The following is a 144,179-nucleotide window of genomic DNA, read 5'->3' on the forward strand; positions in this document are numbered from 1 at the left end:
GAAACTGCTAACAGTGATTGTCTCTGAGGAGGTACCAGGGGACTAAGGGACCTGGGTTTAGGAATGAAAAGATTATTGTTCCAACATACTTTTTTATATTGTGTAATTTTGTTTTTACATTCATGTAGTTCAGATATATATAACTTCCTTAAAAAAATAGAGTATGCACACTAAAATTTTGACACAGCCAAACTGTTGATTTACACCTATAAACATTCTACGAGAGTGCTCAATTTCTAGATTTTACAAAAGTGAAAAACTAAACATTAACAGAATATTAGGACTGTTGTGGGTCTTTTAATATTCTTTCCAATAATTGTTTTATTCCTGTTATCCTGGGTAAGTGATTTAAGGTATAAAGCAGTGTACATGTGTGTAAGATAGCACAGAATAGCATTGGTGCTAAGTCATGCAAATTGTATAATTTTCCCAAATACATTCTCAATTTTGTAGGTAAAATTTTAAACTACATTTTAAAAATCCCATTTATTTGTGTGAACATGTCTGAACTAGTTTTATTAGGCATTTTGACTTAATTTCACCCAGACTTCTTATACACACCTGCTTCCTGCTTCTCATGTGATGAACGCTAAATGTTATTAGTTGCTGACAAATCAGTGTCCTTATATGTGTATTTGTTAAACATGTTTACTATTTATCTCCTACAATGTAAGTTCTATTTATCTCCTACAATGTAGGGTAGACTCTTTTCTTGTTTATTGCTATATCCCCCATTTCTAGCAAATAGTAGGTGATCAATAAATAATATTTGCTAACTGAATAGGAGATTGGTTAAATAAATTATGATCCATTCATACAATAGAATCCTGTGAGAATACTAAGTGATGCTATAAATGTACACATCGACATGGAAAATATTTCATATCATAATGTACAACTTTTAAAGAGCAGTTTGTTAAACAGTTGTCTGTAATGAGCTATTTGTTAGCTTCTCCCTCCTCTATTCAAATATGTGTGTATAACTATGTGTGTATGAGTATAATATGAATGTTAATAGTGGCAACAGAATTAATAAAGAATTTAAAATGTTTGTTTTGCTTATTTCTATAATGAACACATTCTACTTGAATAATAAGTTTTTAAAAATTAGTTTGTCACCTGTAAGAAACAATTCATTGCAGGTTTGACCTGAAAAGTTAGCAGAAGTACAGTGGGGGAGGGATAGGACATATAGGGAGGGGTGAATCTCCTGTAGGTGGATCTCTAAAAGGTGTCCTACTTTGAGCGCGGTGCATAGACCTATGCCAGTCTCTGAACTGCATGTCTCCCGATGAGATAAAGAAATTGAGAGTAGTTCGAAACTTACAGCAATTTGGTATTGCTGTGGCACACAAACCCATGATCAGTGGGCTTACAGTTTGTATATCTTTATTATCTTTCCTTTCTCTAGTAATTCATTTTTATTTTATTTTACAAAAGGTCTGCAACACATTGGAAATAAATTTTTTAAAGGTTTTTCACCACTGAATATTGCTCTCAAGTGTAGTCTTGGGATTAGGCCCAGGAGTTACATTCAGCTGGTTTCCTGTCATGTCAACAGCATCTGTTTAACCTTCTAGGAACTGGAATCTATACACCAATACCTGATACCCCTGAACATGTATCAGACACCACTTGTAATGATCTTAATCTTTCTTAAGGATCTTGTTTTTACTGTTGCTTTAGTCTCCTTGTTTGCACTGGGCTTAGTATGGTGTGTTGGGGATCAGAGGCAGATTTTGACATTTCATTAATATCATGTAGCAATTTAAAAGTGTTTTAAATAAATATTTATTGGGGAAAATAATACAATAAGTAACAAAGGAGTCTAGAAATTTTACACATTACATGAATTCATTATTGTTTGGCCAGAAACCTGAATGAAATGGAGTGAGCCATTTCATATCCAAAGATACGAATAGGCTTTCCAAGCAGATAGAATAGCAAGTGTGAAGGCAATGAAACAGGAAGCTGGAGGAGGAAGAAGGCCAGGGTGACTGGAAACGAGTAGAGAGAAGAGTGGTAGGAGATAAAAAGCAGAGTAGTAGGATCACAGATTACACAGTGCCTTCCATTGTAAAAAAGTTAAAATTTTAAGTGTGATGGAAGTTAGACCAGAGGAGTAACATGATCTGACTTGTGTGTTTTTAAATCACTCTGAATGGGGGCAAAAGAAAACAAAAAAGCTGAGCTATTATTACTGTGGCTCAGCCATGAATATTTATACAACAACACCGAAATGCATGATACAATGACAGTAATACCCCATAATTATATACCCTATGATGCCACCCATGATGCTATGAATTTGGATATAACATTATTGGCGACTGGCTCCTGTCTCCAAAGCAGGCTTACTCTGGATATTTCATTATTTTGGAATAACTCAACCTATACTGTGTGCAGTTAAATTTTTGGAAACTTACTGTTATGGCAGGATTTATTTATTTTTTTTAATTAGCAAGAGGGGGATGAGTATGTGTACATATATATGTATGTTGTGGTGGTTTGGTGTAAGAAAGCTAAACTCTCATTTTATATTGTAGGAAGTTACCAGAAATAGTGAAATCTAAAAGAAACCAAGAATAAGTAGAATAACATGTTATTTAAAATATAGAGGTAAAAACCAAAAGAATGCATGTGGAATGATGGAGATAAAACAGAGTAGTGGAATAAAGCATGACAGGGGTATTTTAGCACAAGTAATCAGGGAAGGCCTCTATACTGAGGAGACATTACTTTTCATGATGCATAGAGGCAATGATGGGAAAATGTTAGAATTCCAGGCACAGGGAACAGAAAATAAAAATGCCTTGAGATAAGGAGCTTGGTGTGTTCAAGTGGTTGGAAGAAAGAAAACAGCATCATTGGAAGTAAGAGAACAGGCAGAAGAATGAAAGATAAGGTCAAAGAAGGAGCCAGGCTATAATTATATGGGAAACTGCAGGCATGGTTTGGATGGTGCACTGCAGCTTGTGAAATTTTGTAAATTCACTTTCCCTTTTTTCTTTTTTAAAAGGGATCCATTTTTTTCTGAAGCAAGAAGGCAGTGTACTTTCTCCTTTTTTAAAAAATATTTTTTTTGGGGGGCGGGGGAAGGGGAATAGGACTTTATTGGGGAACAGTGTGTACTTCCAGGACTTTTTTTTTTTTTTTCCAAGTCAAGTTGTTGTCCTTTCAATCTTAGTTGTGGAGGGTGCCGTTCAGCTTCAAGTTGTTGTCCTTTCAGTCTTAGTTATGAAGGACGCAGCTCAGCTCCAGGTCCAGTTGCCGTTGCTACTTGCAGGGGGTGCAGCCCACCATCCCTTACGGAGTCAAACTGGCAACCTTGTGGTTGAGAGGACATGCTCCCACCAACTGAGCCATTCAGGAGCTCAGTGGCAGCTCAGCTCAGCTCAAGGTGCTGTGTTCAATCTTAGCTGCAGGGGGCGCTGTGCACCATCCCTTGTGGGACTCCAGGAGTTGAACTGGTAGCTTTGTGGTTGAGAGCCCACTGGCCCATGTGGGAATCGAACCGGCAGCCTTAGGAGTTAGGAGCATGGAACTCCAACCACTTAAGCCACCGGGCCGGCCCTCGCTTTTCTTATTTTCCTCAGTAGATCCAAATTTTAAATTGTCAAGAATTTTGTAAGCTGGTTTTCAAACACAAACATTATTAAAAATTAAATTATTTAAACTTACAATTAAATAAAATAAAGGTAATACTCAAAACTCATCACGTACTAATTATTTTACTTTTAAAGAGGATCAGAATATACAACCTCAAAATATGCCACTTGGCATAAGGATTATTTTGACCTGAAGGCAAATGAGAAACAGCAGATGCAGGAAAAGCTCTCTACCCTTCCTTTAGCTGCCTAAAAGCAGCACATAATTTCCCTTTGTGAAGGTATTCTTGCTTTCCTTTCCCATACCAGAAGGACAAAAATAACCATCATCACTGGCACTAAGATGGGTCTGCACAAACCTTACATCAGTAATTCTTATCTTCCATTAATTTACCCCCAAACCTCTCTTCGTCTTGTCACTTCACAAACTTATCACAACCTTTGTTAAAACGGTATACGATACTGCTAACAGCCTCTTTGGGTTTTCACTTCCTTTTCTGTGGCATGTAAAATTAAAATATTAACATCAAATAAAATTAATGTGCCTTTTCTCCTATTAATCTGTCTTTAGTCAGTTTAATTTGCAGGCTCCAATCACAGAACCTAAGAGAGTATAGGAAAAGTTTTTCTTCCCTATTACTATATTTTGCTACTGCTTATATTCCTGAATTTACGTTTATTGCAAGGTTTCTCAAAAGTGGCACTATTGATATTTTGAGCTGGATTCTTCGTTGTGGGGGTTGTCCTGTGCATGGTAAGTTTAGCAGAATCCTGGCCTCTACCCATCAAATACCAGTAGCACAGTTGTGACAACAAAAAATATCTCCAGACATTGCCAAATGTCCCCTGGGGAGCAAAATCACCCACAGTTGAGAACTACTGGTCTCTGCATATTATCAACTGATATCTGTCTACATGGTGCACTACTGCACATCTCTGCCCAGTTCCTGAGGTCATTATGGTAGCTTGAAATTGGCCAGGGTGGGACTATTTACATCATAGAAATTGACAAACACCACAAATCAGGGCTTGATTTATTGTTTTGTTGGTTGTCAAGATTTAAGAAAGTAGTGGTGAAAATGTAATGCACACTAACTTGTATGTCACCATACATCATGAACAGCACAAGATATTGGTGACATATCTTCCAGTATTCAAACTTATCTGATTCAGAAATGAGTCACATTACTGTGGAATAATTAAGTTCTACATATTTCAAGAAACAGAACATGTTCAGCTGTGTCAAATGCTGCTGGAGGGTTAAGTATACTGAGAGTAAAGAATCAGATTTGGGCAGATAAAGTTGCTGGTAACCTTGACAAGTATTGTTTCAGTGGAGTAGCAAGGAAGAAAGTCTGGGATGGGTTGAGGAAGTGGGAAAGTTGAGAAAGTTGAGTATAGTAATAATTCTTTTAAGTGCTATAAGGGAGAGGAGATACGGGATGGCCCCTGCATGGCAGGCATGGATTCAAGGGATTTTATTTTTTTAATACGGGAAATAATAAGGCATGTTAAGATGTTGTTAGGTATTATCCAGTAGTGAGGGAGAATTTAAAAAGAGAGGGATAAATTGAAGGGTAAAAGTCTTTTGAATGGGTTTAAGAGGACAAGGTCCAGAGAAGAAAAGGGGGTAGGGACAGTTAGATAAAAAAAAAAAACAACAACAATACTGATGTCATACGGTTATTACGAGGCTCCAAATAAATTAACCAATGTGAGAACACTTCATAAATTCTAAGATACTAAAAAGTACTGCCAATCCACTGTAAGGTAATGAAAGATTTTACTACACGCAGGCGCCACTTGCAGATTCAGAGATAAAAGATTTTTATCTATTCCAAATCAATAACTTTCATTATCTCTTGCTTCTGCTGACCTAGTCAAGCTTCATGAGAAAAAGCCTACAAGATTAATCTTTAGGTTCTCGGTTCCAATAACTTTAAAAGTTGTAAAATAATATTAAAATTAATATGTTGGGATCAGAATCTATAATGAATGAGTTTCATGCTTTTATAGGTTTTGTAATTTCGCTTATTTTCCTGTGGTCCTTTATACTAAGGGCAGATGAGCGAAAACTACTACTAACCTACCACATAAAAACATCTTTCACTTTCCCATCTCTAAATAACGACATGAAAACCATTTCACGGGTCGAAAGAAAAAAAGTCCAGAAAAAATGTGAGTTAGGTTATCATGTAATTTCCCCTCTGCCTGAAGGTGGACGCAATGGAGGTGCGGGGAGTGAGGAACTCCGGGCGCGCAGATGGGCAGGGAGCTCAACGAGCGCGACCCGAGAGCACCGGGGCGAGGACAGGATGCGCAGGGGAAGGAATTCATCCCGCGCAAGACTGTAAACAAGCGGCCAGAGGCCTACGGGGGCTTCTGAGAAACGAAACCTCCTAAGGGGGTTGCCTGGGGCGCGGACGGCGGGGCCTTTAGGGCCCTGAAACAGAGTAAGTTCAAACCAGTCGCCAAAGAGGCGAGAGGAACAGGTATAGTACGGCCCACGACGGAGGGGACACCATTCCCTTCACCTGCCACGCCGCTGCCCGGGCTCCGCTTGTTTCCTAGGTAACGCCGCAGACGGAAATGACGGAAATCTAGCTCCGTTCTGTCCGACCAGGACCTGCTAGCCCCGCCTCTCGGCCTGTCCCCTCCGCCCCGAGCTCTGCTCCACCCGCGAGTCCTGCGGAATGAAAACCATGGAATGTGGAGGTGGTTGGATCTGTTAGAAGCCCTCACTTTGATTGACAATGGCTTTCAGGCAGAGGATTTGGGAAGAGAAACCGAAGTGATTTTCTGAGAAATTGGGCTCAATATATTATAAAGCCCGGTCACTTCAAGGACTTTAAAGAGAAATATAGTAGTGAAATATCTTCTATTTAATTAATTTATTCATTCGTAAATAAGAAAACTGGTCTTTTCAGCGATTTGACAAGTCTTGCTCAGGATCAAACAGTGACAAGTGACTGCAGTCCAATGCTATTTATAAATTTAAGCTCTTTAGCTGGTAAAGCCTAAACCAATTTTTAAGTGAAAACCGATGACCTCTTAAATGAATTTCCAGATAACCTGAACTGTACAGATACTGCAGATCTAAAGCAAGTTTGATTTGCTTACAATCTAAATATCTCACACTTTGACATTGCTTTAGTTTGTCATGGATTATTGCAATGTCAAGTAACCTTGTTCAGAAACAGCCTAGTTCTGCTATTTTCCTCTTATGCTCACACATGTAATACAATTAGTTTGTAAGGAAGATGAAGGTCTAAGAGAGAAAACACGGGAAGAAAAATTTCCTTATATAATAAAAACATTTGTACAGAAGAAATTCCCTGTAGGCTAATTCAGTGACTCACTGAGCTTCCAGAGTTCTTTAAAAATCGTTATCACATCATAATAAGCAGGACGGGTGAGTTTTAGGCAGGACAGGTGAGGTTTAGTTTCCTTTCATGTCATTACCTTGATGCATTATACACAATAGCTTTGAATAATACACTAAAAATATAAACATGGAAACATTATGTATACTTGTACTTAATTTCTTAATCTAGTAAAAACTAGGTATAAAAATTTAAATTCAATACTACAAAACTGCACAATGTTGGATGTACTCAGTACCACTGAACTGTTTTCTTAAAATGCTTAAAATGGTAAGTTTATGTATACTTTATCACAATTTTAAAATTTAACAACTATAAAACTAAACGAGTAAATAATTCAGAAAAAAAATATTTCCAAATACAGAGAATAAAATATAAAAATGCATTTAAGGGATACTACTTTTTAAATATATAACTTTAAAATAAGCCCTACATATATTGAATGAATCCATTTTGTTTCCTTATCTTTTGTCTTTTGTCTTTGCCTTCTGACTAGAAAGCAAGAATATTAATTTTATAAATACAATACTACATATTATATAATAAGAAGAAAAACAAGAGAAAATAGAAGAGGAGGAGAATAAGGAAACTGGTCATGAAAAAGACCAAGCACATGACTAGAGGACTGGAACTTTCAGCTGTTCAAATTCCTAGCAGAGGAGGAAGGCTGGAGATTGTGTTCAATCACATGGCCAATGATTTAATCAATCATGCCTACATAATAAGACTGACAAATCACTGTGGACATCAAAGCTCAGTGGAGCTTCCTGACTGGTGAACACATTGATGGAAAGGGAGGGTGACTCCCCAGGTAGAGGGCATGGAAGTTCTGTGCTCCCTCCCAGACCTTGCCCTATGTATATCCTTTAAAATAAAACTGTAGCAAGTATGGCATTTTTCTGGCTTCTATGAGTTGTTCTAGTGAATTATTGAGCTTAAAGTGGGTCACGGGGACCCCTGAATTTATACCCAGTCAGAAGTGTGGATGGCCTGGAGACCTCAGGCTGGTGTCTGCAAGTGCAGTCTTATGAAACACTGAGCCCTGAAACCTGGAGAGTCTGATGCTAAATCCAGGTGGTTAGCGTCAAAATTGTATTGAAGTATACACCCAATTGGGGGTGAAAGAGAACAGGCAGCTCACAAAAATATTCCTTTTTTTCTGACTCTGCTCTCCTCTTCTGGCTGTCATATCTCCCAGTACATAACCCATTTGTCATATCTCCCTCCCCATATTTCCCCTCCCCCTGACCGCTTCCAGGATTTGCTATTTCTTCCTACAGAATAAACAAACTGCAGTCTCTTGTTGTCTTTGTGTCTAAGAATGTGGCAGTGTTGGTGGTCAGAGTGTAAAGTTTAGTGGAAGAGAATTAACTTTGATCTCGGTATCTGGAATGGCTCCACAAGAGGTTGGCACAGGTGGGAGCAGCAGTGGTTGGGAAAGGGTAAGCTGTGGTTCTGCGCATAAAAAAGGGATTTTTATTCTAGCAATTTTTTTCCTCAACTATTTGAAGTCAAACATACCTCACCACCACAAGCATGATTTCCTTTCCTCAAAACTAGAAACTGAAGTTTCTTCTAACCTTGGCCTTATTATGCCAGGGGAGCATTTTTCCCCTCCTTGCCTGTTATGGATGGAAAGTTAGTTCCCATCCTACCCCCAACTAATGTGTTGAAAACCCAATCCATGGCGTGATGGTATCTGGTTCTTTGGCAGGTAATTAGGTCATGAGGGTAGAGTCCTCATGATGGATTAGGGCCCTTATGAGAAGAGACAGAAGAGAACTCTCTCTCTCTCTCTCTCTCTCTCTCTCTCTCTGCCATGTGAGAATACAATAAGAAGCCATCAATCTCCAAACCAGGAAGCAGATTTTCATCTGACAATGGATTTGCCGGCACTTTGATCTTGGACTTTCAGCCTCAAGAAATGTGAGAAATAAATATTTGCTGTTTAAGCTACCCACTCGATGGTATACGAGTATTTGTTATAATGGCAATCGGAACTAAGACACTGCACAGATTGTATTTTCACCTGAAATAACTTAAAATATCATTTCCTCTCATGCTAGATTTTTACTCATTAGCTATTGAGTGGTGGTAGTAGAAGTTTTGGTTCATTTATTCATGAAGTCTTATGGAATTAAAATGACCCAACCCAGTTACAGAAATACCAGGGCTATTAGTGTTTACAATCTTTTTTAAAAAATGAAAATTTTCAAAATTTTATTTACAAAATTTATTTTTAAAGTGTATTTAATAAATTCCATGATATAAAATTCTAGACATAGATTTTAAAAAAGCATAATGGAAAATACAAATACCCACTTTCTTTTCCTATGTATATCGTTTGTGCATTTACTGTCTTTTGCTAGGTTTGCATTTTTCTTTATTTTACAATCTGATTCATACTTACAGTGAAAGCATTTTAAATATCATAGACAGATAGAAAGCAAAAAGTAAAAATTCCCTTTTCTCCATCCTGTCCTCAGATATTGGTGAATATTCTTCCAAACTTTCAAACACATGGATATATTTTTGTTTTTTACGTAAATGCCTTTACATTATACATATTGTCCTGTAACTTTTTTTTCTTTCTCTGGACAGTGTCATGGAAATCTTTCATGATAATACATTTAGAGCTACTTCATTCTTTTTAATGGTTGTACTGTATTCCTTGATGTATCAATATCTATTTAGCCAGTTCCCTACTGATGGCTATTTAAGGTGTTTCCAAGATTTTATTAGTAAAAACAATGCTGCAACAAACATTTTGATAGCTTAGACAAATGCGTTATTATATTTACTTTCATATCCTTACATCTCTCTCCTCCTTTTAAAAATCAGATATTTTTCATGAAAGTTGAAGTATTAAAAATGATTAATGCAATATGTGGGTAATGTATGAACTAAAAAGGAAAGAATCATGGAAATCCCATTTTTATTAATTTAGATTCATGTCAACAAACCACAATGCCATGTGTAAAACCCTTTTTAAAGGCTATGACTGAACTGGCACGATGGAAGAATATCTAGATTAAGGCTGCTCTCTACCTGTAGAATTTCTTGAGGGTTTCCATTTAATTCTTTAAATACATCCTTCCTGTTCCACACCCAGGAGCTGCCTGGTTTGTTACAGCTCGCTTTTAACTATTAGGCCTATTTGGCAGCAGGCAATACAAATTTTTAAAATTTAAGACGTTTCTAACAAAATGCCACTAGCCATTTCACACATGGGAGATGTGAGAGAGGGCAAACTCTCTTTCCAAAATCTCAGTTTTGACGAACCCCAAATTCCACGTACAATATATGTAGGACATGGATTCATTAGGGTATGGTCTCAGTACAACTTGCCCTTTATTTTATACTTGTGCACTTGTGCTTTTCAACAACTGGTGGGAGTTTTCCATGGATACTTGGCTTTGATTACACTGTTCCTAAATGTAATTTTGCTGTTATTTGGTTTAAAAAAAATTCTTACTGAATCTTAAAAAAATTCAAAAAATAACAGATATGACTACTTTAAAGTGCTTACATTGTTTTCCAGACTAAGTAAATATTTCAATTAGGGGAGTAAATATTTTCAGATTGGGAGTGTGGACAGCTTGTTTTTGGAGTGTGTTCTTTAGTGAACTGAATCTTAGATTGGTGGTATTATATTACAAGGAGTGTGTAATGAATTTCTGGGCTATAAGTCTTACATCTTGACCCTGTCCTAAAAGGCAGAGGACATTTCCAAAGTTTTTATCTTAGCAATGCAAACCAGTGAAATAGAGGAACAGTGCAGTGAGGAATGCATGCTTGCCTTTGTTGTCAGCTTATTAGTAAATCCCAAGATCCCCGGCTTTCTGCAGCTTGTTCCAGAGCTTTTCAAGTATCTCTTTTAGAGACTAAAAAGAATTATAGATCTCCACCTAACTATGGTTATCTCTTACCTACTCAATCTATCGATAATATATGGTACCTATGGGAGAATCTCATGTAGTTAACTGTGCTGTCCTTGATGGGTGTACACCCAGATAGATTGTAAATTATTAGCTTAAGGCACAATTTCTCCTTAACTTTGTCTCAGGGGTTGGTAAAACTTAGCTAAAAAGATATGAGCTAGCTTTAAAAAATATTCCCTCCATAGAATCCAAGCTACCTTTAATAACAGCGTCATCCTCTTCTTCCTTCTTAATCATTCTTATCAGACCTTCCAGGAGGAGGCTTATTATTACTGAATGTCAAAAGCAGTTTGAAATAATGCAGCGAGTGGAAAGAAAAACCCTGCACAAATATTTTGTCTTCATAACTGGAAGTGGAAGATGGAAAGTGAGCGAGGGATAGAAACAATCCAATAAATATGATGTATATGGTTTCACAGAGAGTGATTCATATTTTCACAATCCCCCCTACTTTGAGCCGCAAATTTTCTTTTTAAAGAAACGGTGATACTGATAATAGCAGTTTTTACTCCAAAGAAATTAATACCGAAAAATATTTGGTAATACTTGATGTAATATTGCTCTATCCATCAATATTCTGTAAAGGCACCAAGAGACGTGGTCCTCTGGGTTACGTCTTCTAAACTGTGTTCTTCACAGCTTAGATCCTCTCTGAATGCTTCCATCGAGGATGTGGCCGGCATACACAGGCCTGTGAATCTGAACTGATTTACAGCTCTTCTCTTGAAGGCCTTTTCCTGTGGCATTGGCAGAAGGATGTGTTGTCATCTGGCTGAGGAACAAGTTCCATTCCCTCACGTATTTCAGGTTTGCTGGACTGACGCTCAGCATATTTCTGAAATGTGTTTTTGAAGGCAACAAAAAGATTAGTCGACATTTCATTCCACTGGACTCTCCCCACGCATGCTCTCATTTTCAGTTGCTGTGGATCTTCAGACTAAAACCAAAGGTCTGGTTTGGACTGGTTATTCCAGTCCCAAAGTTACATTTTAACTTTAGTTGGTATAAATACTAGTGTTATATATCATAATCTAGCAAGAACCCTAGTCCACAATTTTATGTGTAGGTAGGAAGCTTCTACAAAAAAGGATGTCAAGTCAAATGTCCGTCCCTACTTGAAACACAGCCCCTCAGCATTTATCCTCTGCTTGTTAATGAATAATTAACTTTATTAATATTCAAATCAGCAAATAAAGATGATAAACATCTCAAAATAAAGTTGGTGGTCTCACACATCCTTCTCTTTAAGACTGTAGTCACAAATATTTTGTAAATGGTGACAGGCCTGTGAAATGTTCCTCCACTTTGGCCACTGATAAATATTCATATAAATTGGATATTTCATGTGTATTTATATTGTGAAGTTTCAAGCAATAAAAGCCATTTGGGGTTTTGACTGAAACATAATTACATATATACTATGTACTTTGTCCTATTTCTGATTTTAATAAAAATGTCCCTATTTAAAAAAAAAAGGATATATCAGGTAAGTGGTTCCTGGTACATTTAGCTCTATACTCCTGGTACAGGGCCAAACACAACTAAATACAGACATGAGTACATGAGTCTAATTAATATTGTAGGGGGAGAAACTCCTACTATTAAAATTACAACTAGACCAGAAGAGGGAACAGAACTCATTTAAAGGAAAAGCTGCTTCTAGCAAATGGTGTAATTATCATTTAAATTTTTCTGAGAGGGTAGCATATACAAGAATCTGAAGAAATTTACTTTTTTACTGCCCACAGAAAAATAAGTTTAGGTTAAAAACAAAAACATAATTTCTTATTTTTTTCTTCCTGACTAGATTTTACTAAGCAAAACACAAGGCAGTTACTCAAAGAACCAATCCTTGTATTCCCAATAAACATTTGTACAGTACTTCAGCCCTAAGGTGTTAGAACTATTACAAATATTTTTCATTTGTTTATTTTACATAGCAAGCTAAATATTTGCTTCCCATCCCGTCTGTGATAGCAAAAGCATGACTCTTAAGTACTAGGGAGAGCAAAAAGCTGGACATTTCGGGCAAAAGAGATGTTAATGACCTCTAGTCTACCCCTCTTATTTTCCAGATGAGGAAAGATATTCTCTGAGGTTCTCTTAGGTGTTCAGCGAACACCTAAGCTAGGAATTCCATGAGGCATTTAATGAAAGAAAGCACTGACAAGATGGGAGGAACTTTTAATCTATTTTTGTAAGGACTCTAAGCATTGCTTTCTATAATGCTGAATGGAGATAAAAATATGGTGACTACAAAGGGACTTAACACTACTCCTACTTCCATAGGTGGGTGCCTCGGCTTAACCTGAGCTGTACAGGCTGACCCTCTGAACCCCTCTAAGACGCGAGGCACTCAGGCCAAGTATGTGGTTTGAGAACGTGACCCAGCAGGATGGATACTCAGCACTGACCTGCAGGACTCCGTAGTAATAGCAGTAAAGCCTGTGTGGCTGTAACAAGTCCCTAGCAGTCAACTGCCCTTCTTTTGCAATTCTCTTGGCTTCTTCATCATTTTCCTGAATGGTTTTAAAAAAAACAACAATGAATGAAAATTATTCCTGTGACCTACAGACGAAGCTAAGGTTGAGTATGAGATAGGACAGATATAGGGTTGAATATGACCAGCATGGGAGAGATGGAACATGATGAAAATATAACTTAAGAATGAGGCTATGGAAGTAGAAAAAGTACTTTCTTAGACATCTTTGTTACATGGAAATAAATGATCATACATGTTTGGACCCTATTTCACAGGCCCAATAACTACCCCCTTCCAAGTGCAACAACCCACATGGAGATTGTATTGTGACTATTTTGGTATTTTCCTAGCTACCCAGGACATTTAGGACTCATCACCTGTTCCCCCATCCTAGCTTTCTCTGATATTAAAATACAAAATAGAATAGAATTAATTAGTTTTCATGTTACAAAATCTCTTAAAACTCCTATTTAAATATGCAGTCAGAGCCCAAAAGTTGTTACAAAATGTTACCTATGGAAGATTATATTGTTGTTATAATAAAAAATTCAGTTATTAGTACCCACAGGCTGCTCCTTTAGTTCCAGGAATAGTCAGCATTCCTAATTATACATTTGGAAAATAGCTAATACTCTTCCATGCTGCCCATAGGAAAAGCACTTTGTAAGCAATTCTGACTCTATAAAGAGTCACAAAAATTATCCTGCCTCAGGCACCCAGTTATTTCCATAACCAAATATTGCTGCTCAGAAACTTAGAAACAATATAAAGTCTTATAATGGAGGGGTAAATTTCTATAGTTTCATAATAAAATACAATAGCTTTTTAACACTTTTCCTTTTAAAAAGAATTCTTATTTTATGGGAAACGTGATTCTTCGGATGTTGTATATCATATATTCATTATGAACTTGTGCCTTTTTCTAACTGAGGAAAAGAAGAGTACTATAATTGCCTTAAATGTTTTCTTGTACATCAAGCACATTAACCCTGGTCTTTTCAATCTGTAACTTGCATTTGGTGTGTTTTCCTTGTGTGTGTGTGTGTGTGTGTGTGTGTGTGTGTGTGTGTGCATGAATAGTGATTCCTTTAGACCATTCTGTATTCTATATAACACTGGATTTCAAATCTTCTAAAAATGTTGATAGAGGGTATACAAAACAATCCTGATATTGGTTCTTTAGATATTTCAAGGGAATAAAAATTTCAGAAAACATTTCTTTTGACCAAATTATGTCAAACTAAATTGTGTTATGATGGAACTCATGTAATGGTGAATTTGTTATTGCCTAAAGAAACAAAAATTCGGAAAGCATACCTTGGCCCATTTAATTTTCTCTAGTAAATCACCAAGATTTCTTTTAATTGGAACATAATGTTTCCAAGGCTTTAGTGCCATATAGAAATGTTCATAATATGGTGAGTCCTGCTTCAGAACCAGACTATCACCCAGCATGAGGTATGGATATCGGTAAGCAGCCACAGTCCCATCCACATTCACTTGATACTTGTACTAAAACAAACATAAACAAAAACGTTAACAGTCATTTGCTTCACTTTTGCTTCTCATCAACACTGTAATACTAAATATAAAGGAATTATTTTCACTTTCTAACTTTATTGCTCAACAATTTTATATTGTATTATGTAACTCACATTTTCTCTGTGTATTAAAATCATAAGCAGGCATTAGTAGGTTAATTTTAAGAAATACAATGCATTTAAAGATAAGGCAATAAATAATTTTCGCAAACAGGAATACTTATTTCAACCATATCTGTGTAATGGGGAATTTGGATTTCTCTAACCAGGTAGGAAAACTATTTTCAAAAGTTCTTTGTTTATTAAAGCTGAATATTGATACGAATGTATACTTTTACTTCACATTATTTCCTCTGTTCCTTATACCCTCATAAGTATGAAAAACGAAGGCATTATCTGAAAGCTCAGTTTTAGAGTTGAGGGGACAGAAACCTGGAGAAATTTAAGGGCCAGTGCAAGGCTGGCAACACCCCACATACTCTGTTTACATATTTATTGGGTTCATAAACTTTGATTTACATTTCAAACTCACTTTTCATGGGCGCGGTATTAAACCTCATTGAATTATAATAATGTGAAGCAGATATTGTCATCCCCTCCACTTTTTTTACAAATGAAAAAAACTAGTGTTCCGAGAAATTTATAAACCTGAGTCCAAATCCCTTGTTCTTTCATTATATCACAGAGATGAACAGAATATACTCATAGATTTAGTAATTATTTTTTTCTTAACTAATTGGTACCACGGAGTTCACTAGCCAGTCAGGTTTTGTCACACTGTTCATATCTTATCTCCTTTGAACCTTGTGACAACGCTCTGAAGGAGCTAGGCAGGCATTACACGGGTTTAGAGGCGAGAGGCTAAGAGATGAAGGCCCCACAGGTAGAGGCAGAGGTAGAACTCGAGGCAGGACTTAACCCCAATTCTAGCTCCTATTTTACTTAAATGGAATTTACAAAAGGCATCTGAGATCCCTTTATATAAAAGACATTTATATTCTGTTTATTAAACATAAATACACAAAAGAGAAAAACAGAGAAATGCACCCAAACCCCAGGTTAATCCTTGTACTATATTTTGGGTATTAAATATAGTTCTAAGCTACTAGGTAGACAAAATTAACAACAACAACAACAACAAAAGGAAACCACAGTGAGTTTTGTAATTCCTCCGGCCCAATAACAAAGTTTGTGTCAGTTCACAAGACAGGAGAAGTTGACCCAAGCCCAGTTATTTACAATTTATCACTTCATATCCATCCTGGAAGACTTAAATGCATACCTGAAAGAAATCAAAGAAACCTATCAATTTCGCTTTTCCAAGCTCCTTTTCTTTCTCTTGGAAGAAGAAATACCCTGTAATTCCTGCATCTAGTAGCTGTGGATTTTCTTTGGACAGCTGCACCAACTGAAGCCTCTCCTCTCGGCTATCTCTACCTCTGAAGAAAGCTTTCTCTGTTTTATTGATCCAGGAAGGCCCTAGAAGTTTGAAACCATAAAAAATACATATATATATGATTAGGAATTTGACATTTTTATATCGTAAGTATAATCATCTTTAATTTACAATTGTCATTTAAGATGTTAAAGCTCTTTTATCATCAACACATCTTCTAAAGTAAATGCTATTTCCAAACCATATGGGATTAGGATGCTCTAATTTCATCCATTTATCTACTAGCAAAAGCTTACACAAGTGTTGGAGTTTCTGTTGTACAAAATCAGGAAATATCCCAAATAATGTTGGATCAAGTTCAAAGCAAAACGAGATTCAATGACTTGGCCTACTCACCAAGGCATTCGCTTCTTCCATCTTTTGTGCTTCACAATAAAAAATGAGCTATGCTTTTGTGTTTAGACAAGGTGACGAACAAGCTATATAACTGACACCCACATGTCTTTAATCCTTAGGTTGTTCGGAATTTGGAGCACATAACTTTTGAATACAGGGAAGGCTTTTTCTAATATGCTGATAAATGCAAATATATGTATATATATACATATATACATCTATTTATATCCTGTATATGCCTTTCCTGGGAGGGAAATATTCTGGAAGAATATTAATTTAAAGCTATTTCTATTATTCTAAAGAGAGGTCATTAGTTAACACCTGTCAGTGTTCTAAGAGATAAAGCATAGATATTGGAGGGAGCCAATCTCTTTACTATGTTAGTATACTTTTCAGAAATTCACTGTTATCAAATAAAAAGTAGGTCAATTTTCATTCCACATTATCTCTAGAGAGTTTACAAGGAGTCTCTGGTCTTGTCTACTAAGTAAGTCCACCAAACCACAATAAGCAGAAATAGAGGCTATAAAAACAAGGCAGGGTTTTTTCTACTCAGGGAACTTAGTTTAATAAAAAGCTGTGTTGTACCATAAACTTAAGACCATCAAACAGGGTGAAAGGAAATGGGATTTTAAAGGATCAAGAGAGGCAGAAAGAGGAAAGGGGAGAGTATCTCACAAAGTGTTAGAGGTAGTAATACCCAAATTGTACTGCTATCACAATTCTCTTACATATGATATAATCTTATAATTTTCAATATTCTCTCTCATTTCATCTAGCAATGTAAAGACATTGGAGTCAGAACTAAGTTAAGTGACAATTTTACCAAATATATATTTTCAAATAGTATTTACAAGTGAGCGGCTCAAAAGAGACTCAGTTACAGTAGGTTTGGACATTACTAGCCTAATCCATGTAGCATTAGTTTTGGGATTAGAAGAATCCGAAACAAACCACTTTAGAAATTAGGGTGCTGTTTTACTTTTTTCTTGGTTAGAAAAGAAGCAAAATGGTTATTTAAATATATATATATATACACACACGTATATATATATATATACGTATATATATACATATATACATATATATATACATATATATATAAAATAAAAAAGATGAAGGGAATATTTAATCAGAGAGTATATATATATATATATATATATATATATATATATATATACTCTGATTAACATATATACACTCTCTCTGATTAAATATTCCCTTTTTCATTTTTTTAACTTTTTATCCCCTTCACATTTTTACCTCCAAGTTTTCTGTTAGAGAATGAACTTGAATTTACCTGTATTTCCCTGAATAGAGAGGAGATCATTTGTAACACCCCTCATTGCTTCAAGTGTGGAGTGTGTGATGTCATATGTTGGAAGGATAACATCTCGTGAATCCAGAGAGCCACACCATGAAATGATAGGTAAAGGGCCAGGGGTCTCATTGACTTTGCGATGTTCCAAGGGCCAATCTCCGAGATTAATATAAAATTCTAAATCTGGGAGAAGAACCTAAATAAACAAAAGTATAAACATCACTGCTGGGAAGACTTCAGTCTTTGGTACTAAATGCTTTAGTTCTTTGGCTTCCTTAAATATTTCTGATAAAACTGAACATTTGAAAATAGCATCAGAAAAGCAAAGAATGCCTTTCAGTCATTAGGTAGCATCAGAATATCAAGGATGAGGATGAGACATGGCCAATTCGCTTAACCAGGAGTCAGCTACTTCTGCTCAGAGGTGACATTTTAAGTAGAATTACAGAAGTGGAAAATGCTGCCCCGATTTCTAAATCCCAAATTAACGTTACTACTAGGTTTAACAGAACCTTAAACCTAGAGGACAAGGTCTAAACTCTGGCTGGATTCAAAGCCCTACTATTTTGCTCCAGCTTAGCTTTGAGCCTCATCTTCCATCTGCCCGTACCCCAGTAAACTTTCGGCTACTCTATGAAAATGCCATCCACTTTAATACATAATTATCTTCAGTTGGAATGTTGTTCTCCTGCTTATTCACTTGTCAGTCTCCTTTCTCAGCCTAAATCCTGATCGAATGTTACCTCTGCTGCTATGATTCGCCCTCCCCAGGCACTTTAACCAGAGTACCTACTTGTCTTACATGCCTATCATGTTGTGGTACAATTATTTGTTTGTCTTCACATCCCACCTTCACTTCCAAGTATAAAAACAAGTCCCACTAGAGTGAGGTGCTCTAAGAACAGAGGTGAGTCTCATTTATCTTATATTTCTTCCCAGTCACCAAGCAAAGAACCTGGAACAAAAGGTAAGGGCAAGGGATGTGACTATTTACCCTGCTGCTTCCCTGCTGTCATGTATAACCTCATTAATAAACTCCAAGTCAGAAGTTCTCACGGTAGAGCAGGGTTCCTCAATTTCAGCACTACTGACATTTTGGCCTAGGCAATTCTTTGCTGAGGGGGACTGTCCTGTGCATTGCCCCTGGCCTCAGCAACCCCTCCCCCCAGTGGTGACAACCAAAAATGTCTCTAGACATTGTCAAATGTCCTATGAGGGACAAAATCATCCTTCGTTAAAATCCACATGAGGACAAAATACAGGAATACAGGACAGGGTGGACTGACTGGTGGTAGGCCAGGAAGAAAGCACACTGTTAGGATCAGGTGCCCATAATATGTTCATATTGTGGGCTGGTGGGAAGAGGGGAAGCGATGGGTACTTAAAATCAGAAATGAAATGATTGCAGCCACATGTTTAGCATACTTGGGAAATTTTATAACTCATATAAGGAAAGTTGGTTTTTGGGGTTTAGAAAACTATCTTGGTGTTCTTTCTGGATGAGAAAGGTAAAAATTGCCCATCCTCACCTTTCACGCTGCATAATCAGGAAGAAAGAACAAAAGTCACTTTGAATTGCTCTGCTTAAGAGTTTTGCAAATGGGGAAAGAGAGACTGAATGGGGGGATGGGAGTGGGCGCGGGGTTGGTTGTTGGGGCTGTGGAAAAGTCTTCTGAAAGATAGAGGGCCCAACTGTATTCAGTGAGAAGCCAAGACCTGAAGATCAAGGGCAGTCAGTGAGAAATTCCCAGAGGCAAGGATGACTGAGAGTCTGATTAATACAAGAATATCTATTTTTATGTGTTAGGGTTTTTGTTTGTTTTGTTTTTAACTATGTACTGGTACAAATCACCTTTCTCTGTTACCCCAATCTTCAACAGAATGTGCCATCCACAGTATTTTTTAGAGGTGCTTAGGGTAGAACAAGAAACATGTGCTCTAAATTCAAGTTATTTTGAGGTGACAAGAAGAAAACAGCTGCAGAAACTGAAATCTGAGTGGAAGGAATATTCAGCAAGAATGGAGAACTTCTGGAAGTGACCCTGAGGCTGTAAATGTCTGGGAGTTCCCTGCCTGGCCTACTTATCTGGGATGGAGGCTCAGGCCATTTAATGAAACTATGAAAGGAAAGAGAGATCCATAAAGGTGGAGACACATTAGATGCACATTTCAAAGCCTGGAATACATTTCCATCCTTTGCCATTATTCTTCTAAGCATTTAAATGTTACAACTAAACAATTAAATTGCATTGTTTTTAAAATCAAAGAATTCATTCTCATACCTTTCTTGACAGTGATAGCAAAATCTCATCTGAGAACATTTTGAAGTCTGTATATTTCCCTAAAGATCTCCGGTAGATGTGGTTATTGAGAATTGTGTAATGAACAATGGCACCCCTGTCATCCCCAAACCTTTTTGGAATTTCATTTAGCATCTGCTGCAGATTGATGCTGGGGAAAGAAGCAAAATCTTTTGCAATCTGTGGTTCTTCAGTTGGACAGGAAAGAGTTTTCTGCCAGGTCTGAGGATTCTCTTCTGGGCACTCACAGTACTCGTGGTACACTGGTCCTAGGAAAGGCAAAACACGCACAATGCCACACTCCACTGACAAGCACCACAACACATGGAGCTCTTTCTGCCCCTGGTGTGAACACGGGATGACTTCCTGGTGAATTCTAAGATAGCCAGACAAGGAAAATCTGCCCTAAATACATCAGTAGTAAAAGTAGTTATGTCAGAGTCCTGTGCTTCTACTTCCAGTCTTCTTTTCGCACCCTCCCAGACAGCTTAGTAAGTATGGCATATGCTCCCTCCCAATATAACTTACTCTGGGTCAATTAGTGGATAAATTTATTTCTAGTAAGTTATAAATGGCTGATGAACATAAAGCAACTTACTTTATGCAAAAAGGAAGGAAGGAAGGAAGGAAGGAAGGAAGGAAGGAAGGAAGGAAGGAAGGAAGGAAGGAAAGAAGGAAGGAACTAGAAATAGCTACCTGGCTAAATACACAAGATTTTTTTTTTCTTATCATTCAAATCTCTTTAAGTTACTTTGTTTTCTTTCTCTTAAAATTTCAAGTTAAATTGAGCTTCAGGAAGTACATATACCACGTTTCCTCTGTTGCCTATGACTTCAAGGTAATCATAACCCATTTGAAAGGCATGAGGCTGGCTCTAGATTATATAATAATCACTTACCTTTCAAAATATAGGGAGACTGAGCTACATGTTCATCACCATAAAGGATGTCTATCTTCAGCCCTTCAATGACAGTTTCATACATCCTATACCGTATCAAAAATGTTCCATCATTCCTGTCCAAAGGTTTAGGGACGTGAATCCGGACTAATTCTTTAGGTGAAAGGGATTTGACTACTACTTTGAATAGTGTTGGACCTGAAAGAAAAAATACATATAAATAACTCTACTACTTCGCAGTTATTTGTGTTAACAATTAGTGGATAGGTGTCTCTACACAGAAGTTACTTATTTTTCTAGTATGAAGGGTAAACAAAATCATTTTAGTTTGGAAGATCCTCGAGGCCAGAAATTATTCTGGTTTATGTCTTCAAGCCAAGGGCCTGACTCAGTGTTGATTCATTTAGTCATTCAATGAAGATTTATTGAATGAACAAAATCAATTTATAAAAAAAGCAAGGAAGAGATTAACTTTTTGCCTATTTGATCTTTTCTCCTTTGGGCAGGTTTAAAGTCCAGGTAGTTAAAAATCTGAACTCTTAGAATAACAGAGCTCTAAGGCAATCCAACTTTCTCCTTGTAAAATATACACACACTTTCTTTGTAAAGCATTTCAATACCTAATAACCCTCATTTCTGAGGAAATTTTCCTTTTGCTAACCCAAATTTCAAGCTATACTTCTTAGCCCATTTCCTTAAGTAGAGAGAGATTATAGCTAGTTACTAGACTGTGCGCGCACGCGCACACACACACACACCCCTACCTTTGTAACTACTAGACTTTACTTCTCTAAGCTTGTTCCCTCTGGTTGAAATGAAAGGTACACTAGGATGATCTAACATACCTTTCAACTCCCAAATTCTGTGGGTTTTCTGTTCTAGTGTAAACGATACCTGCTAAGCGAACTTTTCCTTCTCTTTACAGTATATTAGCTGATGTTTTTAGGCTTTGAAACAACACTGCTGTGATTAATATCACTGTGGCCCACGTATAAATGTTGAGATATCTTTCCTCAGAGTGCAGAAGATGTACCTGCCCTCAATGCACAAACTGATTCTCAAGAGCTTTAAGAATAAAGATCAGTTAATGTCCTAACCACAGTTAATCACCATACCAAAGGGCATTTTTTTAAAAAGTGGCAAATCTTCTTAAATCCACAGCACTTAAAAAACAGTGAGTTGTGACCAAAGTAGTCTCGCATCTCATATCTCTCATATTATGAAATTAAACATACTTAATATATATTTTTGAAGTTATTGAAAAAGTTTGTATCTCCTATTCTTAGTTTCTAAATCTATTGAGTGAAGTTTCTACTTTCTTTCTATCCGCATGAGTTTTATTTTTTCCTGTGGGTCAGGAGAAATGTTTCTCAGTCTCTTCAGTAATAGTAATGTAGTATCTGACATCTTGCTATTAATAATTAAGTACCAAACACATGCATTTTAGTTAGGATCCTTGAAATATGGTGAAATTACAAAAGAAATCTGGTAAAATAAATGAACTGTAATGGTTGTAAAAGAAAGGTAATAACTTAATGTGAAATTACTTAAAATGTTGGCCAATTACCTGAAATGCTTAATGAAACACGTAAGTTATTGACTTGTGTTATTTCCCACCTGGTTTCAGAGAGGCAATGGGGTGTGGTAGAGTGAAAATCAGGATGGCAGAGCCTAGGAAGCCATTTCCATCATTCCCTCCCTAGACTAGAAACAGTACAGAAAAGTTTTGTCTCCTGATCAAATAGTCTTGCTCTCTATACATTTATGATTTTAATAAACAAAACAAATATAAGATAAGCACAGTAATGACTGTGTGATTTTTTGGAATACGCTGGATTTACAGAAGAAAACTAGCTCCAAAATGCTTCATTATTTTTAAATTGAAAGTATGGGACTAGATCTCTATGGTCTTTTCCAGTTATAACATTTTTCCCCCCTCTGGAATAGTATTTAAAAGTTATATTTCAAAATGTGTGTATAAAAATATAACAGCCATTGGGAATACATATTTTAAATATTCTGTTATTTTTATAGTAATCTTTCATGCCTATGATTGATACAAAATTAATATTAGAATCAATGCAAAATAATAATGATCAGGACTGAAATAGAAATGAGTAATTCTAACCTCATAAAAGAGAAAATGAGAAGAGTGCAATTTCAAATTGCTTCAGAACGAAGGAATGTGAATTCTCATCTGCCCTGGGGGTTAATATAATGAAACGGAATTGAAGCTCAGCTTGAGTTTTTCTACTCTGCAAATTCAAACTTCTTTAAGAGGGATAGCTAATTGAATGAGAATGCAGTGACTGTGTAGACAAAAGGAGGTTGGTAATATTAAAACCTTATGTCATTAAGATCAGAACTTTTGAAGACTTTTGATTTGGAAAGAAATCAAAAGCATTTTTAAAAACTTCACTTACTTAGCTCTTATGTGCCAGTCCCTGAGCTTGAGGTTTTCATATGAGTTTTCTACCTTATTTATTTCCTATAAGAACTTGTAAGGTAGGTAGTATCTCCCCCATTTTACAGATCAGGGAAACTAAGGCTCCCTTGAAGAAGTTAAGTAAGGTGTCCAAGGTCACATGCATATGAGTAGCAGAGTCAGTATTTGAAAACAGCTTGAATTCCTTCTTTCAAAGCCCATCCTCAATCCATCTGGTCACGTTGTGTAATGTTAGTGATGGAAAAACTGACCTAAAATGGTGGCCCAAGCGAAGAGAGAAGTCCCCAGCCTAAGCCCCAGCCCACTGCCGCATAACCCCCTCCAAGCTACACCCCGAGCCAATCACCAGACGACACCTATCACTTCACCGACTCAGAAAGTCCCAACCCATAAAAACCTGCTCAAAACCTTGCTAGGGACTCAGTATTTTGGGAAAGATCCCGCTGAGCGCCGACATAATAAAGCTGACCTTCCTAACTCTCTGAGTGCCGCTTGGGTTCTTTCCGGTCCGTAACATTCGCATACAGGTTCACAGAATTCAAAGTTGGAGGAATAACCTCTGGCACTGCAGGTAAACTGAGTCATCCCCAACCCCTACCTGCATTGTTTAGAAAGTTTATTAAGGTTCTCTGCCCTGCAACAAAAGTGTTGACCCCACACCGAAGGGGATGGAGTCCCAGAAGGCCAATTTGTTTTGCCTTGAGGCTAAATAGAATTCTCCAAAAATATCTATCTGCCTGCGGACCATGGATACCTTCTAGGAGCTTACTGAAAATTAATGCACGACAATTATATTAGCGGGTGATTTGATTAAGGGGAAAGAGCATTGAACTAGGTATTCGGGGGTTAGATGTCTGATCTTGGCTCTGACACATAATACCAGCTGTGGTGCCATGGGCAGAACATTTTAGCTTCACTGAGCCTCAGTTTCTTGTGTGTAAAGTGAAAAGAATAATATCTACCCTTTCTACGTCACAAGACCAGAACAAATTAAATAGAGCACAGTTTAAAACAGTAAAGTGCAGCACAACTAGGAAGTAAGATTATTTTATGAAGATATCATTACTGATGAAGGTAGAATAGGACTGAGTAGAAAATATATACAGTTGACCCTTGAACAACATAGGTTTGAACTGCGCAGGTCCACTTATATGCAGATTTTTTTCAATAAATGTGCAATTGGCCCTCCATTTCCCTGGGTTTTGCATCTGTGGATTCAATCAACCACCGATTGAAGACAGTATTTTAAATCTGCGGTTGGGAAGCCAAGGGTACAGAGGGTTATCTGTATGCATTGTTCTATGCCATTTTATATAAGGGACTTGAGCATCTGTGGATTTTGGTATCCGTGGGGGTCCTGGAACCAATCTCCCTCTGATATGGAGAAACACTGTAGTTACGTTTTGGGGGAGTCAAAAGGTGTATGTGGATTTTCCACAGCATCAGGGTCAACCCCCACATCATTCAAGGGTCAGCTGTATTTGTATCCTACCATCTTGATATATTCCAACCATCCTCCCTCCACCCTTTCTCTTTTTCCTTCTACAATATTTTACTGAGCATCTCTGCCAGGCACTGAGCTAGATGCTGGGAATACAAAAATATCAATAGGTTCTGCCTACATTCATAATAGAAGGAAGTATTCAATTTAAGTCAGAGGTTAGTGAAAATAAAGATGTAGATAGGTTTTCTTCTCCCCCATCCAAGGTCATAGACCCCTCTAATTTCTGTGAATTCCTGTTTCAGATCCCCTGCTTTAGACCATTCAAGTTCACAACATGTTTGTTATCTGGGTACCTGGGGACACGCAGAGTAATAATGTATTCAGACACTGTTAAATGGAAGCGATAATTATAGTATTAAAGGAATCTTGATAGGTCATGTAAGACCATCTATAGTTTGAGAAACATTTGCCTCTTTTTCAATTAGTTCTTGGAGAGGGAAAGATTTCAAAACTTGCAAATGAATGATGGTAGCAGCAGATGTAAGAAACTGGGTTTGCTTTTTAGAACTACAGGACAGACTTTTAAGTGGAAACTAGAAATCAAGTGGTCTGAAAGGAAACAAGTAGAGTCTAAGGGAATGAAAGTGAGGTTGTCTGAAAAGACTTAGTAGTGCAAGTCTGTTTTCTCCTATGACTTTTTTTCCTGATTATAAAAACAATACAATCATTTTGGGGGGAAATTTCCTTGGAAAAAAAGAACAGTGAAAAGAATTTCCTTACTCTCTTGCTATAACCACTGATAAGCAAGGTACAGGTTAATTTGTTTATTACAAAATTAGAATGAAACTATATAGTTTCTTTTCTGTTTCATCCATCCTTAACCTAGTATAAACATTATTAAGTAACTTTTAAAACATTACTTCAAAATTTAAAAAATTTAATTGTAAAAAACACAACATAAATTTAACTACCTTAACCATTTTAAGTGTACAGTTCAGTAGCGTTAAATATATTCACATTTTTGTGCAACAAATCTCTAGACCTTTTTCATTTTGCAAAACTGAAACTCTGTAACGATTCAACAACTTCCCATTTCCTTCTTCTGTCAGCACCAGGCAACCACTATTCTACTTTCAGTTTCTATGAATTATGCTATTGTAGATACCTCATGTAAGTGTTATCTAAAATGTTACTTTTAATGACTGTCAAATATTCTATCACATGAATATACCATACTTTATTTAAAAATGACCTTATAGTTGGCTATTCAACCTTACTATAATAAACAATTATAACGGTGCAAGAATATCCTTGTATATAAAAATTTGACCAAATTCTGATCATTTTCTCAGAACAGATACTCAGAAATCAGGTTACCAGATGCATAGGCAATTTTTATAAATGACATTTTTTAAAAAGTTACATTTTCTAACTGTTGAAACTCATTTTTTTTTTGTACATTAGGTTTGCAAATGTTTAAGACTCTTGATATATTTTGACAATTAATTTCCAGAAACATTTGACCAATTTGTGCTCCACTAGCGTAGGATGAAAGTGATTGTCTGAGAGTATCTCACTGCTTAACACTGTTTAGTATTAACACTTAAAAAAAAAATTCCCAATATTTTTAGAATAAAAAAATGGAATTTTACTTGAATTTACAGTTCTTTCGTTAACAGTAAGATTAGCAGTATTTCATTTTGGATCACAGAATTTTTTCATGTGAAATTAATTTTTTCTTAGTTTTCCATCTTCTTTGCTTTCTAACCTTCCTCCCCATTATAACATTATAAAATTGATTTTAGAAAATAAAGAAAACTATAAAGAAGAAAATACACCCATAGTGTATTCAAAGACTTTGAATGTGGGTTTAAGAATCTTTTCTTCTGATCCTTAGGGCCATGGAAAGTCTTTGTAAAAAAAAAAAAAAACAAACTAGTCATAGTTTTCAACTGGCAGTGGAAGAAGAGGCACTGGATTATTCTGATGATCTCTTTGTTGATAAAACAGGGTGCCATTTGGCCGGACATAAATTAACAAATCCTGACTGGCAACAACTTGAAACCAGCAGGACAAGTTGTAAGAAGTTGAGAAGATGTGAAGAACGTGGGAGGACGACTGAGCAGAGCGATTCGGGACCGAGCACCCTCGGTAGAGGGAACAAACACTTCCCGAGTTCTACTGAGTTTCATTAATTCTTGCAATCTGCTTTCAAGATCTCAAAACAATAAGAAAACAGAAATCTAGCAGGCAGACCTGCCTTTCTGCCTACTGCTCTGACGTTTCCTTTATTGTAGGAGTTAGCTGTTTCAAACCCAGCAGGCCCAAGCCGCGTAACCCGACGCGATCTGATTCCTGGGCTGGATGACTCAACACGTGAAGGCACTCCCTGCTCGAACAGTTCGGACAACTAAGTCAGGGGTGGCAAGTCCATCTCCGACGCGTGACTCACACCGCATTCTTTACCACCCTGGGCGCCCTCCACTCGGGACATCAGTCCCTGCACATTAAATAAGGAAGGGCCCTCGGAGTTCATCCAGTCATTCAACAGACTTATTGCGACTCCCTCCCCCCTTCGTGGCGGGGCGATGGAGGGAAGAGGAGGTGACCAGACCCGAGGGAGGGCGACAGAACACGCCAGGGGAGGGACGCCACGCAGGCGAGGGGCGGATTCCCGGGAGGTGCGGTCGCGGCGAGGACGCGCAGCGGGGACGCAAGGGAGCGGGCAGCGGGGCGAGGGAAGCCCGCGGCTGAACGCTACCTGGGGGCGAGCGAGTGAGGTTTTGGCCCTCCGAGCTGACGGCCTGCAGGTAGAAATAGCGGACCGGCAGAACGACGCCCGCCTGCAGCCCGGGACCCCACACCAGGCTCCGCGGCGCGCTGACCGGCGCCTCAGGGGCCCGGGTGACCACAAGCAGAACGAGCTGCAGCGGCAGCAGCAGGGCCCACGGGAGGCGGCGCATGGTCGCCGGGCCTCTGCGGTCCAGCTCGCCGGCTGCCGGGAGGGGCGGGGAGCGCCTCGGGCCGGGGCGGGGGCCCGCTCCAGGGCGGGCGGGTCTGCGGCCGCCCACCGTCCCGCCCCCTGGCTGTCTCCCCGCGGGAACGCGAGCGCGCGGGGTAGTCACCCGCCTTGCGCACTGCGGAGGGTCACGTCCCCTCCTCCCCCCAGCCTCCTTGACTCCATTTAGAACTGAGATCGTGGGTCCCGCACAGAGAGGCGGAGGGTGAGATCCTGAGCCCTTGATCGCCAGGCCTTGGCACGCCGGCTATCATATCCGGTTGCTTGAATTTGTGAGCTGTTTAGTGGAAATGGTTTTTAAAGGAGGCAAACAGTAGTGACTGCCGTGGGACGAAAGAACTTTAATATTTAGGGAAATGCCTTTAGGCAGGGAATTTCACTGGCTTTACAAGATGCAGAGCAAATGTCATTGCTCTCCTCCCGGCGCCACCTCTCACAGCCCTCTCTTCACACCAGTAGGCTGAGTCCGTTGTTTGTTTCCTGCTAAGCAATCTCTCACAGGACTGAGATTCCCTGCATTCTCCCTAATCCTCTTTCCCCTACCATTTGCTTCTTTCAAAAAAATGTTTTCTGAACATCTACTGAGTTTGGGCGAAGCCCCAAGCAAGGAGGAGAAGCTGGGCACTCAGGTAGCGCAAGTCAGGCTGAGGCCTGGCCTGGAGCCTCGTGGGTGAGCTTCACTTCAAAGTCAGGTAGCTCCAGTCTCTGTAACTGATGAGGAATGACTGGTTTCGGCCCCTCCTTAGAAGCTGGGAGTTGGATCTGGGAAGAGACTGGCAGGGGCCCTAAGAGCTGGAAGCCACTGTCTGCCTCTCTTTTCTGACCATTTTAGTCGTACTTGTTAATTATTCCTCCCTCTTTTATCTGCTTATGGTTTGAATCTATTCAAAGGAAATAAAGATTCTTGTCAGGTTAGGGTGAACCAGGGGGATCATACATCCCAGAATGGACACACAACTTCTGCACCCTCTTGGTAGTTTCTCAACCCAGAAATGCCAGATGCAGGCACTGGGCAGCCTTTTCTTCATCTCCTCACTTTAATTCTTGCTATGACCAAGTTTTACCAGGGCAAATCTTTCCCATATATTTACCAGTTCTCTTGACCTCTTTTAGTGTTCTTTGTACTTTAGTGTTCTTTGTACTTTAGTGTTCTTTGTACTTTGGAAAGGTTTTCAGAAACTCACAGTAAATCACTGGTAGATTGTAATGCTAACGTATGGCATTACTTGGTATTTACTTTCATTGCTTACATTTATTTTGTGGGGGTGTCCGCATGTTTTAAATTGAAAGCTTTGCTCTACCCTAGCTATCAGTTAAAAAAAAAATTGTTTGGAACACATTTTGTTTACATTCTTCCAAGATCAAACTTTAAAAAATTTCCAGAGAAATAATCTGAGGGTTAGCTAGTACTGGATAATAGTAAAATATGGCCTAATTATGTAACACTAGTGGTAACACCCAGTTTTTTGAGAACATATCAAGGAAGCCATATCATTGTATCTGAACATGCGTTTAGCAATACTGAATCTGTACCAACCCGTTTTCTTTCTCATCTTAATCCATATCTTAAAAAGAGTATCTCTTCAGATCAACAAATGCCTTGACCAGATTCTTGATCATAAATCAAGTTTCATTCACTCAACAAACATTTATTTAATGTCTACTGTGTTTTAGACATTGTACTATCACTTCAAAGCTCCTATGGTTTAATGAACAAGAAAGACAATGAAGCCAAGTAAATAGTGTGATAGGTGCTAAAATTTGGGTGTCAAGAACTGTGCAGGGTCTGGAATTTTACCCTACTGACAAGCTAAGTTAGTCTTTACTGTTTCATGGATGCTGTCAAAAGATACAGGATTCCTGGGACAGGGACAGAAAACGCTCTTATTCACTGCAAAAGCAGTAGCCAGAACTTCATGCTGGCTTGTGTTGGATCCCCATGTTCCGTTATGGGCTGAATGTGTTCTTCCATAATGCACATATTGAAGCACTAGCTCCAGTACCTCAGAATGTGACTATTTGAAGACAGGGCCTTTTAAAAGAGGATGAAGTTAAAAGTGGGCCATTAGGGCAGGCCCTAATCCAATCTAATTGGTGTCCTTATAAGAAGGGGAAATTTGGGCACACAGAGAGACCTCAGGGATGCTTGGGCATAGAAGAAAGACCATGCGAGGATGCAGTGAGAAGGCAGCCCTCTGCACTCCAAGGAAATAGACCTCAGGAGAAACCAAGCCTCTAGACATCTTGATCTTGGGCTTCTAGCCTCCAGAACTGTGAGAAAAAAAAATTCTGTTGTTTAAACCACACAATACGTGGTATTTTGTTATGGCAGCCCTAGCAAACTAATATACCCATTAGATCCAGTGGGGACAGTGCAAAGGTCTGTCATGGGTGCCTGCATTGCAAGAGAAGCACATGGAATTTGTCACGTCCAGCACAACGTGGGTTGTGGGGAGGGAGAAGGGGGGGCGCAGGGTTAAGAAAAGACAGTAGTCAGTAATAGAGTGCAAGCACGGGCCAAGAGGAACAGTCTCAGGGACTGAACCCTGAATCGAGCCAACATGTAGTTTTTATTGGTAAACTTCTAAAGAGGTAATGGTTGTTAATCTCAAGATCTGTGTGTTGGGGCAGCTGGTTAGCTCAGTTGGTTAGAGCACAGTGCTGGTTCGATTCCACACGGGCCAGTGAGCTGCGCCTACAACTAGAGTGAAAACAATGACTTGACTTGGAGCTGATGGGTCCTGGAAAAACATACTGTTCCCCAATATTTCCCAATTAAAAAAAAAAAAATGCAAGTACCACCAAAAGATCTGTGTGTTACGTAACCTGCTGGCCATCTTTCTGAAAGTTCCCATTGTGTTCCAGCCTGAACTTTGCCTTCACACACACACACACACACACACACACACACACACACACACACCTCCAAGGAATCCATTGAAGGGGAGGGACCGATATAATTCCATCAGGTCTCAGTTTGCTGAGACTTCCCCTCAAAGGAGCTTTTCCGATCTCTCCATGGGGCCTCAGTTTGCTGAGGTACTGCCTTGTGAAAGCCTGGGAAGAGCGTGGGGGAACAAATGGTTTGGCAGCTGTAAGGCAACAGAATTTAGGGGCTTAACACTTTTAGAGTAAGGTGAATTATGCCTGCTCGCAGTTGGTGGGGAAATACTATGTCATCCTTCGAGGCTGCTCGCTGCAAACAGCTCTGAGAAATGGCATGGGTAAAGAGTGGTCAAGGATTTTACATTCTTGGCATTCCCAGCAAAAAATATTCTGGGATGTTCAGGGCCTATGGCAGATTACCTCTCCCAACATAAGTGTGCCATGTGAAGGCCAGTTAACCTAACTGTGGGAGAATTAAGAGAGGCTTTCTGAAGAAGATGACATCTAGGCTGAAATGTGAACGTCAAAAAGGAATCTGCCGCAGGAAGAGAGAGAGAAGATCTTTCCAGGCAATAGAAAAGTCACACACAAAAATTGAAGTAAATGGCACACTTCAAGAAGTTTCTATTCTCTTTCACATTCATCTCTATATTGAGTTCTAATCTCAGACATACAGAATTATAGTCTGTGTGTGACTCTGGAAGGTCTACATTCATACTTTTATGAATTGCCCTGGCCCCTGGAATCCTCAGATTAAAGCTATGTATACGTCACTGCGATTGATTGTCCAGTCAGTTCATGACATTTCTACCCTTTCTAGTAATTGCTCCTCTGCTTTTACTCCACAATCCACTGTTAACAATGAAGCTTTGTAAAACATCACCTTAACCCATGGCCACAGCTGATTGGCCCATAGCATGGAACCTGTCTCATGCTGAACCAATCAGAATCTTTTCCTTGGGAGTCTAAAATCAGGGTTAAGAGATTTCAGTTAGTAACCGACTGTTCTTTTAAACAGAGGTAATGTAAACTTTACCATATTTTGCCTTGTAGATGAAATGGAAGAGAATTATAGAAAATTCTTGGGGTTTTCTATATAGTGTACTATAAAGGCATGGTACAGTACATAAGCGACATCTCAGTCCTTGGTTTCAGGACTATCCCTGTATCTTTATGATAAATTCCTTTTCTGACATTAGACAATTATCTTATTTTCAATGTCATTGATTAATAAAAACCTTACATGGGTTTAGGCAAGCTTAGATTCCCACAAAATTCATGAATATTTATTTTAATTATTTTAATAATATTTATTCAGCACCCAATTTGTCATACATTCTGCAAGGTGCTGGGGATATAAACTTTGTGCCTCCCCTTCCATTTATTACAGTTACTAGGGTGGATTTTAGGTTGTGAGACAATTGGTTTAAATATTAACTTGCATTCAGCATCTCATGGTATAGGGGTATTTCCTCAGTCACTCATCACTGAACCGATCAATTGTGCTCAGATTCTTAGGGTCATGTGAGAACATTGATTCTTCCACAGTGAATATGTGGTGGTGGTGGTAGTGATGGGTCAGTCAGAGAACGGAGTTCCCAGAGAAAAGAAAAGTGTCTGCTGGATAGACAATTGTATCAGTATCCACTACATAGCTTCAAAACATTTCTAGAAGTACTTCTGAGTTTAGACTATAATGATAGCAAAATCTGGAAAGAATGGTTGGAGAAGAATGCTTAGGGGGAAAATTCATGCTAGCATTTATTTTATTAAAACACAATTGTTTCCTAAAAGTTTTTGTCACAAGGAAAAAAACATTTTTTGTTTTTATCTATAGGGGATGATGGATGTTAAATTTATTGTGGTAACCAGTTCACAGTATATGTAAGTCAAGTCATTTGCTGTACACCTTAAACTTGTACAGTATTATGTGTCACTTACATCTCAATAAAACTGAAAAAACACAATGTTTCACAAAATCAAGTACAAATTTTAATTTTTAAAAAAAATAACTCATTAAATATTCTGCATAGTAAATCTTTTTTAAAAATCACTTTTCATTTTTTCATCTGTATACCCACTAATATATAATTCTAAGCACATAATATAATCACAATTATACACACGCTTGTATTTCTATATATACGTATGTGTGTGTATTTACTGTTTCTTTATTTTTTGGAGGGGGTCTTGGCTACACGCCCTCTCTCTTTTCTGCAGTTCTTCTTCTTTTTTTTTTTTTAACTTTTAAAAAATCTATTTTAAGTGTGTTTTTCCAGGACCCATCACCTCCAAGTCAAGTAGTTGTTTCAATCTAGATGTGGAGGGCACAGCTCACAGTGGCCCATGCAGGGGTCTAATCGGCAACCTTGTTGTTAAGAGCACTGGTGCTCTAACCAACTGAGCTAACCGGCTGCCCCTTTTCTGCCGTTCTTGAACATACCTTCCAACACCTGCTGTTCCTCCATTTACCCGTTACCCCTTGGCCACAAAGCAGCAGACATTAATAGCTAGTATCTATCCCTCCATATGTATACATGCATATGAAGGTGTTTTGGTTAATGCTTTACAAAGATGAGATTTTGCTTTTCTCATTCAACAATATTCATGCAAATTCTTCAGAATCCACTTATATAGCTTTATTTTATTCTTTCTAATGGTTTCATAATATTACATATGTGTATATTCCATAATATAGTCAATCATTTTTTTTATCATGTTTCCACTTTTTGCCACCATGAACAGTGTAGCAATAAATTTTTTTTTTTTTAATTGGGGAAGGGGAACAGGACTTTATTGGGGAACAGTGTGTACTTCCGGGACTTTTTTCCAAGACCAGTTGTTGTCCTTTCAATCTTAGTTGTGGAGGGCGCAGTTCAGCTCCAGGTCCAGTTGCCGTTGTTAGTTGCAGGGGGTGCAGCCCACCATCCCTTGCGGGAGTCAAGGAGTCGAACTGACAACCTTGTGGTTGAGCGCCCACTGGCCCATGTGGGGATCGAACCGGCAGCCTTCGGAGTTAAGAGCACGGAGCTCCAACTGCCTGAGCCACCAGGCCGGCCCCAATAAAATTCTTATGTGTAAGTTTATAATACTAGTGCTTTTATATCTGTTGATTTCTGGGGGAAATGAATATGGCGATACAGTGTATTGGCTCACTCAACTTCCTAATTCTGCATCTTCCTGTTCAGAACAGAGATAGCAGCTCCCATAATAATCCAATTCTGTCAGGATTTTAGAAAATGGTCCTGAAATTTCAGCTTAATGTCTATTTCCTCAGCCCTACCAATGTGTTTGTGAGCAAAGTACTATATATACTCTTTAATAAATCCTTTTCTATTTGAACCGCGTAGAGAGGATTATATTATCTACAAGTATTCAAGATGATGACACTCTCCTGTCCTTGGTAGGAAAATGACTTTGGGTTGCTTTTGTAGCAAAGATAAATTCTATTAATTTATTAAGCAGGAATTAACATTGCATGTCTGATATTATACTTGGAAAGACCTGCTTATCTTTCATCAGTGCTCCTGGGCAGCAGATGACCTAACTCCGCGTAGTTCCCTCTTCCTCTGGAAATGTGGGAACTTTCAGAGAAATGCCAGACTTTATTCATTCCTCCTCTATAAGGCAACCAGGTACAATGATCTCATTTTATAGGTTGGTTGCTTTTAGGTACAAATAGAAGAAGAGAGAAGTCGCTTTTTTTCAATATACTCATATAGCTGATCTCATTCAATAGCTACCAGAAAGATTTGTATCCCACCCCTACTTTTGTTATTTTTCCTGAAATGTTCACACTTACAAATCATCATTTGAGGATGGGAATAAACACTAAGTCAAGCAGCACATCTATTTAAAACATTTATTTCAGCACAGGCATTATTTTAAATTTGCACTTTGTCTTATAACACATTTAATATCTAGAGAACAGGTTTGAGAACAAGTACATAAAAGGATTATTTGACAACATTTTAACAAAAGTGCTTAAGGCTTATTTGTTTCAGAACACAGAAGTGCCAGTCACAGAGCTCCGAAGTAGTAATACATTACAAACTTGCTTAGAAGGTAAAATATTTACATATTTACACTGTACATTTAAGTCAGATATTCTGAAGCATTATTACTATTATTAACAATAAACTCTGAGCAATAAGGCCTCTTTAACCGTCCGGCATTCAAAGGAGTATATTATTTTTATGGAGGTGTGGCTTTTCCAATTTCATTCCCATCTTCACCGCAACCTACATGGACTTTCTTTCACCACCTCCAATAGTAGCACATAGCTCCTACACAAAGTAGCTTTTATTGACTTACCATCAGTCAAAACCTTGTTAGTAGCAGTGAAGTTTTATTAATATCAATGTATTTACAATGTAAGACCAAAAATTATTTAGAAGAAAGTCTAACAATTAATCTAATTAAGCCCTCTTTTAAATGGACTTTACATGTAAAATTTATGGTTATAGAAGTCCATTATCTAACCAAGTTAATAATTTATCAGGTACTTATTTTTATTGATTCCCTCGTGGTTTACTCCATTTATGTGAATATTCATTTTTAATAATGATTACATCTTTTAGAAAACAAGTTGTAACTATAAAAATGACATAAATTACTATAGCTACATCAAAAATGAATATTAAAAAGCAGCAGTCTGTATGTTAAAATACATAGAAATTTGCTATACTTCTTTAACGAAGTGTTTTATAAAAGTATAAAACTATAGAAGGTGCTATTTTCATGAATTTTCTGTGTTCTTGATTCTTGAGCCAAACGAACAAGCAAACATTACAAATAGTGCAAGTGAGTATTGACCATTAAATCACCTTTGAGTTCAGATACCGTAGATTCTAGTGCAAAGAACCAGGGCCCCAAAGTGATTGTTCATTGTCACTTTAACTCAGTTTCATTAAAGACATCGAGTTACAATACCAATACAGCCTAAACTCAGTGAAATATAAGCAAACTTCATTTCCCCTTTTGTAGCATACATGTAGACTGAGTATCTGCTGAAATAGAACTTGTAAGCTGATCATTAAAAAAAAGTCAAGACTCTTCATATTAAAATATTAACTGAATATCTTTACATAAAAACATAGGTCATGGTTTATGAAAATTTTACTTAATCAGATAAATAGAAAATAGGGAAAGGTAGCATTTACAAATATACATAAAAGAAAGAACAAAATGTTATTTATTCTTTACTAGACAAATTTAAGTTGAAAAATTCTGAAGAGTTGATTTGAAATTCTATTATCTGTCTCTTTAAGCTCAAGACTGGTCAGAGCCTGAAGTTGAAAACAATTTACAGATTGAAGGAGTAGCTTTCATGTTAGTTGCCACATCTTCATTAGTTTTGAGTTGCATGGGAACAATGTGAACTTGCCCTGGCATTTTGCTTCTAGGCAATGATTAAGAAGATAATGATAGTATAGTTCTTTCTTGAACTTGATCAGTTCCAGATCTTTATATACTTACCAACACCTATCATTATCCTTAATTTATATGGATGAAACAGACGAGGTGAGAAAAACGGAAAATAAAATTAGATCAGGAGCCAATATAAACCAAACAAGAAGTCCACTCATATTGACCCTCACAGGACTACGGTCAGGGCTGGCATACTTTCTGCAGCAAATTCTCTTCACTGCCATTTGTTGGTCTTTATTCTGATTAGGAGGAGAGAAATCTGCAGAAGTGCTGCACAGCAACTAAAGAGTTAGGGAAATCAAGTTCTCAGGGGGTATGAGAAGTTATTTAGTCTAAAAAAATTATTGAAAGAATCGTAGTGATAAGCCCTTAAAAGCTCTGCCTTCTAATTGCCCAAGGGTTTGGTAAATGATCTGGCAAAGAAGCCTGTGAATCTCAGGGAGTCAGATCTGATTTAGCAGCACTTTAGGGACATGGCCAAGCCTACCACCCATACTTGTGACTAAAATGCCCCACATGGGAAGTGAAGAAAATAGAAAAATGGATAGTTCTGGAGAAATGGGAAAAAACAGTTGCTGAGAGGCCTGAAGTAAGACGAGTCTCATGGAGTCGTGTCTACTTATCTCCCCTCCCCAGTTATATTTCATCCCTAAGCAGCAACTCCACAGCCAAGCCACCTTCTTTACACTCAGGTTGCCTGGCTCAGTCCTTGACTTGATTAAAATTCAGTTGTTAGCAATTCAGCCAATTCCTACAAACTATTTCAAAGGAATTCCTAGGAGTACTAAGTGTTGTTTGGCTTACTAGGGATTCAGTTTCTCATCTATAATCTCAACAAGCACTTCAAACATCTGCCTCCCTGGCTCCACTATAGATATAATAGGATGTCCTCATGAAAATTCCCTTATCTTTGTTTGAAAGGAAAAAACAAAACAAAACAAAAACCCAAACCCTAAATCTCCTAAATGTTGGTGAGTCAAACAGGATGATAATATTTACTCCACTGTCATTATCCCTACATTTTATTTAATGGCCTGAGTATGGGCTATGGACCAGAGGAGGCAATATAGTGTTTTGCAGTTGTGCTGGGTAACTGGTAAGTTTCGTATGTGCTTGGGATATTAGGGTTGTAAATCACAATGAAAAGTGTAAAAAAAGTTAGGGGGAAAGTACAGCAGAAAGCCAAAATTGGACAGCAAATTAGAGACTAAGTTGGGGGTGGGGGAGGAAGGCCAAGGATATATTATATGACATATATACAAAGGAAGAAAACAGCAGAGAATCCCTCAAAACAGGAAGAAGTTGCTCTAGAATTCAGGAAGTGTGTATATAGGCAGTGGAGGGAACAACAAAAAAATTGGTTTGTTTCAGAGCAGGGCCTTCCCAGATAGATAGTTTTATATCTGTCCTCCCCATGGACATACACATTTACACTTTATTTCCATTATAAGCTTTTGGTGAAAAGGTTGTGCATTTTACTGAAAAGTCCTCATAGTTCTGACTCTTTGTCATTTTCATCCAGGTAGTATTCATCATCTGTGGTTGTGTCTGTGTCACAATCTGAGTCTATTGGATCCTCTTCATAGATATTAAGTGGTACACTTGGAGATAAGCCATCTCCTGGCATCTGAGTGCTGGGACAACGTGAGCTTGATAACTCTGTTGGTTTAGGAGAGTTAATGACATCATCTTTCAGGAAGCCAGGGTTCTTAAGAAAACTGGGTTTCCATAATCTTCCTTGTGTGAGTGACCTCTTTACATTCTCCAAGAAAGCCAACTGTTGTTCTTTCCCAAAAATCCCATAATCGATAGGTCTGGATATAGATGTTGCAGACTTGGGACTCGTTTTTGTCCTGCCACTGTACAAAGCCCAACTTTCATTTTCATTGTAAGAGGAAAGTTCAGAAAAAAATTTGAATCTTTGACTGTCCCCACTGTTGTTTGAGAATTCATTCCCAACGGTCAGTCGGCTCAGGGCATTATCTATAGAAGTGCTTTCAGAAAAATGGCGCTCCCTGGCTTTTGGAGGATGACTTTTGCGAAATGCATCACCGTGTACACTGATGTTTTTTAAACTCTTTGAACGATAGGGGTGTGCCTCAGGTTCCCACTGCAGAGATGCAGTACTCCTTTGTTGTTGCTGACAACTGGCCAGCGGCATGCTTACTATAGATTTCTCTGCAGGTTCCAATGGAAAATGACGGTTCAGTCCCCTCTGATGGTCAAAGAAGTCTGCTTCCCTGCGGCTGGTGAGTGTGGGTTGGACCAGGGTTCCTGACTCTCTTTCCAAAATCTGAGCTACTGTCACATCTTTAGAATTCTCATAGTTTGGTCTTGATTCTGAGATATTTTTAAACTCATTCTGATGTGGTTGTGAAATGCTGTTAGACTTCTGATTGCTTAAGTGTGTAGAAGCTTCTCTGTTGGGTGTTACGGTTACCTGGAGAGGGTTGTCAGATATCTCCGCATCTAGTCCATCATTACTCAACCCACTTTCACCCGTGGATTCTGTGGACATTGCAGCAGGCTCAGAGGACCGCGGGTTGCACTCTGGTGTGCCAAGAGATAAACCACCGATGTCAGAGCTGTTCCCGCTTTGGGGGAAAATAGCACCTACATGCTTTCTGGGGCTTAAGTCTTTAGCTGGAAATTTTCTGCTTGCTTTGGACCTGGCTGCTAGTCTGTGTTTAACTGAAGATCTGTTTTTCCCTCTTTCTAGGTTATCCAAGTTGGTTTCATTTTCATTACTTCTTGCAGGAAGTGAAAGTTGATCCCATGCCAACCTCTGCCTTTCATCTTTAGCCTTGCTGTTCTCTGTCAAATTTAACTCCTGACTTCTTTGTGGTAGTTCTCTGGGTTCAAACTGCAAACTGTCTAAATCTTGTTCACCTGAATAAGTCTCCTTATCAAGCTGTAGTTTATGCAAAGCTGGAGTAAGAGCAAAGACTTGGCTTTCTGAGTCAGAAAGTGCTTTCTCAGTCTTTTTTTGGAAATCTGCTGCAATTTCCCCTCTGACTTTTCTAGGCTGCGATCCATTGGAGCTGTCATCTTTAGCTATACCAGTAATATCTTTCTGAAGACACTTTCTACTTCCAGTAGTTGTCATGGCTATATCACTACCTGCACACTCCCCAGAACTTCTTCTGGTTTGGGGATTTTCAACATTCTCTTCTGAGTGGGCTGGAAGATTTGAAGGACCACTGTTACTTGATTTAATGGATTTCTCGTAATTTTCAGATTTCTCTTCTGTAACTTTTTTTCCTTGAAGCATTGATGAAGTATGCAGTGTTCCACTTTTCAATTTTTTCCCTCTCTCTTTCCTGTTTTGTGAATCACCTAGAGGTTTTTTAGCTAAGTTATCTGGGGAAATCTCTCTAGTTTTAGATTCTCCTTTACGATGAGAAACATCTGCTTCAATAGAAGCCATTTCCTGGAATGTAGATTCTGAGGGTCCAATACTTGGTAATTGTAAAACAGTCACATTTTCAGTGTTGTGCGAAAGACAATGGCTGTTTTCCTGAGAAGAGCTGACCTGTATCTTTAGATCTTCAGATGAAGGTGTTCCTGACTGCTCTTGTGTAGAATAATTTAATTTGTCTTTTTCTAACACATTAGGAAATGTTTCAGTTCCCACTTCAGTTGATTTTGTAAGTGAATCGATATTTTGTGTATACTTTTGAAGGAGGTCACGGAATTTTTTGCTATGTTTCCTTGGCAGAGTGTAATATATTGAAACTACCTCAAGACATTTTACATTATCTTCATCACGAGAAACAGAAAACATACTAGTAGTCTTAAAGTTATGTAATGTTTTCCCACTTTTCTCCCCTGACATATCTGAAGAAAAAGGTAAAGGGTTTTCATTTGAAAGGGAAAATATACCTGTCTTGGAGGCAGCCATTTTACCATCTTTTTCAGTGCATTCTTGAGGGTATTCCTTTTGGTGGGGTCTTCTGGTTAAAGAACAATCCCTAACAGATGAGTTACTTTCCAAAGGATTAATGGTTTTCTCCCAAGGCCTTAGTATTACAGCAGAAGCATCTGTGTCTGAGACCAAGCATTTTTTTCTTTCATCTCTTACAACTGAGAAACCTGGTACCCCTGAAGGACATGACACAGCCCTCTTGATGAGGAATGGAAGTGGTCCTTCTCTAATGGAAGCAGATCCAATATCTGCCATATTTGTCATTCGCTCTGTGGCTTCATGTGGTACTGAGACTGAGTCTGAAACTACTTTGGAACAACTGCTTTCTGACACAGAAGAACTGTGACTACATTTGCTTGCTGTGTCCTTCCCTACTGGACTTTCCACATTATTTTCAGTTTGGAGTGGAAGTGGCTCATTCCTAAATGAAGAAACCATCTTACTTTCTGACTCCCTGCTATCAATGAGAAAACTGGCTGTTTTTCTTGGTAAGGTACAATAAATTGTGTGATGCTCAGGAGCCTTGGAATCACTTTGATTCACGTCATTGAAGCTACTGCTGTCACTTGTGGGTGTTGATTTACTTTCTGTTTTGCTTAACTTTTCAATATAGGATATACGTCGTCTTACTTTTCCTTTTACCTTTCCAACCCTGAAAGGAGGGCATTTGACAACATCAACCACTTCATTATGTATAGGCACACAGCTGTGATCACTCTTTTGATTTTCTGAGGGGTTTGGGACTAAATGATTATTTTTATTCTTGTTATCATTGTCTTTTTCTTCTCTTTCTCCCTGAGATGGATCTTTGCCTGAAGGAGTTTTTTTGGAGAACACTGTAGTTGAAGGAACCACCAGTGCATTAAGGAAAGAATTATTTGATGGTGAGGAATCTGGTAGTGTACCTGATGACAGACATAAGGAATCACATGGGATGTTGTGACTGGCAGCTGACTTGCTACCGTTGGTTAAATGAGTTTTGGAACATTGTTCTTTCTCGGTCTCTAAAACTGCAAGCTTTGCTGGAGCCTGTACATTTTGATTATCAGTAGGTTCGGAGCTCCAGTGCTTATTTGTAATAATGCTTGAAATATCTTCATTACTTACTCTTAATTCCTGGGGACAACCTTGTTTGGGGCTGGAAAAAGATGATGGTATCCTGCTTTCCCGAATGAAAGAAAGGGATGTTGCTGAGCCAAGTTTTCTGTTTTCAATATAACTCTTATCTGTTTTTAGTTCATTGGCTTTATCTCTCTGTGATATGTGAATTTTGGAGATATCTTTCCTGGAAGTGACGCTAGGTGACTTTTTTGAACTTACTGTAGTAGACGTATTAAAAACAAATCTGTTGCTCTTGGCTGAGTCTTGGGAAAGAGGATTTTGAAAATCAGCCAAAGGGTCAGAGGTTACTGTCTGTGAAACAGGTTGGGGCATTTCACTTGCTGTGTTTGTGTGGTCCATCTTGTTTAGTTGTTTGTCTTTTTCTAAAACAGATTCATTCAAATCTTTCTCGTTATTCACTCCTGTGACCAAAATATTGGGTTGGCTTTCCAAAAGAGGTGGAGAATCAAATGAATTGCTATTGGTCACAGTGACTTCTGTGTAGTTTCTCATTGGAAGAGAAGCAGGCTTAATTTTCTTCAAAGTGACTGTAGAATTCTGAAAGTTGGGACTCTGAGAAGTCCCTTTGTCATCAGGAATCTGGGGGAAGGAAGTTCTGAATGAGGATACTAGAGTCTGAGCAATTCCAAATGAGTAAGGATCTTTGTTGACATGTACTTCTATAGAGCTGTCCTGTTGACATTCTAACCCACCAGATTTGATGGGGCTTGAACCAGTCACGGAGCAAACATTTTGTGTGTTGAAATGAGTCATCTGGTTCTCATTACCTTGTGACACTTCCATGCTCTCCAGTGTGGATGTCTGAGAATCAAATTGCCAGGGATGTGGCTCTTCTTGGTCTCTGGAAACATTGGTTCTGTAACTATGAGAAAATGATCCCCCGTGTTGAGAAGAAACACTATGGCCATGACCAGCTGATGCACTACTTGCTTCAGGTGAAGTCATTTCAAAGTCTCTGTCAGAAGAAGTGAATGCTTTCCTGCTTTGATGAAAGCCAGACCAGGTAGAATGTTCTTCCTGCTGGCCCCAAAAAGGACTTTGTCCAAATCTCTGTTCCCTGCTTCGTCCAAAGGTATTGCTAAAGAAAGATCTAGCAAATGGGTTGTCTTGATGGTAGAATGGCATATTCTCTGAGTTTTCAAATGGGTCAGGACTCATTGCATTATTTGTGGGGGAATTTAAACCAACATTTTGGTAAACACTCTGCGAACAGTAAAATTTATATCTCCTCTTGTCCTGAAAACACCTGGGATATGTATATTGGTCAGCAGGGTCAACTTCCATTGGTGATGGTGCCGTCAGCAACTCTTCCTGGTTCTGCCTATCTCTAGAAAAATCTGATCTATTCCATATGATGGATGATAAAGGACTTCTCTTTGGGCTCTGCTGGTGGTTTGGTGGTATAAATCCACTCTTGTTCTGAGTTGTGGTTGGAAAATGTAAGCTTCTTGCTGTGAAATGCCCTGTGGCTGGTGAGGCTAATCGTTGCCTGCTATCAAAACACAGAGAAGTACTACCAAAAGTATTCTTTTGCATATAATCTTCTTTTAAGACTCTGGGCTCCCTCGTCCTGTACATATCATAAATTGTCCGTGTTCTAGGAGAAAAGGTTTTAAAACCTTCTCTAGGAGTTCTTGGTCTTAGGATATCATAGATAGACATATTAGAAGTTTCGTTATAGTGATTTTTGTTCCTTCCTGTGATATTACCATGTCTGTTCCCACTGGAGTAAAAATGACTGAACTGTGTTCTTGATCCGTAGTTGAGAGGTGTTGTGGTATTCACTGAACTTGGATATTGTTCCTGAGCCAGTTTGCTATCCAAGTCATCTAAAACTGAAAGGAGAATATGAGTGAACTTTTTTGCATAACATTTTATACTCTAATAATAATTTGAGTTATTGAGGTCCCTCTTCAAGAAACATAATCATTTATAATTTTATTTTTGTAATATTATCATAAGTGTGGTGATATTAGTTTTGATTATGTTAGTCTGACTTTTACAAACCTGTAATAGAAGTTGCTTTTTCATACTTTTCCAAATTATACTTTTTCAAAGTTAACCTTCCATAATGCCTTAAGGACATAAAGCTACATTTTCTTTTTTTATAAGAACAAATTTTAGTCATGGTTTCTTTTGGTATATCTTTTGTATCATATGTAGCTAAAACATTTCCAACTGTGTTTATCTCAGAGGATTGTAACAGAAATTAGAGTCTATAAATAATATGTGACTTCTCAGTTATACTGCTAAGAAAACAGCATTACCACCAAAAGTTTAGCACCTAATTTATAAGCACACTTATTTGGATGGATTTGAGCAATACATAAAATTTAAAGTTCTATACAATATTGTTAAATGATATGCTAATAGTAGGTTGTTTTCTCTGAAAAAAGTAGACTGCTTAGCATAGCACTTTCTCTGTATCAGGCACAGTTCTAAGCACTTAATTTATTAATTCATTAAACCCTCACATAACCTGATGAGATTGGTACTATTACTAGTCTCATTTTATAAATGAGGAAACTGAGACACAAAGCAATTAAATAAGTTGTTGAGATCACACAGGTACGTAGTAAGTGGATCCAGGCAGTCTGTCTCCCGAGTCCTTGCAAGCAACCACTGTACAATGCCACCCTGCGCCATAAAAATTCACTTTTCATTTTTTCTTTTAATGAGTTGAAAGGATGATTTCACTATGAGTGCACAATGTTACAAGGATGTGAAATTGCCATTGTGAAACAATGTACTCTCTGTGGCAAGGCTGGAGAGTGGTATCCAAATTAGGGCCCAGTGACCTCCTTAATTAATATAAGACCCGATCTTATTTTACTGTAAGACTGGGTCTATAATATAATATAATATAATATAATATAATATAATATAATATAATATAATATAATACTTGGTCTTATATTAATTTTTGCTCCAAAAGACGCATTAGAGCTGATTGTCCGGCTGGGTCTTATTTTCAGAGAAACACGGTATTAAGTCTGTACAGCCAGCAGAAGAACTAACCTTGAGCATTAAGGATCTTTAACTAAGGAATTCTTTAGGGAATCATCCTATCAATGCTTCAATGAAGAAATATTTACCTCCAGTCTCTGAAATAATTTACTTCACATATCCACTAATAAAATAAGCAATGCCAAACTATAAGGTGGGACAAAAAAATTTTTTAATTAAAAATTAAAAAACAAAAACTATGTAATGAGTAAAAATCTACCTTTAAAATAGGTAGATTTATAATAAAATCTCTTTGATTTCTGTTCTCTCTTTCAAGTTGTTCAGAAATAGTTTTTTTGCTGACAACAAAAGCAATGTCATTGTAGTAAAACATACAGGAAAGCATAACAAAAGAAGTAAAATCACCTGGAATCCTCCCCAGAGGTAACCACTCTTAACATCTCCACAGTAAGATTTTAAATTATTCAAAGTCACTTGGAATCCCAAATTAACAATGCTGTTTTATTCTCTACTCTTGAGGTTAAAAAAAAAAAGTTTGTTCTGCTTCTCTTTATTTTCAGAAGCCAAGTCATTTTTTATTTTTTTTTTTTCCATTTCATAAACAGTAGCTCTCTTCTGCTAGCAAAACATTTGTCTTAAAACAGAGATTTTCCTTTGGGTCTTTTTTCCGAAGCAAGTTCTCTGCCAGGAACCATCTTACTAAAAGTAGTCCCTAGGTTGACTATCCAGCTGGGTGTCTCTCACCACCCTACTCATCCCAACGATGGGGCCAAGGTGATGTCATTGTATTTGCAAATTGAATTTAGCTCCTCAAGGTAAAGCTGGTGAATGACTTCAGAGTTCACTTGTCAAATGGCCAGGCTTATTTTGATACAGAATAACCTCTGTAAAGGGGAGCTATGCTTATATAAAAATAGCATGTAGTACTTTTGGAATCTGTTTCAGTCTTTATTGTTATCTATGACCCAAGGCTAATTGTTTAATAACAATTATATTTCATCACAGTGCATTTAGGTAGGTCCTAATCAGTAGCAATAAAAGTTTATTAATAACAGTATACTTTATAGACGTATTTCTAAAGTTGTATTTCCTTTTCACCTGATGTTAAATATTCAACATGATTACCATAGATTTATCAGCCTTGATATTAGAATGTTTGCTTAGATCATATTTAAATATAAGATTCTTGGGGCAGCCGGATGGCTCAGCTGGTTAGAGAGTGAGTTCTTAACAACAGGGTTGCTAGTTTGATTCCCACATGGGCCAGTGAGCTGCGCCCTCCACAACTAGATTGAAGACAATGAGCTGCCGCTAAGCTCCTGGAGGGGCAGCCGGCTGGCTCAGTTGGTTAGAGTGTGAACTCTCAACAACAAGGTTGCTGGTTCAATTTCCACAGTGGATGGCGACTGGACTTGGAGCTGAGCTGCACCTTCCACAACTAGATTGAAGGACAATGAGTTGGAGCTGATGGGCCCTGGAGAAACACACTGTTCCCCAATGTTGCCATGCAGCAGCCTACCCGTCTGTCCCCATCGTACCTACTCCTAAAGAAAAGAGAGTCTGTGAGATGGATCCTTTCATGGACTTTGCTTCACCTTTGTGCTTACACATTATGTCTCCCTGTTTGGCCCCAAAGGATGACTGGTTAATCAATGACAGGTAAGATTCCTCAAGGAAGGAACAACCTAAGCCAGACACAGTCACATAGGGGCCACCTGGAGAACTCACAGGGTTGATAGAGGTGGGCACAGACCCCCACCTTCCACTGGCTAAGGAGAGCTTCTGCCTCTGTGGCTACATTCCTTCCCACATCCTGCTTAGGAAGAGATTCAATGATGTGATAACATCAGCTCTCCATCTATTCATATGCATAAAGGTTTTGTCACTTGGGGAGGTACATATATCCTGAGACTTATGGTTCCACTGTCTGCAGGCAAGGGTGACTGGCTTGAATCAGTTCCCTAGTATAATGTGTGAAATTCACAGATCTTGAGATTAACAAGCTTTACTTCCTCATTTGTTAATCAATAAAAGCTATGTGTTGGCCTGATTCGGGGCTCAGTCCTTTGAGGCTGGAGTCCCTTGGCCCCGCTTGCACTCTATTCTTGGCTACTGTATATCTGAACCCTGCGTTGCCCTTCTTGCTTCCCACAACTTTTGTTGCGCTGGACGCGACACCCCAATAACCCCCACTAAAATTTAATAAAATAAATAAATAAACGTAAGATTCTTTAATATTTGTGATAATAGCATAGAACAGCATCCTCTTTAGATAAAGTAAACAAGAGGACTTCAAAAATAAAGTCCAGGGTTTGGTATGTTTTGAGCATTTTCATACAAACTGTAATTATAATATTATTTGCTTTAGTACTGGGAGTTCCAAAGGCAACTTCATGCATAGACTTACCTCGGAAAAACTCATTCTCCAGCAGGGAAGCGTCCCACGGAGGCACACCGCTTCCCTCCCTCATGCCTGCTGGCTTGGGGACAAATGCACTGTCAACTGGTTGATTTTCCAGATGTGAATTGTATAGTTTTGCCTGCTAATTTTAAAATAGAAGATGTAATATTATTTCTGGACCTTCTCTAGCTAGAATACTCACATTTTCCCATAAAAATGTCCCAAGCTTAAAGGTACTAGTATAAGGACCGCAAATCAATTTTCCTAACTTTTTTTCTCAACTTACAGAGTTTTGTTGCTTCTCCCATTTTCAAGTGATCACAAACTTCTCCATACCTACATTAATTCTCTTTAGTATGAGTCTTCAGGCAAGATACAGAGTCTCTCTCTGCCAAAAATCCCTACAAACTTGCACAACACTACACAAATATTAGGGAGGTTCTCAGAAAATGGGAAAGAAATTGACCTATCTTTTGTTGGGACTGTTGTCTCCATGGCTCCAATAGCTGGAATTTCAGATTTTTAAAACACTGTACCTATTCTATCAAAAGCTGGTTAGCTGAAGCTTCTAGTGGACCTTAAGAATTGGTGAACTTGATGGATTTGGGGGGGAAAAATGTTTCTATCCACAGAGTTCACGTGGAATGGTAGACCCTCCTAGACAGACATAAAGTGCCGATTAGTAGTTTTGAAACAAAGGTGCTGAAAAGTACAACCTTATAAAAAATTTTCAAAAAAAATCATTGTTAGTTTTACAGGATTTAGAATGATGTAGAACTAAAGCTGTTTTCTTAACTAGTAAATGTTTACTTTGATTTCATCAAATCCCTACTTTTAAGCTTTGTCTTTATAACCTTGGGGAATTATCCACTCCCACACCTTCACTCTCTTTTGCCTAAACTCCATTTGCACTTCCTCTGTCAAACTGGCTCTGTCACTCCTGACCCCACTCTAACTCATCCTGCACCCATCCCTGAGCCAGGTGAGCAGCCACTACCCATATTCTTTATTTTCAGTCTCTTTATTTTCAGCTTACTCTGCTACCCAGCCCTTGCCTCTTGAATTCCTTTCTTTCCCAAGTTTTCCCTTTTCATTTGACGTTTACCATTACATTTCATCTCACCTTGAATGCTTAAAACCAAATTTCTAATCTTTCCAAAGCTCCAACTTTTTTTACTTGTCCAGAGCAGGTCTATCCAATTCTAAAGCCCAGGTTCTCTTAATCCCTAAATTTCTCACAAACTAGTCTTTTCACTCCTGCCTGTTGTCTTTCTCAAGATCTAGGTCAGTTATTTCTTATAGAAGCCCTGCCCAAATTTCCTTGACTTGTGGTTTTCAGTTCTATGGGCAAGCCAAATGTGAATGCACACAAAGGAGATTTTATAATAAGGAAAAAAACAATTCAGTGATAATTTATTGGTTGGATATAGTATTATAATATAATATAATATAATATAAAATTCAGAAGTAAACAAATACTAGAAGCAAAACATTAACTACAGTGAGTTACCAACTGGAGATAATAAAACTAGAAACTAATCATTTGAGAAATCAGACCCTGCAGATCAATTCTTTTCTTCCTAAAATGCATCAAGGTGTTGTTTTCTTTGGTGCCCTACCTACTGTCTCTCTGAGTCTTTATTTGTGCTAATAATAATTAGTCATTGATCTAATAAGTCCATTCCTCCCAAATCTGCAGTTTTGGTAATTGGTGCAGGATAGATACATCTGATTAAGAGACAAGTCAGCATCATTGTCTCTCAACCCAAACAAACTTTAGATTTCCACTGTGTAGACCAGAGTACACTCTTTTGGCTTCCTGGATCACAGTCCTTTATAATGAAAATATATACTGAAATGAAAACTACATGAACTAAGGGCTCAGGTAAAGAGATGAACCTCTCCACGCGGGAAGGACTATTACCACGCAGAGACCCTGAATATAACCTCCTTTAGTTATGTCTGCCGGATCCTGTACTTCAAGATCAATCTTACTGGCCCTACACGTTAGGGATGCTTTCAACACATAGAGATGTAAATTATATGACTAAGAGAAAGTATTTATTTACGCTCAACTATAACTCTGCAAGGATTTTTTTCGTGATAAAACTTAAAAAAGTAACTGGTAGTCAATAGTAGGTATCAGACATAGAGAAGATTACACACTACCACTGCTCTATAGACCCCTTTTATTTAAGCTATATGTGCGATATTATTATTATTATTTTATTATTAATTATTATCAGCAACAACCATACATTGATCAGGCTAGGAAATGTGCTGAGGGCTTCATATTGCATTATTTTAACAACCCTATGAGTTTGGTACTATTATTATTCCCACTTTCAGAAAACTGCACTTAAAAAAAGTGAGGTTCCCAGAGGGCAGGTCATCTGCTTCAGATCACGCTGGTGGAAGGAAGGATTCATTCTCAGTTTGTCGGATTCCAAAACCCATGTTGAATCAGCTCTCTCCAGTTTATTAGTTTATCAGTGTCCTATATTTTGGCGGCACACATCTACTTGAGGCCAAACTGGTCTGCGAGCTGCTGGGAAGCACCTGAAGTTTCCTGTCACCTGGAGCAGAGGCAAAGCCTCCCGGGGCCCAGAGCACACTGATCCTCCGTCAGGGCTCCGTCTGGGACTCAGAATCCTCTCAAAATAATATTCCATGCCATGGAGCTGCCATAAAAGATGAGGTCTATTTCCCATTCCTGGCCTAGAGGATGATGTTCAAATACCTCTGTGCAGCAAAATTGTGTCAAAATCCTTTTCCAGCTTTAGATTTAAGCCTTTCTTCCCCAACTCTCCTCAAGTGCCCCGTACACACATTCTCTAAAATGCTGTGCACTTCTCCCTAGGCATACATGTCTCTGTTCCTGATCTTTGCTCTGTCTCCTCTTCTTCTAAAATAATCAACTCATCCATCCAAGTCCACTTCATATATTACCGTCTCCGTGAACTCTTCTCCAATTCTCCCAGGAAGAATGAATTACCATAGTATTTTTGTACACAACTCTGGTTGTGTATCATAATAGGTATCATAATACCTATTATGTCATATCAAAGTTGTTTGCATTCTTTCCACTTTTACTTTACCACGAGGCTTCTCCCCTTTCTCCCTATCACACATTTCAATCCTTCCCACCCTGATCTAGAAAACCATGAATTCGAAGACAAATGAATCAGGACCTTGGAAGTGGACCACTTTCTAAAATAACTAAGAAAGCACAATATTCACCTGTGTCCTGAGCACTTAGCACAGCATCAGCATGTAAGAGATTGATTAATATTTACTGAATTGAATTCCAAGACTACTCTTCTCACAATACTATTTCTCACTTCTGAACTTCTCTAACACATTTTTGTTCCCTCATTTGGTACCAACTATCTTATATTGAACAATATTACTCATTTATTCAGTTTCCAATATACTTTAAAAATATCTTCTCTCATTTGATCCTGTGAACAAATTTGTGAATTAAAGATTATCATTCCCATTTTGCAGATGAAAAAACTGAGTCTTGAGTAAGTGATATGATATGAATAATAAATGGAAACAATGGCTACTCACACTCATATGATGTGATCTCTAACCCTGTTCTTTTCACTATGTTGCTTTTTACTGTTGTTTTACTAATGTACATATCTTCAATTAGATAGTAAACTCCCTGAAGACAGGAGACTTGCTTTAAGTATCTCATGCCCTCCATACACACAGTTATGGATTTATTTGCAGTATACCAAGGTAGAAAGTTACATATATAAGATTTCAAGTAAAGATTATTGCAGAAATTGAGACACTGAATATTTACAATATTAGGACTCAGAAAAGCATGTCGGAGGTGGGAAAGCATAATGATTAAGTATATGAGTTCTACGCAGGTCCAAATTCTGGTTCTGCCCCTAATAGCTGTATAACTTCAGGCAATTTACTTAACCTTTCTATACCTTAGTTTCTTTCTTGGTAAAATGGAAAAAAAAAAAAAGATAATAAAAGCAGCAACAACACCTCATAAGATTGCTGTGAAGATTAAATGAATTAATAGTTGTAAAGCACTTTGGAATGGTGTCTAGCTCTTAGTAAGTCCTCATTATTATTATTCTGTAGTTATAGAGGATTTTCTGGAGGCCGCCGGCTGATGCTTGCGGTCCAATGAGCTAGAAAAACGTCCCATAGTTAGAGGCCAGTCTCAAAATACTGGCTTTTAGGATCTCAGTTACATTCTCAAACATGGAACAGAATAGGCTAAGCAAATGAAGCCTTTTACCCAACCCCAATTCACTCTACTAATATTGTCTGCAATTCTGACATGACAAAACAAACCTGTCACAGAGTAACCTTAGACTATTGGAGAACTTCTTAGGGCAGACAAACCTGTAGAACAGCTGTCAGAGCTGAAGCCTAAGCTCACTGATATTATCAAATGCCTTAGCAAAGTCAACAAGTAATTTTTCACAGTGTTCCTGACTTTGTTCTGTGTCTGTTTTCCCGCAAAGGTCAAATTCACCAAGGCACCTACCTTGTGGCTTAGGACCACTAATTTATTTCTTCTTTCAATTTCTGAGCACTCAGGCTGTGCCAGGCAATGGGGATACACGGAGGGCAGACAATCTGCTTTAAGGAGCTCTCACTGGCCCAGTGTGGTAAGCACACTGGAGGTATGTTTCTTGGGGTACAGAGCTGGCATATCACCTAACAGTAGGCCCTGCCAATGTGTTCAGAGATGAGGACTGATCAAGGGGCCAAGGCCATATGTTTTGTTTCCATTCTTATTAATGGTGACTACTTTGACCTTGGATTCCTCACCTACAAGGAGATGGCTCTCAAGAGGCGGCAATTTGCTCCTCAAGGAACATTTGGTAATTTCTGGAGATATTTTTGATTGTCACAATTGAGCGGAGAGCTACTGGCATCTAGTAGGTAGAGACCACAGTTATTGCTAAATACCCTAGATTATACAGGACATCCCCAGAACAGAGAATTATTCAGCCCAAAACGTAAATAGTGCTGAGGCTGAGAGAAACGCTGAGGTGTAGTTGTCTAAGCTTCTCTCTAGCTCTAAAAATTCTGTTTTCTCAAAGCTTTTGTTTCTTTTAAACTGAAGCACATGTTTAAATAGCAGCTTTCTTCTCTTTTGAGGGGAAGGTTTCTAATAATGTAAATATTTAATAATAAAATGCCAGAATCACCATATCTGCAGGCTGCCAACCAAGTGATGGGAAGTTTGTGAGCTCAAAGCTCAGCAAGAATCTCTGTAGCATCAACAGCCAACTTCTAGTTCTCTACAGGCTTAGGATTTCCATGAATAAATAATGGATATCTACATATCTATATATCATTCAAAACCTTTGTCTTAGACAGTAGTTTCATTATTTTCTCCCTCCTACTTTTTATAGAAGTTATTTATTGGGGTCAACAATCACTGGCTTGAGTTGCATTTATTTTCCTAGCTCTTACCTTTTATATTGACATGCTCTGAGCAGTGAAATGGTGAAATACAAGCAGCAATCAAGAGTGCCAGATAAAGTACAGCATAGAGAATATAGTCAGTAATGTTACAACAACCATGTACAGTGCCAGGTGGATACTAGACTAGTTCAGGGGGATCACTGCATAAATTATATAAATGTCTAACCGCTATGCTGTATACCTGAAACTAATATAATGTTGAATGTCAACTGTAACTTTAAAAATAAATAAATAAATAAAAAGAGTGCCATAAAGATATCTATTAATCCTCAGACTGGATTTCAAAATCCCGAGAATTCCAAATTTGCTTTATTGTTTTATAACTTCTAGACATTTGCATTTCTTTTTGACTCTTCATGTGCTTCAGACCCCATGGCTCTCAAGTGGTAGAGGCAGGTTAGCTCTGAGGAATTCTCCAAGGAAAAGCGAGTACAGAAGCATCCTGGAGCAGGGCTCCGTCCTCTTATAGAGTGACAGAGTGACAACTGGATGGATGTCACTTCAGTCCACCTCTCAGTTAAAGGAGAGTCTGCAGGTAACGAGCAACTGGGGCTCATATGCAAACAGGGCTTTGGGGTTGACAGCGCTGCAGGCATTATTGGCTTCTAGCTGTGGAGTTATAGAGACCCAGATTTTCTCATCCTGACTCTACCATTTACCAGTGACATTGAGCATGATCTTTAAATTCTCTAAACTTCAGTTTCTTCGTCTTTAAAATGAGGATGATCATAGTACTTATTTCAAAGATTTCCTCTGGGGATTAAATGAAATGATGTACGTCAAGTGCCTGGGTGATACTAAGTTCTCCACTAAAGTGTGGCAGTTGTTGATGCTTGGGGCTCAAGCATAAGAAAGGAGAGAGATAGGATTCAGTGTCGTCCAAAAAGAAAGAAAGAAGTAGCATTACTCTGAAGAAGAAAGGAGGCTCACTTTTGGTTTTGAAGTAAAGAACCTCCGTTTATATGCATTTCTCACCAAAATTCTACCCCATGGTTTTTTTTTGGGGGGGGGAAGAAAAAAGAAAAGAGAGAGAGAGAGAGAAGGTAGTTACAAGTACTAAGACTACAATGAATGGAAAAATGCCTCCATCCTCCTCCTGCATTCATAGGTCCCTTCCACAATCCTCTTTTCTTTCATCTCCAAACCACATGAGCTACACAGAAAGATGCAAGCATGTGCAGATCAAAAGTTACAACCATGAAGAAGCAAAAAACAGAAAACTTACAGCTTCTTAATCTTTTATATATGTGAACACAGAGATAAATTTAACTTTAAGCCCTTGGTGGAGAGTCATGTTGGGTCAGCCCCTTCATGTGAACTTGTTCTGGCCAAATGCTCTCACCTATAGGTGGCTTCCTCTTTGAATACAAATGATGGTTTTACCCAGAAAAGGTCCAGCCCAGAGCCACACTGGCTTGCAAAAGTAGCAGTGGATGCCTCTTGCCTCTTCCTCTGCCCAACACTTTAAGGCTGTGCAAGAGTGACACGTGATAAAATATCAGAGATGCCACTGACGGTGTGAGTGGACACACGATGGCCTTGCTCCTTCCTGGCAGAGTCTGCTGCTTGAACATTTCAGTACCAGAGCCAACTGGAAACCAACCACGACTGGAAAACTTTGAACTCTCTAGGAGAAATCTAAGCTTCTAAAGTAAATTTAAAACTCAGCCAAGAAGAATTCTATTGAAATAGGTAGCCAACCAGGGCTTACATTAATTCTGAGTTCCTTAGTGTAACCTTTAGTTTCTGGTTACTTACCAAAGTGTTGCCCCTCACAGACACAGGAAGTTCTGCATGGCCGTCACATCTGTGAAAAGAATTTGAAATAATTTCTTTGAAGAAGTGCCTAACTTTTACCAGGAGGAAAATCAACAACACATTTGCCATTATATCTTGATATAGGAAGAGGATACATTTCTAATGCTCTGTAGGAAGACATTTCTCGGCTAGTGCAGTGTCGAAAAAATGTCAGAAAGCTTTTCCTATGATTGCTCAGGATCAATGTTTTACATCTTTGTCACTCAGATAGCCAAGAAGAAATTACATAATAGTGGATTTGTATCTGAACACAGCATAAAGATGTAATAACAAAATGGTTACATTTTTTGAGTGCTTACTATGTGTGCCGGCAGTGTTCTTACACTTTATGTGCACGGTAACTCATTTAAATACATCACTCTTGTGCAGTGGATACTACGATTTCTCCCATTTTACAGACCAGGAGATGGAGGTACAGAGAAGTTAAAAGACACTGCCCAAGGTATATAGGCTGACTAAATCCTTCTTAACCAGTATGACACACCGAATCTTCTTGCAAATGAGAAATAGATTTTTTTGTTTCTGTACATTTTTATCTTAAAGAGAGATTAGGTCAGGACTGGACTCAAGAATTCATAAGGGAATTTTTTTAATAAGCAAACTCTATAAAGATGATTTCTAGATATACCTTTTTATAAAGATGTCCTACTTATTATGAAACCAACTTGGAGAACAACTGTGCTTTGACTATTTATATTGCTTCTCTCAAATTCAGTAGAAGGCAAAAAATTTACAAGACATAGGCCCAAAATTGAGATAGATTTTTGATCTTTTAAATCTATCATCCTATGCCAAGGGTGCTCTGCCTGGATTACAGCTCAAAATTTAATTGACTGTATGACTCATTGCTCTGTATGAAGTCAGGTCCTCTCCTTCACTATGAGAACTACAAAGGGAATGAAGAATTAAATAAACTACGACTCTAGGTCCGATGAGTCAAAAGTGGCAAGACGCAGTTTTCCTTCTTTCAAACTCCTGGCTGCTTCATGTTTCACAAAAGTTGAGCATAAAACCTGGGAGGACAAACAATTTTATATCTTCACACAGCCATATGTATTTTATAGTTTAGCTCATATTTTAAACAGAAATTAGAATTGATATCATGGATTATTTTTCACATTACTCTGAAATACTAGCTCTATACTTTATCATATCTAGGAGTTAAATACTGCTTTTATTTCCATTCTTCCTTTCTCTACAGCTTTATTGAGCCTACATGCCTCCTACATGCTATGGACTATTTTGAGTTCTTTGGAGGCAACAAATATAACTGCTATAGGGACTCTGTTCTCTGAGAGCTTTTGCAAGGAAAGATTAGATACATAAAGAGCCCCAAAACAAGCCAAGACATGATAAGGACAATAAAGACTGAAAATGCAGAGGGGCCTTGATCACTTCCTGGGAAGAACAGGGAAGGCAACAGGGAGAAGATGGTGGTTGAACTGGTATGAGAGGCAAGGGACAGCATGAGCAAATGCCTAGAGATGGGAAAAAGCGAGGGAGGTTGGAAACTGGCAAGTAATTCAATTTTCCAGGAGCCAAGAGAACATGCCAGATGGTTAAGATTCTTTCCAGGGCCCTGTGGGGCTGCAGCCCTCACTGTGCACCCACACAGCTCAACACTCTCATCAGCTCCCTAGGCCCCCAATCTGATTCGGAATGAGGACAGCAGGAACAGGAATCAGTTTCTGAGGGTGGCAGGTGGGTGGAAGACACGACTTTAGAGGATACCTGGAGCACAGTTGGGACAGAGCACCACTGAATGCAAGAATATGCTGCGAGGGGATGCATGCTCCCTGAGGGTGTGCAAGGCCATGTACCATTGTGAATTTAAGTAGCAGGGGACAGGACTCAGCTGGCTTGGAGGCCCAGAGTCTCTGCACTCACTCCCAGACCCTCCTGAAAATTAGGTTTCTGATGTGAATGGCTTCCACTTGTATAGTGAATAAAAGCAACAGTGGTACCGTGAAAACTATGCTGGTAAAATCCTCCAGAATTGGTGATTTCAAAGGATACAAAGCTACCTCATCTTCTGCATTTACTCTTAAATCCTACTGATGCCATGTCTTAAAGATCTCTCACATATGTCCCCACTTCTCCAATTCCACCCATCCTGCCTCATATCAAACTTCCACAATTTTCTCCTGGACTCCATCCTTTATATGATCAATAGAGAAATCTGTCTAAAATGCAAATTTGATCTTATCAATTTCCTACTTAAAATCTTACAAAGTATTATCCAAAATCTTAACACCACACAGGCTCTTCTTTTATCTGATGAGCTCCCGCACCCCCACCCCTGACAACCCTTCATCCTTCAAGCTTTATCTCCTCACACTTCACTCTTCTATAGGTACCTGCATGTTAGGCTTACCAAATTTATTGTACCTCCATAAAATATTCTCTCATCTCCATACCTTTGCAGCTAGCATTCAGAAATTCTCATTCAGTAGATTAGAGTGTGGCTCAAGAATATTTGTTTAAAATATATATATATATTCTTTTCTAACCAAAACCCTGGGTCATTTCCCCCAAGTGTTGGTGGAGTACCCTGTAGTTACTGGCCACTGAAAAGCTCCACCTGGATGACCACCAGCAATTCAGACCCTCCATGTCCAACATGGACTCTGTGTCCTCCTAGAATTCCACACCCACTCTTTCCTATGTGATGCATTTACAGAGCCTGTTGATTCAAACTCGATCGATATCTCTACATCTCCCTGCCTTTTCCCTCGTGAATGACAGTTTTCATCTCTTGCCTTTATTATTGTAGTAGTCCCTTAACTGTCCTTCTCTCTCCAGGTTTTATCCCAATCCAATCCATTCTCTACACTTTAGCCAAAATGATCAGTATAAATTGAAACATGCCACTTCCCTGCTTAACATTTTAATGATTCCCACTTGTGCCCAGGTAAAAGTTCAAATTCTTCTCTACCTTCAGAAGATCCTATGTCATCTAGTACCTGCATACTTTCCACCTCATATTTAACCTTCTTTTATCCCTTTGGCCACAGGGAGTTTGCCACATCTCTGACTGAACCTATGCACTGTTGTTCCTTTGCCTGAAACAGTTTTTTGCCACTTGTTTACCTGGATAACTCTCTCATCCTTGAAGAATCATTATAGACATATTTTTACTGGGAAACCAACCCGGACTCTAGATACGCAGGCTGAGACTCTTAGTCTAAGATACTCACTCCTCGAAATGTGCTCCCAGAGCATACAGAACTTCACTTTCTCAGCACTAGCCTATGTTTCAATATTCTCTGTGTGTTGTCCTCACAAGACTAAAGCCCGGGAAGTCAAGGACTGCAGTTTTATTCCACAGCGCTGCACATGGTATTTGTTGAATACATGAGCAAATGGGTTTCATTTTTACCTTCCTCACATCTGCTCTTCCGATAGTCTTCACATCACCCATCTAGTTTCCTAAGTCAGAGTGGAGAGTTCACTTCCCCTCTCCTTTCTGTCCTACCCAACACATCTGGTTACCAGGTTCTCATGAGCCTGCATTCTAAAGGGTGCCAAGATATGTCTGTTTGTGCCCTCCTTGTTGCTGCTACCTTAGTTTAGACCACTACCATTTCAACAGCCTCTTTCCTGGTCTGTCTGACTTGAGTTTTGCCCCCTCAGACCTGTTCTGTGCGCTACAGCTAGAGCAGTTGCTCAGCCTTGGCACTACTGGCATTTCTTCGGTGTGGTGGTCTGTCACGTACACAGTAGGAGGTTTAGCAACATCTCTGAAGCCTACCTACTAGACAGATGTCAATAGCACTTACCTTTCAGTTGTGAAAACCACCAACATCTTTAGACATTGCCAAATGTCTTTTTGGGGCAAAACTGCCCCTGGTTGAGAAACACTGGTCTAAGGTGATCTTTCTAAAATGAAAATCTGATTATGTCATTTCTCTGTTTAAAAACTATTAATGGGGGGGGGGGGGGGAACTGTCAACGGAAAAAATATATACATATGCAATACACATATGCGTGAAATACATCGTTACTAGTGTTTGTCCAGCAGGTTGTGGATGATTTTATCTGCTATATATATAATAAGGAAAAGAATGGTATTATTCAAAAAAGTGAAAAAGTGATTTATGGCTCCCTGCTGTCTACAGGATCCATCAAGTCCAAGTCCTTTGCATTGCATGTTAAGGTCCCAATCACTGGCCTCTGCCAATCTCCCCAATCTCATCTCTTACAGTCTCACCTTAGATAGAGTCATTGAACCTCAGTGACCTAGATGAGTTGCTTTTTCCAGTCTCTGTACCTTTGCTGTGTCAGTCTTTCTGCCTGGTGCAACATCCCAACTCTTACCTGCCTAGCTCAGTACTATATGTCCTTCAAAACCTGGTTCTCTTCTTCCAGGAAGATTTCTGGATCCCCCAGTCTGAGCAGAGTGCTTCTCTTTTATGTTCTCATGGCAGGAATACCATGCATCCACCATAGCACTCACCATATTGTACCATAATCATCAGGGCACTCAGCTGTCACCCAGGTTGCAGCGAGGCCAGGTGGCATCCCTGCATGAATTCTAAAAGGCATCCCTTCCTCAAGATCCTTACTGCCATTTGCCAGAAAACTGTCATAATAAATATATGAATTCCTGATGATCATGATGTGATTGGCACTTCCTGGAGATAGATGGTGTACCTCCTGCCTGACTGTATGCAGTAACCCGGTGTTCCCTACAAGATTATAAAGTCCTCCAGGCAGGGACTTGGCTTTATTTTCAAGATTTTGTCTCCAACACTGAACATAGTATCTGATCCACATAGTACTTTCACAAAAGATTGATAAATAAATGAAAAAGAAACCATCAACTCGGCTACCGGGACCCATGCCAGAACTCCGATCGCTCTTAGCATAGAGGAAAGAGGAGGCTGTGCTGCCATGGTTCCCAAACCTGAACGAATATGCAAATAGCCTGGAGAATTAAAAATAAATTACAATTAAAGTAAATGTATTTATTAAAAATAAATAACCTTCCCTCTCCCTTACTTCAGACCTTCTGAATCAGAATCTCAAGGTTGGGGCCAGATTATCTGTCATTATTTTCAAACTGCTGATGAGATCATAATAATGATCACCCCGATCAACTGGGAACCGCTGGCCACCCAGAATGGAACTCAAAACTATGCCCCTTGTCTGGCTTCTCTCTCCTGTCACCACAACCCTGCTGTTCCCCTGTGGACACCACACCTGGTGTGGAGCATTCCCAAAGAAGCATCTTGCTTACTCTGACTTCCTCAGTCTAGGTGTCTTGGATTTCTGTTTTCCAACTCAAAATAGGCACTCAGCTAGGAAGGGGGAAGAGAGCACAGTAGGATGCTTGTAGTGTATGAGAGAGGAAATAAAATACCAACCAGAATCCAGGAAAATAATATAATCTGCCTTTTTAATTTTCCAAAAAATGTTTGAACTTTTTGCTTATGGAAACGGAAGGTGCACTGGGCTGCCTAAACTGTGTACACCCTATGGATCAGGCAAGATTGGGCATGTCTGAAGAGCAGCTAGGTGGATCCACCAAAGACCTTTGCATCTCAAGGGAAAAAAAATTCTCCTACAGGAGCAAGGTGGTGTGTATGCATTCACTTGATGACAGCTGTTGTCACTTTCTAATCACACCTATCTGGGGAATACATACTATACGTGAAGCACTGTGATGGTCCTCAAAGGAAATAGGTGATCTTACATTTAACTGCATATGTTATTCATGAGGTTTATGAACTAGTTCCCTTGTATTGGCCCTTTGCCTAGTCCTTGGGACTACAACAAAGGAAAGAGTAGGGGACAAAAGTCCACGCCCCTTAAATTGCCATCATGAACTGGTGACACATGGCTGCACAGCTTTGAGAATGTGTGTGAACATGAGGGTAAGTAGCCCCCCTGAAAGAGTGACTTCATTGTAAAGTACGTTGGAGCATGAAACAGAGAGGCACACACCACCTATTCATGGTGGGGAGGACATCACTGGAATAACCGGGGGTCTAGAATAAGAAAGGAACAACTGTAGATGTTTCTCAGTTGCCAGGAAGACTGCTTTCATAAACTCATACACTATTGGGTACTTGCTGAACTATGAGGAAGGAATCTGTGAGTCAATGGAGTTACTGAAATGTTATGGTGGGGGCTGAGTGCTGTATGTCACAGGCACTAGATGCCCCATTGCAAGACACACGGAAACATGACTTTGCAAGGAAATGTTGGGGGAAAAGATACATGTAAAGCATGTATCCTTTCCTTGAATTTATTGGCTAGCAATAAATTAAAACATGAATGGAAAATATTTTTCTTTTTTCCTGGGGATGGGGTGGGGTCACAAACGGTAGAGTTCAATCATTTATAAATAGGATTAAAATAATGGGATAATATGAGAAGTGCATACATTTGAGAGGAGAAACTAGTCATATGAGAAGCAGAAATGGCAAAACTTTTTGCCTTGTTATTAATTCATTAAGTCACTATGTTCATATGGCTTTTTATCTACTGATAATAGGAAGTCAAAGCTTCAACATACCATATACTTTATTGGCTGGGCCTTTCTAAAATAAACAAGTATATCTAGTGAAATGATGAAGTCCATTCTGGGGGGCAATGGGAGAGTTACCCATTATCCAGTGTCATTTCTCAATTCAACCATAGCATAAGAGGAAAAAACATTTTTCTGATACTCAATTCTTTTAGGGCTGAACAGAAGGCTGTGTTTTGCCTAGAGAGGTTTGGTTCTCTTTCTGTGATATGCAAAAGATCCTATAAACTGCTTTCCTGACTTGTTCTCCGGAGCAACTAGTGTGATAAAGTCAAAGCTTGATGACTTCAGCAAGTAGAAACCTGGCAGAGAATGACTGTACTTGCCCCGGGGGCCCTTTGTCAGTTCCTCCCATTGCACTCACAGGCAAGGAGGGACTCTTGAATCAGAGTCTGTATTTTGAAGGTTGATCTTGTATTTCAAAAGATCAAAACTGCCCAAGAAAGTTTGATTCTACTTAAGAGTAAAGAGTCCTTTGGAATTTATATTCCTACCATAGCCCACTTCCTTAACCCCACCCCACACCCCACACTCCCCAGCCAACACACACACACATTCAGGATTTATATCCAAATATTCTGGTCATACTGATATTTAAAAATACATTTTCTCTTCTGAAACCTCTTAGGAGCAAAAAAGCAGTGCCTTCATGGTGTTGTGCACCAGCACATTAATAAATATTTATTGCCACTTATGTTTTGATAGTAAAATGTATTTAAAGTTGACAAATTCTGAAAACTGCTACATATACACATATACTTAAATAATGAAATTTGCTTAATTTCTGCATGCTGTGTTATATGTTTCAGTTCATCTGGTTAAAAGAGAGCTAAGTCATTGTGATACATAAGGATAGTTGTTGCTAAAAAGCATTTTGCAAGAGTTTCTGTTTTCTTTTTTTTTTTAAGTTTGGTTTATAACTAAAACACATGACACCTGAATGAAGATTATAGATATTTTATCTTCTTTGATCCATTTTTGCAATAACTTGCAATATGAACTTGGAAATAACTTGTCCATTGAGATAACAGGTTTTTCAACTTTTCCTAGTTTACTACGAATGTCAGATTGTTCAGCTATACAAAACTCTGCCTTAAAATCACCTAAAACACAAATTACACCACAAGTCCCAGCTACACCACACATTAGGAATATTTCTTTTCTCCTTACAAGAAATGTTACCTACAAAGGAAATATTCCTCATTTCAAAATTCCCAAATGAGAGAATTACTAATGTTTCAAACATTTTTACCAAGAAAAGCAACTCACCTATTTGAAGAGGATTTGCTTGTAAGTGACTCTGGTAGAGACAGTCACACAAATTTACATTTTGTTTAGCTCTTCATTATTTCATCAGAGACAAAACAGCGTCCGGTGAAAGCTGAAGCAAAAAACCTTCCATCCACCCAAGAGGGGAGGAAAGAACTCTGTTCTCTGAGTCCAGGAGTCTCATCACACACCCCACCTGCTGCTGCTGCTGCTGCTGCCTATTGTTTTTCGGCAAGAGTGACCTCCAACACCTTTAATTTAAGCAGTGCAGTGCACTCTTAATGGTATGACGGCACACATGGAACACATCACGTGCCAAGCCAACACCTTAACAGGGTGGGAAGCTTTTCAACCAGGAAGGCAAGCTGAAAATATTTAGCAGTCAGCTCAGATGAATGGAAGCAAAGCCTTACGTGTTTTGCACAAAACAATCCAGCAACATAATGAGTCAAGTTGAACCTATTTACACAGTTCTAAACTGGGAACCATCTGGAACTGTGCCTTCACTGCTCCAAAAGCTTCCCTTCCTTCACCTGAAGTTTAAGTTCTGTGCAACGACATCAGAATGGTTCTGATTTTTCCCTACTTTCTTTGGTCATCTCATTTATGCTCACTGAGTACCTCATCACTCCTTGTAACCACAGACACACATACTCCCCAAGGAAGAAGCAAATATATCTGCCTGATTTAAATATATCTGCCTGACCAGGAAATAGACCAGGCGTTTGGAGCAGTGCAGAAATTGTCAGTAATTATTTCCCAATATTTAACCCATCATTCACCAAGTGCACACCTAGAGCCTGTGCTGTTAGTTAGAAGTTGCATTCCACGTGACCCAAGTTTCCAGGTTTCACAAGGACTTTGTCCCTCTGCACACTAAGTGCTGTTTCCTTCGTTAGTTTAGTATTTGAATTTAAATTCTAAGAGCAAACATTAAACATTCGGAACACCAAACAGGCTACTGGCCTCTGGGAATCAGGTAACTAATGAGCTGTCACATAATCTGAATTTGACTCACCCTTTTTGTCCCAGAGACTGAAGCTTTACAGTCTCCTTTCTGGATTTTCTGAATGAGAACAGGGAAGAAAATGATCTGAAGCTCAGCCGAGAAGGAACAGATGGTAGATTTTTTTGATTAGGTATATTTTTCGATCCTGATGCTTGTAAATCCATAGGATCTAAAAGAAAATTGTAAAAATTTTGTATTATTAAAATATTTCCAGGTCAATAAATCTCAGAGAACTAAGGCTTCACTCTCTTCCCTCCTGTCTCTACGTAGTCTAGAGATGCAGCAGGCATCCCCACATGAACCAAGGGGAGTCCTTTGCCTCTCGTGGTTTTGCTAAGTGGAGAAAATCCTCAGACATACTAGGGAGTCTTTTAATATGTCCTGTGGACTGCAGTTCTGTGGAACCCTCCCTTCACACCAGTTGCATGGATCTCACTCAACGTGTCTTCCCCATGGCTATCCAAAATGAGATGTGAGGTGTTGGGGACCTCATTCAGTTCTCATGTTGCTCTTAACCACTCTGTCCTTGAGAAATTTTTATTTTAGTACTTTAAAACACAGTGCTAGATACTATGTAAATTTTATACCAAAGAAAGTAAAGGGAAATTAAGCCATTTAGAGTGTTTCCTATTCCTGTCAAAAAAATCGATTTCTCTTTACATATTTGCTACATAAAAGGTTTTTGTGTGTATATGCATGTAATATAAATATGTATTACATATGTGTAGATAATATAGTTTTATATATGAGTATTAAAATTCTAAGGCAAAGTCAACATATACAAAGTTCCTAATACTGTACTACTTTGGACAAGCTGAGCTTAGAATGTCAAAGGAATCCAAGGTAAGGAGAAAGTTACCACAGTACATGTTGTGTCATTGGAATTAACCCCTGGTCATCCGCAAAAGGTGAAAAAATTCACAGACTCAGCCTGAAATGAGGAGAGCAATGAAGTAAGTTTATTCAAGAAGAAAGATGCCGGCATAGAAATTGCCGGGGCAGACAACTGCACCTAACTTTAGGTTAGCTTTTTCTTATATAGGAAAAGGTAGGTAAATTTCCTTACAGCAGGAGATGTGACGTACAGACTGAGGTCATTTGATTGACATATGTTGGTTATCTTACTAGTTTCTTTCTGTGCAAGCTCTTACCCATAATGCATACAGAAACACCCATGGGGTTGGGGGCCAAACCTTAATGTTCATTTTATTTTAATTGTATTGTAATGAGGCTAGCGTTCATGTAACGGACAGGTTTTAACAGTTTGTGCATGTATGAGGAACCAGTTAATACCAGTCGGGTCTTATCTCCTCTTTTTAGGAGTGTTTGGACATCTTTGATTTATTTCTAGTGGATGAGCCTGGGCAGTTCCTGGGGAAGAGATGCAGGCCCCCTTCAGGCTCACTTTTATTAACCCTTTTTTGCCTCATCAGTATATATGAGGTTAATATAAATATCTGAAATATAAGTCTTTTTAGATAAATTTGTATATTATGGGAATTGCAAAATATTGTCAGTATGTAAATTTAGAAATATTGTTACACATTTCTTGATGTTACTAATACCAGTATTAGTAACCTATAAGCAAAAATAGTCAATGTGACTATCAGTAGAAAGATACTTTATATTTATATTTTTAAATTTCCAATGCACTTTGTTATTTTCACTATTGTTCTGTGAAAGCAGGTTTTATGATCCTCATTTGCAGATTTTTTTTTTTAAGTGATGGGTGAAGGCAAGTGACATGCTGGTAGTCATACAGAATGTCCCAAGAAGGCATTTATTCAAACTCTCTTACAGGGTTTAAGTTACCAAAGTACCAGAAGGGTAGGAACCCCTCTTAACCTCTCTTCTCCTTTTCTTCCCCTCCTCTGTCTCCCCTTGTTCTGCATCGTCACTCCACTTATTTAAGTGCTTACTGTGTTCCAGCTCAGTACTTTACACATAAAATTTTATTTTATTCTCACAACTACCCTATGAGGAAGGTACTATCATACCCATTTAAAGATGAGAAAATTAAGGCTTACAGAGAGAAAGTAACTTGAACAGAGTCACATACATTTTGATAGAATAGAGAATATACAGAGACACAAGAGTGGAGATTTGAATCCGGATACATCTATATCTATATCTATATCTAGCTGTAGCTATATCTGTGTTCTTAACCACTATGCTATCTTGACTGATTCTTAAAGCACATCCCCAGACATTATAGTACAATTTCAGGTTCATTCTTTTTATTGTGTGTTGTGTTATGAAACTTTTGTACCTTATGATTTAAAAATAGTCCTAAACATGGATTGGTTAAATTGGAGATCCACTGAGCCATTATCTACAATACCATAAGAAAAAAAAATTAGATGTAAGTATCTTTTCTCACCATTTTCTGCCATCCCCTTCTTTAGCCTGTATGTAAGTGGTTGCTTTAACATTTGGCTAACATCTGTTTCATTGCAAAACTTTTTTCTTTGAATTTCTTCAAACCATTCACCAGTCACTCCTTGAAGCCATCTGATATCCCTCTTTGTTTTCTGGAGTTTGCTGAAATAAAGAAAAATATCAATGCACCTTTAAATTTCTTCACATCAAGTGCAGACTCACGTGCTGGGCTAACCTTTATACCTAAAGGAGAAGTTGCATAAACTGCAAGTTTAGGGGGAGAAAAATGGTTCAAGTCAGAATTTCCTTTTTACCATTTGTATACATATATGCTTATTATATATATATATATATATATATATATATATATATATATATATGCTGTATTCTTCCACATACAGTGATAATCTAAAAGTTTTTCTAGTAGTTAAAATAATCAAGTCGGTGCGGACAACCTGGGTTGGACATTGTACAAACACCGGCCTAATAATGCAATCGAATGATAGATGTTTTAATGACATGGAGAAGCTAGAATCTTCTAGTTCTCATTCCTTCATTCCTTTATTCCTTCATTCCTTCGTTCATTCATTCATTCATTCATTCATTCATTCATTCATTCATTCATGTGTATTGAGCAATGTCCACGTACCAGTCGTGTATAGGCAATGGAGATTCAACAATGAATATAACAGACAAAGTCCTTATGATACTTGCCCATCCAGTGGTCAAAGTTAAAACCTTACATATGATTGAATGTAATGGTCTTAAATAATGGAATTCTTTAAACATAAAAGCCCATGAATGAGCACAGGGCTTATGCTCAGGTAGTAAGAGACAGTATGATTTGAGCTATATAGAAAAGGAAATCTACAGCACAAATATGTCTGCCCCCCACTGTCAGAATACCAGAACTGAAATTCTGTCATTACTTCTTCCTTCTCCCCTACCCTCTCCTGCTTCGTCCTCTTTCAAACAAAAATGCTGCTCTAAGTCCTTAATTAAATCATTAGTTGTGATTCTTATTTTAAAGCAGATCATTTTGCTCTATTTCAGGAGGCCCCTAGAACTGTTTGGTAATGGGAGGTGCTCAATCCAGAGGGACATAGCCTTGGACTGGGGCAAACAGAGCAAAAAGGGGAGTTTGAAGAACATGATGACAATTCTCATGAAGCAGCCAGTTTGGCACAGCACTGATGAAAAAGTTAGGCTTGTTGGGTTCCGAGTTTGAGAAGTTCTGCTGTTTGGGAAAGAATTTCATGTGACCCTGTAGCGGTTGCCCTTTATCCAGGGTGCTCTGTAAGCACAAGTATTAGGGACTTTGTATGACTAAGAAGGTGGTGAGCAAGACAGCTGCAGAGTGGCAAACTTGGGGTTAAAGGCAATGAACTGAGATGGTCGCAACACAGGCTCCTCCTTGGGGCTATGATACTGTCATTTTATGAAATAATTGAGAAGGAAGCCAAAGGCCATCCTGCCCAGACTTGCATTTTGAAAAGCATTAGGTAGCAAGCATTACGTCCAGCCCACATAATTTGCACTAGTGCTTCCCACTATGCCATTGCCACTGCTCTGGCACCTGGGCACTCCTGTGTCTATTGCAACTTTCCTTACTAACAGACTAAGAGACCACAGGTACCTGCTGCTAGCTAGTACTGGCTGCCTCCATTCTGTAATATCTCACATTTCTCCAGGACCTCCACTTCCTTGAAGTTCCCCTAAATTATCAGACTCCCATATTCAGTACCACCCCCACCTCCTCTTCTTAACACATCCATCTCATTTCAGAAAACAGTAAAGCTACCTGTCTTAGAAACTCTTTAATAAACATAACTTTTTTTTCCCTAAAGGCTCAATGTAACACAAACTTTCTTTTAAAATAACCACACCACTTAATTCCACTTCAAACATTCATTCCATGCTTGCACACATATTCATCTCTGCCTGTTTCTTTTCTAACTTCCAGTGAAGTCAGAAATCTATACCTCTGTTGAATATTCATGCAGTTTGAATTCTCCTCCAGGAAATAGATCTTAAAGAAATACCACCCCCAAAGTACATAATTTAATTGAACATTATAAGGTTGTTAAAAATAATTATGTAGGTGATGTAGCATCTTGGAAAAGTACATGTGACATAACATGAAGCAGGAAAAACAAAATACAACATTTTATCTATGACTATAAGGTATGTAAAGATGGCACCCACTTGGACACACCAGAGAAAAAAATGAAAACACCTAATCTCAGAGTAAAATAATTATAGTTATCATTTCTATTTTTAGCTTTCTAATGATGTTTATTCAATAAGTACAATATGTGGAGCTATTTTTTCTTTTTGTTTAATTGTGAATTTTTATTCATATTCTCATTTTTCCATTGTAATTTTTCTTAGAGATAGAGAAAGAAAATAAGTCATATTTTCATAATCCTAACACAATTCTATCACACTTTTGGTGTGATTTTACCTCTGCATTTTTCATGGCTCTAGGCATTTTTGCTGTAAGTATTTTTGCAGTAAACGTCTTTGCCACAGGCATTTTTGCCACACTACTAATTGGCCATAAAGCAGTTTTGCCGTAAAAGATAAAATAGCTGGTTGACAGTTCGGTTTAGATTTGGTAGACATAATGTATTTAAGCTAGTTATCAGTTTGGTTTCATTTCTCCATCAACAAAACTCTTGCAGTACTCCCATTTTTCGATTATATAAATCTTAAACCTCATAATGGACTCTACAGTGAGCAGTAGACATGGTGGTCTTAAAATAGTGGATGAAAATAACTACATATAAAGCCAGATTGTAAAACTACAGTAAACCAGTTTGCATACTATACTAGATTATGATAACATTTCAGTCTGCAAATCGTTCATTGAGCTGGGTCATCCTTCTGTAACCATACATGAACTTCATTTCTTTAGCATTTTGCATTTTGCTTTAATCCAAGCTAACTTTGTTTATTCTGATAGAACTTTAACTCACTTGCATTCTTTCCCCCAGACCCTCCTACCTGTACATACACTGTGTGTCCACTTCTTTTAATCATTAAGCCTTTAGGACATTAGGTTCTGGTCAGCATCAAACTCACTTAAAAATAAAACTTCCAGTCTAATCAATCATGACCAAGATACAATAACCAACCCTCAACAGAATAAGGTTTTGGTCAAACAAAGATAACACCTTGGCCTTGGTTAGATTTCAGCTTCCAGACTCATGAAAGCAGAACAGCCCCATGAATGGCATCCCCCTGGGAATCGGGCAGAGCATACCCTGACTGACACCAGGACCTGAAGCCATCATCCATTGCTCCCTGCCTTAGCCCTGACCATCAGCAGAGCCAGTGACCCCAGGTCCCACAGTAACCATGATTAATGATTTTCCCTTATATAACCTGGCTGCTATAACCTGGCTGCTAGAGGCCATGGGGAGCCAGGTTTCTGAGAGCACTAGGCTCACCTGTGTCTCCAACTTGGCGCCAACTCCTTGGATAAACTTTTACTTTATTTACTGCAAATGCGTGCTCATGTGTCTTCTTTTGCTTGGATGCAGGCAGGCCAGCGGACTCTTTTTGTTTTTTTTCCATTTTATTGGGTAACAGTGTATTTTTTCCAGGGCCCATCAGCTCCAAGTCAAGTCGTTGTCCTTCAACTAGTTGTGGAGGGCACAGCTCAGCTCCAAGTCCAGTTGCCATTTTCAATCTAGTTGCGGGGTGCATAACCCACCATCCCATGCGGCGATCGCGGATCGATCGGGCAACCTTGTTGTTAAGAGCATGTACTCTAACCAACTAAGCTAACCAGTTGCTCCAGGGGACCTCTTTGAGTCTGTGGTAACACTTCCCACCCGGTAAAACCAAAAGTCAACCAACTATGGCAAATATAAAACAAACAGCCACTAATTCACAAGAGTCTTCCAGGGCATTAATTCAGTTCTGTAGCTAATTCAGATACAACAGCCTTGTTCAGACATTAGATAGGACTGTGACGTCAGATTGTATTGCGTGGTTTTTCAGAGCGCAATGCAAAGCTCAATTATAAACATGCATCCTAGACTTGGAAGACATGTATTTTCATTTCTCACAATAAAGTCTTTTTAATTTTGTTATTAATTTTTCATGTTTCATCACGTCCTTTTTCGTGTCCCTCTCTTATGTTTTATTAGTTTGTCTTTTATGATGAAATTACCTTACGGCCAATTAGTTGTATGGTAAAAATATTTGCGGCAAAGATGTTTACGGCAAAAATGCTTACAGTGAAAATACGGGATACGATTTTTCACATGGTTGTAATAAAACTTATTCAATATATATTTGTGGAAGGCCTCCTATGGTGCAGACATGGAGTTACAATGTGAGCAGAGCAGATATGGTTTTTATCACAGAGCTTACCGTCCAATGGGAGAGACAGAGGTCCAATTATGATAATGGATGTAAGGTAATAAAGAAAGGTAAGTATGATTTACTTATTCAACACATGATTGAATTCTGGGTAAAAAGCAGTGAATAAGTCAAGTCCTTGCCCTCATGTAATTTATATTCTGCTGGGGGGGGGGGGGCAAACAATAAAAAAAACAACAGATGCTATGAGAGCGTATAAAAAGGGGACCTGGTCTGAAGCCTCAGCAAAGATTTTCCTGAGAGGTTGAAGGATGACGGTTGAGGCAAAGGGATAGTGGGCAGGGGAGAGAGTTTTCTAGGCAGAAGGGTAGCGGCTGCGGAGCCAGTGCCCCAAGGAAGAAACAAGAAACTGAAATGAGGTCTACCTGGCTGGAGCATGGAGATGGAGAAGGCAAACTGAAAGGGAGAGGAGGAGGCAGCTGCTAGCTTATGCAGTGTTTGGGGTTGGGTTAAGCAGCTTGGCATTTAGTCCTGGAGCAATGAGAAAGCACGGATGACATGGCAGGGGCAATGACACATCAGCCCTGCATTTTTAAAAGATCATCCTAGCTGCAGGTGGAGAGTTTATTCTAGTGGAGAACAGGAGTGTAGTGAGGATACTTGTAGAGTCTGGGAAAAAAATTATTTGCTTGGACCAGGATGGTGTTGGTGAAGGTAAAGAAAAGTAGAAAGTATTCAGAGCTACTTAGTAGATAAAATTGACCCCCAGTGTCCACCAAGTAATGATGTGACTTTGCAGGGTTAGGGGCAGAGACATGTCAAGGAAGACTCTAGATTTCTGATTTACATGGTGCATAGAAGATGCCATTCATAGATACAATGCTTATATAATCTAAAACAAACAAAAAAAACGGAACAAAAAATCCAACATTATATATAAACACCTTCAATATTACTCGTCTTTGGAGCAATTTTTAAATATTTGCATAATATTCGAGCTGGTATATTTTCCATAATTTATTTACTATTTCTCTGGTGTAGAACATTGAGATATTCTCCCTTATACATATTGCTGTAATAAACATCAGTGTGCATTTTCTATTTTTACAGTGCTTCTGAAAGACACTGAAGCAGAATTATTGGGTCAAAAAGTCTAAACATTTTTGTGATTTTTTATACACCCTGCCAAAATGCTTCTCACAATGGCTGCAGCAATATTACCGATGCCTGCAATGTACAAGACTGCCATTAGACAATCTTGGGAGACTACGTATATACTATTTTGAGTGTTTTTATTTTCCGAATTTAATACTTTCAAGGCACCATGTTTATAATTGTGGGTGGCTATTTTTCTTTTAAGAATTTTTGTTTTCTTAATAAAATATGCTACATTTCTTTGATAAGTAGTGAGGTTTGAACACTTTCCCATGTCTGTTTACTAATTACATTTTGTGTTTTGGCAGTTGTACATTTTATCAGTTTATGAATCAATGCATCATAGTTTTCATTGGAATGAGGCACATTTAATAAAAATATGAACTCATTGCTCTAAATATTTCCCCCAGGTTTCTGACTTTCATTCTGATTAAAGTTGAACGTTGGGCCATAGAAACCTATGGATTAGAAGTAGGTAAAACATAATTGATTTGTAGATGTGCATATGCTAATATTTGTTTCATGAAAACTGAGAAATGAAACTCAGACATTAGTTACATGCAGGTACATGAGAGGGTAACATTTTAAGGAAACCCAGCAGCTTCTAAAGCAGAAATATTTCAAGAATGATCCTGGGATGGTTGTCAGGAAAGTGGGGAACATGTAAAGCTAGAAAATTCAAGGGTAAGGTAGTAAAAAATAGCATTGTGTTTACTTATTACCAAGGAAGCAAAACATAAATAGTTCGGCCATTGAGAGCAGGCAGTCCACTTTATGCCAATGAGAGGAATTTCAGGGATACAAATGACATACATGTAGATAAATTACACATGCACAGCTTGTTTGCTTCATTAGTCCAGTTTGACTCAATGTTATCATGAGGGACTGTTGTCCGTACTTGTAATCTGTTCTACCCCTAGGCTGGTTAATTTGACTACGTTAAATCAGGTGTTTTTTTTACTGGGCCATATAGTCTCAGTCCTCTGCTCCAAGTCAAAATGCTCTTCCTTCATTCATAGGAATCTAGTCTGCCATGTGCTGCCTTGGATTCCATTCTAGCACCTCCTGAATGAGTCTGTCCTCCGAGGTTCCTCCTCTGGAGTTAAATTTATTTTTCCGTTATTTTCCATTCTTGAGTAATGAACCATATCCCTCTTCTCCTCTTCTTAATCTTCCCCACCTGTACCCTTTCTGACCTTTGCTACTCACTTTTCTTTTTCATCTTTATTCTGAGCAGGTCTGTGTCCTCTTTGTCATCTTTATTCTCATGAGTAATTAATTATGTACTACCCATTTAGAAGGTGCTCAGTAAATGATAGCTGTCCCTTTATTTCCATTCCTTGACCTCACTTGTCTGCTTTCTGTGAATCAAATCCTAGCCCATTCTTGAGTTGCCATTTGATAGTAGAAGAGCACTGGACGAAGGTCAGGTTCTAGCTGGACGATCTTGGCCAAATATTTAACTTTCTTGGCTTTATTTTCCTTGTCTGTAAAAGAGGGTTAGATGATGTGGTATACTGTTTACAAAGAAGGCCTCCACAAGGCCCCTCATCCCTGAAGTTACACTCCTTTGCGATATGACTGTCACTTCTCCACCCCCTTGAATCTGGGCTCACCTTGTGTTTGCTTAGACCAGTTGAAAATGATAAAATGAAATTGTAAGACTTCTGAGCCTTGGCCTTAAAAGGCCTTGTAGCTTCTGCACTCTCCCTTCTGGTATCTTGATACTGCTATATAAAGAAGCCTGGGTTAGCTTTCTTGAGGATGAGATCTTGCTCAGAGAGAGGCACAGCAGAGTGCCATCCCCAACTGCCAGACAGGCGAGTGAAGCCATCTTAGATCAGACACAGTCGAGCCCTCAGACCACTGGAGCCAAATGAGTGATCCCAGGCGAGACCAGGAGGAGAACCACCCCACTGAGCCCAACCCAAATGGCTGTCCCACAGAACTGAGCTAATGAACACAAGTCCTTTCAAGACTTTAAACTTTGGAATGGTTTGTTGTGCACAATTGAAAAATATGGACACAGATGAGGATTATCTTGAAGATATCTTCTAGTCTAAAATGTTCGGTCAAAAGACTCATTCCCATCAGATTTAAATCATTGAGAGAGCTTATAAAACTGAAAAGGGCTTTAAAACATCAATCTACCTGTCTTCAGGTGAAATAATGACAATAACAAATAATAACAGCAAGATGCTATGTATGGACCTCCTACTTATCTCCCAGGATTTTGCAGTCATTGCTAATCCTCACAACACTGCAGAGATACTGAAGTCCTCATTGACAGAGAAGACACTGAACTCTGCAGACTGGAGCTGTTGAACTGGGATGGGAACTCACGCTTCCATTCTGAAGCCCAGTATCTGTCTCACTGTCTCTGGATATTATTAACTCCATTAATATGCAATGCAATTGATGTAAGCTTAAAGTGACTTTACCAATTAAAAAGGTGGTAATGGTCATTCAAAGATGATTGAGAAGAGAGCAGTGAAAGCAAACAAGTCCCTGAAGCCATAAAACAGGGGTTATAGTGTCCATTTTCTTGTCAGAAAAATCTCAAATATTTCTCACAATCATTCCCCTTATCAGCTCCTCTTGCCGAGGGCATTAATTCCTCTTTTTGCTGTTTTCACCCCCTTTTTGTCTCATCACTCACAGTTTCTCTCTACTTTTCTTACTTCCTTGGGTTCTGTATACATATTGTTGGTTCTTTTCTCACCTTCCTGTACCCGACCCATCTTATTGCACCTTGCTCTGCCTTCTAGACAGCTAAGCATCCGGATCTCTATCAACCCTCTATTCTTGGTTTCAAGGACCTCTTGCCAAATAGTCTCCAAATCCCCCACCCTATCTTGGTCTCTCAAGTTTAGTCATTAGTGAACCCTGGAACAAATTGTTCAATTACTCTGAATCCTGTAAAAGCGGATTTGTTGCTTGAATTATAGGAGATCAAAGCAACATAAAGTTTTCCTCCCACACAGGAATTCAAACACATTTTTGTTTCATGTTGCCCAGCAACCACACACAGAAAAAGCACAAATGGAGTGCAGGGGTCAGGAACTGTGTCCCGAGTCAGAGCTTAAACATCCCGTTAATACCATACGGAAGCTGCATCAGTCTGTCCAAGCAAGAACCTTTTCAAAGCACTGCAACCCCCAGGAAACTCACCATCTCAGGAAAGTGTTGCCCCTTTGTTTTCCTGCTCCAGAAATGTGATACTTCCAGGTGGAGATTTCATATGGCTCATTCTCGAGGGAAAGCTTTAGGACAACTATGCTGAGTTCTCAGCCAGGGAGGGGCAGAGTAAAGACAGCAAAAGCCCTGGTCAGTGGCTGCCATGGCAGCTTTACAATCCAGGGCCTGGCCTCTCCTCTCCCTGTTAATCTTCTAAAAAGATGGTTTTTGAGAGCCTTTACCTTGACATCAGAACCTGTTTTGGGCTTAGCCCATGGCCAAGACTAAGGGAGGGGCAGGGATTAGAAAAAGCAAGAAGGTGTATGGAAAAAACTGTGCTCTTTTGTTAGTAGTAAAGTTAAACCATAGAAGTCTGGAGGAAGGGAAGATCAGATAAGGAAAAGTGATAAACTAAAGCAAGCAACAACAACAAAAAATAACACATCTTTAGAACTCAGAGTGACAGCAAAATAATGGCACCAGTTTCTGTATACATATTGTCAAGCTGTGGGGACAGAGCCAGGAGAGCAGTTTCCAGGCTCTCTGCCTCACATGGAAAGGTGCTGGCTCGGGTAGTAAATGACCATCAACTGTGATTGGATGGTCGTCTGCTGTGACTGGCTGGCTGTCAGGTGTAACCGGTTGGCCAATTGGTCACTGATATAACTGCCGTGACTACGTTGGTTGGTTGGCTGGTTGGCAGGTAGAAAAGTGGACGGCGGATTGCGGATCCTGTTGATCCTACTTCGTGTGTCTCCCTGGCCGCCAGCGAGAATACAGTGGTATGACTCCCCTATCTATGGCTCCGTGGGAGTTCCTTTTTGGCCTCACTATATCCTGCGTTCCTATGTGGGGAGCGGGAGCTGAGACCCCACATGACACCCTGCATGACACATGCCAAGCTAGATGATAAAGCCCATTTAAACTCCTTGAATGGCTGTGATTGAGATTACCCAATCTAGAATAAAAGACGACCTTTTATAAATATTTTAAATTGAGCATTGAGCATTCCTATCCAGGAATTTATTCTCACATGACACAGGGTCACAACAGAAGGAAAAAATAAATTGTCTAAATAACACTAATGATGTGTAATTCCCATACTGATTCAAATCACAGTGAGTGATCTCTTACCAGCTAGTCCCTCTAAAGAAGATGCTATAGAAAGACTAGCTGTCTACTTGGAAGTCCACTTAGAGTTTAAGTGCCAATCGGGGCTTTTCTGTCTTCCTAGGTTTATCTTTTTAAAATCCATTTATGCCTTTTACCCAAACCACCTGAGAAAGCACCAGTGTCACCTCTGCATTTACCAAATTATATTGAATTTCTTGTCATGTACCTGATTGGGCCTCTGTATTTCAGCCTGAAGAGTCCCAATCTTTCACATAGTTCTCATGTGTCAGTTGCCCTTTCACTACCTTTGCCCTTTCCTTCTGTTGTTTCTCTCAGGATCCATCACATGATTAAAAAGAAACAACTAGTAGAGGATTTATGATTCCACATTCAAAACTGACAATAACTTTATGCAATATGGAGATAATATTTTGTGTTATGTCTGGTCCCTTCACGGTGCTGCTGAATGTTATGGGAACCTTGCACATTGTATCAGCACTTTGCTCCCAGAGGAGGAAACTGGGCCTACAATTAAATGTTAAGTGTGTATCATGTGACAGCCACTGTGCTGGATGCTTCCATATAAGTTATCGCATTTAATCACCACAGGTGCCCAAGAGGGTAGCTATTATTATATTCATATTACAGTAAAAGGAATTGAAGCCATGAAAGGTAAAACAAACAAACAAACAACAAAGCTTGCCTGTGGTTATAAAGTGGTGAATGAAAAAGCTAGGCTTCTACCTAGCTTCAGACCCCCATGATGCAGCATGGTAACATGTGTTGAGTGAGTATAGGTATTATTTTCCAGAGCCTGAATTATTTAACACTTGCATGTCTCTGTACTTTTTTGCATCCTAGTTGTCTTGCCACTGGATTGTCAGCTCTCTAAGCAGAGTACCAGACTTCCTGAACACACAGCAAGCCGTGACTAAATATTTGTTGAATAATCCAATAAATAAACACAAAAGAATTAAAAACTGGAATTTTTTGCCTTTACTTTCTACTTATTCCTCTTTATACAGATGCTCAGACATCTTCCACTGAAATTTGCAAGACAAGAGTTAATGCAAGTTCATTGTTAGGGTTCTATAATTGTACGGAAGCTGCAGAATTGGATATAAATGGCTGTTATAGGGCTGTTACTGTAAAGGTGTAACTCAGGGAATCAATAAGATTGTTAGACATCGCTAGTTTGCAGTCTGATCCACCTGATATTCAGCTGTTTTCTCTTTGTTTCTCTCCCTCACTGCCCGATTTAATCACTCTGCTTTCCCAAGTCTACATGCATACCTTGATAATCTAACTAATCAGCAGAACACAAACTTGCAAGAAACTGAGTCAGCCCTCCGGACACCAGCAACCAGGCTGCAATTCATATGTCAGATGACATATGAATCACCCATAAGACGGGATTCGAGATAACCATCGCAGAACAAACTGGACCCCAGGAGATGTTCTCCTGGAAGAGTCATATGACTAACTCCCCCTTTACTTTGTTCTACTTCCTGTGTACCTATAAAGACTTCTTACCGTTCTAGGAATGGGGAGATGGCCTTTTGACAGGAGTCTGCCATCCTCCCAGAATGCCGGCATGCTGAATAAACCTGCTTTTCTTTCCACCAACCTTGTCTCTCAATTTTTAACTTTTTCATGTAGCAGGCAGCCAGACCTTAGCACGGTAAAATTACTAGCACAGCTACAAGGCACGTTAGAGCCAATAAGTTCTGATGCATAAAGTGTATGATCTCAATATCTTGGATTTGCTATTATACATTTATTTGTATATTTACATGTTTAGTTATTGTGTAATGTCATATCATATCATATGTCCTAGCCTATTTATCACAGCATGTCATTCATGGCTTCTTTCCAAAGATGAGTATGAGGTGGGATCAAAAACTACGGTGAATGTTTAAACAACAAAAAATTATTACAGTAAAAGACACATTGCTATTATTACCTCTCAAAATACTCCCCCTTGCATCGAACACACTTATCTCTTCATTCTTGCCACTTGCTGAAGCAGTTCTGGAAGTCCTCTTTCATGACTGTCTTTAGTTGCGCTGTCATGGCTGCCTCGATGTCCTGAATTGATTCAAAACATTTACCTTTTATGGTCATTTTAACTTTGGGGAAGAGCAAAGAGTCACACGGTACCAGGTTCGGTGAATAAAGTGAATGAAGATACACCGTAATGTTTTTATTTGACAGAAATTGCCATTCCAGAAGCGATGTGTGACACAGAGCCCTTCTGATGTGATCACAGAATATGGTGAATGCTGCTGCCAAGTGCCATCCGATGGAAAGACAGGGATCTTCAATATCGGAAGTGGTGTGTCAAAACTTAATAACCGTGTGTGACAAGTTTCAACTTGTTCAGTGCAGTCAGTCGGGTGTGAGCTATGGTTGAGAGAAGGTGTGTTTTAAAGTGTGCTGTAAATCATCCTCCGTCATGAAAACGCTCCATGTCACACATCACTTCTGGTATACAGCAATTTCCGTCAAATAAAAACATTATGGTATGTCCTCATCCACCTTATTCACTGTACAATTTCTGGCTCTTCCCCAAAGTCAAAATGACCATAAAAGGTAAACATTTTGAATCAATTCAGGACATGGAAGCCGCAATGACAGGGCAACTAAAGACACTCATGAAAGAGGACTTCCAGAACTGCTTCAGAAAGTGGCAAGAACGATGGGATAAGTGTGTTTGAAGCAAGGAGGAGTATTTTGAGGTGGATTAAAGGCAATGTGTCTTTTACTGTAATAATTTTCTTTTTTTTAAAGATTTTATTGGGGAAGGGGAACAGGACTTTATTGGGGAACAGTGTGTACTTCTAGGCCTTTTTCCAAGTCAAGTTGTTGTCCTTTCAGTCTTAGTTGTGGAGGGTGCAGCTCAGCTCCACGTCCAGTTGCCGTTTTCTAGTTGCAGGGGGCACAGCCCTCCATCCCTTGCGGGAGTCGAGGAATCTAACCGGCAACCTTGTGGTTAAGAGGACACATTCCAACCAACTGAGCCATCGGGGGGCTCAGCTGCAGCTCAGCTCAAGGTGCCATGTTCAACCTTAGTTGCAGAGGGCGCTGCCCACCATCCCTTGCGGGACTCGAGGAGTTGAACCGGCAACGTTGTGGTGAGAGACCACTGGCCCATGTGGGAATCGAACCGGCAGCCTTCAGAGTTAGGAGCATGGAGCTCTAACCGCCTGAGCCACAGGGCCAGCCCTAATAATTTTTTTTATTTAAACATTCACTGTATTGTTTGATCACACCTCGAATATCCCAAATTCTGACCATACCCTCTATACTGTTAGTTAAGTAAACTTAGGTAACAAGACATATCTAGTACATATCTAGGGCATCTCTCTTTCATTTTTATGAATAAGAATGCAGAGCATATTTTTGTCTCATATTCAGGCAATTTAATGTTAATTCTTATATCATGTCCTGCCAAGAAAAGAGACAGAAAGAGGATTGGTATTGAGGAGCATAGGCAATGCCATTAAGGTTGAAAGTAAGTGATGCCCCCATAGTTTCATTCTGGGTCCAGGCAGAAAAATCACAAGAGTGTATTGTCTCCACTGTAATTAATATCCCCCATTGTTTTACTGAAATTACTTCACCCTCTGTGTCATGCAAACTTAAAGATGTTAGAAAACAAACTCCAATCTAACATTCTGGAAGTAGCTTTAACTTTAAGGAACTTAATGCTTCAATATGAGACTCCTACCCCCACTCCTACCCACATACACTGACCAAATAGGTAAGCTAAGAGGAAAGAAAGATAGTTCTCAAATAGCTAGTCAGTCTTTGCTTCAGGACACAGAATCCTGAGAAAATGCCCTGGGTTTCCTAAATGCCACGCTGTGAACGTATTATTGCCCCTCGGTTCCCATCAAGGGTCATGGAAACTCAGAAGTCCATGGCTGCAAATTATTATCCACTGCAGGATTCACAGACTGAGTCAAAGATGGTTTGATATGGACATCTGATAAAGCTCATTGGCTTGGATTACAGTGTGTAGTGCATGTTCAGAAAGTTAACCCCTGAAGTAACCCTTATCCAAATGGTTGCTGCCTTTCCCAAGTTCTCTCTAGCAAAGCTGCTTCACAATGATCAGCTTGGGTTTAAACTGCTTTTCTCCATCTAGGGAGCTGACAGACCGACATTCCACCTTATCAGAAATTACTGTACAATCACACATCAAAGTGCTTTACTTTGAACATTTCCCCCTGAATCCTTGTGCTAAATGTTGTCCTTAGAATTATTATTCTGCTGATCAGTTATTCCAAACACACATAATATTTTCATGTGGTATTATCTCACCTAGAAGTTTATTACGTTTTTGTCTTTAGATGTAGTTACATTTATTCACACAAATACACTCCTAAAATGCACTCCTAGAATAACTATAACAAAATCAGTACCTTGACTGAAATGAAGCAATGCTACAGTACAAATGCATATTGTCTTCTCTTAATTATGTAAATTATTTGTGGAATCTTAACATTTGTATAAAAGTTATTTTACTGGTAATATTGTTATACATTATTATTTGCTATCATGTTAACTTTCAGATTTTAGTACCTAAGTTCTTCTTTCTCAATAACAAAGACAATTTGTGATCATTGTTCAAAATGTAACAAATGCTTTATCATAAATCTCAATAGGTCTTTGGAGAAAAAGCCTAAATGAAGCTTCATTACATAAGAAAAATGATAATGGAGCATTGTAGGTTATGTACTTTAAATGGATATGTCTGAAGTAATGCCAAATGTATTTTACAGACGTGGAAATGAAAAGAACTTGGTATAGGTATATGGGTGTGGCTTATTCTTTATTAACAATGACCTTAGACTTTTAAAGTCATCATCTATTTAGCTTTCAGTTCCTTTGGACTTGTTTGCAAAAATGTTTTTCTTTCAGGTAGGATAAAGTAATGTATAACAAAGAAAAAGAAACATGGATACCTGATTCCCCCAACTTTCTGTTCTGGTTTAAATCATTCTGGTGCCTCTATTCTCTTTATTGATATGCAAAAATAGGATTCAGGCCACAGAAATAATGAATTAAGCATGGTGGTAGATCTGTCTGAGAGACTTGGACTACTTTTCTAGCACATAGGCAGTGTATGAAGTTCTGAGAGCCTGTCCCACTCCGAGCAAAGTGGTTGTGGGTAGTTGCTGTGCTTTGCGTCATGTGATCTAAACCTTTCTGTATTCCTGACCCTAATTAACCAAACCAGGGATTTGTGCTTGACCCCAAAACTAAACATGAGCAAAAATACTGCCCAGCTGATGTGCTTTACTTTGAAGAATAATTAAAAAGTTTAAATGTCCTTTCTTTTGGCATGCTTTAAAATCATGATGACAAGTAAGACAAACTAAAGTGACACAGAAGATTAGAGCTACACAGTGAGAAGGCATTAAGCAGCACCATGAGTAGAAGCTGTGATGCAACAGAGTTACAAAGAGGCAGAGCCATGGGGCAGAGAGTAAAGTTCTAAGAAGAAAATCAGCTGTGGCAATGGAAGCAAACAGGGAGAAGCAGAGCAGAGTAGTTGAGCCGCAAGTCTGGCTGATTTTCATCCTGGTTGATTGTCACCAGAATGCTGCTTTATTCTGATCAACTTTCCAATTCCCAAGGTTTGGCTGTGTAGGATGTGGCTGTTTTCTGTATTTCCTTACTTCCCCACTGTAGACTCACAATGAAGTGCCATCCATCACATAAGTGAAACAGCCAGCCATAGCAATATATAGGAATCTGCTCACAAGGGAGTTTTTCAGCATTGGGACAGGAAATTTCAAATGTCAACAAAACTGACTTTGATTCATTATTACATTTTAAATTTGTTTTCTAATTATGAAAGTAAAATTGCACTCATAAATATGATTTGGAAAACACAGAAAAGCTTGAAGGAAAAAAAAAAAGGCACTCATAATCCCCTATTAGAGAGAAAACCACAGGCCCAGAATGGCATCACTTGTACTACAGCCCATGATACCAAATCTAGACTTAATACCTGACCTGGTTGCTGTTTTGACCTTCACCAGTAATGTAATCTTAAGGAACCAGTCTGGAATTTTCTGGTCCATACCAGCGAGGTAATCCGTCACACTGGCCATCTCCAAGCTCCCCTTAGTAAGAAGAGGCAATCTGCATGATAAAACCCTTGCCATTCCTCCCCCCTACCCTCCAAAGATGATATCCTGATTTAAAAATAATCTTTCCTTTTGCTAATAACTCCTTTGCCACAACCTTCTTCCTGTAAAAAGCTTTCATTTTATAAAACCCCTTGGAGCTCGCTTCTCGTTGCTAGATGGGATGCTGCCTAATTCATGAATCCCTTAGTAAAGCCTATTAGATCTTCAAATTTACTCTGTTGAATTTTGTTGTTGAACACCCCATAACCAGAGATATTGCAATGTGTGCATATGTCCACCTACGTAGCATTTTAAAGCAGGGGTAACAGGCTATTATACTGAAAACCAGCCTGTCTGTTTTAGCTGAGGCATAAAATCAAGAGATTCTGCGTATCCAAGAGAACTGTGAAAAGACTAATCAGAACATGCTTGGTAGGATTTATAAAATCAAACTAAAAAAAGCCAAAGCCTTTCCCTTATGTTTTCTTTTCGTTTCATAGTTTCCAGTCTTCTGTTTAAGGTTTTAGCCCATTTTAGGTTGATTTTTGTGTATGGTATAAGATAAGGGTCCAGTTTCATTCTTTTGCATGTAGATATCCAGTTTTCCCAACACCATTGTTGAAAAGACTATCTTTTCTCCATGTGTATTCTTGGCACCCTTGTCAAAGATCAGTTGACATGTATGCATGATTTATTTCTTGGCTCTCTACTCTGTTCCATTTGTCTAATCTTTATGTCAGTACCATATTGTTTTAATTACTGTAGCTTTGTAACATATTCTGAAATCAGGAAGTGGGATGTGATTTCATGGATATGACAACAAAAGCAAAAATAGACAAGTGGGTCTATATCACACTAAAAAGCTTCAGCACAGCAAATGAAACAATAGGGTGAAAAGGCAACCTGTGGAATAAGAGAAAATAGATGCAAACTATATCTCTGATAAAGGGTTAATTTCTAAAATATATAAGGACCTCCTACAACTCAATAGCAAATAAATAACCTGATTTAAAAATGGGCTAAGGACTTGAATAGACATGTCTCCAAAGAAGGCATACAAATTGCTCAATGTCAATAATCATCAGGTAAATGCAAATCAAAACCACAATGAGATATTACCTCTTACTCATCAGGATGGCTATTATAAAAAAAAAAAAAAAAAAAAAAAAAGAGAGAGAGAGAAACTGTTGGCAAGGATGAGAAAATTTGAACCCTTGTACACTGTTGATGGGAATGCAAAATGACATAGCTACTATGAAAAACAGTATGGAGATTCCCAAAAAATTTAAAAATAGAACTATCATATGGTCCAGCAATTCCACTTCTGGAAATATATCTGAAGGAAACTAAAACACTAGGTCTAAGAGATATCTATACATTCATGTTCACAGCAGCATTATTCACAATGGTAAAGATGTAGAAACAATCCATCAGTAGATGAAGGAATAAATAAATAAAATATGGTATATATTTACAATGGAATATCATTCAGCCTTTGAAAAGAAGGAAATCCTACAATATGCAACAATGGTGGATGAACCTTGCAGAAATTATGCTAAGTGAAATAAGCCAGTCACAAAAGGACAAATACTGCATGATTCCATGATATGAGGTTTCTAAAATAGTCAGACTCGTAGTAGCAAAGAATAGAATGGTGGCTGTCAGGGGTTGGGGAGAGGGAAATGGGGAGTTGCTAATCAACAGGTATAAAATTTCAGTTGTGCATGAATGAATAAGTTCTGCTCTACAACACTGCACCTATAGATAACAGTGCTGTGTTTTGCACTGAAAAATCTGTTAAGAGGGTAGATCTCATGTTCAGTGTTCACACACACACACACACACACACACACACACACACACACACACCCCCAAAGCCCTCGTGTTAGGGTTACAAGTCCCCTTATCCACATTGAGTCAGAAGACTGAGACAGTGGGAGTCTTTCTTTAGAGAGAGGGCTTCAACAGTACCACTGGAAGAGCTTAGTATATACCCTTTACAGTTTTGGGGAAAAGCTGGCTGTTGTTTGACTCTTGCCCTAGAAGTGTAAGTTTGAGAAATGGGGCCAGCCAGCCCAGAGTGAAGAAGTAAAGGCAGATTGTTCGGCTGGTAATCAGTCCTTGCTTCCAGGGCTTCTCAGGCAGAAAGGGTGTGCATGTTTCCCATGGACAAGGTGTGGGCCACAGGAGAGTCTGAGGAGATGTGGGCTTCTCTCACATGAGAGCTGGCTCAAGAGGTGTAGAGACTTAAGAGGCTGTGGGTAAACCACTGGATTCCTAGGAACATTGTGGGGTTGGCAGAGAGCAGGGGAGAGCACATCCCATCAAGAGAGCTGCAGAACAGTGCCTGACTATGGATGCATCTCTGAAAACCCCACATGATCACCTAAGAGGCAAATTTAAACACCTGTCCGACCAGAGAGTGTGAAGCCACCCTACAGCCATCCCAGTCAAGCAAGAGCTTTTCAGCATATTGTATGTCCCTTAAGCCACCCCCTCCAAACCAAACTTGTACCTCTCCTCCCATCCACACTCCACTTCAACTCTGGAATAGCCAAAAACCACCATCGAGGGAGTGAAGAGGCAGAGGCTTGTGGGGAAAGGGAGGATCAGATCCCTCCTCACTGTTACAGGCTTCTCACTGCAGCAAGCGCTGGCTGTGTGAGGGGCAATGGCTGCTGCTCTGAGTGAAGCTGAATTAACTGGGGACTGGACGATCGAATTATCGGACTGAATTGAGACTGTGTTTTGTGTCTCCCAGTGACCAAACGACTTTTATTACCTAAGAGTGAGCAGAAAAGTCATGGGACTGCCCACATTTAATTCAGTAGCATTTAAAGGCAAAACTGAAGATGTTTTCTGGTTATATTATTATCATATATATGAGTCCTGCTCATTCAACATGCCAGTTATACATGTATGAATTTAAAAAATGTTTTTATACTATAAATACTGTTTTGCAGTCAACATTTCCCACTTAGCATTATACTAAGAATGCTGTGTTACACCAATGTTATTTTACCATTGTATCTTTATGCCATAGTATATGTACGTACTCCCATATTATTAGATACATCAGCTGTTTCTAATTTTTTATAGCTATATTGTTGAAATGAACTTGCTTCAGAACTAGCATGGTACAGAACTCTGATAAATTTCTTAGCATAAATTTCCTTGAAATAGAATCACCAGGCCAAAGGATGAACATGTTTTCATGACTTATGAAACACGTCACCAAATTGCCCTGGAGAAAGGTTACATCACACCAAATTTTTCTCCAACCATCAGATTCCATATGAGGACTAATTTTCCCATGCTCTTGCCAACATTAGGTATTATTGTTCTTATTAATCTTTGCTAATCTGATCCCTAATAAGCAAAAACATGGGTCTTTTCATTTAAAAAATTCTTTGAGTACTAGAGAGGTTGAACATTATTTCATGTTTATTGGATATGCGTCATTTTTTATGACTTAATCTGCTCAAAACCTTTGCTTATTATTTTAACCAGGTGTCACTGAAAATATTAGTTCTTTGAAGTTGAAGGCAAAGGGCCAAAAGGATGGCAGAATTGGCAACTCTTGGTGTTTGTTTCAAAGTGGAGTGCACAGACTGGTCTGTGTGTCACTAAGCAGGGCACTGAAAATGCCGCGGAGCAGTGCTGAGTGCTGTCTGCAGCGCACCTCATCCTTGGGGTTATTTGCCTCCTATTGTTCTTGCTTCTGTTCAAGTTGCAGGGCTAGGTACAAAGAGAGGTATAATGTGGCCAAACAAACCAGACACCATTGTGTCTAATACTATCTTCATCTTTTCCCAGCCAGTTGTCCCAAACTGGCATGGTTGCATAAAATCACTGTCTGAGCTCACATGAGGGTGCTGGGCCTGGATGGTGGGAAGAATCAGATGGGTTCTAATCCCTTTGTTACTTGGGCTGATCGAATGACATCTATGTTTCTCATGCTCCTCATCTTTAAAACTCAGTTCTTTATGACCAGACCCCACGCTTACCTATCTGGACTTGCTTCCCATTAACCTCTCATTTAAACCCTAGGTGCCAACCATTCCAAACTCTGTGCCACGCATGCTTCCTAGGTCTTTTTCCAAGTTACTCTTCCTCCTTACACAATCTTTTCCCACAATCTAACTCAGGGCTAGAACTTAGCTAAAAGATTGAAAAGTGGTATTTGAGTGAAAAAAAATGAATTCAGTTAAACTATAATGAGCATTTAAATTTGTAAGAAAGATTTGAAGACACTGGGAAATTTAAGATCTAACAGTGGGAAAAGATATGTATAAAATAGCTGTGATATATAACACAGGACATGGTAGATCATTAAAAGAGAAAATTTCTCTACCTACAATACTTCTGACACTAACTATTTTGGAATCAGTGCAGATCCCACAGGTTAAGGGTTCAGTCCCACAAAACTGACCCATTTTAGATACCAATCTCAAGTCCAGGCCTCCAGTACTTCTGATTGGACCAACTGGCTATAAACTGGAGGTTCCCATGACCTCCTCTTTAGGTTTAATAATTTTCTAGAACGGCTCACAGGTAAATAGCTTACGTGCTCTGACCAATTTATTACTGAGGATATTTTAAAGGATAAAAATGAATAGCCAGGTATGAAGAGATACATAGGACAAGGTCCAGAAAGGTCCTGAGCACAGCAGCTTCTGTCCCCGTGGAGTTTGGGTTATGCCACCCTCCTGACACATGGACATATTCATGTCCACCAGCCCAGAAGCTCTCTGAACTTTGTTGTTTAGGGTTTTATGGAGGCTTCCTTATGTAAGCATGGTTGATTCAATCATTGGCCACTGTTGATGAAGTCAATCTCCAGCTTCCCTCTTTTCCCCTTGGAGGTCAGGGAGTGGGGCTAAAAGTTCCAACCCCTCTGATCACCTAGTTAGTTCCTCTGGAAACCAGACCCCATCCTCCAAGACTCACCTCATTAGCGTAAACTCAATTGTGGTTGAAAGGGGCTTATGAATAAGGAAAGATACTCCTCTCACCTCTACCATTCAGGAAATTTCAGAGGTTTAGAAAGGCAGGAACTGGCGACAAAGATCAAATATATATATATATTGTCTCATATATATATCCCAAAAGGTATACACATTTTAAGACAGGAAAAAACTATTAAAACTGTAATACTCAATATATACCAATAACAAAAGATGAATATAAGTCATACAAGTCACGTGTATACATTTTTTGGCACCCCCAGTGTATGTGTGTGTGTGTGTCTGTGTGTATTTCTTATTATATCACAATCATATAATAGAAACCAAGACTCTTGCTTTGGGATCATAAATAAGATTGATTCTGGCTAAGGCCTGAGAAAGCATTCGTGAAGATGGGTCCTAAAGGACAGGTAGTGTAACCACAGAACCAGCTCAAAGTGCTCCTATCCTGTTTAACAAGACACTTTTTTGCTTTTCAGAGACAACAGACCAAAACCACAAGTCATGCAGCAGAGGAGAGAACTTTGACCTCCACTGCACTTGGAATTAAAGGCTTACACTCCTCCCCCGCCCCCCCCCCCAACCCCTAACCAAAAGACTGGGACAGAACCTGAACTTGAACACCAGAACCCTTGCAGAAGTGAATGGTCTATTGTCCTGGAAGATGCGGTGCTGACACCCTTGTACCATAAATGCCAAGTTTCAAGTCCTCCAATAAAAACTTGCCCCACCAGCACTTCCGCATACCTGTTTCCCGACCCCTGAAAAACACTTAACCTAGTCCAGGGAGCAAGATGGATTTTAGGCACTATTAGGTCTCCCATCTTCTTAGGAGCCTTCTTAGGAAAAACCTTTAACCTTCCCCTAACTACCTAAAAGAATTTAGATAGAGGACCTGCTCCAGCAAGGGAGCTACTGTGTTTCCCCGAAAATAAGACCGGGTCTTATATTAAGGTTTGCTCCAAAAGACACATTAGGGTTTATGTTCAGGGGATGTCATCCTGAAAAATCATGCTGGGGTTTATTTTCTGGTTAGCTCTTATTTTTGGGGAAACACGGTATCATCAAAGGTAACTAGTCGAATATGAACTAGCGTGTGATAGGGAGGAAGTTTCCTTTGATCCAAGTCCTCTCTGTGTCTCATTGTTAAAGAGGACCCAGGATTTCTTTTCCAAACACTTGCTTTTCATCTCCATGTGAATTGCCTTCCTGCCCTTTGAAGTCCCAACCCCATTTCTCCTTAGCTCCTTGGCAAATAAACCTTAACTGCCCGATTTGTCCTCTGGTCCCATATTCTTAGTCATATATATATATATATATATATATATATATATATATATATATATTAATTTGTTTATTTCCCCCTGTTAATTTGCCTTGTGTCAATTTGATTACTAGACTAGCCAGAAGAATTTAGAAGGGTAGAAGTAAAATTATTTTCCTCCCCAATAGTTTGTTTTTGTTTTGTTTGTTTGTTTGTTGCAAGGGGTCATAGGACATTTTTATTTGCTGGCCTTGCATCAAGAGAAATTGTCCAAATTTACTCATGGAGATCCACCACTATCTATTAATATTTTCATTGCTGTCCTGTGTCATTGAGCTATAAATAAGAATCCCTAAACCTCTGAAAATCTCTCAATTCCTTGGTAGATACACACAGATAGTATTGAGAAGCCTCACTGCTAAGGCCATGCAAGTCTTCTGGAGGCTTTCTATGCTCTCATGTAAAGAACAGGGCTTGGACGGAAAGCTAAAGATTTCATTTTGTGGCTTTATACCTGTCACTCACAGAAACACCAACACATTTGGCGATTAATTGCTCCCTGATTTAGCAGATTCACCTAAAAGCCTGAGATACAGAGAAAGGTGTCACAACCCTTTAATACATAGTTAACTTCTGTTTTATCGAAATGATTTTGTACTGCTCTGCTATTTATCGTTTACAGAATAAAAAAAGAAAAAAGTTCATCTAAATTTCATTCTCTGTGTGCAAGGTTGTTAAAAGTTAGTGAACATTTAGTAGAAGATACTGAAGGTGAACAGATCCCTGAAAAGAGGAGGGAAGGAATTCAGGTGTGATGGAATGCTCTAGCAAGCCAGCAGTAACCCACAGTACACAAACACAAGTCCTTCTCTTAAGGACTTTAGCTCCCAATATTGTCATTAATAGCGATTCTGAATTGAAGACTTACATACTCCAGCTACTGTTTAAAGTTCAGTAAGTATGTTATGTAGAATTGGTTCAGTGGAACTGTTAACAAGCCATAATTGCAAGTCATTCTCCCCTTATCCACCTTCCACTTATCTACATCCAATTACCTTTAAGGCCAGTCTTTTTATGAAGGCTTTCATAATAATTTCAGCTCCCATCCATATTTCTCTCACTCCAAAAACCTAGTCTCTTTGCCACCCATTAGGCACTTAGTCATGTGTAGTCTCACAATAATATTTAAATTTTCATGCCCTGTCATTCCCAAATAGATTATCAATTTTTTGAGTTCTACACTTTGCATTTACCATAGCAGACTGTATAGCCCATAAAACAGTAGGTCCTGAAAATATTTGTTAAGTATCTCTTACTTTAATAAAATTGAAAAGATCACTTATCCTGATCCCCCGAAGATGTTGGGATTTATTTAAGTAAACTCCCACCAAGATAATTATCTTGGAAAGGGGGTATCTTTTTCATTTATCACTGTGCCACCTGAAGATAACATTCTCAGCCTTGCTGCTGGCTTTGAACCCAGAGCTGTGCATTCAATATAGTCAAGCAAATTTTGGAATACCAGGGCCAAATGATCTCTCTGCCAGGGGCTTTATTTATCCTGTGCACAGCAGCTTACCTGGTGGGTGCTGGGTAGCACACGGTAGAATGATGGCTTTGTCTCTCTCCTCAGTGACTCTGGACAAGCTTCCAAACCAAGGTCACCGTGCCCTAAGCTGGTGGGCAGGGCACACCGAAGACAGAGAATCCCTCACTTGCTGACGCTGAAATAAACTTCTGCTGACCCCGGAACGAAGAGGAGGGTGCTGCTGAAAAGCCCGCTTGCTGAAAAGCCCGCTTGCCGCTACTTTACAGGGGTAAACAGCCACTTGAAATGAAATGTCTTGTTTTTTTGTTTTTGCAGGGGGAAAAGGGTGTTTCAATGATCAGTTGGTCTTAATTATTTTTGCTTTGAGAAGGAGAGAGATAAAGCTCCTGACAGAATTCCAAAGCTGAAAGGGAGGAAATGAAACCACTTGCGGTTGCATCTGGCTGGCTATGCACCTGCTGTCTGGCAGGCTGTTCACCTCTGCTTGCCCGGGTGGTGTCCCTGTGGGCCAATCAGTCCCTCTGATATTGTCAGGTGGCTGCTTTCGGCTTCTCCCCAGATGTCCTTTTCCAGACCATCTGGAGCTGGGGAACAAGTTTCAACTTGCCTGGCCAGAATTCTGCTTTGAAATCTGCCCACTCCTCACTTCATTCCCAATCCTGGTCACAGGCCAAAAACTTGACCTTAATTGCCAAGAAGTAACATTCATCAAGAGGTAATATATCTAAATGTTTAAAAGTTGATAGGAATTTATGTTCTTTAATATTCAGAAATATTACCTCACCCTGGACTCACAAAGTGTAGAGTCCACTTGAATCCACCACTTTCAGTGTAAACAGTAGGTCAAATGTCAAAAACTCATCAAAGCCAGAACCTGAGTTCATGTTAATGTTCCTTTCTCCCTCCTCCAGCCAATCAGGCACTAAATCCTACGAGTTTAACTTTCCACATATTTCTTGAATCACTCCCCTCCTCTTCATCTCTAGTCAAGTCCCTAAACATATCTTTCTTTTAATCCAGGCTTCACCCTATACCCAGAGCCATCCACCTAAGAAGCGAATCTGACAGTGTCACTCTGTTGCTCTAAGCATTTCAGAGGCTCCTCCTCTTCTCCAGTTTGTATCAAGCTGTCTTGTCAGTCATTGCCTCTCACTTTGCATTCTGGTGTGATGCTGATGGTCCTGCACCTCCACCATAGTCTTTCCACCTTTGTGCCTTACTTAATGCTGTTCACTCCATTTGGAACACCCTTTCCTTCTTTATTCACCCCACACCTCCTTTAAGACTCAGTTTACCATCATTTCGTCCAGCAATTCTTCCTTGAGACCTCATATAGGGTTAAATTACCTCTGTATCCCTGTGTGTAACTATCTTATCATCTGCTGCATTATGGTGGCTATACTGTTTCTAAACCAGTCTCCCTCACTCCACTGAGAGGTGTAGAGAGTATTTTTGTATCTCTGGTACTAGGTTCATAGCAGGATCTCAATGTAGCTGCTAAATAAATGAGTGATGCATAACAGAAATGTTGTTGAATTGTGATATGGAAAAAAAAATATCTATCCTGTGGGGCTCTCACTCTAGCGAGGAACACTGATGTACCCAGAGCTCTGACCCCGATGCTGTGAGGTACTGTGAGGAGGGTCCAGAGGCTGGCAACAGGGTCCAAAGACAGTTGCCTTAATGCCGCAAATGGAAGAGCTTGTTGTATCTGGCAGCTCCACGAGAAAAAGGGTGAAATTGCAATGCTGCTCCCAATACTTAATTCTGACGGTTGATTGATGACTACTTGCTTCACAGGAAGGAAGGCAGATGCAAGCCAAAGGTGTACTAGGGACCTGGCTTACCTCCCCAAGAGACCCAGGTCCCTGGAGGTGTAGAAACTTCAATATTTAGCTGGCTGCCACCTGTGAGTGGCAGCTCAGAGATAAGCTGAGAGTAGAAAGGTATTTTAATTATTTTAATGATAAAACTATAATTGTTGTTTTGGAGCACTGTTAGAAAATTATGGCATTTACACTACTTGTTATTTGGTTTTTAGGCACACGCAAATTGTTTATAATAACAATTTTACATTTATGTATCACTTCGTTCCTGTGATCTCCTTAAGGATGTAGGAAGCACAGAACAAGGTATTATAAGTTGACACATGGGGGAAGTGAAAAAAAAGCTGGGGAAGAAACTGGAACCAGAGCTCAGTAAAAAGTGGGTGTACAAAGTGTTAGGTAGAGCTAGGTGAGGGTGGGTCCAGTGTGACTTTGAAGGTGAGATACTTACCCTGGAGGGAATATGTTACTCATAAACCTTTTAAAACGTTTTGCCTGGATGGCAGTGGCAAAGCAATTAAACGGCTTTCGACAGACATGACATAATTTATTGGCCTTTCCAGTTGTCTTTAGTGGAGCCTGTGCTATAGCATAACCTACAACTAAGAATGCACTTTGGGGGGCGGTGGGGCAGGGGTTTGCTGAGCATAGGGGAGAAACTGATATCTTTAAGGAAGAAGAGACAGCAACAAGTAGACCAGAGAGAGTGGAGGGGTGAGCAGACCCTCCCTAACATACTCCTCCATGAGGAAGGACATTGTCAGAAATCTCCTGACCAGCTGAGTTTGCCCCAGTGTTTTTTTCTACTCTGAGGAGTGACGCACCAATACCTACTACTAAAAATAAACAAAACAAAAAAAACCCAGAACAAAACAAAGAAAAAAAAGTACCCTCTACATAGGGGGCAACTTTCAGCAATCAGAGTTCTCACTTGGCCTTTGGTGATTCTGAAGGGGAGATGTGAATGGAAGCTCAAGTGTAAATGTAGTAATTCAGCCAGCATCTTAGACCTACCCTCAAATATACATAGTCCAGAAAGTCATTTTTATATAGCATCTGGAAGAAAAGAAGAGAACCATACATGGCAATTTTTAAAATACGTTGTAGAAAGTTCTGCAGTTCAAAAGCCCAAAAATGGAAAAACAAAACAAAAACAAAAACAAAAAAAACCCACGAAGAAACACCCTAAAAAAACCTGTCTTGCCATCTGGGCTCTGACACAATTTAAATCAAAATGCTGGCTGTTTAGGGGATTTAATTAAAACCAGTAAGATTTTCCAGGCCTTCTGGGAGTCTCTGAGCATTCTGTCTTCAGAGCTACTTGGGAATGGAGATCCTGCAGTGAAGCTCTGTTACACCGACAGCACTTGGGCCTCTTAGATGTGAGCTTATCTGGGGTGAGGCTAATGGAGACCCTGGAGGGCCTCAATCTGATCCCCACACTGCCATTGCCATTGTCACTCACATGCTCTCTCCATTGCTATTTAACTCCCTTAAAGCCAAAGTAATAACTTCCCTTTGAGGCTGCACATTTTCACACAACCCCATTGCCCGGTGTCTGGCAGCTCCACGAGAAAAAGGGTGGAGATCACTTCACCTGTAGAGCCACAGGAGTGCTGCAGGGGACAGTTGGAGTCCTATGTCCTAGTCCCATGCGCACCCCGGAGTTTAACTATGGTCTCAGTCTCTTTGAGGAAAGAGAAAAATAAGGATAATGTCTCATCTGGGAAAAATGATGATAACAGTATCTGTTCTTTCTACCTTAAAGGATATTTGAGGGGATCAAATGACCATGGTAGGCATATACAGAGGGTGCCAAAAAAAGAATACACATTTTAAGAAAGGAAAACACTATATTAAAATTGTAATACAATGAAAGACACTAGCATTCATTGATTAACGCCATCTTTTGAGCGAATGTCATACTACACACATTGCTACCATAATTCAATTCAACTTCGAAAAGCAATACATGGATAACATCTCTTAAAATGTGTACATTTTTTGGCACCCCCAGTATTTAAGTATTACATATATTTAATAAGTCACCAGTCAAGTATTCCTGAATAATCACAGGTCAGCAGAGAGAGACACGTAATTCCTCCTTCTTTTGGACAATTTGTACTGAAACCGGCTGCTTTACCCTTTCAGAAACTTTTTGGGCCCTTTCTCCATATTGCCCTTCTTCAGCCACTTCCTATTTCCTCACATTGAACATAAGCATTCAATAGCCAATGTGAAGAAGCTATGACTAGAGTTGGGTTCAAGGAAATGAGTTCACAAGGCCAGGATCTAATCAGCTTGTGGATATTACAGCATTTGTGTTTATGTATAACCCACACTTTGTGGGCAGTAAAACAAAATAAAAACAACAAAAAGTAAAAAGCAATTCTTCTAGTTGCCAGGCTAAACAGCTCCAGGCACAAAAGGTCCTTTTGATCCTGCTAAGCAATTTTAAAGTGGGAAAGTACTAGAAACAAAGTTTATTACATGTACATCAGGCATAGCCCTCTTGATTGTTCTTTGCTAGGACTCCGGGCTTTCCCCTCCCAAACCACAGGGTTTCCTGGGAAATCCATACTCCCTCAACTTGTACAAAAGCTTGGAGTATAGGAAAGATGCGACAGGTGAAGTCAGTGCTCAAGGCCCAGGCAGCCAGGATGGGATCCCTTACTGCACACCACAGTCCTCTGGGGAGCTTATAAAGAAGCACCTGTGCCCATCCTGATCACAGACCAATTAAGCTGGAATGTCCAGGTGGGGCCTGGCATTGCTAGTTTTGAGAGTTCCTCAGATAGTTGTCATTTCAGCCAGGGTTGAGAAGCTCTGTCTTAACAGAGTCTGTGGGCTAAGACCTGACATCACAGAAAGCAGGAAGACACACCAAATGTATCTCAGTGCACAGGTGGACACAGAGAGAGGAGACGCAAAGTGAGTACAGTGAAAGGTGAATCTCAGTGCCGGCCACACCAACATTATATCACTTTTGGCTGAACTGGATGGTCTATAGCCCCTGCTTAGAAAACCTAGCACTAAGCTTTCCCCCCAGGCAGTGCTACAGATTTGATGCCTGACCCTAGTGCAGCCCATGCACAGGTTGGCTAGAGATGCATCAGGTGAGCTGGCATGGATAGCCATGAGCATCAGAATCTGGACCAGATACTGTGGAATGAATCGGCCAGTTGAAGAACGCAGCAGCACGATGAGAGGAAATCAAAGGCATCCTGGGAGAAGGAGGGTGTGGGCTGTGACATGCAAGCAGAGTGAGTAGCTGGTCCCCAGAACTTGGTTCTCCAAGTCCTTCAAATTCCAGTTTCAGTCCACATGGAACATTTTTGCAAAGCCCTCTCTACCTGTAGTGCCACCCAAAGACCCTGACTCACCCAAGCATGATGGAGACCACATAAAGAATATCCAGAGAGGTGGGGAGAAGCAGTAGCACAGAGAAACAAGCAGAACAGAGCAACTGCCAAAAGATGCAGAAGCACGAGAGAAATTGTAAAAGAGTACAGAATGGGCATGAACAACAGTGTAGGATGATGGGAAAGAAAACGAATGAGAATTTCCTGGCAGGGAAGCAAAGCCTTAGCAATATAAGGCAGTGAGAAAATACAGATTCTAAATGATGACAGAAAAGGACAACAGAGATGGAAGAGAAAGACGAGGACAAGAAATTGTTCTTCTCCTGCTCTGCTCTGTGCTGCTGGGAGATGACCTCTGCAAACCGCACTTCCCGGGCTGTCATTCACTACCCCTCAGCTGCTTCCAGCTGGCTGCAGCCAGGCGCTGGCAGGAGATTGGAGGGTGAGAAGAAGGGAGAAGTCAGAGTGTTTCTCCTCCTCCCTCTGTCTCATGTAGAACTTCTTGGCAGTGATTGTCTCTCCCATGTCTCCAAATCCCCAGGCAGGCCTGCCATGGTTCCAGTTTCTCTAGGGGGATCCTCGTCTCCGGGTTAGGATAACACCACCTGCTCCCCTTTCCTCTCCAACCAGTGGTATGCTAGAGCTGGTTTATACTGGCTCACAAGAGCAGGCTGTTAAATATTTAGGAATTTTGCAAGCTGCTGGTTAAACTGTTGCTAACTTCAGATTGGCCAACACTACAAATCAAGGCTTTTTTTTTTTTTTTTTTTTTTTTCCGGGAGAGCCGGTTACCAGTACACCACTGCCTCCAGGCTTTCTGCTGTTGCCAATCTCTGGTTTGCCTCACTGTCCCCTGATTGGTTTCTCTGCCTCTTTTTATCACCTTGTAATTGATTCATTGCACTACATTCTGTTTTGAATAAGGACATTCTGTTTTAAATAGTTTCAGTTTTCCTTGGGGAACCCTGATTGATATGCAGACAATGAGATCCCAAAGGGCTTTAGCAGTTCCCCTGTGAGCCATAAACATTAAATTCACAACATGTGAAGTTTTTGTTTTGCTTGTTTGTTTATCTAGCAATCCTGTTAATTGGTTATACATGCGATTAATTTTTAAAGCAAATTAATTTTGTTAAATGTTAAAAAGTTATAGCCTCCTAACAGGGTATTAATTTGACTAGCAACAGAACCAGATCTAAGTGATAACCAGGTCACTTGATGAAGATCTCAAGATAAATGGTCTACCCTCAATTGAATTTACTACCTGGCATACAAAATGGAAAGAGGAATGAAACTAAAACATAATCCATTAACTATGTGCACTTATATATGTGTAACAATCACACTTCTTGGTACAAAAGCCTTTTTCCTACAATTTCCCTCTTAGGTTTCATGAAAGCTAATGTAGCATTTGCTTTATCAACTCTTTGTTGTTGTTATTTGGTTGTTCAATGGTCCTTTCTCGAAAAGAAATAAACATGGGCCTTAGAAGCAGGTAGAAATAAATGGTACCAGGAAAATTTGCTAGCTATTTGGAAAAAACAATTTATGTAATCATCCCAATGCATAGATAAAATATATATTGGGTCAATTAAAAAGTTAAAAATTTAAAAAAGATTTTAAAAACTAGAGGTGATTGTTGACCTAATCTCTACATGGGAAAAACCTTGTAATCTTAAAACCAAACAAGAAAATCTTTTTAACTTGGTACATGTCATTTTATTGTATAAAAATGAAACAAAAAAACCCTTCTATTTTCAGATAAATAGAAGTTAAAGGCAAACTAAAAACCAGGAATTATATTTGTAATAAACAGGACAAAAATTTCCAATTCGCTTGCAGCAAGGGGTACTCTTTTGAGCTGGTTCTGGTCAATGAGACATAAAGGGAAATCTACTGGGACGGCATCTGGGAGAGCTATTACTTCAATGATAAAAGGGACAGATGCAGATAGCTCTGCCCTATCCCTTTCTTCCTGTCTTGAACATGGATGCGATGTTTGCAGGAGTTGCAGACATCTTGCCTTGCAAATATACTAGCCTTACATCCTAAACCACTAAACCAGCTTGCAGTTGCCTACTTCCAGATGTCTTTTTATGTCAGGAAAATCTTATCCCCAATTTGTTAAACCCATGGTTAAATCTGTTATTTGTGATAAGAAGAATCCTGAATACAAATCCTCAAATATAAATGGGCAAAGATATGAATAGACAATTCATAAATCATGAAATGTAAATCAACAGTAAACATAAGAAAAAAATTCAAATTCATTATAACCACAGTGTTAGAAATTAAATCAAATATATTAATCTTTTCTTTGCCTACAAAATTAGTAAAGATTTTTTTTAAATAATGACACCATCAAGTGCTGAGAAGGGCATGATAAAATAGGAGCCTTCCCACACTGCCAGTCAAGGCACATTTGGTAGAACATTTTTGGAAAGCAATTTCGTAACATGTAACAAGAATGTACAAAATATAGTATAAACTGATGATTTTTCTTTGTGTAATTCACCCTAGAGAGACCATTTAGATTGAATTTGGGATGTAAGAATGAAGGTTTGTCACAGGTTATATAGCATAGCTATAAGAAACAAAAATATAATTTAAAAAATTAAATGGTGGACAGGTAGCTCAGTTGGTTAGGGCGCGAGCTCTGGGCAACCGGGATTCTTGTTCGATTCCCACATGGGCCAGCAAGCTTCACCCTCCACAACCAGAATGAAGTCAATGAGCTGCCACTCAGCTCCTGGGTGGCCAAATGGCTCAGTTGGTTGGAGTACGGGCTCTCAACCACAGGGTTGCCCGTTTGACTCCCGCAAGGGATGGTGGGCTGCGCCCCCTGCAACTCACAACAGCAACTGGACCTGAAGCTGAGCTGCACCCTCCACAGCTAAGATTGAAGGGACAAGAACTTGACTTGGAAAAGTCCCAGAAGTACACACTTTTCCCCAATAAAGTCCTGTTCCTCTTCCCCAATAAAATCTTAAAAAATAAATAAATAAAGTGACTAAAATACTGAAATGACTAATTAAATTATAAATATGTACAGTGGAATAGTATGCAGCCGCAAAAATATTGATTATGAGTCTAATTAAAAAGGGTTATTTTTATGTTAGATATTATATAAATAAAAATAATATACACAGTATGATCACAACTGTATAGAGTGAACATGGATGAAAACAGTTTGATGGTTCCTAAAAAGCTAAATACAGAATTACCATAAGTCACAGTAATTCCACTCCTGGGTGTATACCCAGAAGAACTGAGAAGAGGTACTCAAACAAATCCTTATAGATAAATGTTCATACCATCACTATTCACAATAGCCAAAAGATGGAAAAAACCCACATGTTCATCCACAGAAGAATGAATAAACAAATTGTAGTATATACATACAAAGGAATATTATTCAGTCATGAAAAGAAACTAAGTAAAGATCTATGCTACAAGATGGATTAACCTCAAAAATCCAATGCTAAGTAAAGCAGACAGAAAAGGTTCTATATTGTATGATTCCATTTATATGAAACCTCCAGAATAGGTAAATCCACTGAGACAGAAAACAGATTGGTGGTTACCAGCAATTGGTGAGGAGGCAGGAATGGAGAGTCACTACTTATGGGATTTAATCTTGGGGTAATGAAAATGTTTCTAGCCTTGTGCCTAACTATCCTAGCACCATTTGTTGAAAGGACTACCCTGCATTGCATTTTCTTTGCATCTACGTAAAAAAAAAATCAATTGGCTGTATTTTTGGAGTCTATTTCAGGTTCTATTCTGTTCCATTAATCTGTATGTCTTTCCCTCCACAAATACTATGCTATCTTGATTGCTGAGGCTTTATAGTAAGTCTTAAAATCAAGTAGTGTGATTCTTCCAATTTTATTCTTCTTTCTCAAAATAATTTTGTCTGTTCAGTTCCTTTGTTCTTCCTTAAAAAGCTTACATTTAGATTTCTAATTGTTTATTGCTAGTAGAAACACAATAGATTTTTGTGTATTGATCTTGTGTCCTACCACCTTGTTAAATTCACTTATTAGTTCTAGGATTTTTTATTTTTTAATATATTTTCTAGGGGGGTTTTCTTTGTAGACAATCATGTCATCTGTAAATAGGGATAGTTTTATTTCTTCCTTTCTGATATGTATGCCTTTTATTTCTTTATCTTACCTAATACTTGCTAGGACCTAAAGTGTGGTGTTAAATAGGAGTGGTGAGATTGTACATCCTTGACTTGTTCCTGATCTGAGGAGGAAAGCATTCAGTCTTTCACCATTAGGTATGATGTTAGCTATAATTTATTTTGTAGATGTCTTTTATCAGGTTTTATTTCTTCCTTTTTGAGAGTTTGTGTGGGTTTTTTTTTTTTTTGTTTTTATCATGAATGCATGTTGCATTTTGTCAAAAGTTTTTTCTGCATCATTTGATATGATCATGTATTTTTCTTCTTTAGACTGTTGATATAGTGGTTCACAGTAATTTATTTAAAATATTGAACCAGCCATACTCTTAAAGGTTATATTGTGTCCTCCAAAAAGGATACATTGGAGTCCTGACCCCTAGTTCCTCAGAATATGACCTTATTTGGACACAGGGTCTTTACAGAGGTAATCAAGTTATAATGAAGTCATTAGGGTGGGCCCTAATTCAATATGACTGGTGTCCTTATAAAAAAGGGAAATTTTGGACACAGAAACAGACAGCCACACAGGGAGAATGCTGTGTGAAGACTGATTTATTGTGCCACAACAAAGGAACTGCCAGAAGCTAGGAAAGAGACCTGGAACAGATTCTTCCCAAGTGCCTTCAGAAGGAGCATGTCCCTCCCTGACACCTGGAGAACAGATTTGGAGAACAGAGCAGTGGTTACCAGGTTACTCTCCCCTGCCCCTAGCCCCCTTCCTCCTTCAACTGCTATTAAATGCATTGTTTTAAAGTTGAAACAAAGGTAACTTTGATATAAATATAAAACACCATAACCTTTCTTTGGGAAGTGGGGAGTTTGGTCATTGTAGCCCCCAATTTCCTCTTTCATCATTAGAAAGTCTAACACTAGTGGAATGAGGAAGCTGGCTGCTGTGGTATGCTAAGGTGATATTTTAAGTACAGCCTTTAAATAGGGCCATTGGCAATGTCAACAAGGAAACATTCCTGAGAAGGGGAGTGAGGTGAGCCTATGGCTCTCAAATATCACAGCCTGTGCAGTAACTAATTGCAGAAAAATAGACTTGAATTCCTTCAGCAAGGCGCTCAGCCAGTTGATTTCAGTTTGAAGAACCAAGGATGCTAACAGAAAGAAAAATCTTTTCTGACTAACTTTAACCTGATCTTCTTTGTCCTTCATGTGATTTCTCCAGATCTTTCTTTCCCTTACTTTGTGTTCCCTCACAGAAGTTAAGGTCCACTTAATTAGAAATTGAGTACGTCCTAGGTGTGTGAGGCTCTCCATCCCCGAGACAATCCTTGACCACAGGATCTCAGGATTGATATACAGAAACCAAATTAGTCATTAATACATTAACACTACTAATATACAACACATTATAGATCAAAAGACAAAAAATCATTAAGATTTTTAAAAAAATATCTTGAAAGTCATATATAGAAAGGTAAAAAAAGACAAACGTTTTGCATTTCTTTGTTATCTAAAGAAATGGTCATTTTAAAAAATAATCTGTGACAGTTGGAAGAAATTAAATAGCAACAGGATTGGAGTCCCTTTAAATATCATGCCCAAGAGATAACCATCTTACCAGTTTTAGTATATCCTATAAAATGTATACATGTGTTTTGAAAACTGATGGTTACCTACAATTTTTCCTATATATGGCAAACACGACTAGTTTTCCCCCAACATTCACTACTTCAACTACTCTGCTCTTCCATGTTGGTGGTGTGGGTGAGTGAGAGGTCCTTGGCTGTGTTCGGGGCACTGGGCCAGGCAGAGTGGCTAAGGAGAGCTGGGGGCAGGCTAGACAGGGGCTCTGAGGAGTGAAAGGAGTCTTTCACTTATTCAATTAGCAGTGATGTGTAAACCTGAAGGTGAGCACAGTGGGGAAGCACACTGCCTGCTTCTTTTTCAGTCTCTTCACCACTAGACTGTGAGCTTCTTGAGACTGGTTAGGAGGGAGAGAGTTTGGAAGTGATGAGACTGAGGTGCTAATTAACATCTTAACAAAAGATGTCATTTGTCTCACTGACCCCATTTGTCTCACTAATTTCCTTAGTAATAGCATCCCCAACTCTCAGGTGGGCACTTGACTACCGAGAATTGTGTGTTCTCTACTTCATGGTCATTGGAAGCACGAGGAGTTTTAAAGTGAAAAGATGCCAGTGTTGGTTGTATTACAAGCTAGATAGGCAAAGAGAGGGTAATCACTCCTTTGTACTTCATTCTAGAGGCAGTACTATACAGCGATTAAGTTCAGATGGAGTTCACAAATCCACGACTTCCTAGCAGTATTATCTCAGTCAAGTTACTTATCCTCTTTAAGTTTCCTCTGTAGAATGATTTTTTAAAAAAAATCCCTTAACTCATTAGGTTGTTGTGAATTAGATGAGAGAATGCACATTAAGAGTTTAGCACAGAACAAGTGCTCAACAAATATTAGCTGTTACCACTGTTGTTATTAGCTTTGAAAAAGAAAAATACCTGCTTTATCAGATTAGGATGAGGATAAAAACAAACAGATATGGAAGACTTTAAAAGCTAAGAGTTTTAACGTCACAAAGCCTTTTTAGGACACTGCTCCCCAAACATTGCGATATGGAACTGGAATATTATAGTAGTTCCACGTGTATTGCCCACGGAGACCAATCCATAGGCGTAAGTAAATAGAAGAGTGTGTCTGAGAGAAAGATCTCCTCTTGGTTTAAAGGAATTGACTAAATTGGATATTATTGGAAAGTGCAGACACCTCAGAGATCCATGATGTTAACCTCATACCTGCTATATTATCAGAACACTCAAGTCTCTAGGGATGCCTGTGACTTCCAGGCAGTTCTCAGGGTCCCTTCACCATGCCACATAGGGCTACTTGAGGACAAGCTACATTTATATGAACACGTCATCATGCAGGATTTACCACCAACCAAAAACTTTCATAGACTGAAGCCATTTGGGGCCGAATCTATGTTTTATTCTCCGCTGCATCCTCAGGGCTAACACAGTGTCTGGCACATAGTAGATGCCCAATAAATAAGCATCTGATGTTTCTTGCAAGTTTGTTTCATAGGCTGGGAGAGGGAGGAGTAGCACAGAGCTTAGGAGAAGCAGGAGACTTGTGTACCGGCTTTTAATCTCTGCAGAATGCTGCAGCTTCCACCAGCTACGCACCATTTCACCATTTTGATATATACATTCCCCCTTAGAACTGAACCACGCCTCAAGGACACTACTGTAAATCAGAAACAACTAAATTCTGGAAAACTCTCCTGGGCTATAGTCTTGCCATTGAGCAAAGGTAGTCTAAATCTAGGCATGCCATTTTTCATCTTGATTACACATCTTATACTTTATAAGTTTTCTGCAAGAGGGAAGATAAACATTATTGATATTTCTTCTGTGAGCTGACTAGTTGATATAATCTCTTGGTACTTCCCATTTCAGTTACATTTATGAGATGGAGATGGGTGGGGTGGGGGGTAGAGGTGGGGGTGATAGGTAGGTAGCTGTGTTTTCCAAAGACTTGTAAAAAGTAAGCCGCTTTTCAGAATCAAAAAATTGTGATTCAATTCTCAGCCATTTTTCTTCCCTGTGAGTAGAACCACAAACTGTGCAAGGCTGAGAAGTTATGCCCAAGTGAATACTTCCAGGAAAAATCCTTTCCACAATCCAACAAAAAGTGGAACTGTCAGATTGGAATTTAAATGGTAATTTCTACCTCTTCAAGTGGCTCTCAGAGTGTTTCTATAGCGTGTTTCCCCGAGAGTAAGACCTAGCCAGACAATCATCTCTAATGCGTCTTTTGGAGCAAAAATTAATATAAGAACCAGTCTTATTTTACTATAAGACCGGGTCTATAATGTAATGTAATGTAATGTAATGTAATGTAATGTAATGTAATAATATAATATAATATAATATAATATAATATAATATAATATAATATAATATAATATAATACAATACTGTGTCTTATATTAATTTTTGCTCCAAAAGACGCATTAGAGCTGATTGTCTGGCTAGGTCTTACTTTCCGGGAAACACCATCACACACATCCCAGACTCACAGAATAGAATAAATGTAACAAATTATAATGCATTACAGGGTTCAAAGGTGGGAGAAATCCTGTCTGGCTAGGCAATGAGAAGAAAGTGAAACAAACTGAGTGAGGAGCGGGGAAAGTAGCTAGAGACTGCAGAAGCCTCTGACTCCAGCCAGTGCAGACCATTAATTCCTTCATCAGGTGTTTACTGGAGGCCTATGATATGCAGGCACCTTGCCCATCTGTCCCTGGTGTCCCCTGTCCTCTAAGCCACAAAAAAATCCGATACCCTACTCCTCATCTGCCTTCCCAGAGCCTCCTGAGATGGTATGTGCTCAGCATTCCTGCTGGCCTGCCATGCATCCTCTCCCCTAGATCTGACTTTCCATCTTGGCAGTGTTGGGCTTACGGGCAGGAGATAGGCTCTCCCAGCTGTCAGGGCAAGTCCATGCCTTTTGCAAACATTTACTGAATGTTCACCAAATGCCGGAAGCTGCATCAGACCCTAGAGATTCATCAAAAGGAGAAGCACAGATTTTTGCCCATTTGCTTTTAGTTGCTCTACATATGCACGGGTACCCTGAAGTGCAATAGTAACGTAGGAACTATTTTGTGTTCTGCTTTTTCACAGAACAATGCGGCATACGCATTTCCCCACATGATAAGCTTGAGGTGTCTACACAACAACCAAGGTAGTCAGAAATACAGAACTGAAATATCACACTGGGTGAGATATAATTATCTCTTTATAATTGTCCTTTGTAATGACTGTGCTCTTATTGGCTATTTAGATTTGAAATTTCCCACTGTTTTGCTATTATAGGTAATATTGCAATAAATATCTGAGAGCATATTTCTTATTTTTCCTCTACTAAATTATTTCCTCAGGGGAAAATATGGTATTGAGGAAAGAATATAGGCTTTGGAGCCAGACAGATTTGGGTTTGAATTCTAGCTCTGCCACTTATTAGCTGTGCGACCTTGGGCAAGTTCCTTAACCTCGCTAAATTTCAGTTTCCCTTCTATACAAAGTCATTAATAATACTCACTCCAAGGGATGATTGTGAGGATTATTCAATGCTGTTGGGTAAAATAGTTTTGAGATAGATCTGTATTTGAATTCTGGCTCTGCTACTTAACTTGGACAAGACATTCAATCTTTGTGAGTTGCCTCCTTTTCTGTGAAATGGAAATTAAAGTATGTACCTAATGAGGTTATTGGGAGGATTAATTAGACATATATATGTATATATACGTTTATGTATGTATATACCTGGGTAAACATACATTCATGTTTAGTACAGTGCCTAGTCTAGTATACAATAAGGGACCAATAAATGCTAGCTGTTATTACTATTACATAAAAAGGCAGAACTTAATAAATGTTGTTGGGGCCATCTTCTCCACCTCAATCCCCTACTCATGAGAAATATCCAAGAATTGGACAACTGGATCAAGGGTGAGGCATATCTTTACAGGTATTGCCGTATTGTTCACCAAGAGGACTGTATTTAATTTTCAATGCCACTAATGATATGCTGAACCTATCAGTTTCATTCCAACCCCCACAACTTTTTCTTAATGTTATTTTTAAAGGCGCAAGATGGTATCTTGGGGTTACTTCAATTTCCATTTCTTTATTACTGTGAGGAGGAACATTTTCCTGTATGTTTATGTTTTGTTTATAGTTTGGATATCCTAGCATGAATGATTTCTTTCTATCTTTTGCCTATTTATCAGTGTGAATCTTGGTTTTTTCTTAAAAATTTGAATAAACTTTATCGTATATTAGAAGCACTGTAATATTTAATGCAAATACTTTCCTAGTAAGCTGCAGCCAGATGAGGTCTGGTACTGATGAGGGAGGATCAGGAGAAAGTTCTGTGGGTTCAGGAGCATTTCTGTGAGTGGGACTGTTGTCTCCTACGTGGTGAACTCAACTATTCTCAGGCCTTCAACATCCATCTCTGTGTGGACATCCGTGGCCTTGCATGACATTGTAGTTCTTTATTTCTGACTATAAAGGATTTCTTCTGGGTGGTCTCATAGACACCTCAGTCCTGGCATAGATATAACTGAACTCATCAGTTGTCCCCCAACCAGCAAACTTGTTAAACTTCCCCTTTTGGTCCCTTATTGTCCTAGCCAGGAGATTTTGAGACTGTTTCTCAATATAGTAAGAAGGCCTCCCAGAGTCTCAAATAATATTCTTGAGTTATAAGTCATGTGTTCTGACTTTTGATTTGGAAAATATGATGATCATCATATCAAGAGCAGAAGAGGCAGCCAAGCTGACGTGTTATCTCAGGCCTTTTCTACATGCCAGTACCTGCTGTTAAAACCATGCATGTGAGTCGGTAAGCAGAACAATCCCATGGAGACTGCTATCCAGTGATAGGTATTTGATAGTGGGGTTCAGGAATTAACCAGGCAAAAGTGAGTACTACAAATAATTGCCTTGATTTGGTCCAAGTGCTTGCTTTCCTTAAATTATTTTTATATTTTAATGGTGACATTGTTAAAATTGTTGGGGTAATTTATTTTCCAGTTTCAAATGTTTTATGGTAGTGTTATTACAGAACTTATTTTTTTTAATGAATAACAATACTATCATTGTTATAAAAATAATCTTGTTGGTTATACAGTTTTTTTTTAATTAGTTTCAGGTATATAAAACATTGTAATAGTTAGACATTTACACCCCTCACAAAGTGATAACCCTCTTCCCCCAATCTACTATTGGGGTAATTATTTTTGATGACTAAGTTTAATAGTTAACAGCATTAATTTTGTCTTAGCATTATGACTTTTCCTATTGACGTTCCAGGTAGGACACAAGCACCATAAAATGAGAAAACATGTTTCAGCCTTCCTCCTAAGGCCTAGCCCATGGCCTTTGCCAGTTCTCCCAAAAGTCAGCCGACATGGGCACCAAAAGCTACTATAGAGAAAACACAACAAGGCAAGTATCAGGTCAACTATAAAAAGTCAAAATTCCCTTGAATGAAAATTAAAATAAATAATATACTGTTTCTAAGACTGTATTTCATGAGAGGCTACACTGATAACATCCTAAATGAAAGCTTCCCTCCCTTTGTTATTTCCTAAGTCTGCCCTCATTTCCTCCAATATACCATATACTGGATCGTTTAAAAAGCCGCATCCTCTGTAGAGAGAAGAAACACTTTCAAGAACACACACTGACAGCAACCAGTTTCTCAGTCCTTTTGGAATATGTATTGACAAACTGCGTGCAGTTCTAAAGTTCCCCTTTTCAAGGTAGGGCATGCCTGTGTATAGTGCATGTACATATATGTGTGGGTATGTGCATGTGGGTGTGTGGGGGTGTGGACATGCTGTGTTCATGAGGCCACATTTTTACACTGAGTAAATGATGGAGCCTGTTTTTTTAAAGGCAGAGTATGATGAGGTAAAATACACATCCTCAAACTTCAAATATTCACTTCTCCCCCACAAGAGCCATATCTAGTGGAAAAAAGAGAAGACAGGGCTTTGGGCCTGATGTATTCTAATTGCTTCTACAAAGACCAACTAGGGTTTGCCTATGTGGAAAGTATCTTTGGAGGTTTTTTTTACTGGGGGTTGGGGGTTGGGGATGGGCAGTGAGATACTGGGAGGTAGAAACTTAGAACTCACATCACCACCACCAAAAAAACTTCACTTACAAACAAAATGGCTTTCTAAATTCCAATCGGTGTCACACTTTTTTTATCTGAGAATGTGCCCTGAATTTCCTTCCAAAGTCAACTGGAGAAGGCTTCCCAGAATTGGTGAGAAAGTTCCTTTAATTCATTCCAGGACTTATCCCACTCTTCCCCCGCAGGGGAAAATAACCAAAAACGGCTAATTTACATCCCAGGTAATAATCTCTTGATTCCATCCCCTGGTAACTAATCCATGTCCTACAACACTGCATTGTCAGGTCAAGGGTGAAAGTCCGCAGCAACTTCCCCATAGCACCACCAGCACCGAGGCCCACCCATTCTAGCCAATCCCACGCGTCCTAGTCCCAGCCCATTTTACTCCGCACAATTTGGCAAATTCCGAGCTCCAGCCCTTGGGGTGGGGACCACATCGCAGCCAGTTAGAGGCCAGCTCTTCCGGACGTGGTATCTGCGTGGGGTAAAGAAAGGTGTCTGCGATACCGAGGGAGAGTGTATTGGAAGAGATGGACAACCTGGAGAAGCCCTATAAGTGAGTACGTGGGTGAGCGCGTGCCAGGATTCCGCTCCACGCAGAGCCCTCGTCCCATTTCACCTGCCGGCCTGGCTCATGCCCCGCAACTGCCGAGGAGGCACCCAAGCACAGCAGGGTATGTCTGCACGGCGCTCCACCCAGCCTGGACCCCCAGTGGCCGATCCCGCCCACGTGTCCCCGCCGGACCCACTCCGAAAGAAACGCACCAAACCCGCCAGCATGGCGAGGGCAGGGGTGCTACCCACCCTGCAGGACCAAAGGCTCGCAGGCGAGCCCTTCTGATGCTATGTGTGGAAAGTGCATCAACCAGGCACCCCAAAGTCCTTAAGAGACAAATTCAGCTCAGATTTCCCCTGGCCCGGCTCAGCACTCCAGGCGGACGCTGCGCGTCTGGGAGAACCCGGACAGGTGCCCAATGAAAGCTCCGCGCCTCCCTCCGCTCACGCCCCGGTCACTGCTGGACCCAGGCCCAGGGAAAAGAGAAAGGAATTTGCTTTGTACCTGATCCTGTCCTTCTCTGCCCTCTGTAGCTCTTCATTTCTTTCCAGCACCTGAAGGATCTTCCTGGCTTCTTCGTCATTTAAGAAACTGCAATCAAATCCCTGAGGAACTTTCGTCATTTTTTTCTCTGTATGTGAGTTACACTTAAGCTCCTTGGCGCCTGCTGTTACGATGACATATTTCAAAATATCGAAGACTAGTTTCAGGAACTTGATCCTATAGCCAATAATAAGTCTGCCACTTTGAAAATCTAAAACCACAAACTTAAGAAACAGCCCACACCTACATGGATCATTTTGACACCACCGTAATGACAGGTTTCTCTAAACCCATCCAACCGGGATGCAAAACGAACAGCTAAAGGGAGAGAGGGAGCCAATCCCATTCCAAAGAGGCGGGCCGTTCCTCGTCTCCTCCCCTTTCCCTCCCCAACCCGCTTTCGGATTTGTTAAACAACAATCCAACATAATTCTGCCCTAGAGTGAGGCCGAGACTTAAGTGTTGGCTCCCAATTATTTGTTTTGCTGTTGCTGTTTGCTCTCAGAACTTGAGCTGCAAAGGAGTGCAAAGGAAAGAGGTTCACGACTAATCCTTCTTTTCAATTCAGTTCTATGAATTGCTCACAGAAGCTTTATACTGGCCGAAGTTTACTCTGAAAGACCCGAGAGGGCTGAACTCATTACACAGCCTTCTGTGAGCAGACCAGGCTCAAGGGCTGAGTTTAGCGCATCCTTGCAAAGACTCATCCTTGCAAATGAATTCTTTGCCAAGCTTCCCATTCCTCAGACACTCGCGTCTCATTGCCCCACAAAAGTCATTCTAGGGCTTGAGGGAAAAAACACAAACAACAACAACAACAACAAAAAAACATTAAACTGTTTATGGTATTCTAGGAGACAGGCCTGGGGCAAAGAATATAGAAAGCACCTGTTTGTAGTTTTCTATAAGATTTGATAATCTTTCTTAAGAAACTATTTAAGAGAAGTAGTATAAGTGCCACTTTCAAATACCTAATCCTCTGACTAAAGCAAAATGTAATCCCATGACACCACAAAAATAGCTTTTCCTAGAAAGTATTATCCCAATATATGATGGAAATTTCTATATATTTTCATATACACATACATTTTAAAATCATAAAGCCTTTTTCAGAAAACACATTCCTTTTGGCTTCACTTCCCCACACAAAAATAACTTGGTCAGATCAACTTTCCTGCCTCATAGCCTTAACTTGGTCATTTGTTTTGTAGTGGTGATGTAACAAAAACATGATGCCAAAAATGGCTATTTATGTTTTGGCCTCTGGGTCCTCTACTCACCTTGATGATCATTATTTAAGACATGTCTAGGCAGGTAGCCATTCAAATAACTTTCAGTGGGTGTCTGTTTGTTATTTCTATGAAGCAGGAACCAATTCAGATCACCAATGTTGTACAACAGGCACACTCCCTTATATTCTCTGTGTTAATGATGGTGGTTTAGAAGTATGTCTTGTACATGACATCCATTTTTTCACTCACTAGTGTGTCCACTTATTTAGCATGAATGTAAGACTTTTTAATGTGGGCGCTGGTAGGCTTTTACTGGTGTATCAGTGAACTGATTTCAGCTAACATATACTGGTGCTTACTATATGAAGGCACTGTACACTGTGAAGAAGGTAGTCTGTCTGTAGGATGTTTATAATACAGTGGGGGAGATTACACAAATAGAAATTTTACTATATTACAAAGAAGAACATAATAGAAATATAAAGCAAGTTCTATTAGAGCACAGAAAGAAGTTAGTTCCAGCTGAGTGGATCAAGGGGAGGACGTGTTTGGGTTGCAACATGAAGGGTCAGATTCCAACAGGAAGAAATGGAAGGTGGTGGGAGGAAATATGTGAATCTATTTTAGGTGAGGGGAACAGTACACTGAATAGCAGAAGAAGAATCTTCTTGTAATCCCTCAACTCCTCTGACTAATGGCCAAAGTAAACAAAAACTTGGAAGCTAGAAATTACAGGGGCCTATCCAGGAATTGGTAAGTGATCTGTTTTAGCTAGAGTATATATTCTCAATAGGCGCAATATTGTCCCTAATGGAGCAAAAATGGGTTCTTGGAGGGTAAAAACATCTCACTTTTTAATGTAAAAACAGAACATAAACAGATATGCAATATGTAAACATATATATAGTATATCTGTGGCGTTAACTTCATGAGAGGGGCGCTTTAGAAAAAAAATCCTTTGAAGGCTCCCTAGCGGGGACAATAAGGAAAAAGAGATTGAGAAACACTGGGCCAGCACGTAGAGCATATAAAGAGTAAATAAAGCTGAGACCTGACTATGAATGCTATGCTAAGGAATCTGGACTGCATTGTGTAAGCGTTGAGGAGTCAATATAGGTTTTGAGGATGGCAATGACATAGATGAAAGCGAACAATGGGAAGATTACTCTGGTAGCACTAAATAAGGACGAGTGGAGTGAAGATAGTGGCAAGGCCACCACTGTGTTGGAATGGTGGTGATACAGAAGACAGGGGAAAGAGGACCTGAACTAAAGCAGTGGAAGTAGAAATAGAAAAGAGGGTTGGAGTCCAAAGATATTGGCTGGCTGGACTTGGTAACTAATTAGATATGAGGGTTAAGAAAGAAGGAGTCACAAAGATGATGCAAGTTTGTTTTTTTTTCCATTAATATATTCATGTGTTTTGTTTTTTTTTTCAAATTTATTTATTTATTTTTTAATTAGTTTCAGGTGCCCAAGACAAAGCAAAACTTAGACGTTTATCATTTATATCCCTCACACTGTGTGAACCCCCCTCCCCCCATCCACTATCCCTCTGTACGTTCCCCAAACTAATTTTCAAACCCCCATGACCATCTTGTGGTTACCGACTATTTTTCAAAACCTCTCACCTTCCCCTTATCCCCACCCCCCCGCCCCTCTAGCAACCCTCTGTTTTTCCTCCAAGTTTTCAAGAGAAGTATCTGAAAGGAGAGGACACTATTTGATGATAGGAGAAGCATAAGCTTTGTTAAAAGATCAAGAGTTCAATTTTAGGAAGAAAGAGTTTGAGGTACCTGCGATTCATACACATGGAGACATTCAGCAAAAGTGAGAAATGTGAAACAGGAAATTCTTGAAACAGGGATGGTGAAGTAGATTTGGAAGTCATCTACTTAAAGTTGATTGCCAAGACCCTGAGACTGGATAAGATGGCTAGAGCAAAGGGTAGACAGAGAGTAGAGGCTGAGTTCAGACCCTTGGCATCGAGGCATATTTCAGTCCTGGGTTGTGACATAATAGGATATCCAATTGAGAAATTTTTATATTGGAGTTTTATACTGAGAAATTTGCAAGGCATTGAGGGTTGCTCTGGAAACCATACATGATAGTTTCTGTGGGGCTATAAACTTCATGCTTTTGAAGTAAAAATAATTCTCAAAAAGGGTTCTTTTATGAGCTCAATCAGCCAGCTCCAAGCAGCTATTTTCCACCTAAATATCTGGTAACCCTGGCAACCTCCTGCCCAGCCTCCCAGCTAAAGAGATATTTATCAGTTTGGTTTTTAGTAGTAACAGTTGGATAGATAGCAATAATCTTTAGAAATCTCCCATAGTGTCTTGTTTTCTCCAGTCTGTTGGCCAAATCCCCAGCAGAAGGCTTAGTTTGCTTTCCAGATAGTTTAGCCAGTCAAGAGGAATGCTGATCACATATTTGCTTGCAATGTCTAAATTTTTGTCACCTGAGGTCACCTATGCCCCCAGTAGGCCATTAAAAAAATCATATCTGTAGATTGGGGATAGTTTTTTCACAGAGGTTATCTTCTCTTCCAACAGAAGACCCTGGGGTGAGTTTGGGTGGTAGCTTTCAGTTAAGCAAGAAAATACAAGTCGGCTTGAATGTAAGATGTTGGCAACAGGCTTTTATTAGTAAACAGAGATGTAAAACTGAGAAGGGAGTTTGCACAGTCATTCATTTCAGTTTTCACTATTCTAACAGATCAGTGAATAGCCTTGCAAATCTAGATAGAAAACTTCCTTTTTGGTTTCCCTGAGGCTTCAGTCCTGAATCCACAATTATGGAATAGAGATTCCACGAAGAACAGCAGTTTAAACTCTCTTAATGTTAATTTGTTTGTCTGTTTTTGTTTCCTATGAAAACAAGGATACTAAAAGAACCAGCCCTATAAGATTGTTGTAAAAGGTAAGTGAGATGATGCACAGAAAGCAATTAACAAGGTCAGTGCTGAATAAATGGTACCTATGAATAATATTTGAACACACAGCAGCCTACAATTTTAAAAGCAACATTTTCTTTGACTGCAAAGTACTACCTACTTATTGGATTTTGGAGAAAATTGAAAAATAAAACATAGGAGTCTAACAGAGGGAGATAAAAATCTCAGCTTTCTTACTGGTAATTAATGGAAGAATGTGTTCTACAGCCAAATGAGGTCTCTAGTACCACCCCAGCAAGTCTAGACCTTGGCGCAGACCACCAGAGGGAGAATTGGATCTGGGGATCAGACAGGTGGCAGGAAGGTGGGAGGGAGAATACCCACTTAACTAATTGTTAGTCCCACTTATGAATCAAGGAATTTCATACCCTTACCATTCTCCACTCAGTTGATTTATTCCTCCATCTACTTTGAGAAGGAATAAGTAAGGATCAGGAAGAGGGGCTGGGAAGTTACTCTAGTCATGGAAGTCCCCTCATAGAGAAGTGAGGGAATGGTTGCTCCCTCAAATAATGTTCATTATATAAAAATGTAAGAATATGGAAAAGAGAAAAAAGTACCAATTATCTATAATCTAACTACTATTTTTTTTTTCATTTGTATCCTTATATATTCTCCTTTTTCATATATATCTAATATCTTCATATATATCTAATTTCATATATATCTATATAATTTCATATATATCAAAATAAGACCTAGCCAGACAATCAGTTCTAATGTGTCTTTTGGAGCAAAAATTAATATAAGACCCAGTCTTATTTTACTACAATATAAGACCCGGTCTTACATAATATAATATAATATAATATAATATAATATAATATAATATAATATAATATAATACAATACAATACAATATAATACTGGGTCTTATATTAATTTTTGCTCCAAAAGACACATTAGAGCTGATTGTCTGGCTAGGTCTTATTTTGGGAGAAACACGGTATCAAGTCTACCTGATACAACCCAAAAAAACCTAACTAAATCAAGGAACTAAGCAACACATACTTATTATTCATCCTAGTCCTAAACATTCAATTCTGCCTCACCCCACATCCTCATCTTAAGGGGCTGTCAGTGTTCTCACTCCCTGAAGGATGGAGGAAGGAAGCAGTGAACTCTGAGATTTGTAAAAACACCCAAGACTGCTTTAAAATTCTAAAGGGGTAAAACATTTCCCAGGGCATTACATGAACCTGTTGTTATCCTGGTAGCAACTCCTGAAAAAGCTAGGTCAATACACAAACACACAAACCAAAAAATACAGTGTAGTTCCTTTTATGACTATAGATGCAGGAAAAAAATCCTAAGAAAAATGCTAGTAATCAACGACAGAAATATATTAAATGAATAAGTGGAGTTTATTCTAGAAATGCAAGAATATTTTCATATTAACATAGTTTACCTTATCAATAGTTCAAAGAAGGAATACTGTATGATCAAAAGTTCTTCAATAAAATTCAAAATTGCTTTTTGTTAGAACTAAATGAAATTAAACTAAATTTAAAACCCGAATTCTTAGGATTAAAAGGATGTTTCCTTGGTGTGGTAGCTAATGCCTGTCCCAGAAATACCAATGCCATAATTAATGGTAAGTCAATTAAGTAAAAGCAAATCAAACATACCTGCTATTGCCTGTATTATTTAACATTGTTCTGATAGTTCTAGTTGACATAATAAAGAAAAAGTAATGAGTATAACTCTCAGAAAAGAAAAGAAAGAATTAACTATAGATGATTGTCTACTTAGAAAGAAATCCCAAAAAAGTCCATTTAAAAACTAGTTGAACTAAAAAGAGAATACACATAAGTGACCAGTGTACTGATTCGTTCAATTGTTCATGGAATGACTAGTATGTGTTGGGAAATATTCTAGACATTGTATACAGCATTAACATAAAGATGTTCCTGCCCTCAAGAACACTACATCCTAATGGGCAAAGGGAAAACAGTAAGAAACAAAATAGCAGTGGTGGGTGGGAGGGGTGGCATGGTGGCCTGGCTCTAGCGAGAATGATCAGGGACGGCTCTGACCAGGTACCATTGGAGCTGAAACTTGAAGGCCTAGAAGCCAGAAATGTGCAGAATTAGGAAAGCAGACATTCAGATGTCCTCGAAGTGGCTTAAATTGGATAAAATGAGGGTAAAAATAGACATATTTATAAAATCTTTTGCACTTATATCATCTTTATGCGAGATATAATCCTTTGGGTTCCCTGCCCCAGGTAATGTGGCTTAGTGGTTAAGGGCACTTAATATTTGTTCAGCCTGTTATGTGTCAGACCCTGTGCCAGGTGCTGAAAACACAGAGGTACAAAGACAAACAAGGTCTCAGTACTCATGGAGTCTGCATTCTTGATGGAAGAGACAGACAACACCTAAGTAAATAAATACATAAAAGATTAACTAAGCATGATAAATCCCATGAAGAAAATAAACAGGGTCATGTGACAGAGAGCAACTTTGGAAAAAAGGGGACATCTTTTCCTGGGATGGTCAGGAGGACCACCCTAAAGTGACATATTAAATGGAGATTTGAAGGGTGATGATCCAGCCGTGGTAAGAACCAAGAGAAGGGCTTTCCAAGCAGAGACAAGTGCAAAGATGCTGAGGCAGGGAAGACATCAGTATACTCTGGATGATGTCTCTAGACCATGGTGTATATGGGGCATTGGTGAGGGGGGAAGAGGACATAAAAGGAGATTGGAGACATAGGCAAGAACCTGACAACATAAGGCAGTTAGGCCAAGGCAAGAAAGTTTAGATCTTATTCTGAAGTCGTATGCCGGGAGCCAGGTCTCCTTGGTTCAAGCGCTGGCTATACAATTTAGTAGATGTGTGACCTTGGATGGTTATATCACTTTCTTATCTGTGAAATAAGAGTAATAGTAGCACACACATCATAAAGTTGTAGAATTAAAAGTGATAATGTATGTGAATTGCTTAGCACATAATATGTTCTAATGAAATAATGTATAAATGACAGAGAAAAAGGGAGAGAGGGGGAGGGAGGGAGAGAGAGAGAGAGAGAGAGAGAGAGAGAGAGAGAGAGAAAGAGAGAGAGACCTCCCCACCTAGGTGGGCTGTTGGGTTTTGCTCTCTTTCCTCCTCACACCTGGCTGGCTTCTGAGATAAGAAAGGATTTCTAGATGCTATCTCTTCTCTCCTTGCCTCCAAATTGGAGACAATCTTATTTGTGGGCAGAACTTACCCCACATCACTTATGACATAAGGATTAAACTAGTTTTAGATGGAAAACATAGCATGATGACACCAAAGCAGTAAGAGAAAAAAGATATTTATAATTGTATCATCTTAATTCAATGACTATTTTTCATATTTGAATATCACCCTAAAGTTCTTGTCCATGTGTGTATATAGATATAGTTATAAAAACAGCTGGGTATACACACATATACATACACACATTCATAACTCAGTTGTAATCACTGTGTATATTTTGATAAAGGCTTTTAATATTGTTACTGAAAGACCTCTGTAGAAGATGATTTCACAATCTAGTGGGATCAAAAAATGATTTGAAGCTTCTTTGAGAACTTTAAAGTGCTTTACAAAAATAAGATTATTGACATTTTTTATAATACCTCAGTAACCAGGTCTGGCACTTTACAGTATTGACTCTGGAAATTCTTCCTTATAGTGGTTCTGCCTACTTCCACTGTGGTTTCTTTCCCTTTGGAAGACAGTACCCTTTCAACAATAATCCTGTGAACCCATCAAGTGACACCTGGAAAATAAATCTTTTTTGTTCGTTGTTGGGGAATCTTTTCACCAGTAAAGAAAGCAGGATAAGTGAGAGTACCCCCAATGATGGTAGGATGGAGACTTTGATAACTACTGCCAACTGGAGGGAAAGAATGCCATTCGTACTCTCAGTAGATTTTTTAAAAATTCTCAATAACTCACTTCTTCAAAATCAGGCTTATATTTGTTTGCTTCCATAGTACTAATCCATCGAATTTGAGATTGCTATCTCAATCTCAATGACATGGGAGGTGAAAAGAGAAGACCCTTTCGTATACATCCCCTGCTATATTACATGGACAGGTGGGGAATGAGGGACAGAAAGAGTAAAGGAAACACCTGAAATGAAGACTGATCTCAGCTTTTTCCAACCGTCGAAGAAATGTCCACTCAGAATGAAAGGAGAGAGGCTGAAAAATACATTTTCCTTTCCCCACTCACTACTGCACAAGCCTCTTTGCAACCTCTAATTAACCGAACCAATATGGTTAACATTTACATCAAATCAAATGGTGGCTCAGACTAAACTGGAAATTTTAAAGAGTGTTGATTAATGTATTTGGATTTTTTCTCTTTTTGATTAAAAACCATGGGTTTTAAACTAGGTTTAGGACGATCAGCACAGTACCAAGATTGTAGTTCTTCAAAACTTGTATTGTGATTTGAGCACAGAACAGAATTTGATCATTGCCTTTCTAGTTCCTATATTCATTACCAGGACCAAGCTAATGTTTAGTTGGAAGACTTTAAGCAGGTCTAACTTCTAATCAAGGCTCCTTACCTTAACCTCCGTAACTTAATTTGGACGTATTCTAAGTACTTTTTGATCCTTCATTGTCTTTACCAGTCATTAGTTCTAATATATGGGGCAATGCTTAAAACACTACCTAAACACAAATTTCAGGATCTGAGCCATCATCTTTGCTACGGTACCGTTGTTTTCCCTGATTATACCTGTTGTTTCACAGGATAAGAGGTTTATTGTTGCTATAGACTGAATGTTTGTGTTCCCCCCACCTCAAATTTATATGTTGAAACCTAATCCCCAATGTGATGGTATTAGGAGGTAGGACCTTTGGGAGGTGATTGGGTCATGAGGGTGGAGCCCTCATCAGTAGGATTAGTGCTCTGGAAGAAAAGACTCCAGAGAACTCCCTAGGCCCTTCCTTCCCACTTGTGAGGACAGAGAGAAGATGGCAGTCTATGAACCAGGAAGTGGTTTTCACTAGACACTGAATCCGCTGTCACCTTAATCTTGTACGTTCCAGCCTCCAGAACTGTGAGAAATAAATTTCTATTGTTTATACGCCACCTAGTATTTGGTGTTTTTACAATTAAACTTATTGGGATGACATGGGTTAGCAAAATTATATAGGTTTCAAGTATACAATTCTGTAATACATCATCTATATATCACATTGTGTTTTCACCACCCAAAGTCAATTCTCCTTGTATCACTATATATTTGACCCCCTTTACCCTTTTCTACCTCCCCCCTCTACTCTTACAACAGTAACCACTAAACTGTTGTCTCTGTCTATGAGTTTTTGTTTGTTTGTCTTGTTCGTTTGTTGCTTTCAGTTTTATATCTCACATATAAGTGAAATCATATGGTTCTTTTGACTCTTTCTGACTTATTTCACTTAGAATGATAACCTCATGATCCATCCATGTTTGCAAATGGCAGTATTTTATCTTTTCTTACGGCTGAGTAATATTCCATTGTATATATGCCTGAAGTGTTCTTCAATAGATGATTGGATAAAGAAGATATGGTGTTTTGTTACTGCAGCCCAAATGGGCTAAGGCAATTGTCAAGTGACAAGTTGGATGACAAGTACAATGCTATCAAGTGTCTTCAAACAGGATAATGATACGTAATGAGCAAACAGGATAATGATACGTAAGTTCCTAAATATGAGCAGTTGAAAGAACACAGAAAGCTGTTGCTGTGCATTGAGAAGCATGCTAAATCCTTTAGCTAAGCCTGTGTGGATGGGAAAAAAATTGTCTACAGTAGAGAGGCTCCCTGCAGTTAATAGGATATCTGAAGGTAAAAATATGCTATATGTGCTTGTTGTCCCTGAATTAGAATGCCTAATTTGAGTGTAATTGAGCAGAAATGAATACTGTCTTGGAATAAATTCTAGGTCTTGCTAAATCCTATTAAACTAATTATTGTGTAGGTAAAAATATACTAGTGCTTTAATTAACTGTTGTTATACCAATAATCACATGATGGTATGTATCATATTAGACATTCTTCTAGTCAAGGGGTTTACTAGATAGACAATTTAAAAAAATTAACAGCATACTTCAACAAATAGTCATTCGGGAGAAAATACACTTAACATATAAAGAAATGCAAAGGAAGAATATCCCCAAGACTGACTAAGAAAAGGCCATGTAAATTTATGACCACACGAGGAGCAATCCAAGCTTATAAATAATAATTTATATAATAACAGATGCCCTTCTACTTCTAGGCCCTTTTAAAAAACCTTAAGTACTGCAATTCAATCAATATTTATTCCTCAAAGCTGTTTTCTCTATGTATGTTCTCATAATTTCAAATCTATGCTTATGATAAACAGCAAAAACTATGGAAACTTTGATCTTTTTGTCTTAAGTGTAAATATTTGAATACAAAATAATACAGTCTTTACATCTCTTTCCTATTTGTTTTTAAGGCTGGTCCAACTTCAATGACACAGTAAACATTTCATGTGCTTCCTCTCAATGGCTTATCAAATTGTTCACTTGAAATACTACTCCTTGCATCCCACATCCATTTCCAAAGCATGCATGCATCCATCCATTCATTCTGGGCTATTACATTACTTTATTTAGAGTTATTTTCATTCATTCAACAGACAGTTTTTGAGCACCTGCCATGTGCCAGGCACTGTTCTTTATCCCTCTATTCTAGTTTCTCTTTTTAGTTTAATTTCCTCCAAGTTTCTACCTTGGTTATTTCAAGCAGTTTTCTGCTCCCGTCTCCTACATCTCTCTCTTTGAAGAGTGGATCTATTCTGTATAGATCCATGTTACCCATTACTTTTCCAGAAAGGCAGTTACTGGGGCTGGAAGAGTTGTCTTCTGTGTAACTCACTGATATGGTCCTTGAACTCCCACTTCACTAAAACTGTCTTGTACAAAGTAGATTATAAGGGATCAGTAAGATATGAAAAGAAAATTGCAACCCAATGCTTACTACAAATACTGTGGAAATCATATATAATTTCCCAGGCTGGTTTAAAAATTATATTTCAATAGATATGAGATATGATTTCCTTTTAGGATGCTAAAAATATTTTGGAACTAGACAGCAGTGGTAGCTGTACAACATTGTGAGCACACTAAATGCCACTGAATTGTTCTATGTAAAACGACTAATTTTATGGTATGTGAATTTTACTTTAATAAAATTTTAAAAAATAGTTTGCATATTTCATTGTTTTTGTCCATTGGTAAAATTGTAAACCTTTCCATTTTCACCCCAGTAGTCTAGGAAATGGTCCAAATATATACTCAGTGTATTAAATGTCATGTCATTATTTACTCAATCTTCTCAAAATGTAAAGCTTAGGTTTAGTCCGGTAAGGAGAGCAGTAAGTCAAAGGAGCCATAAACACATGCAAGGCACAGCCACTCCATTCTGATTTACAGCCTGTTTGCTCCACATGACTCTGAATCCTGGAACAAATATGATCTCCACCTGTGGGTGGAGAGAGCCATTCCTAATAATACCTGGTCACCTTAAGGAGCAAGACTTCCTTATGGACTGACCTGGAAGAAAGAAAGATTGTTTCTACAAGGAGCAAGTTCAGATTTCAGACATTTAAGGGAAAAAGATGGCTGGGATTCTGGGATGATGTTGGGCTATTATCCATAAATAAATATACCTTTGAGATGTATCTAGCGGTCCAGGGAAGAAAACGTGTTCTGACAGTACTTGATCTGTTTTAGACTAATTTTTGAAGGTAGGCAGTTATTTTCACAGCATTTAATTGAGCGAAGGGCTGAAGGTTTATACTGATTAAAGAAAACCTACTTTCCTTTCAGTTCATCCTTCCCTCATTACTCTTCTCAATCTTTTGGTATTTTCTGCATTTTTTAATGGATATTATTATTGCAAATCAGAACTCAAAGAGAAAATTTTCCTCCTGACAAGGTCTAGACCCCAATCCTCTTTCTATAAACAAGTGTTCTGGTTTATAGATGATGAGCTGGGATGGCAACAGGAATGTTAAGAAGACGACTTTTAAAGAAGACAATACTGGAGAATGGTAGCCAGAAAAGTGGGCTGGAAATGGATGCCGAGGCTAAGGAGAATGCCAGTACCTGAGGGTCCTGAGACCCCAGGGCCAAAGGGAAGAAGGCAGCACAAGAAGTGGCTATCACCTCTGTTCAAGGGGGAAATCTGGGTCACGAAGACAAAATCAGTTTGGGTTAAAGGGGGAAGGAACACTCAAAGGAAGTCTGTAGATGTATAGGAAATTTTGGTAAAAATAAGGATTTCAGAGTTCATATAGTCAATAAGTTAGAGCGATAAGGCTCTGTCTCATGGAGCTGAGTTAGATGGGACTGACTTGGTAGGGATTGGGAGCGGAGAAGAGGTAAACAGACAAGAAGAATATTGTCCCAGAGAAAAATCACGGGATTGACGTGGGGTCTCAGGCAGTAGAAAACAAATTCTGGGACTGGAGTATCAAACCAATCATCCCCAAATTTCCAGATGGAACTGGGGTGTGATTGTGAAGCACCTTCAACAGGTGCTTCAATGTAGAGAAACTTTCACTGCTAATTAATTGTAGCTATCATTTCCATAATGGATGGGTTACAAGAGTAGTGACCCTGCTGCTTGGGTTCTTCTCGTTCTTCAAAGACTCAGAGTCTGAGCAGCACTAGCCTGCGGTTTACAGGTGAAAGTAATGGCAAATATCTGCCTTGGTGGCGCATAGTAGGCGATGTTACTCTTATAAAAATTAAACTGCATGATATGTTACAGCAGTGGTCCTCAACCAAAGGTGATTCTGCCGCCTCTGGGGAACATTTGGCAAAGTCTGGAGACATTCTCTATTGTCACAACTGGGGAGACGGGGTACTACTGGCACCTAATGTAGAGGCCAGAGGTAATGCTGAAAACCCTACAGTGTACAGTCCAGCCCCTTACAACAAAGAATTATCTGGTCCAAAATGTCAGTAGTACTGAGGTTGAAAACCCTGTATTAGAGGGATTTGGATTGAGAGAATCTTGGTTCTGAGACATGCTCCACTCATTGCTAACTCTGTCTTTTGAAAGCTGCCCAGCTTCTCCGATGGATCAGAACAGACAAAATTGCTTGCCATGACCACCATGTGGTGGACATATATGGTAATGAATCCTTTTGAACAGTATGAATAGAAATGCAAATGCAATTCACCATCAGAGGCAGTGACTGACAGTGACAGACAGTTCCTTCCCTCCCAATTCTGTGCTGCTGCCCCTTCGAAGGTACACAACACCTTCCTCCTGGAGGATTGCCGCAGCCTCTGTGCTGGCCTCCCAGCCTCCCTCTGAGCTCTTTTTAGTCCATTTTCAAAATGGAAACTAGAGCTTCTTTCCTGAAACACTGTCTCAGCATATGACTTCCAAGATCATGAATCTGTGAGATACTGACATTTCCTTCTACATCAATCCCCAAACTGCCTGCCCCTAAAGCCGGATCTTCATCTGGTCCGGTTGTCCTTCCACACTACTCCAGTCTGTTTGAGACAGGTTAGCTAGTGTGTTCCTAGGTAGACAGGGAGGTCCCTGGTGGAATAAACAAAGACAGTCATATCCTGAAACTCCAGGTTTTGAAATCACTCCTTCGGCTCCAGGAGAAAATGCAACAGTGCCTTGAGGTTAATCATAAAATTCCTTTTGGCCTGACAAAGGGAGCAGATCTGATAAATAAGAGTGGGTTATTTTGCTAATTCCTTTAGGATGGGCAAGCAGCACAAACCTGGTAGATGAATTTTATTAGAAAGCGCCAGTTCCCTTCTTCAAACAGTTCCCTTCTTATGGGCAAGAGAAGATATAAGAATAGAAGCTTTTGCCCCATGCTGAGCACCCCTATTCGGGACCCCATCCTGCTCAACAACTCTGACCCTTTGCTTTTAATAAACTCCTCTTTTTAAAACTCTTTGCCTCTCCTGGATCTGTGTTTCCATTCTTCAGTCTCGACAGGATCCCGGCACTCACTCACTCACTCACTCCAGATTCCCCTAAATCATTTGAGGACCCACAGAGACATGTTGGTTTCCTTGAGGTCCACGTCTTTGCTCAGACTCTTTCTTTGCCTTGTGCTCCACCATCTCCTCCACTGTACTTATCTATATCTTGCCCATCCTAAGGCTTGGCTCAACTTTACTTCCTTTATAAAGCTCTTTGCACCTGCTCCAACCCATTGCCCTACTTTTCCAAAACCTTTTTGACCTATTAACCAGTCCTACATAACTTACTACTAAATTATTCACTACTTTTTAAATATATTTTTAGTTTGGACTCTCCAATGAGATTGTAAACATCTTGGTTTTAAGCCTTTTAAAGATAGTTTCATACTAAAAACTCAGCTCAAGACTCACTTTGCATGTGAAGACTTTGCCCACCCCTCCCCATATGATTCATCCCTGTGTGATGACACCCTCTCCCAAACCTCACTCTACATATACAGACCTTTATCTTAGCACCTAGAATTAATTCTTTAATGCACTTTTTGTTTACATACCTCTGTTCCCTAGCTAGATGGGAAACTCTGTGAAGCAGGAACCATACCAGAATTATTTTTGTTTATTTTATTAAACTCATAAATTACAAGTTTCAATTTTTCAGTTTCAATTCTTTCATACCACTTACTGGTTTTAAAATTTACAAACCATTGCGAGCATTTCCATTTACCCTCATAGACTATAAAGATCTTAAATGATAGGCTTTTCATTATGGCCAGCTACAAGTCATCAAATTAAGGCTCAAGAAAAATAGGAAAGATTAGGCGGTCTAAAAATAGATATTCTTCTCCAGAAATTCTTTAAAATATGAATCTGAGAATAAACAGCAGCTGTTTCAGACAATATACTGATACAACACAAATATAAAATATTACTAATCAGAATATCACTATCCAACATAAGATTTTAGAAAAAGGGAGGAAGAGACTCATTTCTGTTTGTTCTCTTTATCATCTGCTTGTCACTCACATGCCTTCAAGAGCTGGAAAAACTGAAAGATAGAAGGAATAATTCTAGAATTCCCACTCAATATTAACAGTGAGAATAAGAATTATTTTAAAAACTTGCTTAAATCTATGTTTTTTTTTTGTTTTTTTTTTATTCTTTTTTTGTTGATAAGCAATACCAGCTCTGACATATATCAAGTTTCCATATTTGTCAGGGTCTATTTCTGAACTCTCTATTCTGTTCTGTGGGTTAATTCTCAATCCCCATGCTACATGAATGACAAAGGATTTGGTATCCAAAATGTATAAGGAACTCCTAAAAAAGGGCAGAAAAATAGGCCAAAACACCTGCATAGACACTTGACAGAAGAGGACACACAAATGGCCAACAAAAACATGAAAATAAAATTTTTCAGATAAATATTTTCAGATATGTTTTATCCGTACACTTGAATTGTAGTTTGGTGGGTATAGACTTTCAGGTTGGAAATTCTTTTTTTTTTTTTTTTTTTTTTTAATTAAATTTATTGGGGTGACAATTGTTAGTAAAATTACATAGATTTCAGGTGTACAATTCTGCATCACATCATCTACAAACCCCATTGTATGTTCATCACCCAGAGTCAGTTCTTCCATCACCACATATTCGATCCCCCTATGTTTATTAAATGTCATGTGGTTTTTAGTGTGGGAGAATCTGAAATCAAGTGGAAAAGACTCCATCATAATTTTTCCTCATTCAATGTACAAAATATCCACCAAATAAAACATTCTTGCTTCGATACATGACTATCAAAGCATCAAACAATTGGAAACCATGTCATTGCTGGTACTTACATCTGAGCAGCTGGAAATGATGATATGACTGGCATGGTGACTCTAGAACGTGCTAATAATTGTCTTTGTTTTGTTGGGCTTGTATATATATATATGCTCTTCTAATTTGCATGAATAATTACCCAAATGCCAGACAATTACCCACTTTTCTCACATGGTGGTGATTTATATGTGTGTGAGGAATCCCTCCCCTTTATTAATCTTTCATGCCTCCACCCACAGTTATATTAAACAAGGTCACATATGTCTGCCAATTACCTTCTCTTAGATCAAATCTAAGGATATTTCTTTAGCCCTGGGACCCTGTCCTATTATTTTCCAGAGTTCTTCTCCATGAACTAATTTTTAAATCTTATCTGAAGAAGGTTGTATTCTGGTATCTCTGGCAAATCATGTATTTCTAACTGACCTCAGTACATCCTTATATTTTATCTCCTTTATAAACCAGTAGCTCTCAAAGTATTATCTAAAGATAAAAATCAGCTGAGTTGCTTGCTAAAAATGCAAGTTTCTGGGCCCATTCAGACCTACTGAATCAGAATCACCTGTGGTAACCAGGAATCTGCATTGTTTATTTAGTATTTTTATTTATTTCTGAATTGTGATGAAATACATATAATATAAAATTTACCATTGTAACTGTGTTTAAGTGTACTATTCAGTGGCATTAAGTATATTCATATTGTTGTGCTACCATCACTACCATCTATTTCCAGAACTCTTTTCATCTTGCAAAACTGAAACTATACTCATTAAACAATCACTCCCCATTTCTCCCACCAACCTCAGCCCTGACAAGCATCATTTTACTTTCTGTCTCTATGAATTTGACTACTCTATGTACCTCACAGAAGTAGAATCATACAGTACTTGTCTTTTTGAGACTGGCTTGTTTTACTTAGCAGAATGCCCTTAAGGTTTGTCCATGTTGTAGCATGTGTCAGAATGTCTTTCTTTTTAAAGGCTGAATAATATTCCATTAAATATATTTAAGGAATCTGCACTTTTAACAAGCACTGTAAGGTAATACTTATGCACACTAAGGTTGTAACCACCACCAGGTTTCCTGGTGTTCAAGTCTTGCTTACCTAAAGATCTGGAAGGTTCTGCTCATTACCTCAGAACAGTGTAGAGCAAAAGAAAGGTACTTTTGTGATTATTGAAGTCTCAAAATGGACATTCAGGATAAGCTAATAAAACTCTGGAAATAGAGGAAGCTTCAGATATACCACTGTTAAACTTGGCTCTTCTTAAATGTTCCTTTCCACACTGGTGAAAGTACATTTGGGAAGTACAGAAATAAAGACTTCTCCATGATTTTCTGCAGCTCCTCTGCAGCCGGGAGAATTGGGCTGCTTTCTATCTTTGATAGTAGAGGAAAGTGCTCAAGCAGAGATTAAAGACTTCTGTCTTAGAGGGCTTCTCTCTGTAGGCCAAAGTTTCACCCTTAGTGCCAGAGAGAGAGAGAGAGAGAGAGAGAGAGAGAGAGAGAGAGAGAGAGAGAGAGAGAGAGAAAGAATGAGCGAGCCCAGGACTAAAGGCTGAAACAAGTAACCACTGTCCCTGAGAATTAGTCTTCCACACTCAGACTTCTTTCTGACTCTTGGTATCTCACAACAATCCATGCTATTTTGTTTGTTATTATTATCCTGTGTAAGTTACCAGGGGCAATTTTGCCACCCAGGGGATTTTGACATGTCTAGAGACATTTTTGATCCTCATAACTCAGGGTTTGGGATGGGGAATGGGAGAGAATGCTACTGGCATATAGTAGGTAGAAAACAGTGATGCTGTTAAAACATCCTTCAATGCACAGGATAGTCCCCCAAACAAAAAATTATTCAGTCCAAAATGTCAATAGTGCAAGATTGAAAAGCTTTGTCCTATGTGTTATTATCCTGCCTGATGTGACCCTGGTCATTCTTTCCTAGCCTACCCACCCCCTGTCCCAATACCCTTTGCTAGTTTTCTCTTAACATTTTCACCCCAAGCATGTGTTTGGTTTGACTAATTTGCACTGATCCAGCTTTACTGTGGAACCTGCCTGAACAATTAGGACAAATTATAGAGCTTGCAATATAGCATGTGGTTTCCTGAGCAGCTAGGGTATTAGAGAGGCTCAGCTTTGCCTTCCTGATTTAATCTACTGCAGAAAAGTCCAGAGGTGTTTCTCTCCTTTTTCTTCCTTTTTCAGATTAACCTCATCTTTAGACCTCTCACTGAAGAACTGAGTAAAATAATGAAGCTCAAACAATGTCATCACAGTGCTGTTGGCTTTTGTCTTCTAAAAATCCCAAGTAATTCTTATGGTTATTTTTCATTTACACATCAAAGAAGTTTTGATATTTTTATTGATACACTCTCTGCTCGCCTAAAGTGGCTTTCTAAATGTAAAGCGGAAAAATGGATCTGAAGGTCACAAGGATATTATGGTGGCTGAGGGCTACCCAGGAGAGCAGGGGAGCTGGAGAGCAAAAAGGAAAAAGAGGGTCATAGTCTGGTGATCTTGACATGCCTGTATGAGACCACAAGGCTTTTTGCTGTTGTTTTTTTTTTGGAAGGAGGGAATAAGAGACTGGAATGAATCTTCTATTTGGCCATAGTTGCTTTACACTTGCAAAGTTCACCACATGCAAAATGCCAATCCTCAAATAAGGGAGTATAATACATAAGGACTTGAATAATCTAATTCAGTATTTATGAACTTCCCAGGGACATGATGAGGAGTCACAGATCAGAAGTGGTGCATGTTCTCATTTCCCTGTAAATTAATAGCCACCATTTATTTATGTTATTATCTTATTAATCCTTTTCATGTATTTTATTTTTAAAAAAACTCTTTTTTTAATTGGGGAATATTGGGGAATAGTGTGGTTTTCCAGGACCCATCAGCTCCAAGTCCTGTCGTTGTTTGTTTGTTTGTTTTTCAATCTAGCTGTGGAGGACGAAGCTCAGCTCCAAGGCAAGCCTTGTTTTTCACTCGAGTTGTGGAGGGTGTAGCTCACTGGTCCATGTGGCAATCGAACCGGCCTCCTGGCTGTTATGAGCACTGCGCTCTAACCTACTGAGCCAACCGGCTGTCCCTTTTCGTGTATTTTCTTATTAATCCTCACAGTAGTTCTTTAAAGATTAAGTATCATCCAAATCTCACAATTCCAAGATGCTCATTTTTTCACACATAGCATCTTTGAGATCAGGATGCATCATCTGGTGCGGGTGTCTTACAGCTACTGTCAAAAAGGCAACAGTCGTGACAACAGTTGTCATTGCTGGCTTGTGAGCAAACTTGGCAGCATCAAAGCTTGGCTTGGAAAAAATCCTGGAGGCTATAGTCGAGGCGTCTGTTAAGAAATAAGAATCACAATGGTCTTGATGGCATAGAAAGGCCAATATTATGTAGAAAAATGGGGCTATCGATGACTGAGTCAAAAAGTGATTCAGAGGGGTTTCACGATGCAAAATGAGGAATACATTAAGTAACTTATTTTGCTGTTTTTCTTTTTATTTATGCATCAGGATGATATGATTATGATATGATTCAACTCTGTCTAAATATATTTAAAGGAGCTCTTTCAATAAGGATGAAATAAAAATTCTACATTATAAAAAAGCGTTATGTCTAATTGGCAGTGTTTTCTTGTATGTGAAAGAACGATGAGTCTTACAATATACAGAACATTAGGTTTAATGAAATATAGCATTTTCCTTTTCCTGTCAATAAAGAAAATGAGCCTTAAAGATACTAAGTTTCTTTCATAAGGTCACAAAACTAATAAATGAACTAGGATATGAGCTTAGATGTCTCTAATTCCAAAACTTTTTCTTATTTCCCACTTCAGTGCATTGCTCTGAATTTTTCTTAAAAATCATAGACTTGCTTGTTTATTTTCATAACATTTTGTGGCTCTTGAACAGGAACATTTACTTCCTTTTATCTTTCTAAGTTCATTTACAATGTGATGCATGGACTCAATAAATTTACTAGGGATTTTGACTTTGTAGAAGTAAAATCTGACTTTGTTTCTATTTTTACTAGAGCTTGTCAAAACATTTTAAAATTTAATAGAAGAATGAACATTCATTGAGCTCCAGTTTCACTAGGCTCTGTGTTTACAAGGTAGGTATTATTACCCCCACTTTAAAGATGAGGAAACAGAGTCTCATAGAATTTAACTAACTCATCTAAAGACATACCAAGGACATACTGCCAGTTAATGGCAAATCTGAGACTTTGAGTTCTTTTGACTATAAGTGTGGATTTCTCTTCTCAATACACAAAAACAATAAAATATATTAACTCTTCATTATTAGATAGTATTGAACCAAAGTTACTTTTGTATGGAGAAGAAGAATTAAATAATACAAATCTATCCCTTACATGTCCTTCTTTTATATTGTAGTATTTGGTATTAAATAGAAGTGCTGGTTTTCAGGCATCCTAACCCTGATAAAAATTATTCCAGTTACTAACTCCTTAGGTTATATGTGTGTATTAAGGCTAATTATGTTCCTCAGCATCCCTCCTTCCATTGGCAAAGGTGCAGTTTCTCCCTGTGCTCCAATTAGATGCATTAGAGATTCTCAGGATAACGAGCCCTTAAAGGAAAATGTTCAGAGATTCTGAATCACTGGTAGTCCTTCAAAACTGTCATCCTCTGATCTTGACAGAAGAACAGGGTCAGTCAACCAATCACTCCACCCTCATTTTTTCCCAGTTTTATTGAGATACAATTGACACCTAGCATTGTATTAGTTTAAGGTGTACAACATAATGATTTGCTATAGGTGTATATTGTGAAATGATTACTTCACCCTTCATTGTTTATGAGCATCCCAGAACACGATGAGTTACTTAGTTACATTTCAAGCTGCATACAGACAAGTTTTTTTTTTTAATTTGCAAGTTATATGAATTTCTGAACTAATATTTCAAAGAAGTTGGGTTATTAATTCTTGTATATATTATTATCAGAATAAACTTTAAAAGCCTTTACACTTCTGGATCGAAAAATGCTTTTTCAAAAATGTTTACACAAGTAACAAGAAGATTAAGATGATCACATACAGGATTTAGTTATATAAATAGTAAAATTTAAAAAGCGCTTTGTAGTCAGATTTCATTACTGTGCTAATGCTCGGCCAAATGAATTATTATTGTACCCAACTGATTAGCTTAAAACAGGTAGAGCCTAATTGTGTTAATGAGTCATGAGTTTTAAGTTTCCACTTATAAGCATATCAATCAGGCACTCTGATGACTGAAATAAAACTGGTAAAGATATTACAGCCATTAACAATGGTAGAAAGAATTATGTTTTATGCTCTTTTCTTACTTTGCATAAATCATTACAGAGCAGGAAGCTTTGAGTGAAATGACCAGGTTACATCATTATAGTCTGGGTCATATCTGTAGGGATTTGTATTAAAAGTGTTGTTTATTTGGCAACTCTCAAAATCAACAGTTGCCATGAAGAGAAGCTGCTTCTGACAGAAGTATTGAGAATAGCATCAAAGCAGTTCAAGAAGTTTATATGAAGGACCTACCATAAGCCCAGCATGTCAAAGTTGAGAAACGCATTAATCCATTCACCCAGGCTTTCATCACATGTATACTGAACACCCATTGTGTGGAAGACACTTTATAGGAAGTCAAAATCACTAAGAACCTTGACTGGTAGAGAAGGCTTAGTCTTGCCAAGGGCTACACAAAGAGGTTGAAAAGGCTTAAGAAAGAGAAGTGGCTTATTTCTTATGAAAAGCCAGGAGAAACATTTTGTTTATCAATCATGGTGATTTATTAATGAGGTTCTAAGTTCTTTTTTTCTTTTTGCTACTAAGCATCTCTTTTAATATTGTGAGATGCTTATCAGTTACATTGCTTTAAGAGATAACAGAATTCATGTTCTCAAGAGCAATTCTTATGCTGATTATGTTAAGAGACGCTTTCCTGTGAAAAAAATTGTTTTCTCCAGTCCTCACTTCAAATAGCTATTCACAATAATTTAGGATGTGTAATGTGAGTGAGTTTTTAATTTGGAAATAAATATAACTCCTAGGAATGCAAAAAAAATACTTATGAAATTGAAGAAAATGTGATTTATTTAATTTCCTCCATAGTCATAAGACTAAAATACATTTGTGCATAAGCAGTGTTTAAATGAAAAAAAATCATATAATCTGGGCCTTTTGTTTTTGTCTGTATGTAAGTAAGGTATGCTACCCATTATTTAACTGAGGAGCAAAACAACCTGGATATTCAAGCTTAAAACATGACTCTTATGACTCATAATTGCTACTCGACTTTAAATCCTATTGTCTAATGATTGCCTCATTGGGATTACATGAATCATCATGCTGTCTTTTGTGTGTTGACTAAGTAGAAAGAGACCTCCTGGTTTCTCCTGAGAGATTGTTTCCCTTTTGCTGTGGTCAACATCACCATGACACTTGAATAGAGTGATCACATTCCAGGGCACTGGATGGTATCCTGAGCCAGGAGACTGATTTAGGGATAAAATCAGGATTCCATCCTATCCCTTACATATTACATAGCATTATTCAGTGTAATGCTAATTATCGTACTCTTTGGCCTTTAAGACTTTACAGACTAACAGAGGAGTAGAAAATGTAAGAGTAAAATGTGAGAATAAAATGGGCAGGGTAAGATGTTTATAACAAGCAATTTTGTCAATGAATTTTGTCAATATCAACCAAGGTCCCTCTTAAATTGCCACGAACATGACCTAAATCAAAATACTCTCCCATTTTGGAACAGGAAATCATAAGATACCTCCCAAGGCTTCTGTCTTTTTTTTTTTTTTAACATCAAAATAGATATGCAGGGAAAGAGGAAGAACCATGAGGCTATTCCCAAGAATTACTTTGAATGTTTTTTAACTCTAGGATTCAAAATTTTCTTGATCCCCAGTGTTCTCCGTCATAAGCAAGGCTTAGTGTGCTAACAGATAGATAAAACCATTACACGAGAAAGAAGATAAGCCCTTAATCTCCTTGTCCATTGTCCTCCCTCTAGACACTCTAAGAGTATTGTTTTTTAATCGGGCACCATGTTTGGGGTTAGGGAGATGGAAAGAAGGGAAAAAAAACTAAGATGACCAAGGTCTAGTTCAGGGATACTTTAGTGGTTCAGAAAGAGATGGAAGCTTCACCTGTTTACTATGGCCTTGTTAGCCTAGAAGATGGACATTCTGCTTGTGGGCATTAAAAGCTGAGTCACCCTGCAAAGGTGAGAAGAGGCAAGGCCTTTCTTCTGTATCTTTACTGTATTATCTATTAACATCAGACATACACTAGAGAAGTTCTAGACAGGTTAAAAGTGCCTTGGTATTGTATTTAATTAGTGAACAGTTCATAAATTCATGGCAGATTTTCGGAAAATTGAAAAAGTCAATTGAAGCAAGGCTACCTAAACCACTTAAGCAGGATGCTTAGGAAATGAGTGTATGGGACTAATCTGTCAGAGACTCCTACAAACTGTACCCTACCCCATCTCTTTCCTCACCTCTTGTAAGCTCCTGTGGCATAAGAAGACTAAATTTTTGCTTTTAGTGTATATATTTGTTGCAGTTATAAATAAAATTTTAAAAATCACAAGAGAATAACTTTTAAACATTCAAATGTGTTTGAATAGACAAAGTAAGGAGGCATTTGTTTAGGGATTTAGAGGTAGAGTGGGATGTGGTGTGTGTGTATGTGTGTGCCTACATGCTCATATTTGGAATTTGTGATCCGTTTTTGAAGGGGAACTCTTGAAAGCATCTATGTACCAAGATGGAATTTATGTAACACATCTGCTCATATATAACAACATGCCCTTTATAGCATTTGCTATGTGATGATTCAGTTCAATTCTTCCACCATTTGTCTCTATTCGCACTACTTATAAAACTTTCACTCATTTATACATTAAGCATCCACTTGGTTTGAACCCATCATTCATGTATTACATTTACTTCTTGTGTTTTTTTTCCCTCTCATTGGCCTATAATAATCAAAGTATTTAATGACTCCACTGCATCATACCATTTTTATACAAGGTAATTAAAGTCTCAATGGATCTATTTTTCTATGAAACCAAAGTCTTTTTTCTATAAAATGACCCTTAATTTTGAATTATCACTCCAAAAAAAAACCAAAAAAAAAAACTGGAAGTTTGACTTCGTTAAATAATTAGATATGAGTACCACTTTTAACATACAGCTCACCATACAATGACTCTTGTAGGTAGAGGTAATTTTCAGACTTAGAAATTCATCTAATAATTAGGGACATGGATTTTAAACCTACATAGGGACACTGAAAAGGATGTAGCTCTGTGAAAGAAGGACTGGAAAAACTCTCCCCACTGTCCCAGAAAGACTCAAAGGAAACTCGTTAATGCCTAAGAAATAAAACCCCAAGTTTACTCTATGTATGGATTTTTTTTAAATTGGGGAGTATTGGGGAACAGTGTGTTTTTCCGGGATGTCAAATCATTGTTTTTCAATCTAGTTGTGAGGGGCGGTAGCTCAGCTCCAAGCTCAAGCCATTGTTTCTCACTGGCCCATGTGGGAATTGAACTGGCAACCTTGTTGTTAAGAGCTGGCACTCTAACCAACTGAGCCATCCCAACTGAGCCATCCGGCCTCCCACTCCATGTATGGTTATGAAGTCTGAAAACACCAAGTTTATTCCATGTATGGATTTGAAACTTCCTGCATGGTCCAGGAAAATTTGTCCTGCGATCCCACACTATTCCACATGAAAAGTTAATGTAAAAACTTGTTCCCATTGGTGGTACCACTTAGCAGCCTGGCAAAAGCAAAAATCAAATAAACAAATAAAATGCTTTTGAAAGTACTTCTAAATTCATGTCTATACAGAAAAAATCCCACTTAAGATAAACCCAAATTTTGAAAATTACAAAACAAGGGAGGAAACAATTCACCATCTGTAAAAGTTAACAGATTCAATAAACAAGAGATACACACGTTCTCAAAACTCCCCTCTCCAAAAACTTCAGCTTGTAGCACTATAAAATATACATGGATTATATAAACAGAATCTAAGAGATAAAAAAGAATAGTAAACATAGAAAAATGAGATACTATAAAAAGCAGCCTTTAAAAAATAGAACTTCTAAAAGTAAAAATTGAAAAATGTAGATGTAACTTAAAAATTTAATTTCCTAAATGGAGAATTCATGACCTGAAATACAGAACTATAGAAACATACACAGAATGTAAATCTTAAAGGGTTTAACACATGGAAAATAGGAAAGAGAGTTTAAGAGACATGGAAGAACGAAGGGAGATGTCCAGTGTCTATCTAATAGGAGTTTTCAAAGGAGACAATGGATAGTGAAAGGGAAGAAATATTTCAAGAAAATTAAATATTTCAATATTTCAAAAGATGACTGAGAATTTTCCTGAATAATGAAAGACATGAATGTTTAAGATAAAGAATTACAGAACACCTAATGTTGCAGAAAAGCAGCGAGGACCGAGATACTCAAGTGGGACGCAGTGATCAGGGAAAACACAGCTCTATTACGCCGGCGGGCTCAGTGGGATTATTCCCAAAGACTGAGCACTTACTGGGGTTGGGCGCTTTGTTTTACAGGGTTCGGCCTCTGGGTTGGGGGGAAATCTGGCCGGGGTGCCAGGGAGGTCCCTCCCTAGCAGCTGTGATCTCTCAACATTGTTTTGACTGGGAGGTCTCTAACTATGGTGCCCACCGGAGATATCTCTGATAATAAGGTATGGGAGGAGGAGGGGGATGGAGCTCCTAGCTGTGCCAACAGGAAAAAACTGTCCCGACACTAAAATAAAAATAACAATATTATAATAAGAAGAGATTTTTAAAATTACGCTAAAAGGAAACAGTTAAAATGACAATGGACTTAACAGGACTTACAGTTCAGAGTCAATGGAATAGAAGTTTTGAAACTGTCAGCTTAGAATTCTACCTCCAACTAAATTATCATTCAATTGGAAGGGTAAAATTAGGCAAAAGACATATATTTTAAGACAAAACTGAGGAAATTTACCGCTCACAGATTCTTACGAAAAGAGCTACTAAAGGATTTACTCTAGGAAGAAGCAATTTGCATAGAGAAGGAAGAAACAAGGAGGAGAGAGGGTTGGAAAATCAATGAGAAGGAAGACACTGGTTTCTGACCTCTTACCTCCTTTCCTTCATCTCTTTCCCATTCCAGAGGGCTTCGTCTTCCCTTCACAGTCTTAAAGTAAGTTACCCTTTATCATATCCTCCCCATTTTATGGAGTTTTCTTCTAGTTTGTACCTTTTACCCTGTGGCACTATCTGGCTTAACGTGCATAATAAATAGCAGAGTATTGGGGAACACGATTAATAAGGAAAAAAACCCCTGTTTAATATTTTAAAATATCATCCCTATAGTGCTTTTATTAATTTTGTTGGATTATCATTGAAATGAAAACATGAAATTTTGAAACCTTACATCCAAGGACCCCAAGGTTCAAGGCCACCAGCTTAAAAAATCTGCTTGGTAACATTGCCCTCTTAACTCATGGTTGTTCTAATTTTTTCTTAGCAGCAGGCTCATTTTCATTGTGGTTATAGGCTTGTCCCAAGCAAACAAGCCAACATATGTTCATTGCCTTATCAGAAAGTTTTTCATTTGAGGTGGGGCCTGTGTATTAGACATGTTTCCATGATGTAATTGGCATTGTGAAAAGCAGAATTCTCCAAGAATCAACACAACTATGTTTAGCATGTTTTCTGGGTGCAAGGTTTATATTGCATGTAAGTCCATGGAGAGCTCAGTTTCCAGGTCCTACCTGTTCAATCATATTATAAACAAAAATGATTAAGCAGTAGTAAAGTTATCTATGGTTAAACAGCAACTTTCACCCTTTGAGAATCGAGCAGCTCTCATTTGACTGGGTCTTTTAGACTCATTTGAAATGTTTGAGAAGAAGGATTTCACCTTCTGAGTCTCTGCTTTCATTAAGCAGGAAAGGACATAGATTGAAACTTAAATGACATTTAAGATTATGCAGTTTCACAGTTTATGCTCTGTCCAATGCTTACTTCTTTTAAATCACTTTTGTTTTGATACAGTGGGTGGAGGAATTGGCAGTTCAACTTAACCCACAGTGAGTAATGAGATGCTTATGTCAGTATAGAGAACTGGAAACACTGCTCATCTAGATAAGCCTTAGAAGGTAAGCTACCTAATTGACAATACTTCAGTGTTTTTATAGAAGCTCTTCTCTAAAAAGGCCACTTTTAACAATGTAGAATAGATTTCCTGGCCTGATTTGATAAAACAAATTCAAAGAGATAAATGTCATGGTTCCTGTCTTACAAAAACGAAGACAATTAGGCACAGAGAAATTAGGGGCAGCAATAGCATTGGTAAAGTAAGTCATCATCTATTTTATGGGTAATCCAAAAGATCCCAGCCCATGATTTCTTCTCCAGTGGCTCTACTTATGTCGTCGAATGAGGTCACATTGAGAGAGGACCAATTCACAAGGGGTCTCCTGTGACATATGAGAAATTTGACCTCAATTCTGAGAGGGTTACAGGAAGATGTTAAGGGTTATTTTTTCTTTTTAATTAAATAACTTTGTCTTCATAAAACAAGACAGATTGTCTTCATAAAAATGACACATCTCATTATTTAAAATACCCAGCAATAGAGTTCTTATTAAAGAGTGGATTTAATACACTTTTTTTTTTTTTTTTACCTTTACTGTCTCCTAAAATCCCATAAAAATTATAGTTAAGATTAAACATGGCCCAAAGTCCAGAAGGACAAAGAAAACAGAAACAAAAAATTGTGATACGATCTTTGGAGGCTATAAAACAAATGGACTAGTGTTAATTGACTTAGCAGAACCAAGAAAGGTAAAACCTTCGAAGTAGGGGAAGGCAAGAAGCAAGTTTGTGTCACACTGCCAAGCTATAGAAAGAATGGAATTGGAGGTGACATGTATCTCTAAAATCAGGGTTAAAATTCGATTGGTTGAAAGTCTATGTAAGAAATAAATAAGAAACAATTATTAACTTCAGGAAAAAGAGCAAGCTATACCAGGAAGGTAATACTTATGGCTTAGCTGTGAATCATATTTACATGGACATGATAATGCAAACATAGAATGTTAACCTAGCAAAATTTTGTGCATAGCAGCTTACAAGATCTAAGTATTCCTTTTCTATAATAGAAAATCAAGATCTAAAACTGAACATTAAGAAATAGCTGTAGAAGCATTTTTTTGAGGGTGCAGGGGAAAGAAATATGTAGGTAAATACTAAAACAAACAGCTAAAAGTTTAAAATAGCTGTTCTTGGGGAGAGCAAAAAACTGGATATGTATGTGGGAAGAAAAGATTCATAGCACACCTTCCGTGTTTTCCCGAAAATAAGACCTAGCCGGACAATCAGCTCTAATGCATCTTTTGGAGCAAAACTTAATGTAAGACCCGGTCTTATTTTACTATAAGACCGGGTCTTACATAATATAATGTAATGTAATACGGGGTCTTATATTAATTTTAGCTCCAAAAGACGCATTAGAACTGATTGTCCGGCTAGATCTTATTTTTGGGGAAACATGGTTGTAGAACTCTGACTGTCACTACTATGATATATTTAACTTAGATAAGAATATTCTAATAATAAAAACAATAACCACACTCATCTCATGGGTTACTGTGAGGATTGAGAATAAAGTATGAAATTATAATCCTAGAAGTTCTAGTTCATAGAAGTGTGCACTGCATGCTAGTCGTTTCTATTATTGTTAATCTGAAATAATTTTAAATATTAAGCAATAAAGAAAAGGCCAATGAAAAAGCAATATTCTGAAAATCCCAATATCCAATAATAAATAGTGTTAACATTGGGTGACCATTATTTTAAGTGTCTGTGTATCTCTATATCCAAATAGATGGATTAAAATATAAGTGAAAATAATTTTATAAAGGAATGGATTAAAGTATAGATAAAAATAATTTTATAAAAATATGATCATGATGCACATATCACTTTTTTAAAACTTTAAAATTTTTTTTAGATTTACAGAAAAATTGCAAGGTAATAGAGTTTTCCTGTATACCCTTTTTACCTAGGTTTCCCTAAAGTTAACATTTTACATCATTAGGTATATTTATAAAAAGTAAGAAGTGAATACTAGTACAAAACTATTAATTAAACTGCTGACTTTATTCAGGGGTGCCCAACTTTTCATTGATGTCTTTTTTCTGTCCCGGATTCCACACTGCATTCTGTCTCTTTACTCTCCTTCAGTCTGTGACATTTTCTTAACTTCTTTGTTTTTCACATCTTTAATACTTTTGAAGAGTAGTGGTCAGATATTTTGTAGAACATCCCTCGATTTGAATTTGTCTGATTTCTCATGACTGGAGTCGGGACTATGAATTGTGGGGAAGACTGGCACAGGGGAGAATGGCTCTTCTTATTGCATCATATCAAGGTATGTGATATCAAAATGACTTATTTCCACTGCTTTTAACCTGATCACCTGGTTAAAGGTGGTGTTAATCAGATTATATATTAATTTTTCAATGAAAAATATAAAATTTAATTTTATGAATTTAATAGAAGAAAATAAACAAGAAAAGAACAGGAAATCATTGGACTTCAGATGAGTTTTGTCAGAGTGAGTGATAGTAACTTTGAAATTTCACTAAAAAGTTAAGGAAAGAAATGATAAATTTTATAAATATTTAGAACCACTATGTAAAAAAACATGTTCAACTTTATTCATTCAACAATTATTTATTGAGCACCAGCTATGTGCCAAGAACTGCCCTAAGCCATGAACAAAGCAAAGGTTACTACCCTTATGGAGTTTGCATTTTAGGGGGGGAAAGGGGAACAGTAAAAAATAATCAGCACAATAAGTACATTATATAGTGTATTATAAGGTAAGAAGTTAAAAAAAGCAATGGGGAAATTGGAGTAGGCTAAAGGGACTCAGGAGTGGGAGTTTGGGACATGTTGCTGTTTTAAACAGTGTGGTCAGAATAGGTGTCACAGCTGGGAAAGAGTGTTCCAGGCAGAAGCAACCAGTGCAAAGGTCCTAAGGCAAGGATGATAGTTAATTTTCTGTGTCAACTTTGCTGGCTCACAGTGCCCAGACATTTAGTCAAACATTGTTCTGGATGTTGCTGTGAGGGTGTTGTTGAATAAGATTAAAACTTAAATCCTTGGGCTTTGAGTAAAGCAGATTACTTTCCATAATATAGATGGGCCTCATCCAGTTACTTGAAGGTCTAACTAGGACAAAAGACTGACTTCCCCTAAGCAAAAGGGATAAAAATCCTAAAATTTTAATGAAATTTTCCCAAAATTTTTCTTTAAAAATCACACATTTCTTTAAAAAATCCTAAAGACTTACTTGCTGGTGTGACCCATTTGAGAGACAAAATATCTTATATTAGTAGCTTTCTTTATATATATATATATATATATATATATATATATATATATATATATATATATATATATATGTATATATACATATATGTGTGTGTGTGTCTTTACTCCCCAATTAACTGAAATTCCAAAAGAGCAAGCATTATATATTATATCTTGAATCTTTTTGTATTTTCTTGATTTCAATTATGTGAACAAGAACTGTGAAAAAAAAAAATAAACCAAATTATTAATTTTAGTTAGTAGCTTCCACTTTCTGTTCCACTAAAGTAGAAACAGAAAAAGAAATGAATGCAGATGCTCCTTAATTTATTTACGATTGGGTTATATCTCCATCATAAGTTGAAAATATCATAAGTCAAAAATGTATTTAACATACCTAACTTTCCAATCATAGCTTAGCCTAACTTACCTTAAAGGTGCTCAGAACACTTCCATTAGCAAAATCACCTCATACAATGAATACACCGCAGAGTATCAGTTGTTTACCTTCTTGATTGCATGGCTCACTGGGAGCTGCTGCTCACTGCCATTGCCCAGCATCATGAGAGAGTATCTATCATACTGTATATCACTAGAATGGAGAAAAAAATCAAAATTCAAAGTACGGTTTCTACTTAATGCTTATTACTTTTGCACCATCATAAAGTCGAAATATCGTAAGTCTAACTGTCATAAGTCGGGGTCAGTCTGTCATTATGAATAATTTACTGGCTAGGTTATCAGATTCCTGTTGTGAATGTCTATTAATCTTAGAAGCTTGGAATTTTTTTTTTTTACCCATCTGTGTTAGTTATTATAGAAGGATAAAAAATGAAAATCAATCTTAGACAAAATCAGAAAGCAAATAATTGGTATATTTGGATACATCTTTTGAAAGTAGATTTTAAACATGATTTCTTTTTTTTCTTTCTAAGGTCTTGGGGGCAGATATTTAGGCATATTATTCCAAGTAAAAGAAAATGATAGCAGACATATAGACCAGGGTCAGTCAACACTTTTTATAAAGGGCCAGATAATGAATATTTTTGGCTTAGTGGGCCATATGGTCCCCGTTATAATTCCTCAGCTCTGTGCTTGTAGTGTGAACGCAGGGATATTAATAGAATACTTGTATATGAACAAATAAGCATGACTGTGTTCTAAAACTTTATTTATGGGCGTTGAATCTTGGATTTCATATAATTAATATTCATGTGTAATTAATATTCACGAATCATGAAATACTGTTCTTTGATTTTTTTTGACCACTGAAAAATGTAAAAACCTTTCTTAGATTGTGAGTCCTACAAAAATAGATGTGGGCTAGATTTGGTCCAAGAGCCATAGTTTGCCGACTCCTGGTATAGACATTCATTGTGCAATGTCTTATTTCCAGCAAGAGAGTTTGGAATAGTTACTCACAAAAAGACATTGTCCCTATGTCCTCTGAGCTGAACCAGCAGCTATAATAAACAAGGAAACTTTAAGTTACATTAATAAAAAGAGGGAGTAAAATAAAGATGAGCAAATGGGGTAGAAAAATGAAGTTTTTTTGTGTGAGATTTATAGTCATTTTAATAAAGCTTCGGAAAAATTTGTTTTTGGAAAAGTTTATTTAAAATTTCACTTCTGGGGTGGCCAGATCACTCAGTTGGTTAGAGTGAGAGCTCTTAACAACAGGGTTGCCAGTTCCATTCCCACATGGGCCAGTGAGCTGTGCCCTCCACAACTAGATTGAATACAATGAGCTGTCACTGAGCTGCCAGAGGGGCGGCCGAATGGCTCAGTTGATTAGAGCGCAAGCTCTTAACAACAAGGTTGCTGGTTCAATTCCCTCATGGGGTGGCAGGCTGTGCCCCCTGCAACTAGATAGAAAACGGCAACTGGACTTGGAGCTGAGCTGCTCCCTCCACAACTAGATTGAAGGACAACGACTTGGAGCTGATGGATCCTGGAGAAACACACTGTTCCCCAATATTCCCCAATTGAAAAAAAACAAAAAAACAAAAAAAAAGAAGTTGCAATTCCTGTCTAAAAATAAATAAATAAATAAATTAATTAATTAATTAATTTAAAAAATTCACTTTCAAATAAGTTTTCTATTTGATGACAGAAAGTAGAATGTTTACATATTTAGCAGTTAAGTGGGCAAATAATCTCTTTAGAGAGTTCATGCATAGAAATGCTAAGCCACTTTCTAGTTTAGGAATAAATCAGCTACTTGTCCTCTGGGAAAGTAAGCCCAAGCTTCTTCAGAGTCAGATCTCTGCAGTCTGGGGAGGGACCACAGAGGTTAACAGAGGTGCCATGGACTTGTAGGACATTGCGACCTTTCCTCATATAGTTCCTTCTGTGTCTGAGCTCTAGTTTTCACTTCAGACTCAGATGAGATAATGCCTCTTAGGGGAAACCTTGTCCGATCCTATTCTCTCTGAGCTTCTGCCTTTTCTTACTCCTGTATATCTGTAAGTGCTTCTACTCCTATGTTGCCCTGTCCCTACACCTGCATAACCATTGCCTCTTTAATTGAAATGATTACTTTAGTGGTCTATCTTCTTTCTTGTATCAATGAACAACTCAAAAGCAGGGCCTGGGTCTTATTTATACCTATTTTAATCCCCAGTGCCAAACACAGTGCCTGAAAATTATTAAGAACTTCCATATTTGTGGACCTTAAATGTCATCACTTCCAGAATCTTTGTACCAGTTTCTCTCACCAACCCCAGTTTCTATCCCTCTACCTTCCCAACCCCACTTTTCTTCTACTCCTCTTCATTACCATCACAGAGAGCTCTAATTCCTCAGTTCTTCTTTTTGAAGCAAATTTGCAACCCATTTCCGGGAGGGAGGGAATTCCTCCCTTTTCACCCTTCTTTAATTCTTACGGTTGGACTCAATAAGATTAAAATTGACACAAGACTAGATTAACAGGAAAAAAAACAATTTAATATGTGCTCACGAGAGAATCACAATATGATGTTCAGATCATAAAACGAAGCTGAAAGAAATGATCAAACCAGGCACCTTTTTATACTTTTTAGACAAAGAAACAATAAATTTGTGAGACATTGACAAGACAAAGAAAGTTAGTGCTCATTAGAAAGGAATCTAAGCAAGTATTGAGTATTCGATAATAAGAATCTGAACACAGTTTGGGCTTGGGTGGTAAATTAGCAAAGGTGTTACTAAGCTTGTTTATACAAGGTTTCCACTCTGAATTCTTTTAACTCTTGTGATAATTGTCTCTCAGCCCTCAGGAGCAGGAGGGCACCTATCGTAAGGGAGATTCATCTCTTGCTTTTAGGGGAACATGGAGGTCAGAGTTTACTTCTTGGATGGGCAATTACTTAAGTAACTTAAATTCAAAATAATCAATATGGCGTTATGGGATACCTTGAGGCAACCTACCCTGGGCCCCTCCCGCCTCCACCAGCTTCACTTCCCAATCTAGCCTTGACCTCTGGGTACATTATTTTACCACTTTGCCATCACACCCTTTCTCCCCCTTTTATTTCTATCACTTTCATCCTGCACCTCATCAATATCAGATCAATTCAGCCATCCTCTTCCCTGTACCTAAAATAAGGAACTTCCATTTTGTAAATATGTCATGATTAATGTATAAAGCACACATATAAATTATCGTTTGTTCTTTGGGTTTGAATAGTCCCTTCTAAATTTACTTTATCACAAACTATGCTCTTCACATTTCTGGAGGTTCCAGTTTGCATATCCTATGATGCAGTATTTACCAATGTGTGCTCTTTGTAACAATAGACCTATAAGATGCTTGGATAAACATGGTCTGAGATCAAATATGGTTGAAGTACTTGAGTGGTAAATTTATGTTAACTGTTTCAGCTCTCCCTCCTGGGGAGCGTTGGCTTATCGTTCCTTTGTGATTCCACTTCCCTTCAGGTCTCATTGGCAGCAGCTCTCTGAGGCTCTTCCCTAAGAACCAGGCCCCTGACCTACCCACACACATCCTCTGCTGTGGCATCATTTGGGACCTTGTTGAAAGATCTGTTAGCTCTCAACTTAGCATCCAGGCCACCTACTGGCCACATTGTTACCCCTTAGAATGAAAGAATACCATGTTCTAAAGACAAATTCAATTTTTTATACAGAAGGTAGAAAATGTTTGTAAGTTTTTAAATTTTAATTTTTCAGTCTCCAGAAGACACTCCATTACACAAGCAATCACATTATACACAGATCTTTAAATGTTAAGAATGAAAGGACTTTGTTGATGTGATCGTACATTGGTAAAAGTCGTCTGAAGAGAAATCTAGCTACATATTTTAAGAGCTTTCAAAATATTCATATCAGTTCCTGCCTTGTTGTGGGATCCCTTGTATAATTATGGAGGACCCCATGACAGGTCTACTGGTCACCCAAAAACTGAGGGAGTGTTTCAATTAGATGCTCCCTCTATCTGTTCATATGCCTGTGCCTTCTTCACCATATTGGATTGGCTCAAGCTGACCAAAAAAAAAAAAACAACCCTCTGCACAGAGATCTTTCCAAAAACAAGACAGGGTAGCAGGAGATAGAGGCTTTCATTCTGCCCTTAGGTTTTGTATTGGTCAGAGTTCTCCACAGAAACAGAACCAATAGGATAAATAGAGATCTATTGAAAAAGATTTTTCCATGAGGGATTTTTCCACAATTGTGGAAGCTGAGCGGTCCCTATCTGCTGTCTGCCAGCTGGAGGCTCAGCAAAGTCCCTGAAGGGTGAGAACTCAGTGGAAGACGGTATAAGGCTCAGTCTGAGTCCAAAGGCCTGAGAACTAGGGAGGCTGATGTCCAAGGGCAGCAGTAGATGCATGTTCCAGATCAAGCAGAAAGTAAATTTGCCCTTTCTCCGCGTTTTAGTTCTATTTAGGCCCTCAGCAGATTAGATGATGCCCACTTGCCCTGATGAGAGCAATCTTTTTATTCACTATACCAAATCAAATACCAGTCTCTTCAGGAAACACCCTTACAGACAAACCAAACACAATGTTTTCCAGCTCTTTGGGCATCCCTCAGCCCAGTCAAGTTGACACATAAAATTAATCATCACAGATTCATCTAAAGCGTAACAATAGTTTGAAACTTATTATAATTAGCTTTTTGACTAGTATGTATTAAATATCTGAAAGGGTACTCTCTGTGCTTAAAAAGAATGAGTATTGTTAAATTGTTGTGTGGAATGTTCAATACATATATTTAGGTTAAACTTAATTATGTTATTCAAATCTCTATGCTTATTAATCTTGTTTTCTATTTGACATAAATTACTGAAAGAGTTACGTTAAATATTTCTCATTTTGTTTCTGGATTCATCAAATTTTCACTTCATATATTTTGAGACTGTTGAAACTAGGTACCACAAGTTTATAATTGTCATATTTTCTGAGAATTGCCCACTGAAATGGCCATTAAAATAGAAGATGATAATCACCAAATTTCCCATTTTGCGTATGTGTCTAGCCAAGTATGATACTCCCAAGTTTGGATAAAGTTTAGAGCAATTCAGTGTTGCATTCTATTTTGCACTTACTTAAAGGAAAATACTTTGTGATCTTTTGCATATTCACGGCAATTTCTAAGATACATTTAATTTAAAATTGATAATAAAGGCAGGATTACATTGAAATTATTTGGGACAATGTTATTTTTAGTGGTTATTTTAATCATAATGAAACTAATAGCAAAAACAGAGATCCTAATGATGTTGAGAATGTTTCTACAGTATACATGTCCCCAATTGTCAACCAGTCTATCACCTTTCATTATCTTTTTTTAAAAATTAAAGTTTATTGGGGTGACAACTATTAGTAAAGTTACATAGATTTCAGACGTCCAATTCTATAATACATCATGTATATATCACATTTTGTGTTCACCACCCAGAGTCAGTTCTCTTTCCATCCCCATACCTTGGATCCCCTTAACCCTCATCTACCACCCTCCTTCCCATTACCTTCTGGTAACCACTAAACTATTGTCTGTGTCTATGAGTTTTTGTTTCATCATTTGTTTGTCTTGTTCTTTTGTTGTTTTCAGTTTTATATACCACATATCAGTGAAATTATATGGTTCTCGACTTTTTCTATCTGACTTTTTTCATTCAGCATAATAATCTCAAGATCCATCCATATTGTCTCAAGTGGTACTATTTCATCTTTTCTTATGACAGAATAGTGTTCCATTGTGTATATATACCATAACTTCTTTATCCAAGGACTCTTTGGTTATTTCCATGTCTTGGCCACTGTAAATAAAGCTGCAATGAACATTGGAGCACATATATCTTTATGGATAAATGTTTTCAGATTTTTGGGGTAAATATCCAGGAGAGGGATTGCTGGGTCATATGGTAACTCTATTCTTAATTTTTTGAGGAACCTCCACACTGCCTTCCATAGCGGCTGCACCAGTCTACATTCCCACCAACACTTGATACTATTTGTCTTGTTGATGATAGCCTTTCTGTTGGTGTGTACTGATACAACCAGGAGGATGA

The 144,179-nt window shown here is 38.6% G+C and overlaps 2 protein-coding genes across 7 annotated transcripts; both read right to left on the reverse strand.

The window, feature by feature from the left end:
• Window positions 1-9,196: 9,196 nt before the first annotated feature.
• On the reverse strand, window positions 9,197-28,231 carry POGLUT3 (protein O-glucosyltransferase 3). The gene is made up of 8 exons (XM_019718723.3): window positions 27,918-28,231; window positions 21,267-21,464; window positions 20,351-20,637; window positions 18,048-18,264; window positions 16,238-16,434; window positions 14,732-14,926; window positions 13,347-13,451; window positions 9,197-11,767 (listed from the first exon to the last, which is right to left on the reverse strand). The coding sequence occupies exons 1-8, from the start codon at window positions 28,117-28,119 to the stop codon at window positions 11,642-11,644; spliced, it is 1,527 nt and encodes a 508-aa protein (XP_019574282.1). The 5' UTR covers window positions 28,120-28,231; the 3' UTR covers window positions 9,197-11,641.
• A 6,678-nt stretch (window positions 28,232-34,909) lies between these two features.
• EXPH5 (exophilin 5) lies at window positions 34,910-107,552 on the reverse strand. 6 transcript variants are annotated; one of them, XM_019718717.3, is made up of 6 exons: window positions 107,207-107,552; window positions 65,387-65,547; window positions 63,016-63,175; window positions 54,137-54,185; window positions 46,913-47,048; window positions 34,910-43,373 (listed from the first exon to the last, which is right to left on the reverse strand). In XM_019718717.3, the coding sequence occupies exons 1-6, from the start codon at window positions 107,323-107,325 to the stop codon at window positions 37,981-37,983; spliced, it is 6,018 nt and encodes a 2,005-aa protein (XP_019574276.3). In that variant the 5' UTR covers window positions 107,326-107,552; the 3' UTR covers window positions 34,910-37,980. The 6 variants fall into 6 exon arrangements, with proteins under 6 accessions (XP_019574276.3, XP_074191629.2, XP_019574277.3 ...); XM_074335528.2 differs by having other exon boundaries at window positions 46,913-47,045; window positions 107,207-107,536; XM_019718718.3 differs by lacking the exon at window positions 107,207-107,552 and adding an exon at window positions 89,116-89,547.
• Window positions 107,553-144,179: the final 36,627 nt, after the last annotated feature.

The sequence above is a fragment of the Rhinolophus sinicus genome, chromosome 14, assembly GCF_057876585.1.
Source record: "Rhinolophus sinicus isolate RSI-liver-muscle chromosome 14, RSI-T2T, whole genome shotgun sequence".
NCBI lineage: Eukaryota > Metazoa > Chordata > Mammalia > Chiroptera > Rhinolophidae > Rhinolophus > Rhinolophus sinicus.

Excerpts from the sequence above, each read along its gene's own strand:
- POGLUT3 (XM_019718723.3), bottom strand. The coding sequence starts at position 28,119 with ATGCGCCGCCTCCCGTGGGCCCTGCTGCTGCCGCTGCAGCTCGTTCTG. Across the intron at positions 21,465-27,917 it reads CCTCACTCGCTCGCCCCCAG|GTCCAACACTATTCAAAGTA; the intron begins GTAGCGTTCAGC and ends TTTTTCTTTCAG. Across the intron at positions 18,265-20,350 it reads TGCTATCACTGTCAAGAAAG|GTTCTTCTCCCAGATTTAGA; the intron begins GTATGAGAATGA and ends TTGTTTATTTAG.
- EXPH5 (XM_019718717.3), bottom strand. The coding sequence starts at position 107,325 with ATGACGAAAGTTCCTCAGGGATTTGATTGCAGTTTCTTAAATGACGAA. Across the intron at positions 54,186-63,015 it reads CAGTCTCTGGGACAAAAAGG|ATGTGACGGCCATGCAGAAC; the intron begins GTGAGTCAAATT and ends TTCTTTTCACAG. Across the intron at positions 47,049-54,136 it reads CTGTGAGGGGCAACACTTTG|CAGGCAAAACTATACAATTC; the intron begins GTAAGTAACCAG and ends TTTTAAAATTAG.